Source organism: Panicum virgatum, chromosome 7K (assembly GCF_016808335.1).
Source record: "Panicum virgatum strain AP13 chromosome 7K, P.virgatum_v5, whole genome shotgun sequence".
Lineage (NCBI taxonomy): Eukaryota > Viridiplantae > Streptophyta > Magnoliopsida > Poales > Poaceae > Panicum > Panicum virgatum.
Genome location: NC_053142.1, coordinates 25,800,420 through 25,932,452, shown reverse-complemented (window position 1 = coordinate 25,932,452; position 132,033 = coordinate 25,800,420). Strand labels below are relative to the sequence as shown.

The 132,033-nt window shown below is 46.8% G+C and overlaps 5 protein-coding genes, 2 long non-coding RNA genes, 1 other non-coding gene and 1 pseudogene across 19 annotated transcripts; 5 read left to right on the top strand and 4 right to left on the bottom strand.

Annotated features, from left to right (window-relative positions):
- The first annotated feature begins 33,642 nt into the window (after positions 1 to 33,642).
- LOC120640644 (phospholipid-transporting ATPase 2-like) lies at positions 33,643 to 47,098 on the top strand. Of its 10 annotated transcripts, none has more exons than XM_039916546.1 (26): positions 33,654 to 33,840; positions 34,477 to 34,692; positions 34,825 to 34,876; positions 35,224 to 35,445; positions 37,560 to 37,670; positions 37,968 to 38,060; positions 38,133 to 38,307; positions 38,430 to 38,596; positions 38,793 to 38,897; positions 40,225 to 40,322; positions 40,401 to 40,543; positions 41,120 to 41,216; positions 41,299 to 41,408; positions 41,488 to 41,652; positions 42,775 to 42,929; positions 43,050 to 43,130; positions 43,237 to 43,357; positions 43,899 to 44,002; positions 44,353 to 44,484; positions 44,831 to 44,984; positions 45,407 to 45,524; positions 45,647 to 45,820; positions 45,902 to 45,953; positions 46,220 to 46,347; positions 46,425 to 46,575; positions 46,700 to 47,098. In XM_039916546.1, the coding sequence occupies exons 2-26, from the start codon at positions 34,571 to 34,573 to the stop codon at positions 46,949 to 46,951; spliced, it is 3,282 nt and encodes a 1,093-aa protein (XP_039772480.1). In that variant the 5' UTR covers positions 33,654 to 33,840; positions 34,477 to 34,570; the 3' UTR covers positions 46,952 to 47,098. The 10 variants fall into 10 exon arrangements, with proteins under 10 accessions (XP_039772485.1, XP_039772480.1, XP_039772477.1 ...); XM_039916543.1 differs by having other exon boundaries at positions 33,655 to 33,840; positions 37,554 to 37,670; XM_039916544.1 differs by lacking the exon at positions 33,654 to 33,840 and adding an exon at positions 34,160 to 34,178 and having other exon boundaries at positions 37,554 to 37,670.
- On the bottom strand, positions 47,065 to 51,390 carry LOC120640645 (endo-1,4-beta-xylanase 5-like). Its single transcript, XM_039916554.1, has 6 exons — positions 50,905 to 51,390; positions 50,773 to 50,810; positions 50,517 to 50,667; positions 48,661 to 48,836; positions 48,435 to 48,536; positions 47,065 to 48,333 (listed from the first exon to the last, which is right to left on the bottom strand). Exons 1-6 carry the CDS (start codon positions 51,011 to 51,013, stop codon positions 47,194 to 47,196), a joined length of 1,716 nt encoding a protein of 571 aa, XP_039772488.1. The 5' UTR covers positions 51,014 to 51,390; the 3' UTR covers positions 47,065 to 47,193.
- A 25,184-nt stretch (positions 51,391 to 76,574) lies between these two features.
- On the top strand, positions 76,575 to 83,600 carry LOC120640642 (F-box/LRR-repeat protein 13-like). 3 transcript variants are annotated; one of them, XR_005661929.1, is made up of 4 exons: positions 76,601 to 77,920; positions 79,297 to 79,458; positions 79,898 to 80,054; positions 83,078 to 83,216. XR_005661929.1 is itself a non-coding variant. In XM_039916541.1 (3 exons), exons 1-3 carry the CDS (start codon positions 76,988 to 76,990, stop codon positions 83,396 to 83,398), a joined length of 1,416 nt encoding a protein of 471 aa, XP_039772475.1. In that variant the 5' UTR covers positions 76,575 to 76,987; the 3' UTR covers positions 83,399 to 83,600. The 3 variants fall into 3 exon arrangements, 2 of the variants coding, with proteins under 2 accessions (XP_039772475.1, XP_039772476.1); XM_039916541.1 differs by lacking the exon at positions 79,898 to 80,054 and having other exon boundaries at positions 76,575 to 77,920; positions 83,078 to 83,600; XM_039916542.1 differs by having other exon boundaries at positions 79,898 to 83,571.
- A 1,131-nt stretch (positions 83,601 to 84,731) lies between these two features.
- Positions 84,732 to 97,881, top strand: LOC120640641 (70 kDa peptidyl-prolyl isomerase-like). The gene is made up of 14 exons (XM_039916540.1): positions 84,732 to 87,167; positions 92,998 to 93,097; positions 94,027 to 94,590; positions 94,888 to 94,974; positions 95,063 to 95,323; positions 95,617 to 95,691; positions 95,778 to 95,858; positions 96,020 to 96,214; positions 96,303 to 96,568; positions 96,655 to 96,780; positions 96,877 to 97,023; positions 97,110 to 97,237; positions 97,330 to 97,450; positions 97,544 to 97,881. Exons 3-14 carry the CDS (start codon positions 94,347 to 94,349, stop codon positions 97,595 to 97,597), a joined length of 1,785 nt encoding a protein of 594 aa, XP_039772474.1. The 5' UTR covers positions 84,732 to 87,167; positions 92,998 to 93,097; positions 94,027 to 94,346; the 3' UTR covers positions 97,598 to 97,881.
- On the top strand, positions 84,773 to 86,971 carry LOC120640054 (pentatricopeptide repeat-containing protein At2g13600-like). Its single transcript, XM_039915946.1, has one exon. It carries the CDS (start codon positions 84,773 to 84,775, stop codon positions 86,969 to 86,971), a length of 2,199 nt encoding a protein of 732 aa, XP_039771880.1.
- Positions 97,882 to 98,431: 550 nt separating the features above from the next.
- LOC120643269 lies at positions 98,432 to 98,592 on the top strand. Its single transcript, XR_005662950.1, has one exon. It is a non-coding gene; the product is annotated as a U1 spliceosomal RNA (small nuclear RNA).
- A 13,480-nt stretch (positions 98,593 to 112,072) lies between these two features.
- On the bottom strand, positions 112,073 to 114,588 carry LOC120640640 (annotated as a pseudogene).
- Positions 114,589 to 122,800: 8,212 nt separating this feature from the next.
- On the bottom strand, positions 122,801 to 123,476 carry LOC120642968. The gene is made up of 2 exons (XR_005662815.1): positions 123,426 to 123,476; positions 122,801 to 123,340 (listed from the first exon to the last, which is right to left on the bottom strand). It is a non-coding gene; the product is annotated as an uncharacterized LOC120642968 (long non-coding RNA).
- Positions 123,477 to 124,143: 667 nt separating this feature from the next.
- Positions 124,144 to 124,599, bottom strand: LOC120642967. The gene is made up of 3 exons (XR_005662814.1): positions 124,563 to 124,599; positions 124,268 to 124,476; positions 124,144 to 124,178 (listed from the first exon to the last, which is right to left on the bottom strand). It is a non-coding gene; the product is annotated as an uncharacterized LOC120642967 (long non-coding RNA).
- Positions 124,600 to 132,033: the final 7,434 nt, after the last annotated feature.

Below are 132,033 nucleotides of genomic sequence, written 5' to 3'. Positions count from 1 at the left end.
ATGTCAGCTTTTTGCTTGCCCTAGGAGCTTGTGACTTGCAGCTTCTACTACTTGATTCAATAACCTTGAATAACAAATGTTTTACTGATCTCTTTATATTTATGATAGGGCCTTGACGAGGAGGAAGAGGTTTGAGATGTTGGATGAGAAAGGGCTAATGGTGGTGGCTATCATTTATAAAACTAAAGTAGAGCTTGTCGTTATGAGTGCTATATTTGTAGCAAAAAAACTTTAACGTTACTTTAATGGTAAACCATGATGATAGCTAGGAGACTTCATCGGAGGACATGTATCAAATATTTGGTGTAAATCTGCTGAAATATAGTGATTTTCTATTCCTTGGATTATGTGTACCATGCAAACTCCACTTATGAAATTCCCATTCTACATTGCCATGGTGATTCGTTTATTAGTTTATATTATATTATATTATATTATATTATATTATATTATATTAGATTAGATTTCTATGAAATTAACAAATATTTTTAAATTTTTTGTAGTCATTTGATACAATCCAATTATTTTTATATAATGTTTCTTTAAACACGTGCTTGTGGCACGTGCACCTCTACTAGTAGTATTAAACAGCATTAGAAATTTAGAAGTGGAGAGGGAAAAGGATTGGCGCTATAGATGCGTACCTGGAAGAGCTCGTATTGAATGGAGTTGAGGTAACGGGGAGTCTGTTCGATCCAGATATTTGCATTCTACACTAGAAGAGGAAAGAGAAGAGCTATAGGTGGCCAACTGGGCCGAGCCCGTTGGGCCAGCACAGGCACGGCCCGAGAACGGCCCGGCCTGTGGCCGTTCGGGCTCGTGCCGTGCCCGTGCCAAACACCGGGCCGTGCCTGGGCCGGCGAAGCGGCCCGCGGCACTAGCACGGGCCCGGCCCGGTTAGTGGGCCGACATGTTTGTGGCCCGTTTAAGCGCCGCTCCGCTCCCTCTTCTCCCTCACGCCGTCGCTCTCTCTCGCTCTGCTCCCTCTTCTCCCTCGCGCCGCCGCTCTCTCTCGCGCCGCTCCTCTCCCGCGCCGCCGCCGCCGCCGCCGCCGACGCCGCAGCGCTGCTCCGCCCCTCCCGGCCGCCGCCGCAGCGCTGCTCCCCCGGCCGCCGCCGATCGAGCCTCCTCTCTCCTCCGGTCCTCCATCCCTTCCTCAGCGACATCGACGGCCGGAGCCGAGACGGCGCGGCACGCGGGTCTGCATCCCCTTGACGCTCAACCTCAGCTCGCTCGCCTCCGTCCGCGCCTTCGCCGACCGCTTCCACCGTCACCCCCGGCTGCCGCCGTCGCCGGTCGTCCGCCGCTGCCCCGCGCAGACCGCTGCGCCGCTCGGGCCCGGCGTGCCCAACGGCACGTCACGGCACGCCGGCGCCCTTACCGGGCCGTGCCCGGGCCGGGATGTTGGCACGGCGGCACTGCGCGGAACGGCGCGCCGCCGTGCCTCGGCGTGTCTGTGCCGGCCGTGCTCGGGCCGTGCCCGTGCCGTGCGGCCCGGTTGGCCACCTATAAGAAGAGCAGAGGGAGAGCAACTAGCAGAGACGAAATAGCACTGGCGATGCGCGTGAAGGCTGGCACAAAATAGAGGAAAGAGAGAAGGAAGAAATAGAGAGGAATGGACGACTTCCCGCGTGACCCCGTCGCCGCCGACGCGTGCTGCAGCCGCCTGAGCTCAGCGGCTGGGAGCTTCAGCTCCGCTGTCCACGCCGGTGACCGTGCCGCCCGCAGCGCGGCCTCAGGCGCCGGCATCGGGCGCTCCCATGGGAAACGGCATAGAAGGCGTTGGAATCGAACCCACTGCGAGCGTTGGGGGAGCAAGCCGCCGTCCGCGTGGAACACGTCCTCAATCGACCCCCATTGCGGGTGCGGTGGTAGGGACGCCGCGGCCTGTGGTGGTCCCTCCGGGGAGAAGCCTGCGCGCTGGAGGCGGTGGAGGATGAGGGACGTGGTGCTGCGGCCGGATGAGCGGCTGATACCAACGGCACCCGCGCCGTCGTCGGAGTCCGATGACGGAGTGGGCTCGGGCGGAGACCGGTGCGCGCAGGTGGCGGCCTGGGCGGGAGATGACGCTCCGTGCACTCTGCTTCAGACGCCCTGCACCGCGCCCGCTCCCCTCGGCAGCGGGATCCAGCGAGGCACGAAGCAGAGGTGGGCAACGCCGGGGGCGCCAGCGGCTACTGAGGGCGGGGCGCGTATGTCGAAATGGAGATGGGGAGGTGCCGGCGCCCGCGACCGATGAGGATATGGGGAGCCATGGCCGCTTGCGGAGCTGCGCCTTACACCCTGTTTCCGCTTATTTGGATCTCACTTTTCTAGGAAGAAAATTCTATGATAAGTTTTATGCGTGGAGAATCGGCTGTCTGAATAAGATGGGTATTTGGCAATCCTAATTATTTTAAGTCGATTCTCTAGAATAAGTGGTAGAACATCTGAAGTGCCCTTGAATCCTACTTTTTTTTCCTACTCTCTCACACGCAGCGCCTTCTCCACCGCTCGCGCTTGCCCCTATCGTCGTGCCTGCGTCCGTCCGGGCATGGAGCTTTGGAGCCGACTGCCTCCGCCCTGCCTCAAGGTCCCGCGCCGGCTCGCAGACTCCGCCTCATCGTGGAGCTCGGCGCCGGCCGACCGCTTCTGCCCCGGCTCGAGGCCCCATGCGGCTCGCCGCCTCCGCCTCATCGTGGAGCTCGGCGCCGGCCGACCGCCTCCGCCCCGGCTCGAGGCCCCACGCGGCTCGCCGCCTCCACCTCGTCGTGGAGCTCCGGCCGGCCGCCTCCGCCCCGGCTTGAGGTCCTGCGCAGCAGCAGGGGAGGGCGGGCGGCGGCACGGCGGCAGGGGAGGGCGGTGGCGCAGCGCGGCAGCAGGGGAGAGCGGGCGGCGGTGCGGCAGCAGGGGGCGGGCCTCGGAGCACGAGCATGGAGAGGGCGGCGGCGCGGCAGCAAGGAGGGCGGGCGTTGATCGTCGAGTTGAAGAGAGGCGGGGGCAGCGACGGAAAAAGTTGCTCGCTTACTAGCGAAACGGGTCAGGGAGCCATAGGTGGAATCCGGGTTCAAGTTGTTTCCCTGATTCGCTGGGAAGCAGCGGTCCAAAGAATCCGATTTTAATAGATGTTTGGGCGGGCTTCTAGCTTTTTTTTCGATCGAGAATCTGCTTATAAGCGGAAACAAATAGGGCCGGCGCTACGCTGCTAACTCCTGCGCGCGGACCTGCACTGTGCATCCTGCCACGGCCGCCTGCGGAGCTGCACGCTGCCGCCGTTGTTGCTGCCTGCGCGCGAGGCCCAGCGCTCCGCCGCTGCCTCCTGCGTGCGGGCTTGCACTGTGCCGCCGCCGCTGCCTGTGCTGGTTCCTGCCTTGCGAGGAGTGGAGCGGGGCGGTGGCGAGCGTCGAGCACCCCATGGGCGCTTGACGGAGTCGAGTTGTGAGGGTTACGGCTCCACCTTGCAGACTCCGAGGCCGCTCTCCGCCAGCAACGCTCTGAGCTTGATGGCGTTAAGAAACCCATCTAGAGCTGTAGTCACCGGTGTTGGGGCTCCCAAATGTGGCGGCGCTGGCGCCGTGGACCTCACCGCGGCAGCAGCCCAATGCGAGGTTCTAGCTGTGCCTGGGTAGCACTAAGGAAGAAAGAAGGTGGCACCACGAGAGATGATGAGATGGCTCCAGAGCCTAACATATTTTCAGCCGCACCACACACTAGCTACAGGATGCGGAAGCGGTGCGCAAGCGGAACGCCATAGATGAACCATGGGACGGTGGAAATTTTTTTTGCAGACGTGGATAGGCTAGCCAGCCGCCGAGCCCGGGGGATTGTAATATAGAAACTAGTCAGGTTGGCGCGCGTAAAACTAGTCAGGTTGGCGCGCTACGCGCGCCTGTACCAAAAACGTGGACCTAAAATATTAATAGAAAGATATTATCTGTTACTATGTTCAAAGCAACATCGTATCAATGTATTGAGTTAGATCTAAAAAATTACAGTAAAGCGGGCATAGTAGTTTTGTGTCTGAGAGCCTGCCAATCTCAAGCATTGTAGTATAGAGGTACAGGTAATTTTTCCTTAGGTTTTTTTTTGTGTCAGTAGGTATAGTTTAATTACTTTAGTAGGAAAAAAAAGTAAGATTAGAAATGAATGAACAGTCTAATTATATTTTGTGGGTTTACGGAGGAAAATCAAAACCCAAGAAGTAGTACAACTACCACATGTAAATGTAGTATACAAAGTTTAGTTATTATTTTTTGTATGTAGGAAGTAGTTAAATATATTTTGTATTGTCAAATAATGGAAGGAAAATATTTTTTTAAGATAAAGAGGCTAATTTAATAGAATCTTGGGCCCCACGTGGATCCCGCCTGAATAGTACATGGGTCCCACGTGGGTCCCGCCTGAATAATACGTGGGTCCCACCTGAATAGTACGTGGGGCCCCACGTGGGTCCTACGTGAATAGTATGTAGGACCCGCATGAACAGTGCACGGGCCCCACGTGGGGCCACTCATGAGGTTGCTCCAATTCTTGGAGCTTTAGTATATGTACTCAATAAATACAGGAGCCTCACACACGTAGTGCCATAGGTAGTGCAACGCAAGGGCAGAGCTAGGCCCAGCCCATGCCTAGGGCCACTCCATGGAACACTGGGCCATCGTGCTACAATATGCTACAGTATGGAGAAAAAACAGCCCACGCCAATACCCATGGTCGTAGTTGCCGTAGGCTTGTATCCGCCGCTGGTTTAACGTACACGTTACATACAGTTTATGGGACTTTGTAGATCTCTATATGAACACGTATTGTGTAGAGTTCATTTTATGGTTTAGGTCGAGACCCAGAACCAATCAATCCAACATCCAGACGAGGCTTCTTTCTGTCCTGCCGTTTCATCTCTCTGCCAACTCCCGCCCAAATATTAGAGGTCACATGTGTGACTAGCGGTCAAATCATCACACAAGGTTCAATAACTATTTTTTTATTTTAGAATAATTTTTTTATTCAGAACAAAAAAATTTTTTGTTGGAACAACTGAAAAATGTTTCGGAACAAAAAAAAATTGTTCTGGAACAAATTTGACTGGATTACACATGTCGGCCGGTTTGTTGGGCCAGTTTAGGCCCAAAACATAAAATCTGAAGTGGGAGAATCTTAGTGTGACAAATTTGTTGGGGTGACCCCCAACAGCGCCCGGCTGCCGCCTCATCTTCTCAATCACGGTGAGTCCGTGACACAATTTTAAAAAAAAAATCTCCTTCTAGCTTGTCATTGAATTAATATTTCCCTCCCGTCCCCTCATCCATTGCTGATCTCCCGCTTAGGATAACCAGAAGCAAGATGTTTGGACTGCAGATTTACTAACTCTACACGTCGCATCAAGGTTTAATCACAAACTGATTTTCTCCCTTCCTGCTTGTTTAGTTATTTAGCATGAACACCATCTCTAAACAGTACCTTTATTTTTAATTAGATTTTTTTTGCTTTTGTGATTTGTAAAACAGTGATTTGTTTTTTTATTCCTCACGTATTCCATAGTTATAAGATGTAATCGAAGATTTCATTTCTAGGAACACCAGATGAATGATGCTTTTAAGTAAGAAGATAAGACATATGAAATCGGTAAGGAAGATTCATCATTTACTCTAAAGCAAGCATGAATATCTATTATATTTCTTAGTATCGTAAAAGAAAATACAGTTATATAATGGAAACAAAATATATTTCGGTTATTTGTATTCCCAAGTATTATTAGTAATAAGTACACAAGTATAAGGTAGGGCGCGGATCGAGTACACAAGTATTATTAGTAAGTACACGGACACTGGTAGCAGTCTCACCTACAGGTAGAGCACCAAGGAGGGACTATGTATAGCAGCACAGAAATTCTATTATCTAAAAAAAAGCAAGTACGGGCATGCGCAGTGCGACGCATCGATCAGAGAAAAGCGGCCGCCGCCGCTTTGGGTCCAACGGTGCGAAGAAGATGGAAGTAGAGCTGCGGGTTGGCGAGGAAGGCAGCACGCGAGATCAGGAACCCCGCCGCACCGGGCGCCTTCATCATCGCCACCGGAGCGGCGACCGGCCAGAAGACGTAGGCGCACGCGGCGCTCGCGGCCATGCCGAGGACCATCGCCGGGACAAGACCCATCGAGTTAATTAATTCCTCGGTCTGACGATGCAACTAGGTGTTTTTGATGTGTACGCAGCTATAGCTTTAATTTGTTCAAACTGATTGTGAAGGTGGCATGTGCAGCTAGCGACGCCGGGGAGCTTCCTATTTATAGGACGGGAACGAATGAACCGGCCGGGCGAGCTTCGGACGCGTCAGGGACAGCCGGCGAGTATATGAGATGGATTGGCATGGCCCGTGTGGTGCGCGGCAGCTCGAAATATCACCGTCGAAACCAACATGCACGGCATTTCTTTTTACTCAAATTTGAGTATCGATGCTTTTTAGTGGATTGAAGCATCGACAAAGCGTTTTTTAGTGCTTTGGGGGCATCAATTCTTTTAGTTGATGCAAGCATAAGAGCTTTTCTAAGGATTGGAACATCCACTACGCCAGAAAGCACAGTCGGCTTTAGATGCCCAAGGTAGGCTTTCCAACCGACTCCCCAAAAGCGTCTGGCTTTATTGATAAAATAGAGCCGGTATATAACCAGGACAGTCTCAGGAAATTTTGGGGCCCTGTGCAAAATTTTAATGTGAGCCCTAAACTTAGGTATCAAAGTATTATTAATGTATAGTAATAATAATTTATACGATGACTTATTAGACTACTTTCAGTAGATAGTATTATGCACATTTATTGTCTGCCACGTAGGATTTTCTGCTAATGTGTCACCATATTTATTGTGAAACAATACTGCGTTGCACGAAAACCAACTCATTGAAAATTGAACAAACAAATGACCCCACAATTCATAGACACAAACACATCTAGCAATTAATTTTAATTTCTGGTGGGACGTCAAAACTATCTACTCCCTCCTTCCCTGTTTATAAGGCATACACGTATATCAAGATTCAAACTTTGTCATCTTTGACTAATAATTTGACTATTAAAATTTTATTTTTATAATGCAAATTTCATATGATTGGATTCATAATCAAATATATTTTACAATGATTATAAGTTTATAATCAAAAGTGATATAATATATGATAAATAAATCGTCAAAATGTTGTTTAGAAGACCGTGTCATGTTCCACCATGCCTTATAAATGGGGAAGGAGGGAGTATAATACAGTGCAGTGGGAGTATGGTAACTAGATAGTTTCATATGATGTGGCACATTTGGATACCGTGACATGATACAAGGCATTGGGAGTAGTCTTTCATGGCAACTCTAGATAGACCAATGATGATATCGGTTGCTTGGAACACATGTCTTCAAACTCTTTAATGTTGTAAAATATTCATAGAAAGTCACCATTCTTTTAGTGTTCTTTGAAATGAAATCCTTGGTGATATATTCACAATCAAATTTTCCTAGCATGTCACTAGCAAGTGCTATTGTAGTCAATCAATTAAGTCTTTCAGATGTCATTGTTGCATTATATGACAAAAAATCTATATGCAGTAGTTGCATTGGATCATACAGTATCACTTCAAAAACTTAAAAAATAACAGGAGATATTTTATTTTAGAATGAAATCTTGGGGAAAATCAAATGCACATATTAGATGAAATGACATGGCTTGAAAGCTGGTACCCTAGCTCAACCAAGCACATGTAAAAAAAAGATGAAAAGAACAAATTTAACAGATGCATATGTACCCCCGCACAATTATTCAACAAACACGAGAAGGAAAGAAAACACTACGCCAATAGAGCACTGTCCAATCGATATGCTTTTTTTTGGGCGGAGAAACCGTTTCACCGGTTGGATAGTGGCTCTAAATCGGTTGTGTTAAACAACTGATAGGACAAAAACATTAATCCCACTGGTCATAGATAGTAGAACAAAAAAAAATACTTCCATCGAAACCAACATGCACAACATTTCTATCACTCAAAATTTAGTATCGATGCTATTTAGTGGATTGAAGCATCAAAGCTTTTTAGAGGATTAAAGGATAAATTCTTTTTAGTGGATTGAAGCATCAAAGCTTTTTTAGTGTTGGAGCATAAATTCTCAATCCTCTGTTTCCTACATTAATTCCTTTTCTATTCATGTATCTTTTTAATTCCTGCAATTTGGATTCCTGAGAGGAATAACTTATTTTTATACAGTATAAAGTACGCACATGTAAAGTTTTGATACCTAATACTATGAGCGCCTACGGATGACTGGACCGACAGATGTAAGGTTTTGACATGCATACGCTTCACTAAATGATACTAAGTCACAAACATACACAAAAATATGCATAACTTAGTGATCGCTCCCGCAACAACATGCACATATGCTTCACTAAGCGACGGAAGAGACGCGGACAAGGGCGGCGACCGGTGCAGAGACAACGGAGGCAACGACAGAGCTCCTCGAACGGTAGGGCCAGCAGGTGGGCCGCGCCCACGACGATGTCGGCGAAGAAACCCGTGACCGGCTGCCACGGACGTCGAGGTCGAAGCTGATGGCACCGCCATGCAGGAGCTTCCTTGTTACTGTAGCAGGGAGGTCAAATATTTAAGTATATGGTACTTTTCTAGTTACAATGCATTTGCATTTACTGCGGATTTAGGAACTAAATAAATAGCGCGGTCTTCAATCACAATTATTATAGTTAATTAGGGGTAACATGATCATTTTTCACTACTAGTAATATGTCTTAAATTTTCTAAAGGAGCAGTGTTTGTTGAACGGAGGGAATATATAAAAAACGGACAACAATAACACATACCGAGGCCTACCAAATACTGTAGTTGGCTCCTTAGTTATGAAGCTCGGTCCCTTGAACGGACCACTCTCACTTTTTTTTTGCAACTTTGAAAATGTACAATTGGGCTGTTTCCGGGAAAATCTTGTGCTCCAACCAAAGCACATACATATATACCTTTAGCGCGCTGAGCTGTCCACCTGGACCCTTCCTTCAAATTTCACCAAATTAAAACATCATATCAATAAGGTAAACTAATTAGTCAGACTAGCTCCTAGCTGATCTATGTGTACACCTGCGACGGACCTTGACTAGAAGCAAAAGGTTCAGGGTGTTTGTTTTCCCAGAATTTTTTTAAGTCCCTGTCACATAAAAAAGAATCTTACTATTTAAGAGTATTAAATAAAATCTGTTTATAAAACTTTTTTGACAGATGAGTGCTAATTCGTGAGACGAATCTAATGAGTCTAATTAATTTATAATTTACTACAGTAATGCTACAGTACCATCTGCCAATTATGAATTAGTATACTTCATTAGATTCGCCTCGCAGTTTAGCCGCAGAGTTCTGCAATTAATTTTGTAATTAGACTTTATTTAATATTTTAAATATTAAAATTATCTTTGACGTGACATGATTTAAAGTTTAACCCTGCATCCAAATAACCCCTCAATCGTGTCGCCAAAGTGGAAAAGTAGCAAAAGAGACGCCGATCGACAAGGTCTCTCACGGTCTCCCTCTACTCCCCGCCCATCGTCGGCCCATGCCAGGAGGCATTGTCGCCTGCCACCGTCCGGGGCCCGGCAACGTGACCAAGCGCGCGGAAGCAACTCGTCCCAATTGGCTGATGCGATGGGGAACCAGTAGTGGATAAGCACAAATGATCAAACGACTTTAGGATATTTAGCATCCCAGTGCGCAGGCAATACTTTCATCAGCTTTAGCGAACAAATGCATTACCAACAGGTGGTCGACAAGCGCAAATGGTCCAACAACTTTATGAGCTTTGCTTTAAGCATCCGGTGTGCAGGCACTATGTCACATCCAGGGTTAACATATCCGACCGCTAACCGGTAACCGCCGGGCTCCGGTTCCGGTATACCGATCCGGTTTGACCGGTTACCGGTCGGAACCGGTGGAATTCAAGTTTGAATTTTTTAGAAATTTTTTGGGAATTTTTTATTTTTTTGAATTTAAATTTAAATTTTGAATTTGGACCAGTTTCATACCGGACCAAACCGGAACCGGTCCGGTTACCGACGGTTTGGGGAACCCTGGTCACATCCCGGTTTTTCAGTGTATTTTGGTCTTAAAATAATACATTGACTTTTGACCCAAATTTTCCAAGCCCGGTTTTATTTCAAAATAATTGCATGTTTTCATTTTAAAATAAATTTATTTGAGCCAAAAGTTTGTTTATAAAATGTTTTCCTCAATTTTCAAAACCTTTTCTTGAAAAGAGTGTATTAAAAATGATTTTATATTTTGTTTAAAATGTTTATTTTGAGGAAAAAGTATTTCAAAGTGTTTTTCAAACTTTATTTAACTCCTAGGAATTTTCTTAGAATTTTTGGGTGTGTTTTTGCATTTATAAAAGGCCAAAACATTTTTATTTGTTTTTTTTGAAAATCCTAGGAAAAGAAAAAGGAAAAAAACCATAGTGCTGATGTCAAGGCACGTCGGGTTGATGTCATCTCATCTTCCTCCCATAGCCGACGCAGACTCCACCGCCGCCTCTGATTTCTCCGCGCTGCCGTCATGTGGGCCTTGCCCCGGCCAAGTCTGAGCTCTCTACCCTTCCCGCCCAATTATAAAGCCCAAGCCTGGCCGTGCCGTAGCCCCTTCTGTGCGAACCCTAGCTACCGTTGCCATCGCCATTGCTGCGACGCCCTAGCTCGCTGCGCCGCCGCCTCCCGAGATGCTCCGTCGTCGCTGCCACCACTGCCGGGACCGCAAGCTCCTGCCGGAGCTTCACCGCCGTTCGTCGACCGCCAACAGCCACTGGAGCCCCTTCCGCGCCGAGGATCCGACGATGTCACCACCTGTGCTCGCCGCCAACGTCTGCGCTGCCCACGGTAAGACTCACCGCGTCTTACTCCCTCATTTGAGTACCGCGCTGACCATCCTTGACCACCGGACCTCGCTTCGGCGAGTCCGCCGCCTGCAGCTCACCGCCGGCCACCAAACGCCCAGTCGCGCCACCCATCACCCCAATCTAATCCCAGCCGTCCAGATCAAAGCCAACGGTCCCGATTAGATCAGCCTCAGACTGTGTAACCAGTCCACCGTGGACCTGTAGACCAGATCAACAGACTTGATTCACCGTCTCGTCAGCAGCCACGTGTGCACCACGTCAGCATCCAGCGCCCAGTCAGCAGCCACGTCACAGTTGCATAATAAACCTATTTTAGGCTTTAAAATAAATCTATTAATATCGGTGTTTAACCTCCAAGCCCAATGAGGGATACCTCCGAGGTGGTAGGTTCAGGTAGGGTGTCGCCGAGATCTGGAACTCGATGGTGCAAGGAACATGAAACTTTAGACAGGTTCGGGCCGTTGGGAGCATAATATCATATGTCATGTGTGTTGGTTTATATTGTCTTAGATGTGAATTGTTTGAAAAAGGTCCCTCCACGCCCTTATATAGGCTGGGGGGACAGGATTACATGGAAATCCTAGCCGAACACTAGCTTAGGAGACCTACCCGAGTACTACTCGGGTAGTTTTCTTCTTCTGTTCCAACTAGTTCTACTCGTGTCCGAGTAGTTACTGTGGCAGAACCGCCTAAATTAATCCGACTTAAGTGCATTAACCATCACCATTACCGATGAAATGGTTAATACACACTTCAAACGGAGTAATCTGACAGTCTGTCGGGTAAAATCCCGATGCAACCACTATATTTTCGATCGAAACAACATACCTCACACGAAAGTGAGCCCAGAGATTACAACAGCCATAAATTTTACAATACAAACTTCAATAGTAAGTGTTATTACAAACTGAGTTTAAGAATTCAAATCGGGTACCTCAGAAATTTGAAAGTAGATAAGTCCTTCAAAGTTAAAAAAAAAGCGGAAAAGAAAACGACAACTAGCGACGATATATGACATCACGATGAACCATGTACATGACGTCAATCTCACCAAGCATTCCAAAAATTTACCTGAAATCAAAGACACAAGCAAGACTGAGTATAATAATACTCAACAAGGCTGACCCGACGAAATGGTATACATTAGCCATTTAACTAGACATATAAGGCTTGTGAAGGCTCTGGGGTTTCTTTTGCTGAAAAGCAACAAAGAGTAAGTCCTTAATTTCAAGTTTTAGTTTTTAGATTCTTGTTTTATTTACCATTCTAAGTAAGCACCTATCTATACAAATATGGTAGAGGAATTAATTGCATCCAACAAGATTGAGTATCATAATTGTTTCACTTCTTACTCTATGTGGCAAAGGGATCAAGTAGTCTCAATTTCCGCGAGAAACGAACGATTCTGAATCGAATTTCCAACCTTGCAAGGGTAAACCTAACACACACGCTTGGAGCACTGTCAAGTCACTTCCAAACAACCGTTGGCTTTTCATTCCGGTTCATGGATCAGTGTCACTCTCCCCGACTACAGAGAACCACCACATCCCTGCACCCGTGGTGTTGCAATATAAATTTAACTTCCTATCTCTAAGAGAGAGTGGGAGGGGGTATGTCCACTTGCCGGGCCAATCAATTACTAGGCTTACCGCGTACCATATTTACGGCATGTGGCTAGTACTTTCAAACGCTTAACTACGCTACCACACACTGCGGCCTTATCAAATTTCAACAACACAGACAGATTTTAATTTTGAATCTCGTAATCAAATCCGTCCATGATCCTTATAGTGATTGCAAGAATGTAAACAGTCAACTTCTATAAAGCTTGCGAGTGATAGGCAATCACTCGACTTTTACTGGTCCTATTAGTATAGCATCTATTCGGACTCAATTTCTAATATTCAATCAATAGGTATCTAGAATTATGCATCTAAGATTTTTATTCAACTCCAATTACTTAAATGCACAAGTAAATAGTAATAGTAAGGTGTATAATTTAAAATAATGGAATTATGCACCGGGACTTGCTTGCAGTAGTGTCTATAGAGTCAGTAGGCTTTGGCTCTTCCGAATCAGAGTTCGGGACTTCAGTTAATTCAACAATATTAGCCTGGGCTTCAGAAATATCCCCGTCTGGTTCCTGGATAAGCTCATTCATTCCGTCTGCTAGCGAGGTTGCTTCTATATGAGATGCAATAATTTGAGTTAGTGAAGTGCTAGAGTATAGCTTTCCTTCACTATAAAGTTGTAATTTAATAATCAAACAATCTAGATTAATCATGTCAAGTACTCTCTTCTGTAACTCACTATTCATAACTTTATAAAAAAATTCAGAAATTAAAACTCAACAGAACAGTAGTATCAAAATAGGCAAAAGCATTACTATTATATCATGATACAATTTTATCTTGAGTTCTAGAGAGGAGCTGCCCTTGAAACTTGGTGAGTATATGTGACCCTATACAAGAGTACCTTCTAGTATTATTTGCACGAATTTTTATGGACAAGAACTATTATTCATGAATTAAAACTAAAACTCATGGTTAAATTTAAACCCTAGGATAGACAGTGCTAAAACTCTCCCAAAAATTACCATAAACTACTTGTGATCATAAGAGCTATGGGTAAAAAGATTTCCTTAAGAATCTAACAGGAACACGATTGATAAAATAACCAAGGTACAAACTACACATATACAAAGTAAACAAGGACTCCAGTTATACTCAAGCACTGGCTCTACAAATTTAACACAAGCACACATATACCATGTAGATGCTATGTTTCAAAAATCAAACATGACAAAGCTATGGATCATGAGATCTAAATAAAACACTCTTTTTATAAGCTTAATTCTAGAGCCTAAACTAAACAGATTCAGCATCCACTCTTTAAAAGAAACTTGTCGATCTATGAGCAAGGATCACAACAAAATTAGTTTGGAATTTTTTTTTTGATTTTTCTACCATTTCCTAGGAATTTCCGAAGTTCACTAAAACAGGGTTTGAAAGGGTATGAAAGCTTTGCAGAAAGGACCCTGTAAAGAACTCTATCGATGCAATTAGGTCCTTATGGCCATGGCCGGCCATGGGTGGCTCTGTCCGGCCATGTTCCGGCGAGCCTGGGCCTTGAGAGCAAGGGGAAGGTTGGGGGAAACGGAGAGGGGGCCATGGCGCACCGGTTCCGAGGTTCAAATTGGGTGGGAATCGACCGTAGGGAGGTCCCCAACGGCGGGCAGGAGCGGCGGTTCCACGAGGAGCAGAGGTGGCGGCGGACAGAGGACTCCGGCGAGGATGATTCCGGTGGGGAAACTGGCGGGGCTCTGGTCCAGAAGCTGCACAAGAAGGAGGGGAAACTCGTGAGTAGCTCGATTGAGATAGAGGAGCAGCAGAGGGAGGGGCGCACCGCAAAGGGCTCGTCGGCGAGCTTCGTGAGATGGGGAAAAGAGAGGAAAGGAGGGGACCTAGGGCACGGAATGGAGAGAGGAGCCGGAAGGACGCGTCCACGGCGAGACAGGTGTCGGTGTTTTAACCATCGGCCTACCTAGGGATGCCCCATGTAGGAGATTGTTTGGGATAGATCATTGGATCTGAAATTTGAAGGTAAACGCAAGTAACACAAGACACTGATTTTGACAGGTTCGGGCCGCCAGAATAGCGTAATACCCTACGTCCTGTGTGGTGGTGTGATATATTGCGCCCTGCGCTGGTGTGTTGGGTTCTGCTGAGCCTCTTCAGCCTGCCGATCTAGGTACCCCGCCCTCCTTTATATAGTCCAAGGGGTGGGATACTAGTCGGTCTACGAGTAGGAGTTCTAGGAGGATTACAGGGTAGAGTCCTAGTAGGATTACAAACGAGTCCTACTAGGAGTCCGATTCCTTCCTTCTTTACTCGGAACTATGCGATGTGCACAGTCCCATGGGCCCGGGTCCGACAAGCCCCCGAGCTCTTCGTAGTCGAGTACTGCAGGCGTCAAGTACTTCTAAAGGCGTCTTCGAGTACTTCGAGTGCTTCTAGAATCCTCCAATGTTCGGTCGAGTGCTTCGAATACTCTTTCAAGTACTTCCTTGGCTGCATCGAGGCTATGAGGTGCTCAAGCCCCGAATCATCTTCTTTTATATGGTGCGCGATGAACTCACACTCCATATGGAGTAATCCCCGAGCCTTAGGTTGAATCGTAGAATCAGGCTGAGGGTTAAATCAGTCTTCAATCTTCTGGTCTTTATCTTTCAAGAATTTGAAAAATAAGCCGTCGATGGTACGTATCCCGCAGCCCCGAGCCTTGAATCCAAATTCTAAGATTTGGAATTAAGGATCCAAACGTCGTGGCTCACAGTGTAGAATTTTTCTAGCCTCCAGTCTTCATATGATGAAGCAGCATCGAGTAGTTTTGCAGAGTCTAGCCCACGAGCTTGAGAGCTAGGCAAGCCGTAGAGACCACATCGAGTAGTTTTTGGTGTCCAGCCCCCGAGCCCGAGAGTTGGATATGCTTCTGGAAATACGCTGGGTTGTTTGTGCCGATGAAGAGGCAGCTCTTGGGAGCATACCTCATCCAACAGCATCCTTCAGGTCCAATCTCCTATATGAAAAACATAAAAATATGTTGTAAAATGATATACATGATATCGAGTTGGGTGCGAATCCCAGCATTGCAAAATGCTTTTAAATTTTTTTTCTCGTGTCTTGCTCTCGCTAGGCCGTATAATTTCTTCGAGCAATTAGCCTATTACATTTAAGCACCTAGTCCCTGATAGCCATTGTCCATAGCACAGAGAGCGGATCCACATGCACGCATAGGAACATAGGCATACAGAAGAGTCGAGGTTTCACGAATTAAAACATGTGCTACTCGAGTACTTTAGCAACCTTTGAGAGGAGACAACAAAAAAGAAAGTCGGCAAGTCGACAAATGTGCAGTTGATGGGACTACGGGTTGCAGACAAATAGTCGGCAAAAGTGCGGGTCGCGGACAAAAAGGTCGGCGAGAGTGCAGGTTGCGCACAAAGTAGTCGATCATGGTGTAGCCCCCGAGCGTGACTCCGGTTGAGAGGCGTACCTCAAAAAAATAGTCGATCCTGTAAAAAAACAAGTCGAAAAATGTATAAGTGACTTAGCTTGACTGAAGCCGACTAATCGGAATCGATTCCGACTAGTTGTTGATGGTGCGAGGCCCACTCTCGACTAATTTTCTAGTTGAGACAAGTAGTTGAAGTAGTCGATCATGGGCTAGCGAGTAGTCGAAGTAGTCGTAGCTGTGGCGCGAGCTGGAGTCGACCCGAGTGGTCGAAAGTCGATATGTAGTCGTAGCTGCGGTACATGCTGTAGCTTGACGGAGATCAGCATACGAGTCGGAGTCGCGCCACCGCACCCCTTCATGACCAGATGCCATCGGTGGGATTCGACGAGGAAGCGGCTCGTAATCGGAGTCCGTGCACGAGTGTAGGAGTATTGCCGCATGTCTTGCATGCACTTGTATTGATTGCAGATGCATGCATGTTGGTAGATGCCAGGGTTAACAATTTCGGCGAAATTTCGCCGAAATTTCGGAAAATTTCCCGTTTCCGCTAGTTACCGGGATTCGAAATTTCGGTATTTTTCGGAAAATTTCGTTTTCAAATTCAAAATTCAACAAATTTCAACCGAAATTCACCGAAATTCGCCGAAATTTACCGAAATTTCGGAACGAAATTTCGTTTCCGGTAAACACCGGGATTTGACCGGAAAACGAAATGGTTAACCCTGGTAGATGCATGCGGGGCTTGCATGCACGGACACATTCTTGTCTTGGTCTTGATGCTTGGTCAATTCTTGGTCATAGCTTCCGCTTCATACTTGAACTCACAAGAATAGTCTGCCGGTTCAATTAATTCTGCGGGACCCGCCAGAACTTGGGTCAATAGATGAATTCTTTGTCTGCTTCGGATTGTGACTCGCAAATTTGGATGAACCGCCTCCGACAGTTCGACGGCGGACAAACACGTCCGCTCCAGACACATATTCGACGAGAACAGGTGCGTCTGCGTGCAATCTTGATGCAGCAGCCGAACAAAAAACTGCTGCGTCGATTGGTTGACGTAGAGGCCTTCAACTCGCCGAGTAGATTGATTTTGATGATGAGGTCCTTCAAGCTCACCCAATGATCACGACGATTGTCCCACGGTGGGTGCTAGCTATCGGTGTTTTAACTGTCGGCCTACCTAGGGATGCCTCAGATAGGAGATTGTTTGGGACAGATCACCGAATCTGGAACTTGAAAGTAAACGCAAGGAACACAAGACACAGATTTAGACAGGTTCGGGCCGCTAGAATAATATAATACCCTACGTCCTGTGTGGTGGTGTGATATATTGCGCCCTGCGCTAGTGTGTTGGGCTCTGCTGAGCCTCTTCAGCCTGCCGATCTAGGTACCCCGCCCTCCTTTATATAGTCCAGGGGGTGGGATACTAGTCAGTCTACGAGTAGGAGTTCTAGGAGGATTACAGGGTAGAGTCCTAGTAGGATTACAGACGAGTCCTACTAGGAGTCTGATTCTTTCCTTTTTTACTCGGAACTATGCGATGTGCACAGTCTCGTGGGCCCGGGTCCGACAACAGGGGCTCGCCGGAATGGAGGAAGGAGGCGGCGGCGGAATGGCGTAACAGGAGAGCTGACCGGGCTATTTAAAAGCCCAAAGAGGTGAGGAGGAGCGCTCGGGATTTTCTGAGAAGATAAGGGCGACAGAGAGGCGAATCCGCAGGCGGCGCAGCAGGCTTCTGTCTCAGCGGTGGTGAGGTGGCGCTGGAAGCGGCGGCGCACGTGTGGCGTCGCCAGTGCGAGCCAGGAGAGGATGGTGTGGGGTCGGGACGGCTAGAGGAGGACGGGTGGTGTTTCTGGAAGGCGGCGGGGCAAGCGGCGGCATCCAAGGCCGGCGGCGGACGGCAAACCGGCGGCGCCCCTGGTTCGATAGAGAGAGAAGCAGAGAGAGGAAGAAGGGAGTTTTCCAGGGGTTGTTTTGCAAAAAGGCAAAAACTAGGGGGTTTTCTGCATACAAAATTTTCTCACTAAACTAGGGCTCAAATGAAAAGGTGCTCAACATGAAAGTGGTGTAACTTTGCAAGATATATAACTTTTATATTGGGCAAAAACTCACTAGGTCAAAGGATTTGAAACTATTTTTAAATCCGTCAATTCTTTTAAATGTAAAACAACACAACTTAAGTTTTAAAAATTTCATGGGTTGCCCTAAGCATAAACTATATCTTTTTATGATGGTAAAAGTAAAAAAAACAAAGCATGCACTTTAACCCCTCACAAAATTTGAAATTTTGTCTTATTCAAAACTATTTTGTAAAAAGGACCCTGCACTTTTTCAAAATTACAAAAATACCCTTACTATGGCAATCATGGTTTAAATTTTTAAATAAACATAAACACAAAAGTTATATTTTAACTGGGTGGTTCTAGCCCATAAAACATGGATTGTCACATTTACAACAGACGTAAGGTATGGGCCATGCCCCATCCCTTATTCTAGAACATCAATGCCGTGTGCACGGTCCCATGGGTCCGGGTCTGACAAGCCTCCGAGCTCTTCGTAGTCGAGTACTGCAGGCTTGTAGCATCTAGGCCCTCAAGGTATGTTTCGGTGATTAATGACAACCATTATTGTGACTAATGAGTTTGTGCAGATTAATAGATCATTATCGCTCATTTGGTCATATGTCAAAAGAGGCCCCTCAATTTCGTTATTCAAAAAGGCGATCTCGGTATTTAACTCTTATATATGTCAAGACTAAGGATCTTTCTAGTCCTAAGTGTCATAAGGTTGAGCAGGACACTTAGGTCAGTATAGGTTTTATAGTTTTATAGTGATCGCACTATTAAGAGGGGTTAAGGCTAAGTAACTTGAGCATGGACATGGTCATTTGAAAATGGATGCACACTTTGGTCACTCAGGTTTCTAGAAATTCAAATAAGTGGTTCTCAACTTATATCTCAAAAATATTTGGATTTTATTCAAGACTCAAATCAGAAAAGGCAAAATCAGAAAAAGTCTTTAACACCGGTTTAACCGACGCTGCCAATTTTCTATACGTCGGTTAAACGCAGTCAGCAGAGTCTGGACAAGTCAATACACCGGTTAAACCGACGTGTTTGAATTTAACGTCGGTGCATTAGTCCAGAGTTGGTTTTTCCAGGGTATTTCAAGTTTTATACACCGGTTAAACCGACGATGTTTGAAATGGGACGTCGGTGCAATTGACCAGTGAGATGGTTTTTCCAAGGATTTCAGAAGTTGTACTCACCGGTTAAACCGACGATAGGTTTGAGTTAACGTCGGTGCAGTTGTCCAGAGACTTGGTTTTTCAGTTGATCAGTGGACAACTACACTCACCGGTTAAACCGATGATACGTCGGTTAATCTGCCCAAGTTGTAACAGCTAGTTTCCAGAAGGGGCAGTTTACATTCATCGGTTAAACCGACGATGACTATTGGAGGGACGTCGGATTAACCGGCGCTACGCAGTTTTCTGGCAGCTTTTTTCCAACGGCTCTATTCGTGTGAGCTGCCTATATATACCCCTCCAATGGGTCATTTCGCACACTCTTGACACCAGGCAACATCCAAACACTCATACTATAGTCAAGAGCCACCTTCTGCTTCATCCTTCACATATTTGTTCATTCAATCAATCAAGAAGCAAGATTAAGGACTTGAGTAGAGAGAAGCTTGTGTGCATCCGTTCTTGGTGATCGGTTCTTGCTCAAGTGAAGGCCTTAGCTTGTTACTCTTGGTGATTGACATCACCTAGGCGATCTTGGTGATCGAGGTGTTTCTCGCGGAGCTTGCCAAGGATTGTGGGAGCCCGGAGAAGAAGATTGTACGTGGCTTGATCTCCACCACGCCGGGATGGTGAACGGAGACTCTTAGTGAGCACCCTCGTCTCGGTGACTTGGGAGGTGACAATACTCTTTGTGAGTGTCACAACGTGGATTAGGGGTGTGTGCCAACACATCGATACCACGGGAAAAAATCCGGTCGTCTCTTGTCCACTCTCTTTATTCAAGCATTTTCTTTCATGCAATTTACTCATGTGCTTGACTTAGAGATCATAACTTAGCTCTACCTTGCTAGGCTTTACTTTGTTTTCTCTCTTTGCTTGTGTAGGTAGCTTAGTTATCCGGTCGGTGAATTGGTGCCTTACTAGCATTGCATAGGTTAAGGTTGTTTTACTTTGTTTTAGAAATTGAAAAAAAGCCCAATTCACCCCCCCTCTTGGTCCATCGATCCTTACAATTGGTATCAGAGCCTCGTTGCTCATTTGGATCATTAGGCTTCACCGCCTAGAGCTATGGCCAAGATGGGTGGTTCCCCGCCTCACTTCGAGGGCAAGAACTTTGCCTATTGGAAAGTTCGCATGGCCGCATACTTTGATGCGATTTCCCCCGAAGTGTGGTTGGCAACTAAGACCGGGTTCACCGGAACTCCCACCACCGAACAATTAAAATGGAATGTAAAGGCTAGAAATGCAATTTTCGAAGCCATTAGTGAGGAAGTCTTTGCTAGAGTAAATGGCATGGACTTAGCAAGTGATATATGGAAAGAGCTAATTGAAATCCATGAAGGTTCCACAAAAGTCCGCGAACAAAAATATCACTTGTTTAGAGCTAAGTATGATTCCTTTAAAATGTTAGCTCATGAAAATTGCAATGATATGTACTCTCGCTTGAATGTCATTGTCAAGGACATTAATGCACTTGAAATATCCAAAATTGACAGTGCCTCCATCAATCGCAAGATTCTCATGCTCCTCCCGAAGCCCAAGTATAACATCATCAATGCTATGCTTCAAAAGGAGAATCTTGACACAATGGAAGTGGGAGAACTTGTGGGCGAAATTCGCGCTCATGAAATGAGTATCCTTGGTATGTCCGAAGAGCCAACTTCAAGCAAATCAATTGCTCTAAAGACCAAGGCAAACAAATCCCGCAAGCTCAAGATGATCAAGCAAGATTCAAGCTCAAGCAATGAAGAAGATGATCATCATGAAAACTCTTCCGATGTTGAAGATGATGGAGAACTTGCTCTCATGATGAGAAAGTTCACACGCTTGAATGACAAGATCAAGAAGAAGGGTTTCAACTTTGACTCTAAAAAGGGAATGTTCCGGCCAATGGATGTCAAGAACAAAATTTGCTACAATTGTGGAGAAAAAGGTCACATCCGTCCAAATTGCCCCAAGCTAGACAAAAGAAATAAGGATAACAAGAGCAAGCATCGCCATGATTCAAGCGATGATGAAGAAGAAAGGAAGAACAAAAACAAGAGACTTGGGAAGAAAAAGAGCCATGACAAGAAGACCAAGCTATTCCCAAAGAAAAAGGGCAACACCAAGAGAAGCTTCTTGGTGGAAAAGCAAGAGTGGGTGACCGATGTCTCATCAAGCGAAGATTCAAGTGATGAAGAAGACATAGTCACCATCGCCCTCACAAACGAAGAACCATCGCTACCTCCACTCCAATGTGCCTCATGGCCAAAGGTAACTCTAAGGTATGTGAGAGTGAAAATGATAGTGATGATGAGCTTGACCCTAATGAGTTTGCTAACCTCATTAATGAGTATACATCCGTCATCAAGAGGGAAAATGGCAAAGTCAAAGTTCTTGAGAGCACTCATGCCAAGTTAGAGCTTGCCCACTCCGATTTGCTTGGCAAGTATAATGACTTACTCAAAAAGCATAATGAGTCACTTGTACTTGCTAAACAAGTTGAAGAGAGCCACAAAAATCTTAAACAAGAGCATAGGGAGTTGGCTCACAAGTATCAAGAACTTGAATTTGCCTATGAAGCAATTGACCCAAGTCTTGAAAACTTTGCTCATGAAACTATTGAGAAGGTCAATGCTTCTACTTCATGTGATGACATACTCATTAATGCAAATGCTACTAATGCTTTGCCCGAGCTTGTACCTTCTAGGGAAAAGGAATTGATGGATCAAGTGGCAAGCCTCAAGAGTAGTGTGGAGAAGCTCTCAAGAGGAGAATACATCCACAAAGAGATTCTCTTCAACAATGCCCGTGATTATGGCAAGAGAGGTCTTGGTTCATTTCCGGAGCCAAACATAGCTACTACTCCTTCTCCGGAGATCAAGATTAGCTTCATCAAGGAAGTTGGTTCATATTGCCAACATTGCCAAGTCACCGGGCACCACACTAGGGAGTGCACTTTACCATCACGTCCTCTTCCTAATTTACCCAAGAATTACTCATCAATGTTTCAAAATAACCATTTTCTCTTGAGTAAAGTGAAGGGCAAGGTGAAGGCCAAATTCATTGGCAAACTCACTAAGGAGTCAAAGAAGAAGCTCCCCAAGCAACTTTGGGTCCCAAAAGCTCTTGTCACACATGTGCAAGGCCCAAAGCTTGTTTGGGTTCCTAAAACTCAAAAGTGAATTCTCATGTGTGTAGGTGAACTACAAAGCCGGTGGAAAATATTGGGTACTTGATAGCGGTTGCTCTGAACACATGACCGGCAATGATAGCATGTTCACCACTCTTGAAGACCCCGGAGATCATGAACATGTCACCTATGGTGATAATTCAAGGGGGAAAGTTTTAGGTTTGGGTAGAATAGCAATTTCTAAAGATTTATCTATTTCTAATGTCTTGTTTGTAGAAGCACTTAGTTTTAATCTCATTTCTATTGCTCAATTATGTGATCTTGGACTAACGTGTGCCTTTGACAAGAATGGTGTTGTAGTAACTCATGAAAAAGACAAGTCATTGGTATTCACGGGGTTTAGGCATGGCAACATCTATTTAGTGGACTTCTCTTCAAAGCAAACAAGCACCATGATATGCCTCTTCACCAAGTCTTCTCTTGGGTGGCTTTGGCATAGAAGAATTGCTCATATTCGCATGAGCAACCTCAAGAAAGCCCACAAGAGAGGGATGATCACCGGCTTGAAGGATGTCACGTTTGACAAGAACAAGCTATGTAAAGCATGTCAAGCCGGGAAGCAAGTCGCAACACATCATCCCATCAAGACGATGTTGTCTACCTCCAAGCCGCTCGAGCTACTTCACATGGATCTCTTTGGTCCAACCACATACAAGAGCATTGGTGGTAACCTCTATTGTCTAGTAATTATTGATGATTTTTCACGTTACACTTGGGATATGTTTCTAGGCGATAAGGGTGAAACTCCGGAACTCTTCAAGACATTTGCAAGAAGAGCTCAAAGGGAGTACAACTCCCCAATTGTGAAGATCCGGAGTGACAACGGCACCGAGTTCAAAAATATGAGGATTGAAGAATGGTGCGATGAAGAGGGCATCAAACATGAGTTTTCCGCCACCTACACGCCTCAACAAAATGGAGTGGTGGAAAGAAAGAACAAGACACTCATCACCCTAGCAAGAGCAATGTTGGATGATTATGGCACGTCCGAGAAGTTTTGGACAGAAGCAATCAACATGGCTTGTCATGCATCCAACCGAGTGTATCCTCACCGACTCCTCAAGAAAACTTCATATGAGCTCATCACCGGGAGGAAACCAAATATATCCTACTTTCGAGTCTTTGGTTGCAAATGCTTCATCTATAAGAAGAAAAGGCTCGGTAAGTTTGAGAGTAGATGTGATGAAGATTTCTTTCTTGGTTATGCATCAAACTCCAAAGCATATAGAGTATTCAATCAAACCTCCGGGTTAGTTGAAGAAACATGTGATGTGGAGTTTGATGAATCTAATGGCTCCCAAGAGGAGGTTGTTGGCTATGACAATGTAGGTGATGATGAGATTGATGAAGCTTTGAAGAAGATGTCCATTGGGGATATCAAGCCGGAAGAGGTGCATGAGGGCAATGATCAAGGGGGAGGACCTTCCTCATCTACACCAAGCACCTCCACGGCGCCCCATGTGAATGAAGATCAAGAAAAAGATGATCCACTACCTCAAGAAGATGTGCCAACACCAACATCCCAAGTCCAAGAACAAGAAGAGCAAACTGTTCCACCACAAGCACAAGTCACCCATGATCCACCCCAACAAGCATCCACGCAAGCACCGCTAGTGAAGCAAGGTCGCATCTCCAAAGATCATCCAATTGGTCAAATCATTGGTAGTCCTTCCAAGGGAGTAAGAACTCGCTCTAAGCATGCTTCATTTTGCGAATATTACTCGTTTGTTTCTTGTATTGAACCCACTAGCATAGAGGAAGCACTTGAGGACTCGGATTGGGTGATGGCCATGCAAGAAGAATTGAACAACTTCACCCGCAATGAAGTTTGGGTCCTCGAAGCTCCTCCAAAAGATAAGAACATCATTGGCACAAAGTGGGTCTTTCGAAACAAGCAAGATGAACATGGGGTGGTGATACGCAACAAAGCAAGACTTGTGGCAAAAGGGTTTTCTCAAGTCGAAGGTTTGGATTTTGGTGAAACTTTTGCTCCGGTCGCAAGACTTGAAGCTATCCGTATCCTTCTTGCTTACTCTTCACATCATAACATTAAGTTGTATCAAATGGATGTGAAAAGTGCATTCTTAAATGACGTTATTAACGAACTTGTTTATGTTGAGCAACCTCTCGGGTTTGAAGATCCGAGGAATCCTAACCATGTTTATAGGTTGCACAAGCCACTCTATGGGCTCAAACAAGCTCCAAGGGCTTGGTATGAGAGGCTTCGTGACTTCCTAATCATGCAAGGCTTCAAGATCGGGAGGGTGGACACCACGTTGTTCACAAAAGACGTCAACGGGGATCTTTTCATTTGTCAAATTTATGTTGACGATATTATTTTTGGCTCAACTAATGATTTACTAAGCCATGAGTTTGCTACCATGATGTCTAGGGAATTCGAGATGTCCATGATTGGCGAATTGACCTTCTTACTTGGTTTTCAAGTCAAACAAATGAAGAAAGGGACATTCATCCATCAAGAAAAGTATACTAAAGATATCTTGAAGAAGTTCAAGATGGATGAGTGCAAGCCAATCAAGACACCCATGGCAACTAATGGGCATCTCGACTTGGATGTGGACGGTAAACCGATTGATCAATCCCTCTATCGTTCTATGATAGGGTCTTTGCTTTACCTTACCGCATCTAGGCCCGATATAATGTTTAGTGTGTGCTTGTGTGCCCGCTTTCAAGCTAACCCAAAGGAATCACACCTTTCGGCTGTGAATAGGATCCTTCGGTATCTCAAGCACACCCCTAGCATAGGCTTGTGGTACCCCAAAGGCGCTAGTTTAGATCTCTTGGGATACTCAGATTCGGATTTTGCCGGAAGCCGTGTGGATCGCAAGAGTATCTCCGGGGGTTGCCACTTGCTTGGGCGTTCTCTAGTTTCTTGGTCGAGTAAGAAGCAAAATTCCGTGGCTTTGTCCACCGCGGAAGCGGAATATATAGCGGCCGGTGCATGTTGTGCCCAAATCCTTATATGAAGCAAACCCTTTTGGACTTTGGTGTGAAACTAGATAGGATCCCACTCCTTTGTGACAATGAAAGTGCCGTAAAAATTGCCAAGAATCCGGTTCAACACTCTCGCACAAAGCACATTGATATTCGCCATCACTTCTTGCGTGATCACGAAGCCAAAGGAGACATATCTCTTCAAGGTGTGAGATCCGAGGAGCAATTGGCGGATATCTTCACAAAACCATTAGACGAGAGTACCTTTGTTAGGCTAAGGAATGAGCTTAATGTGTTAGATGCAGCAAACGTCATGTAAGATGCCATGTCATATAGAAAAATGCATACATATAGGACACTTGTCTAACCATGGTAAGATAGTGATGAGCAAGTGTTTAGCTAGAGGTGGTGGTCCACTTGTTTTCCTCTAGGCTTGTAGAAAGGCTCATCATGAAGAAGCTTCCTGTGGGGTTCAAACTTGACAAGTAGATCTTAATTTCTTGTTATGCATTTCTTGTCATATAGATGTGCACTTTATGTTTACTTTACTTTCGCATGTGGTTGTAGCTTGCACCATCATTGCATGCGTAAGGGTCACAAAGGAGATCACTTGATGAAAATGAGACTTGTTTCAAATACAAGATCTTAATTCATGAAAAGTGAAAAGAGCAAAGTGTTAGGTGCGTTATTGCCTAGTGAGCAATGTCATGATGAGTTTGAAGCTTTCTATCTTCAATATTCCTATGATATGGCTCATACATTTTATTTTTGCGCTTTGTCTCTCTTGCGACTTTTCCTTGTGATTGAAAAGAAAATTATTTAAGCTAGTGTGCTATCCTATTTTTTTTGAGGGGTAAAGTCGCCTATGCAAGTCCATTCACTTGAGTTTATTTGAATCTTATAAGTTTATCGGACTTAGAATAGAAGTGTGAGCTGAGTGAGGGTTTTTGGCTTCACCGGTTAAACCGACGCTCAACGGATCAATACCCATCGGTTTAACCGGCGTTACTAAGTTGTGTGTCAGCTAAGTCAGTTTCAGGCGTTCAACCGGCGTATACAAAAGTGACAGCATCGGATCAACCGGTGAACGTAACACAGTTTTGACCTGTCAATCAACCGGCGAGTTCAATTAGCATATCGTCGGTTCAACCGGCGTTCAGATGGATTTCTGCAGAGTCTCGGGTCAACTAAACCGACGCAATCAACCGGCGTTCAAACCCTATGCGTCGCATCGACCGGCGTTAAGAAAATCCGCGGGGTCCACCTGTCATATATCTGTCTTGCCCCCGCGCCGCCGGCTTCGCCTTCTCTGTTTCGCTCGCGTCTCTCCCGTCTCGAGCCGCCGCCGCCGCGCCCTATCTCCTGATCCCGCGCCGCCGCTCGATCACGCCGCCGCGCATCCACTCGCCCTCGCTCACGCCGTCGCTCGCCTGGACGCCACCAGCCCGAGCCACCGCCGCCGTGTTTTCGCCGCAGCGCCGCCTGCACGCCCACCTGCGCCGCCCGTGCACTACCACCGCCAACGCCGCCAGCGCTGCCTGTGCCGCCCGTGCACCGCCACCACCAAGCACCTCCGCGCCGCACCACGTGTCGTCCACGCAGCAGCACCCCCACGCCGCAGCCGCAGCCGCAGCGCCTTCTCGCCAAGCGCTCACCAGGTGTTCGAGTTTTTGCCTGATAGAGATGGGTCGCGAGAAGAGGAAGGGAAAGGAGGTTGTGGTCGAGAAGCCCGTCTGCAAGCGGACTCGCGCAGAGAGAGTGGCCGAGAGGGCCGAGATGGTGGCCAAGGCCGCCGAGGAGCAGGCGTCAGGCCGTGCTCGCCCGTTCGCGATCAGGGATCCGCCAGCCAGGGGCAGGGCCAGAGGCCGAGGTATGGGCCGAGTCAGAGGTGCCAGGGCCACCAGAGCCACGACTGAGGCAGCAGCAGTAGAGTCAGATCGTTCACTTTCAGCTGCAGAGTCAGATGCAGATACAGAGGCAGAGCAGTCTGAGCAGTCGCAGGGGCAGGGCACACTGGAGTCACCGACTCTACGACGTTCTGGCCGCACTCGGCAGACGTCCCCAGCAGGAGACACTTCGCCAACGACCGAGCGTCGCACTGGACCGAGGACGCGAGGAGGTCACCAGCCACAGGAGCCTCGCAGGTCCGCAGCAGCAGCAGCAGCTCGTAGAGCCGAGGCCCTAGAGGCCGAGCGCGCAGTGTTCCGTATGGACACTGTTGTGCATCTGGAGCTAGGTGTGCTGCTCCAGAACTTGACCAAGGCCAATGCGGCGAAGGTCAAGAGGCTCAGGTGGAGTGTTCAGGAGGAGGACTGGTTCCCCGTGACCCGTGACAGCAAGGTCGACCGTAGGTTCTGACACTTCTTCAGGCCAATTTCTGCGAGACCTACCAGAGGCAGGGCCACAGGATCTTCCCGCACAGAGTACTTGACTGGGTGTCACTGAGGACAGCTGCAGGGGGAGCAGACGTCAGAGAGCACTTCGCTCACTTCAGGGGCCTGCCCAGGTTACTCCAGATTGAGCAGAACATATATATCGAGGACTGGGTCAGAGTCTTCTATGCCACGGCCTGGATTGCTCCCGAGCGTCGAGCAGTACACTTTGTTTTTGGAGGCCAGGTCTTTGGTTTGTCGAGAGCGACGATAGCAGGGATACTTGGAGTTGACTTGGTTGACGTATCCCTGCAGGAGATGGTTTACGGAGATGCAGATCCACCGCGCAGAGCCATGATTAGTGGGATTGCACCTTCTCACGAGGCGATCTCTCAGTGCTTCCGCCAGCCGTTCCCAGCTTCCTATGCCAGAGTGCCCAGCTTGCTGACCCCGGAGGCGTACGCAGTTCACATGGCCCTCCGGAGGACTTTGCTACCGAGGAGTGGCTACCCAGAGGGGCTTATTGGTTTGCAGCAACTGTTACTTCTTCACATCCTCACTCACGAGCCGTTCGATATTGTTGACTTTATACTGGCTGAGATCGAGGATGTGATCACTGATGGGATGGGGGTCGTGAGGCAGTTCCCCTATGCACACTGGATCAGCTATATTTGTTCCATGATCGTGCCAGCTGAGTCACCCGTCAGTGCCGTCTACCGTCAGGACGAGGCTCCCCGGTTCCCAGTTTACCGACTGACAGCACCACAGGACCGGAGGAGGGGCAGACAGGCAGAGAGAGCTGCCATGGCACAGTTGTCACCAGAGGCACAGGCCCGTGTGGCACAGGAGGACGAGGCACTGCTAGCCGCCGAGGCACAGCTTCCCGGAGGAGAGGATGAGATACACTGATCTGAGCTTGAGTCAGACTCCTCCGAGGACGTGGAGTACTTCCCTGCAGCAGCCCCAGCTAGTCACGACCATGAGGCAGGGGGGTCCAGAGAGCCAACCCCAGAGTCAGTCGCTGCTGCTACAGTCTCTGAGTCACAGGTGACTCAGCCGTCCGAGCTTACCTCTCTACTTCAACAGCTTGTTACTCAGCAGCGAGAGGACTGGATAGCTCAGGAGGAGGCCAGGAGAGCCCATGAGGCTCAGCTAGCAGCGATACAGAGAGAGGCCGCCCGAGAGCGGGCTGCGACCGAGGAGCGTTTTGTCGGGCTTATCGACAGAGTTTCACAGAGGACAGACGCTCAGTTTCAGAAGATGCAGCAGGGGATGATGGCGATGTTCGGGGTGATCTCACAGCTTTACTCTCACACCGGACTCGCCCCGCAGCAGCCAGGACAGCTAGGCCTTCAGGGCGTTGGGGCACCTCAGCTTGCAGCTACTCCAGTTCCAGCTCCTACTGCAGCTCCAGCTACTACAGCGACACCGGAGACCACATTCTCGATGTCTGCACTACTTGGGTCTGCCGGTCGTCCACTGTTCTCGCCACTGCCAGCGACTACACTCTTCCAGGACTCACCTTCGACAGTCGCTCTCCCCGTCATTCCACAGACACTACTCTCAGGGGGAGGTGGAGAGGGGTCCTTACTTCAGCAGTCGACACAGCCGACAGCTTCAGCACTCACTACGTCAGATGTTGACACTTCTTCTGCTGAGCCGGTTACCATATCTACGGACCCTCTTCCAGGCAGTGCTAGCACGAGAGCCTCTACCACAGCTACACCCCCAGTCACTTCAGATCCAGCAGGCAGTTCTGACCAGCAGCTCCCGTCTGTCACTGAGGGTACACCGTCTGACGACGACGACAACGATGACCCGGACCGTTTCCTCGCCATGCCGCGACAGCCGGATCAGTAGCTCGCCTTTTTGGTGCTTTGACGCCAAAGGGGGAGAGAGTCAGGGGGAGTTGGAGTTAGTGGGAGGGTAGAGTTAGAGAGAGCTCGTAGTTATCAGGACTTTGATGCTTTGTATCACATTTGGTGTTAATTCATGGATATGTACTTTTGCCGCTTGAGTATGCTGTGGTTTGAGACATATCTATGGATTTCGTTTGAGCCGTTGAGCTCTTTGGTCCTTTTTCGAGTTTGCTTGTGTTTATTCTTGTTTTATCTTTCTCGCTCTCTCGTTATTTATGTTTGTGTTGTCATCAATCACCAAAAAGGGGGAGATTGTAAGCATCTAGGCCCTCAAGGTATGTTTCGGTGATTAATGACAACCATTATTGTGACTAATGAGTTTGTGCAGATTAATAGATCATTATCGCTCATTTGGTCATATGTCAAAAGAGGCCCCTCAATTTCGTTATTCAAAAAGGCGATCTCGGTATTTAACTCTTATATATGTCAAGACTAAGGATCTTTCTAGTCCTAAGTGTCATAAGGTTGAGCATGACACTTAGGTCAGTATAGGTTTTATAGTTTTGTAGTGATCGCACTATTAAGAGGGGTTAAGGCTAAGTAACTTGAGCATGGACATGGTCATTTGAAAATGGATGCACACTTTGGTCACTCAGGTTTTTAGAAGTTCAAATAAGTGGTTCTCAACTTATATCTCAAGAATATTTGGATTTCATTCAAGACTCAAATCAGAAAAGGCAAAATCAGAAAAAGTCTTTAACACCGGTTTAACCGACGCTGCCAATTTTCTATACGTCGGTTAAACGCAGTCAGCAGAGTCTGGACAAGTCAATACACCGGTTAAACCGACGTGTTTGAATTTAACGTCGGTGCATTAGTCCAGAGTTGGTTTTTCCAGGGTATTTCAAGTTCTATACACCGGTTAAACCGACGATGTTTGAAATGGGACGTCGGTGCAATTGACCAGTGAGATGGTTTTTCCAAGGATTTCAGAAGTTGTACTCACCGGTTAAACCGATGATAGGTTTGAGTTAACGTCGGTGCAGTTGTCCAGAGACTTGGTTTTTCAGTTGATCAGTGGACAACTACACTCACCGGTTAAACCGATGATACGTCGGTTAATCTGCCCAAGTTGTAACGGCTAGTTTCCAGAAGGGGCAGTTTACATTCATCGGTTAAACCGACGATGACTATTGGAGGGACGTCGGATTAACCGGCGCTACGCAGTTTTCTGGCAGCTTTTCTCCAATGGCTCTATTCGTGTGAGCTGCCTATATATACCCCTCCAATGGGTCATTTCGCACACTCTTGACACCAGGCAACATCCAAACACTCATACTATAGTCAAGAGCCACCTTGAGCTCCATCCTTCACATATTTGTTCATTCAATCAATCAAGAAGCAAGATTAAGGACTTGAGTAGAGAGAAGCTTGTGTGCATCCGTTCTTGGTGATCGGTTTTTGCTCAAGTGAAGGCCTTAGCTTGTTACTCTTGGTGATTGGCATCACCTAGGCGATCTTGGTGATCGAGGTGTTTCTCGCGGAGCTTGCCAAGGATTGTGGGAGCCCGGAGAAGAAGATTGTACGTGGCTTGATCTCCACCACGCCGGGATAGTGAACGGAGACTCTCAGTGAGCGCCCTCGTCTCGGTGACTTGGGAGGTGACAATACTCTTTGTGAGTGTCACAACGTGGATTAGGGGTGTGTGCCAACACATCGATACCACGGGAAAAAATCCGGTCGTCTCTTGTCCACTCTCTTTATTCAAGTATTTTCTTTCATGTAATTTACTCATGTGCTTCACTTAGAGATCATAACTTAGCTCTACCTTGCTAGGCTTTACTTTGTTTTCTCTCTCTTAGCTTGTGTAGGTAGCTTAGTTATCCGGTTGGTTAATTGGTGCCTTACTAGCATTGCATAGGTTAAGGTTGCTTTACTTTGTTTTAGAAATTGAAAAAGGCCCAATTCACCCCCCCTCTTGGTCCATCGATCCTTACAAGGCTCTGAGTACTTCTGAAGGCATCTTTGAGTTCTTCCGAACTTCATCTTGAAGGTGTCTTCCGAGTACTTCCTTGACTGTTTCGTGGCTATGAGATGCTCATGTCCCGAGTAGCCTTCTTTTATATGGGTTGCAATAAAACTCGCACTCCATATAGAGTAGCCCCCGAGTCTTAGGTTGAATCGAAGAATCAGGCTAAGGGTCAAATTAGTTTTAAATCTTTCAGTTTTTATCTTCCAAAAATTAGAAAAATGAGCCATCGATGACATGTGTCCCGCAGCCCCCGAGCCTTGAATCCAAATCCCAAGTTTTGGAATAAAGGACCCAAGATATCATGGCATATGGTGTAGAAGCAATTTAAGAATTTATTTTGATGGTATAACAGGATTAATTGATTCTAAAATTCGAAAACCTCTTTTTTCGGGATGAAATTCCTGAAAGAATGGTTAAACAAATAACATCCTCAAAAATCCTTGAATTACCGCTAAAAACAGATCTTATCCCAAAGAACCCTGAGGCTGCCGTTAGTTATATAACCACGCAGTAACCTAGAGTTGTCTTTTTCGCCTTCAGTTTTCACATGAGTCAGCATCCAAGTAGTTTTGCAGCGTCCAGCTTACGAGCTAGGCGAGCTGTAAGAGCCACGTTGAGTAGTTATTGGTGTCCAGCCTCTGAGCCTGGGAACTAGTGAAGCCATCGTAGATGTGCCGAAAGAATAAGAGAGTTGTTGCCGAAGCTCGATTTGAAAAAAAGATAATGCATACATTATGTAGCGTAATGCGAAGATACCGAAATTTATTCGGGGATAAAATGAAGTTGCTGTGTCAGACTCTTGTTTAGGTCATGTAATTTCTCCAGGCAGTTAGTCTGTTACGTTTAAGCACATAATCCTTAATAGTCGTAGCCCATTGCACAGGGACACAACCACTACATGGCCCGTGGATGCAACATGACTCGTGAGTGCGCTGTGTGATATGTGGAGACGACGTCGCTTCCCCAGATGATGCAGCAGCTGACATCATCAAGAAAAATGATTCCATTTTCTTTAGTTAATCATTACTCTCTCATTAATCATCCATTTTTCAAATCCGATTGCGCCATTGTGATCCCTATGGTGACATCTACAAAACTAGAGCCATAGTGCATATGTTTCGAAGCTGTTTTATGTAAGTATCAACTTATGTTATACCTATAGTAGCAAGTTATAGTATGTGGCAATTCATGGATCAAACATATATACCAATTAAAAAAAACAATTTCTATAGAGATGATGTAGTAACTTATATAGAGAGAATGTGTTAACTTTTGTTATAGAATCTTATGTTGTTTGCTTGCTTGTCTAGTAGCAAATTTACGTAAGACAAACATATATCAACTTATGTCAAATACTATGTACCAACTTGTGCATTGACGATGCAACAACTTATATAGAGATAATATGACAATCTATACAGATACTTCATTTGAAATAACAAAAACAATTTATGTAAATAATTTGTTGGTATATTTACACATACTTTGCTACACATAATATAGAAATAGTTACTACACATAATATAAGTTTCTAGAAAACTAAAAATCTTTCAAAACATATGATTCAAGGATCTTATTTTATAGATCTAGTAAAAAATGTTTTGTTCTGGAACAAATTTTTTTATTGCTAGAACAATTAAAAAATTATTCTGAAAAAATTGTTCCCAAACAAATTAGATTGGATTATACATGTGAGCCGGTTTGTTAAACCAGCTTAGGTTCAAAACATAAAATGTGAAATATGAGAGACTTAGTGTGAAAAATCTGCTGGGTCACACGGTGACCCCACCAGCGCCCAGGATCAGCGGTGGGACGGTTGACTTTGTGCACATGACACTGCTAACGTGGCTATTATGCCCGGGCTGGCGGGCTGCGCTGCTTCCGCGTACTAGGCTGAATCTTTTCAACGGGCCGACTGACACGCTCCAATCTTTTCAAATTCAAGTGAGGCTTGACGACCATGGGGAAAAATAATAAAGTTTCGGATCCCGGGCGGTGCACGTGTCACAGAATTGCAAGATTGGACCCGGCCCGGCCCGGCCCGGCCCACCTTGGTTTCAACGGCTCTCTCTGACTCTCTCTCTCTCCTCGAGCATCTCGCGCACACACGACTCACACCACCGCCTCCTCATCGCCGGCGCCCGCGCCCGATCCGCGCCTCCCGAGCTCCTCCCGCTCGAGCACGCCATCGCCGGCCAGCCCTCAGCCGCCGCCTTCTTCTCGCCGCGACGGAGCTGAGAGCCCGAGTTTATAGCGACTGCTTCCCCCCGGAATCCTCCGCGGGTAAGAAGCCTGCCATCGATTCCGAGTTTTTTTTTTCTTTTTGGCCCTCCCCTCCCTACTTCAATCTGTGGCCGATTTGGTTGCTGGCGCTGGATGATGGAGTAGTACTTAATTGAACCATCCGTCCATGGCTCTGGTTGGACCCCCCATGGCGCGGCGCTTCGTTTCCACTTATGGTTTGGGGTCAACTCCACCCACCATGCTTCGCGTCCCTCCCTTGCCGATTGGAGCCGAATCCCCGTTATTGATGGCTGGGGGAGTGTGGGGGCATGCGATTGTTGAGATTCCTTTCTGCCACCTCCAGTTTCCGGGGGCATTGGTCCATCAGTAGCAGCCTGGTAGGCTTTTGTTTCCTTGGCTCCCTGATTGCTTAGTGCGCTCTTTTGTTTGGGGGAAAAAAATATCTCAGCCGTGCACAATGCGACGTCTGTGGATGTTTTGTATTTGTTTCCTTATCAGTTGCGTGTTGCCTCGTTTTGTCATTGGAGTGGAGTGGCACGTAGCCACTTGTTTTGCCCTCCTGTCTCACGCCGTCCTGGAAGCATACAGGGAAGCCACCAAGAGCTATTATGGAGTAGCAATTTTCTCTTATGTTTATTTCATCTCTTAATTTGATACTTGCTTTTCTGTTGTCAGAATGTTGTCCATTGATCTTCACATCGTTGAAGCCTTTTCTCCATTGGAGTGATCAAAGCGTGCTATTTGCACGGAAGTGACATATTGGATAACAATGAAACGATTTGTATATATTAATGATGATTCGCGCCGGCATTCCTACTGTGACAATAGGATATCCAATACCAAATATACTCTGTGGAACTTTCTCCCGAAAAACTTATGGGAGCAATTCAGGTTTGTATCTATTCTTTGCTTCTTTGCAGTAAAATGGTTCCATCTCCATCTTAACCATTCCATTGCTTCAGGAGCTTAGGTATTTGCTGTTTATCAGTTGTTTAGTGTACTTCCTTTGATTAAATACCTGAGGTTTCTGTTATCTGGATGGGCCCAACATAAAACACTGTTTCTACCATTTGATGTAAGCTGAAATTTTTTGCCATGTTGCTTAATTTGATTCTGTTATATAATGCAATGCGCCAGCCTTGCTTGTGTTTCTTTTCTCTGCATATGAACATTTCCAATGTCATCTTACATGGAGGACTAAATTAATATAAGCGCACTAGATGAAGATCCTTACTAACCAAAAAAAATAACCGAGTTCTTTGTAATAACTGGTGCTAGGACTTCAAGCTGACCCACTGAACATGAGAAAAAAAAAGACATCTAGATCATTTTGTTACAGAACCTGCAGGAACTCATTGTTTCTGTTTATCTGATGAATTTCAGCTCCATCAGGATTTTAAATCATGTCTACTTCTCTTTAAGTATTTCAGGCGTTTCATGAATCAATATTTTCTGCTAATAGCCTGCCTTCAGTTGTGGTCCCGTATTACTCCAGTTAGTCCTGCAACTACATGGGGTCCACTTATCATCATCTTCATTGTTTCTGCTTCAAAAGAAGCTTGGGATGATTACAATAGGTATCTTTCAGACAAGAAAGCAAATGAAAGGAAAGTATGGTTGGTAAAAGATGGCATTCGTAAGCAGGTTTTTCCTTTCTCCATCAATATTTAAGTTTCTAGTATCTTATCGTGTCCAGGTCACCAGTCTACACCACAAATTCATTTTTCCTAGAGGCATTCAATCTTGTTTTGTCTTAGAGAAAGAGAACATCTAGAAATCCTTACTTTCATATGTTTTCTAGGCTGTCTTTCCATATCCAGTCTTTCAGCTGCTGGTTCACCCAACTTTCCATATCATAGAACTAACGTGGCACTATTCAGTCAAAATCTTGCTTTAAATTGTCATAAAAAATACATGGAAGTTTCTTAATGGGGAGAGATAACATGTTTTGGTATCGGATACATGTTTTACTTATCTAAGGGTTGTCTTAGTAATGTAGACTAAAAGACAAAGTAATTTTCATTAATGGATAGTCAAGTAATACTTTGCTTTCTTCTCTATGTTGGAATTAGTATATTGTGGTATATTCTGAAAACCAAGTAGTCTTAGTGTACTGGCACATGGAAGGATCAGGGCATTGATGAATGTAGATCAAGCCGGGAGTTGTACCGTTCATGTAATTTTCTTGGTTATCCAAAAAGGGAAAATTGGTTACTTCGCATCGAAAGATCGCCGCATCAGAGAAATACCATAGAAAGCTATTTCGTAAAATAGCCCCTAAAGAATGAACTGTTACCTTAAACTATCATTATGTCACATTTATTGTTAACGCTGTCCATCCGTGCTCGAGGAATTCCTCTGCCGCCTCCTCGTGGCGTGCGCCCCCGACAACAGACCGCGCTTGCATCTCCTCGAGCACGGCGATGCCACGCAGGTCCTCTCATTGTCGTCGTCGGATGAAGAGGACGACGAGGAGGAGGTGGAGGAGGAAGACGACAATAAGGGGTCGACGTCGTAGAGCAGGTTGAGCATGCCTAGGAGGTTGCGCCGGCGGAGGCTGGAATGGAAGGCATGGAGCGTGGCCGCGTCTGGGGAGCCGATGAATCCCAAGAGGTCATCGGACGAGAATGCCATGATGGCCACCGCTGCAGACACGCTGCAGGAGCAAAGACCGGACGACGAGATCCCGCTGACAAGGCAGCGGCTGAGGAACAAGGACGGGATGACGGCCACGGCGGTGTGCGACGCCATTGCTGCGCGAAGGAGTGGCAGGGCGTAGAGCGCACTTTCCCTGGCGACGACGGCGAGGGTAGGCGACGGCTAGCTCGGTGACGGAGTGAGAGGCGGTCGAGGACAAGAGCTCGATGGAGCTGAGGTGGCATAGCTCGCTGCAGTCGATGCGCCGCCAGCGCTCCCGGCACGCCGCATGCGAGGTAGTGCGCGCCGCCAAGGAACGAGTCCATCGCCTCTAGCACACTGCCGAGATCACAACACATTGACCAAAATGATGGAATCAAGAGGCAGATGAATATTCAGCCGGATGCATCACGACATATGTGGCGGTCCAGGGAAAGGTACATGTGCAAACTCCCGTCGGGCTCGATGCGGCAGCCGGGTGGCGGCTGCGAGCAGGTTGGAGAGTGTGGCTTCGAGCGCGGCAGTCGTGGACGCTAGGTTGCAGTGGCGTAGAGGAAGAGCAGCACATTGGCCATGCACACCCTGCCGGCCACGCCCGATTCCTGTCGCCGTCCCAGACCCTCGAGCTCGGTGGTGGCATCCGTGATGGTGGAGGTCGGTGGCAGCCACTGCAATGGCAGCTTGCTGATGCAAAGATCAAACACGTTGCTGGGTCCGCAAAGCATGCTTGCCACGATGTCACGCCACATCGGAAGAGCCATGCTAACTGATTGCAGGAACGAGAAGAGCGAGTGTCGTACAGGATCTTGCTAGCAATGGGACACACGGTGAGTGCGGCCTGGAAGCTGCCATGGCCATTCTCGAGGTAGAAGAAGCCATCAGGCACACATACGGCTCGAACAAACGGGTGGATGGTGTTAATGACATATTTGATAGAATGCTATTTTATGGAATGTTGCAGATTTGGTGGTATTTTTCGGAAATGGTCATCTTTCAATGCTGTAGAACCAACTTTCCCATCCAAAAAATATAGAAATTAAATCTCTATCCTCTAATGATGCATATGGGATTACATTTTTGTTATTGAAATATTTTAATGTGCTTTTGTTTTGTAGATCAAGGCACAGGAGATACATGTTGGAGATATAGTGTGGCTCCATGAGAATGATGAGATACCATGTGATCTTGTTCTCATTGGAACTTCTGATCCTCAAGGCATTTGTTATGTTGAGGTAAATGAAATTGCCCACTAACAGCATTGTGTATGTTTTTCGTACATATTGTTATAGGAGTTCAGACGAATTACTGGGATGGCTGTAGCCATTGCCTAGAATAAGTAATGAATTTATGTTAAACAAACTGAACCTGATGGTAGTGATGGATTTACCTTCTAGATTGTCCTAGCCTCAGATATTATGGTGCACTACAGATTTTGCATACGTACATATTCTGATCCCATTGCTTGGTGATCTAGGTATTTTATCATATTGTAGTTAATGCCTAACTGTGCCCTCCTATGTTTACTTCAGACTTCTGCTTTGGATGGTGAAACTGACTTGAAAACAAGAATAGTTCCTTCAATTTCTGCTAACTTGTCAGTAAAGCAGCTGGAAAAAGTTAAGGTGAGCCTTTCTGCACTTCTCCTGTAACATTTGTTGTATGTTTTTCTGATTACCTCTCTTTAAATAAAACAGGGTGTAATTGAGTGCCCCAATCCAGATAATGACATACGAAGATTTGATGCTAACATGCGCTTGTTCCTCCCTACCATTGACAATGAAAAATGTCCTTTGACCATCAACAACACACTTCTTCAATCATGCTACTTACGGTACACTGAATGGGCTTGTGGAGTTGCAGTTTACACAGGTAAACACAAAATTTAATGATTTCATGATACCATATATATTCTGCCTGAGGCATTTATTGCGCAAGTTGTTTACCTGAAGACATTGTAGCAACATGTTTAACCCTCCAATCATCCATTGCAGGCAATGAAACTAAATCAGGAATGACCAGGGGAACTGCAGAGCCGAAGCTCACTGCAGCTGATGTGATGATAGACAAGCTCACTATTGCGATATTCCTGTTACAAATTGTTGTTGTACTTGTGCTGGGTTATTTTGGGAATATTTGGAAGGACACTCAGGGTCTCAAGGTGTCAATTCTTTTTTATAAGCAGTATCTGGCGCAACAAATTCATTTTAATTTTCATGCATGTTGCACCTGTGTTGTGCCTTCTCATGGGCACTTACTATTATATCTTGTGACACAGATGATTATATCTATAAGGAACTGATAAGTACTTATGCTATTTTTATTCTATGATCTGATAATTCACTTCCTTTATGCAGCAATGGTATCTTATGTATCATGTGAAGGGACCATGGTATGATTTCCTGGTTATTCCACTGCGCTTCGAGCTGTTGTGCTCCATAATGATTCCAATTTCCATAAAGGTATGCTGTTATATTGACTTCTTGTTTCCTCTTCCTGTGTTACTTGTTCCAAAGTACATCTTGAAGGTTTATATTTTATTATACTGTAATAGTTATCAATCCTGATTTCTGTAGGATATTAACATGAGTTTTGCGGCAGTGATACTCCTTGTGCAGTTTTATTTACATCGACTGATACTGCCTTACATGATTGAACCAATAGACTTGATGACCTAAGAGCATCTCCAACAGATTACTCATACCTCGTACCCAAAACATACTCTCTCCATTACCAATAACTACTTTTGTGTTTTAGGTAATGGTTGCTGCAGCTTACTACCAAAATTCAATCACCAAGAATAGGGTAGAGGGAAAATCCCCTTCATTTAGGTGAGAGGGAGGTGTGTTTTGGTGATTACCAAAACCTTATAGGTAATGGGGATTGGATTGGTAATCTGTTGGTGCACCTCCATCACCAAAACATCAAATTTTTGGTATTAGGGAGAGAGATGAGTAATCTGTTGGAGATGCTCTAAGCCTAACATCCCACCTGAAATAGGCAGCTGCCCTAACCTGGGTTTAGTGCCTTGTTGAACTCCTAGCTACTGGGCTAGAAACATATTATTGGTGCTATTAAGCTAGACTGCCTTCTTTGGGACCTGCCAAAAAGTTCAGGCCAGTCAACTTGTGGGCATCACTACCTTTGTTTAGAGGCCAACATCCAAACCCTTCCCTCAAAGCCTTGACAGACAAGCAAAGGGTTTATGCTGCATGACAGTGTTGCACACTGATCTAGATTTTTTTGGAGTAATTGCACATATTTTATTTCCCCTAATAAAACTGCAAGTCTGCCACTAAATTCAGTGGTAACACATTAATTTGTTTTTGGAACCAAACCTCTTTAAATGTGTACCATCAATTTTGCACGCAACCAACTACTTTCTTTTCAAGAAGTCATACACATTCTCCGTGTGTCAATGTTTGCTTCATGTTTTGTTCATTGAGAACTTAAGTGGTATGTAATGGCCAAATGCATTAACTGTACAAACTAGAAAAATTTCAAGACATCATATTACTTAGATGCTGCTAAAGAGCTTTGACCAAGATGAACAAACTTTGACTAGTTACCAGCATTTTTGCTCTCCTGTCGCAATGCCTTAAGTGATGATGTGTGCTGGTAACATCTTAATGCCTTACAGATCCATCTAATAAAATTTGGGTGCCATGAGAAGAAGCAGAGTGTAAAGAAATTGTTTAGGCACTTCAAGAACTCTAGATAGCATTATTAAAATTTTTCTTTACTTTCGCGATCTCTATGATTTTAATGTACTTCTATTTTTGGTTATAGGTTACTCTTGATTTGTCTAAAGGTGTGTATGCAAAATTTATTGACTGGGATGAGCAAATGTTTGACTGGGAAACAAATACACCTGCTCATTCAGCTAAGTATGTTTCATGTAAACTTCAATGTTTATCGTAACTACATTCTTTATTTCTTAAAGCTTACACAAGTGTATCCTTCAGCACAGCTATCAGCGAGGACCTTGGGCAGGTTGAATATATTTTGACTGACAAAACTGGGACACTGACAGAGAATAGAATGATTTTCAAACAATGCTGCATAAGTAACACAATGTATGGAAGTGACAATGGAGATGCTTTAAAAGGTTATCCTCTTACTCATTTTGTTCCTTTGGACCTAATAAGAGTTTATCCTTCTCTTCTCTCTATTTTAGTAGGGCTTAGTATGAAAGATGCTATTTTTTTGTAGAAATGTGGTATCTTGGATGCTGGAAAAATTCTCAGAGGACGAAAATGCACACATCATTGCGATTTGAATATCAGTATCTTTAGTCTGTAGTTAACCTAACAGTTTTCATGTAATCCTATTTTTTGGGAGGGATGGAACATGGCAGGTGAAAATCATAATATGCAAAGCTTTATCTAAACAAATATTTAAGGTGTTCATTATGATGTACAGAAGATTGGTGAGCTTGGAACTTTAGGCTGCAACTTTAATCTTCATGATATCTGTTTTTCTAGTGGTGTTGCTAAACTTCTAGTGCACTTCACAAATCATGATGTTCTTGGAACTGTGCCATGAGTAATTGTTCACATTCATGGATTTCTAGTGAACATTTTTTTATTACTGTTATTCTAAATAACTTGTGCTCTAAATGTGCCTCCTCCAAAGTTACTGAAGTATACCTATTTTTTGGTCACTGACAATTATCTCTACCTAGATGCGAGACTTCTAAATGCAGTCTCAAGTAATGATCCTGATGTCATCAAATTTCTGATGGTGATGGCTCTTTGCAATACAGTGGTTCCTGTCAAAAGGCAAGGCACAATTTTTTTTCAGTGCTCTACTCTGCATATTTGTGATATTATGTTGTTCCTTAAAAAGCTTTCATACTTTCAGCAATGATGGTACTGTGTCATACAAAGCACAATCGCAAGATGAGGAAGCATTAGTCACTGCTGCATCAAACCTGAATATGATGCTTATCAGTAAAGACAGCAGTACTGCCGGTCAGTAAATGTTTCTTGGATTGTGACAAGATTATACTTTCACCAAGCTGCTTGATTGATTTCTCTATTGTTTCTACAGAGATTTGTTTCAATGGGTCTAAGTTTCTGTATGAGTTGTTGGACATTTTGGAATTCACTTCTGATCGCAAAAGAATGTCTGTAGTGGTAAAGGACGGGCAGACTGGGAAGATTCATCTTTTATCTAAAGGTGCCGATGAAGCTATTCTCCCTCGTGCTTATCCAGGTAATGGTACAACCATGAAAAGTGCATTATGTCATCATTCATCCAATGTTGAATTTAGCCAAGATGCTTGGATTTTGTATGCATTATCAGATAAGTTTGCATATTATAACATTCTTAGATGTCTGCTGCTGAATCTATTCATCATGGGCTAGCAACTGTTATAGACACTTGTACCAAACCTATCTTTTCCTACATAAAAGAGCCTGGAATCGTTTAAGTAGGTTTGATTCGTTTCCATGAAACAGATAAATGTCACACAACATAGTCAGAAAATTTATTTGGCCTCAATGAACACTCTTTGGGTTTCATATGTAGCCTACACGACTTGCTTGGTATATTAAAAAAAAGTATGTTGTTGTTTTAGATGACTCATGACATCACATGCTCTAGACACCTTTTTGGGAATTGGTTACACCTATTTTAAACATAGGGGGTTTCTATTGCTCTTAACACCAGTGTTATCACTCCATTTTAGAATATGATGAACTAGAATATTTAAGGGATTGCGACAAAAAAAAAATCAATGACTAGCTGTTTTTCGGCCCGGGCTTTGGCCGCCCGTGCTAGAGCAGCACGGACGCGCTCGGCGGCGGCGGCGCGGTTGTTGGAGGCAGCGGCGGCCTCCTCCTTGGTGGCCTGAGCCTCGGCGAGGGCAGCCTCGCGAGCAGCGGCGCGGGAATCCGCGAGGCGCTTCTGCTCGGCGTCGGCGTCGCGGCGCACCTCCTCGGCGGGGTCGACGACGGAGGCGGTGGGAGTCCAGACCATACTGCTAGCGCAAGGGCGCGCGGTGGCAGCGGAAGGGCGAGAGGGAAGAGTCCCGGTCTCGTGATACCATGAAACAGAGTATGGCTGGGAGGATTAGTAGATTGATTATGAAGGAGCCAAGGCTCAAGTACATATAGGCAAGGATAACTCTTAAGAATGGAAGGGAGCTAATCTAGGAGATCCTTGACAAACATAACCAACTAACCAAAACCAGGGAGGGAGGCAACAGCCGATCCCTCCGGGCCCATGAGCCTATACATCACGCTAACACCTTTGTCATTTTGTGCAGCTTCAGTGTTATTTCAGGAAACAATCATCTACACTAATTCATGTCTTGTATGTATGTATGTATCACAGGACAACAAATACAGAGATATCTTGAGGCAGTAGAAATGTATTCTCAGTTGGGATTGCGAACATTATGTTTGGGATGGCGTGACCTGGAAGAAGATGAATACAAGGAGTGGTCCAAAAACTTTCAAGAGGCTAGCTGTTCATTGGACAATAGGGAGGTACATTGTAATTATTCTGGTTTAACAAGTTTCTATTAACTTTATTAAGTTCTCTCATTTGTCTCACTAACTCTTCTCACTCTATTCTTGGCTAATGTTACTATACTAAATTATGTACAGTCTAAAATTGCCAAAGTATGTCACGGCTTAGAGCGAGACCTTTATATTCTTGGTGTTACTGCCATAGAAGATCGTCTTCAGGTATACCTTGATTGATAATTTCTGTCACTGACACTAAATACCAGTAGATAAAACTATAACAATTTTACACTTGCTGCCTTGCCTCCCTTATTCTTCTGGCTGGCAGGATGGTGTGCCTGAAACCATTAAGTTGTTAAGGAATGCTGGAATTAATGTGTGGATGCTAACTGGTGATAAGCAAAATACAGCAATTCAGATTGGACTTCTTTGTAACCTCATAACCTCTGGTACTGTACTATCATGAGACTTTTGATATCCATTAAATTAAGCCAGTGGCCATGTGCAACCAACAATCTGAGTTATTGTCCTAGCACATGATGAATTATGACTAGCATTTCTTTGTTACTTATGCTGTTGTGCGCAAATGCTGGGCCCTAAGGTACAAATATAAGATTTTTTTGGAAGCTCTCTGTTAAATTGGTGATATATCAAAAAAAATATTACTAAAAGTCAAATTATGATTACATAGATGGAGAGTAATATTTCCTGGATGCCATTACATGGTAGTTCTGAAGGAGGTCATAACTTATGTAACAACCGGGTATTTTTTCATCTTTTTTTTTGGTGTGGAATCACACTCGATCTATTTGTGATATAAGCACTAATGCATCTAGCATTCTTTATAGTCACAATGTTATGTTCTCTGCATGAACTGTTTCTGTTTGCCACATGGTTTTACTACTTCTCCATGTTGAACATTTCATAAATTTTTATTTCATACCTATCGACCTGTTAGCAAGATTATCACTTAACGTCTCACTCCTACAGAGCCCAATAGCCAGTTGTTGCCTATCAGTGGGAAAACTGAAGAGGACATATTAAGAAGCCTAGACAGGGCATTACTAATTACGAAGAATACATGCGAAACAAAGGTGTGTGTCTTGCATTCCAATTACTGTTATTACTTGGACAAGTATTTATTAGCTTTTTTCCCCATGTTCTGTAAGAATGATATTCAGTTTTAAGCTTTTAATACCAGTTAGTCAGATGCTGAAATAATATCTTGCATAGAACATATTCTCCTTTCATATTTGTAAGCTCTAGAGGATCTTTTTCCTTACCATGTATTCAACTTGAACTGTTGGAATCATATTTGCATCGTATTTTTGGAACGTCCCTCTTGAGGAAATGAACAAACTGATACTATGTTTCATTCTAGATGATGGGTTCAATGTTTGTTAAACCTGTGTTGGAGTGCTTCCTCTCAAATCTGTTCATGCAGGATCTTGCATTTGTTTTGGATGGTCGGGCACTCGAAATAATTCTAAAGCATTCCAAGGAATCTTTCACTAGGTTGGCAATGCTATCAAGAACAGCAATATGCTGCCGAATGACACCTTTGCAGAAAGCACAGGTTTACATTTTGTTGTTTATGATCATTTTTTATTTACCATTTGATGTGTACATGAATCCTTTACCAAGTGTGTGGTTGTCAATCAGTCTAGATCATGCTTTCATGACAAGATATTGGATGGCCTATTGTCAGAGAAAATAATATCTGTGATAGCACTATACTGCTTGGTTCAGTAGTTTGCAGCTCAATATCTTCTGTTTAGAAGTAAAACTCAACAAAATAAGAATGCAGATAGTTTTGTAATGGACATTTGTATGGACACTTCTGTTTCATTTGATCTACCTTGAAACATGACCTCCTATATAGATGTCAATTGGTTAAAATTACGTTGTTTGCATTTCTGCAGCTTGTTGCTATTCTAAAGTCCGTTGGGTACTTAACTCTAGCAATTGGTGATGGTGGTAATGATGTTAGAATGATCCAAGAGGCTAACATTGGAGTAGGGATTAGTGGTAGGGAAGGACTGCAAGCCGCAAGAGCTGCTGATTATAGCATTGGGAGTAAGCATCTTTCTAATTTTGCCAAATCCATTATAGTAATTATTGTGTTTAGCTGCTCTGCTGCCTTAATCCTGCTTAAGGTTTACCTGAAAGGTCTGTTTCTTAGTCGTGACTGAACATATATTGTAATTCTTATACTTCTAGTTGGTACAGATGGATTCTGTTTACTTCCAGAAATCTGGAAATTTGATTTAATGGTTTTTTTCTATCTGGAACAGAAATAGCATATAATAAAAACTTGTGCAGACATTGTTTCTATCCTTTCGTGATGTGATAACAATTTCAATCTTTGCTTATCCATCCAAAAAAGGGTCCCATTTTGTTGTGTAAAATGCCATCTTATTACCCTTTTGCACTTTACCTCCAAATTCAATATATATTTTTATTTGTAAAAAGTCACATTTAGAATACTTCTTTTGCAGAGTTCAAGTTTCTTAAGAGGTTGATACTTATTCATGGTCGCTATTCATACAATCGAACAGCATTTATTTCACAGTACTCCTTCTACAAGTCACTTCTTATATGCTTTATACAGATTCTGTGAGTCCCTGTTCCCTTTGATGCTTGTGCCATTTGCTGCATTTTTAGTTATTAGCTTCTGCTACTGATTTGCAATTTGTCATGGACTTTGTGGCTGCTCTGCTCACCTGGTCCTCTGTCAGGTTTGCCTTTTTTTCAGGGCTCTCAGGAACTAGCTTATTCAACTCCATTAGCCTGATGGCTTATAATGTTTTCTATACAAGTCTACCTGTGATGACTATAATCTTTGACAAGGATATCTCTGAAACAACAATTCTACAGTACCCCCAGATCTTACAGCATTCTCAAGCTGGGAGGTAAATAATTTTTGCCTTTTAGTGCTATTGATATCTTTGTGCACAAGTTTTACTGATACTACTAGTTCCATCATTTACCAGGCTTCTAAATCGAACTACATTTTGCGGATGGTTTGGTCGCTCACTGTATCATGTAAGATTCATTATTTTTTGTCTGCCATCACCTCACACCACATTATATCACTGATGAGTAGTATTTTAAGCGGTTGTTTTGTGCATTTTATTGCCAACCGAATTACAAATACAGCATATGCAGGTGCTCCATCATTGCATGTAGTGCAAATTGTGCTTTAATCTATCAGTCTTGCTGTATGGGATAAATGCATGTAAATTGCATAGACCTCTAGATGCATTGAACTTTATTTTCTTTCATGAAAGACTAATATTTTCCAATTTCAGGCGCTCGTCGTTTTCTTTATCACGGTATATGCATACGCGGATGAGAAAAGTGAGATGCAGGAACTCTCAATGGTTGCACTATCCGGATGCATTTGGTTGCAGGCTTTTGTTGTGACGATGGACACAAAGTAAGTTCTTATCAGGTCACAACAGATACATCAGAGTGATTTGTTGAAGTCACTGACATCATCTTACGCGTCTTCAGCTCATTCACTTACCCACAAATCATTCTCATCTGGGGAAACTTTGTGGCTTTCTACATGATCAACCTAATACTCAGCGCCATCCCGAGCCTTCACATGTACACAATCATGTTTCGCCTGTGCGGTCAACCATCATACTGGATCACCATGGCAGTAAGTCTACTATTGTTTCACCATGGAACTTCTTTTTTAGTCGGTTTCACTATATAACTGTCATGATCATAACTATCTGACCTAATTATTCCCGCTATGTGGTGCCAACATCTTCTCCGCCCAGCTGACTGTTGCGGTAGGGATGGGCCCGGTGATGGCTTTCAGATACTTCAGAAACCTGTACCGGCCTAGTGCCATCAACATACTCCAGCAGATCGAGCAGAGCAATGGATCTATCCAACCTTCCAGAAACGTGGAGTCAGCAGCGCTTAAGTCGGCCAGAACCAATCTCACTAATCTACTCTCTGGTTCTCGTAGAAAGAGAAGTTCTGATTATCAACCTCTGCTTTCCGATCCTGCAGAGCCTGCTGGATGATCCCAGGTACGTTGGCTGGCGGTGGCTAGAGCTGACTGGGCTTTCTGTATGAGAACAAGAGGGGGGGGGGGGGGGGGGGGGGGGGGGGGTGGGTTTGAACGAGAAAAACACAATAATCACAATAATAGCACGCAACGTTCATTTCAAGAATCACCAAGTTCATCGTAAGACAGTAATAACAATGGCCACGGCAGCGCGGAGCTGCGTTTTCGCCTCCTTCCCATGTCGCAATGTCACTATAATCAGGCTGGTCCTGACAGAAGACGGACGTTGATGTGCTTGGTGTCGTCGCTGCGAGCCAGCGAGAATGTGCCCTCGGCGGTGAGGTTCTGGTAGTTGACGCTGAGTTTGTACTCGCCCAGGAAGGCGCTGAAGTTGAAGGAGCCGCGGTCGTTGGTGGCGCCCAGCACCTCTCTGGTCTGCCACTCCTCGAGGAGCCTGTCGACGACGTCTCCGGCGGGGAGGTTGGTGAAGTTGGCGTCCGTCAGGCACATCTGGTAGCAGCTGGCGTTGGCGCCCATGGCCGTCCACAGCATCATGCCGTCCACCGCTGGGTGCGCGAATCCTTCCCGGAGCACCTCCTCCAGGTAGGCGGCCTGGGTCCTCTGGTCGAAGGTGCTGCTGATGTCGACCTCGGTGAGCCAGATGGGGAGGCGCAGCGTGCCCAGCTTGTCCAGCACTGCGCGCACGTAGGGGATGTTCGGCTTGCCGAAGTGACCCTCCAGCCCGATGCCCTCGAAGGTGACGCCGCCGTCGGCGAGCTGCCGGAGCCGCGCGGCGTAGGAGTCGGCGCTGGAGCTGAGGTCGTCGCAGGCCTCGACGACGTTGAAGTCGTTGAGGAAGAGCGTGGCCAGCGGGTCGGCGCGCCGGGCCGTGTCGAAGAACTCAGCGGTGGCGTTGCCGCCCAGCCGGTTCTCGTAGAAGTCGAAGTGCAGCAGCTCGTTGCTGACGTCCCAGTGCACGAAGTCGCCCTTGTACCGTGACAGCAGGCTGCCGATCCGGCCGGCCACCGCGGCGCGGAGCTGCGAGCCGGTCAGGTTCTTCACCCACGCCGGCGTGTACCGGGGGTCCTCCCAGAAGATGTTGTGCCCGCGCGCCACCACGTCGCTGGACTGCACGAACTGCAGCAGCTCGTCCGCCGCCGCGTAGTCCTCCTTCCCCGGCGCCGGCTCCGTCGCGTACCACTTGAGCTCGTTCTCGAACACCGCCGCGTTGAACCGCTTGGCGAACCACTCCTGGTACGGCCTGTTCCCGATGATGCTCCTGCTGATGGCGGAGCCGAAGGGGAAATCCCTGGTGATCTGGCGCACGGCGACCTTCGCCCCAACCACACGGCTGCCGTTTTCGTCGGAGACATGGACGTTGACGAAACGCTTCCGGATCTGGCATGGAAGGCAAATGTTACCGCGTCAGCCACTCAGCCGTCAGGTAGCTCCGCGGTTCCTGATAAGACAAGCTGAACATTATTTTGGTAGCAATGTACCAGCTGAATACGGTCCTCCCTGTGCTGATTCCACTGCTCAGGTGAGAAGGGTTGCAAGGAGGCGCTTCTGATCGAGATCGTGGAAGCGTTTGGGCTTGCAGTCTGCAGCAGAGAACGGAAACACGTAGTACGCATGAGGACATGCTGAATTGATTTCTTTCTTTTTTTTTCCCCCATGAACATGCGCCGGTGTAATGGTAGACACAAATTCCACATCACAACTCACCTGGAAATAGAGGACCGAGGTTTGGGACGAGGAGTTGAGAACAAAACCACCTTTGAGGAAAGACCAGCAGTCGTTTCGCACGAGAGCTGTGCCGATGCATTGCGACGCTGCGTTCTCTAGGGTCAGTATCTTTGCCTTCACATGCGCACTTGCTGGTCCATCAATTTTCACCCAACCTGGAGATAACAGTGAACAACTCACTCACTCAATTCTCTATGCGGAAATGGGTTGGAATAAAATAGGGATGAAAATAGTATATGAATCCGAATCTGAGTAAAAATAATTATTTGTATTCATATTTGTATATATTCGTCCATATCCAATTCGTTTTCATCCCTACTTAATTAACTATGAGCATCCTTGCCCACATGTCCTATACTGGATTCTGCGGCTGGTCCCACATAACATTTATGGAGGATTTTCCCTCACATAAGACTTGTGTGGGTGGAAGGGGATTAAGAAGTATTAGAGGAGGTTGGGAGGGATTAAATACTCTACAGGTCGAAATTCCCCTCCGATCTCTTAGGAAGGAGATTAGCCTAACATAACCTCAAACCTTAACCACTCGTATGGCGTACTACAATCCTTAACTAGTAGGCACAATCTAACTGCGCCCGTTCACAAACATCCATGGGCCGATCCAGCAGTGGGTCTGAAGGGTCCATGGATCCGCGGCGGTAGATGCACTGCAAGGAGATGCCGAAGTTATCTAGAGATAGAAGAAAGCCTCTCTTAATAATTATTCTGAATCCACCACTGCGAACATCGTCAAGTTTACAGACCTCTAGCCGGGACGGCTATAAAACCGTGGTTACACTGACTCTTGACCCCACACGTACGGACCCAATCCATGCATGCCATGCCCGGTGCCCGGCCCCAGCCCTCCTGTCGCCGCGCGCTCCCAGCCTTGTGTGCCGGCGGCTGGTGGATCTCCCTCACGCGCCCAGGCCGCTTGCGCCTTGGCCGTGTCGCCCCTGCGGCCTTGTCCGCGTGCGAATCAACAAGCACGCATGGCCGATGGCCCGGCGGCAGAAACCGCCGGCCGGCGTGAACATGCGTGCCGCCGTGGTGCCGTGTCGCCCGGGTACATCCACCACCTCGCTCTCCCTCCATCCATCCTCTCTCTTGCGGCCCTTGGTGCTTGCTGCTTGGGTGCTAGCGCGCCTACCCGTGACGGGACGGCAGGCGCTGGCCGGGTGAGGTGCGTCGCTTTGCTGGTTCTGGCCGATGCTATGCTTTTCCTCCCCTGATTAGGACGTCTCCTATTTCTTGCCTAGATAAGAAGCAGGTCGACGCACTAGCGCTTGGAGGTACATGTACTGTTTTTTTTTTGCGAAATGTAGTACTGTTGTTTAGGGGAGGAGGTAGAACAAGGAATCAATCAAGGGTAAAAACTTTTCTTTTCACCCTGCTGGTGTTGGGTGTAGAACTGTAGATCGACTTTGCAAGCACCCCCGGCCCGGCCCTTTGTTTAGAGCCTGGAACTGCTCCGGTGCCTGCTTTCACTACTCATACATATTTTGTTTTTGAGGAACCTTAGCTTTCACCATTAATATGTTTCCAATTTTTATGGATTATTGGCGAATTGGAAATTCATCTTAATTTGCGGCTTAATTTTACAAGTTATCCCTCTCTTTAGAATCAACTGCGCAACTGCAGCAGCAGTGGCGGAGCCGGAACAAAGAATTAGGGGGGGCAACTTTTGGTAATTTAGGTGCTAAAATAATAAATAGTGTCAAATTTACTATTCATCTAGTGGAAATTTTGCATGGCAAGGGGGGGCAATAGCCCACTTTTGCCTACACTTGGCTCCGCCACTGTGCAGCAGTAATGGTACAGGGTGTGAAGAGACTTACAGGAGAAGCTGTACGCCATGGCTGCCGACATGTTGTAGAGCACGAATGCTGGGGAGTAGTTCCCTTCGTCCTCCGTTCTGAAATCCGTTATCTTGCTCGCCCAACGGAGGACGCCGCCATTGTACAGAGCAGGCTCAGGGTGAGGTTTGCACTGAAACAAAAAGGAAGCAGAAAAAAAAAAGAACAAGTTAACGAGAGCACTCCCATACGTGATCCATATCTCACTGAAGAAGAAAAACGCACGCAGGACTGGTACCTCAGTGTAAGCTCTGTAGTCGTATCGCACTCCTCCGTCTCCATACATGCGACGACGGCGAAACCGATCCATCAGACCCCAAATTAATCTCAGTGAAGCAAAATCTACTAGTAGAAGCTCTCACAGACTCACCAGCTGAAGCTCGTTGAGGCAGCGATCCGGCTGCGAGGAGCAGCAGCAACACTAGAGCAAGCAGCAGCTTCAGAGCAGGAGGAGGAAGTGACCCCCTTGCGGCCTCCATGAGCTAGCTGGCTAGCTTGAAGGACCTATTGTGATGCTGCCGCAATGCAAGAGCTAGCTAGGTGTAGATAACGAGCTGAGCTCAAGGTGTGTGTGCTTCTCTCGACTCTCGAGCGTGATTCTTCGCTCCTGTCGGCCAGCTGTGTATGTGTGTGCACAGCATATATATAGCCGGGAGCTCGCTGCATTTTACGGTACGGTTTTACCTGATGAAGATTTGAGCTGGATAACCGAGGGAGCAGGAAGAGGTGTGACTTGAGGAAGAGGTGACTCAATCAGTTTTTTTTTTAAATCTCTGAGTTGTACTGTGTAATCTAAAATAAAATAATAAGTATTAGCACGGTGTGTCAATGTTCGGAGGAGGGTCCAGAAGCTAAGGTTTGGAGAAGTTGCAAGACACCGAGCAACAATTCGTTATTCAGTTTCGAGGGTGTCTTCTTCAAGTTTGCACTAGGTTCAAAGTTGCAACTACTTTACCATTGAGTCACTAGTATGTGGGGCTCCAGATCTTGTAGGCACACGTGCCAGTCACGGTGACATACATCAATAAATCCCGCTCCTTTTTTCGAATTTGAGTTCACCAAATTATATCCCCTCATGTATCTTAATTTCTTCACTGTTATATTTCAATTACTATCTCTACTAGATTTATCTAAGTTTCCTGCACGATGTGTACGCTTCATTATATTATTCGGTATCTTAGAATATCAGATGAGGCATGATCATTTCCTTGCAAAAAAAATGAGGCAGGGTCGTCATGGATATAGTCAACTTTTGCAGTTTAAAAAATACCACAGCTAGCTAGCTTACTGGCAGTCGGGCACAGCCATGGCAAGCCTGCTGGAATGTTGGGCTCTGCATTATTTTTGGCCGTTTGTACACGTTGAGCCCGTTGCCATGCTCCAAGGCAAGCTAGGTAGGTCCCGGCTGGATAGACCGCAATACGTACAGAAAAGTTCCACTACCGGAAACTCGATGTTTGCCGTGTGTTTCATTGTTTGCCGTGTGCTTTCTATCGGTCACACAGCAAAGAGCAACTTTGCCGTGTGCTTTTTTTGGCACACGGCAAATCCATACTTTGCCGTGTGCCTTTTTTTTGGCACACGGCAAAAGAATAATTTTTTTTCTCCTTCTACCTCAAAACTTTACTCCCTACATATAACTTGTGTTACTTCATATTTAAATTTGGTATATTTTTGTATTTGTTTGCTATATTTAACTAAATAATTTCATTTCAAGTAATTTTTTGAATTAAGTCAAATTTGAACCGAAAGTGATTCAAAGTCTAGAGTAAAATGAGTGGAAAAATGAAATTCATGCTATTTAACCCAGTTTGAGACTATACCCATCAAATGAAAAGAAATTTCGAACATATTGTCCATGAAACACAACCACGAACATGTGTCCGAATTATTTAAAAATTCTAAAAAAAGTAAATGAAGTCTGAAAATCAAGAGATTTGTCTTGATGTGATGGTATCACATGTGGATGCTATGATAAAAAGTTGAGAAGATTTCGCACACTTTATCATGATGATGTTTATAAAATTGAAACATCTCATAAGAAGTATATGTGTGATTAGATATGAGAGAGTTAGTGAATGTATTATTTGAATACAAACTTTTTTATAGGATCTCATATGTAAAAAATGTTTATACCAAAGTCGTACAGCTCGATGAAAATATAAAACTTTGTAGTTGTCAACTTCTGTATTTGAGATTATTTAGTATTTTAAAATATTATTATAAGTTATCTAATTTGAAATCATAAATTATAAAATATTCAAATGACCTCGGATGTAAATAAGTTATATATCAAAGTTGTACAACTCAACAAAATATAAATCTTTGTAATTGAAAACTTTTTTATTTGAGATTGTTTAGTACTTCAAAAGTACATTATTAGCAATCTGATTTCAAATTTGAAAATTTTAAAAATTTCAAATGGCTTCGGATGTAATTAAGTTCTATACCAAAGTTGTAAAGCTCGTTGACATCTAAAACTTTCTAGTTGAGTACTTTTTTATTTGAGCTCATTTATCTATCCAAAAATACAGTATAAGATCATCAAAGAAACACAACTCGCCACGTCAGCAATCCAGGTCTTTGAAACGAAGGCTTCCTATTGGCTAAAACACCTTCCCACAGCTCCATCCCCACCAGCGGCCTTCTTCTTCCCTCTCCCGTGTGCGCCTCTCTCCTTCCCTGCAGCGGCGGCCGGCGCGCCCCCGGCATGCGCGCGCGGGCGGCCTCGGGCGGCGGCGGCCCGGCCACGGGCGGCAGCGACCGGCGGCAGCGCGGCCCCGGACGACGGCCCGGCCACGGTCGGCGGCGCAACCCCGGGCGGCGGTGGCCTGCGGCGGCACGGCCCTGGGCGACGGCTCGGCCACGGCCGGCGGGGGCTTGCGGGCGCCGCCCCCTCCCCTCCTCTCCTGGCTGGCCGCGCCCCCGGACGACGGCCCGATCACGGGTGACGGCAGCCGGCGGCGTGATGGTGGTGGTGACGGCGGCCGGCGGCGTGGTGGTGGTGGCCGGCATGGTGGCGGCAGCTGCTGCCACTGTTTTTTTTCTTTTCTGAAAAATATTTGCCGAGTGTTGTTGTCACACACGGCGAAATTTTTGCCGTGTGCCCGACAAAAAGCCCATGACAAAGAGACCCTTTGCCGATGCTTGGTTGCCGTGTGGTCTTTGCCTTCTACTACACACGACAAAGGCTTTGCCGTGTGCAAACCGGGCTTTGCCGGCCCTGTGTCCCGTAGTGTTCAAAGGTTGACGATGTTGAGAGTGAAAGACAAAGGCCGGCAACGAGAAAGATGGTGTGGGTGTGAGTGAGCCTCTAAAGCCATACATGGAGTCATGGAGTGAGCAAGATGGTTAGTGCGTGGTAACCCAACTTTCGTGGTGTCATGTGTTTCGCAAATAGGAAAAAGGGAGGAAAACCTTTCGGTGTCATGCACTTGCGGACACTCGACCGCACTAAAGTTGAAAGATTGAGGTATACGAAATAGCTCAGCTGGTAAGGTTTTTTTTGCCATGGAATCTGCCACTTGGGTTCAAGATCTCGATTCGACACGAGTGCTCACATTTTTTTAATATTTTATTTTAGGATTTAATCGTCGCTATTTTTTTAGTGTGGTAGGTAACTTCATCATTCTCGAGAATCTGCGGACTCAATCTCTCAGAAGTGCTTATAGAGGTAGGTTTTTGCATGTGCGTATTTATATGGATGAGTGTGTACATGTGTGTAAGCGTCTGCATCGGGAAAAAAAGGAAAGATAAGAGACGTAAGTGGTGTGGTCACCGTTAAGCTTTTTTTAAGAGTAAGAGAGAGTGCATGCAACCACGCGCTGACACCTCGATAGCATTATACTCCGATCTGCGAGATTGATTACTGTCTGATCCCAGCACCCTACCCATGATCTTGGAGTTGAATGCGTAGGCAGGTTTTTAAGATAAACTGGAACTACTTATTGACATACTCAAACAGAGTAGTAAACAAATTATATATAACTGAAAGAACATGAATGTGCGATTGACTTTTTTTAGTGACTAACTAACAATTGGCCATTTTTTATTTTAGTTATCCGATCCATTGAATTTCCAATCAAATGAAAGCAGATCGTTCAGATTATTATTATTATTATTTAGCGGGTGGTTCTCCATGGTTTAAATTAATTACCATTACCAAATCACCATATTGTTTCCTAGGGGCGTAGTCAGGAATTCTTTTTTCCACTGTTAGGGGCCCAACAATGCTAATTTATCTAATAATATGATCAAATTTAAAAATTTTAGTGCAAAATTTCGGATGATAGGGGGGCCTGCGGGCCCTCCCCATGGCTACGCCCCTGTTGTTTCCTAAAGATATAAGTCATGTATCCATTGTAACGGTCAAAAACTACTTGTAACTATAGTTTAGCAACTTTTTTTTGAGAAACAAAGTACAGACGCAGACGCTCACAAATACATACGCACACTCATCCCTATGAATACACGCACGCAACCCTACCCCTATGAGCACCTCCGAGAGACTGAGCCAGCAAATCCTCGAGATTGACGAAATCACCGCGGGCGCTTCGCTGTCGACGGGAACGTCGCCTACCACTGAAAGCACTAACGCCGTTAAATCCTAGAAAATTCGCTCCCACGAGGAGTCGAACCCTGGACCTCAGGTGCTACTGAGGCTTTTGTAACTACTAGGCTACAGACCCTTTCGCAACTATAGTTTATCAACTAAGCATGCTACCTAAAATATTTTATAAAAGTAATCATGGTAATTGATCAAATTAATGCAAATAAATGTATAATAAATAAAGGTTATTGGGATGGAAATATGATCGAGGAATATAATTGCTTTCCTCAGTCACTTGCTGTTACTCAATTTTTTCAAATTCATTGAAAGTTCTCGAGCGGCTCCTCGTCTACGCGTCACGAACAAGCCAAACAACACAAGTACATACAAGCAAACATTAGAAAATGAATTAAACCAATACACCAACCATTGAAAAACATAGAAGAAAGGCTAAAAAAACTAGTTCTATGTGTTATAACGATCAAAATTGTACTAAGAACACTTAAAATGCTAAAGATGCACTAAAATGGCTCTACAAGGGCTTATTTGCAAGAAAAACTATCAAAAAGGACTAAATAGAAAGAAACTGAGGGCTAAAAGTTAATTTTATATAAAAACAAAGATCTAACATACTAAAAGACAAAACAGAACAGTGGTTCTATTTTAGAAAAAAGATGAGGGCTTTTATGGAAGAAAAAGGACTCAAAAAGAATTATTTTTGACTAGGAATCGACTGCGGCTTGATTAGGCAGAAATAGGAGGGCTTCTTAAGAGATCCAATCTAGACCGTCACTTCCAGGTCGGACGGTCGGGAAACACCCGGGGTGTCCCTACGCCGGTGCTGCCGGCAAGAGCGGTGGAAGCTTGTCGGCACGGAGCTCAAGTAGCGCTAAAAATTACGCGGAGTAGCTCGAGGCAAGAGGGTGATGCAGGGAACCCCATTGGGTAGTCCACGGCTCCGGGGAAGCTCCGGTTGCGGCGACGCTCCGGTGAGCCAGTGCGGGTTGCGTAGATCGCAAAAGAAAGCCGGATAAGAGGGGAAAAGAATCGGGGGTTGCCGGGGAAATTCTTTGGCTTACCAAATCGGGTCGGCTACTGGCAACGCGAAAGATCAACAACGGCGTGGTGACTTAGAGCTCGGGCAACGGAGTACGCACGTGCGTGGAGCTAGGGCAACAAGAGGCGGCAGCTAGGGCGTGCGGGGCTGGGGCACACAGTAGAAAAGGACGCGGTACAGGTGGTTGGCTCGGCCGAGGCGTGCGCGCATGGCTGGGCCCGGGGGCGGTCGAGTCTGAGCCGAGTTCGGCTTGAGGTGGAGACGGAGCGGACGGGCGAACCCCGGCCGTCTGAAGCGTCCCCTCGTAAGAGAAGACTTAAATGTGATACAAAGCACCAGTCCCAGGAGGCTGATGCCACATTTATTACATCAGATGGTTCAAAACCATACAAACCTTGGAGGACACTCGATACAGATGATGATAATTATTAACCAAGCTACAACATAACACCAGACTGCAAACCACATAGGGTCTACTACGGGTTCAGAGTACTGCGACAGCGGAGGCATCTCAACAGGGCCGGTTCCACAGGCAAGGTTGGGTGTAGAACGGTAACCCTACTCGACGTCGTCTGGAACGAAGTCCGGGTCTTCTTCTGTAAAAGTAAGAGTGGGGTGAGTACAAACGTACTCAGCAAGTCCAACCACACCCACGGAGGGGTTAAATCAGAATAATATGCCTAGGTAAATCAAGGATAAGGTTATGTTTTAATTTGCAGAAAAACGATATTTTATGCAGGGGTTTGTTTTAAAGAAAACCTTTATGAAAATCAATTTCAGATGTAACACGGAGTTTCCAATTTTTAAACTGCTACCGGACTCCCCGTCCGTCGTAGCACACGGCACATCTGCCGGACACAATTCCAAAACAACTCACACCAGCCCATCCCACTGAAACACTAGTTATGTGACCACACCATAACTCGCCCAATACCGTGGGCACGGACTATTCGAATAGATTCTTAACTCTGCAGAGGTGTGCAACTTTACCCACAAGTAGGATACCACAACTCGAACACCGTCGTGTCGGTGTAGATCCCAACATAGCCATTACCCACCATAGCTAAGCCTGACTAGCCATCACGGGATGCACCAAGGGGTCATTGACCGTTCACTTAGGTATAACCGGGCATAAGTCACTCGGGGCTTATCCCTTTTCCTTAGTTACCCGTTGCTCTCAGCTCTCCTGATGGCTACCACACCAACTAGTGGGATTTATGCTACGCTGTTGCCCATTCAACGGTCGAGTGGTTTGCACGATAGTGGAGTTAGGTGAGACGACACACCAACTCGGTCCTTAGACACGACAAGATGGATGTCTCCCTTCTCGCTCTGCCACACAGGCACAAGCACACCAATCGGCAAATCACACAGAAATGCCGTCCATCTCGCCCATACTCATCTTTCGAAAATCCACATTTTATCCCTTCCCACACGCACACATTTTCTTTATCAAATAAATCATTTTAAGAGTAAAGTCCTAAGCGTTCTAATGTCGATTAACGTCCAAGCAAAATCAGACATTAATCTAGGTGGTCAAGGAATGGTCAACACAAATCAAGGGGTGGCTATCCAACCGTGTTTTCATGCAAGTAAAACATATGCAACTTTATAAAACAGGCCATTGGGTTGTGTTTATAAAAACTAGGACAGAAACATGCATCAAAGGATGGGATTGAACTTGCCGTCTTCGTAGCCCTCGGGGAAGTCCTGTCCTTCGGGCTCGGGGTCGCGGAACTGGTCCTCGTTCTCCTGCTCACAGAACTGCTCGTTGATGGGCTCTCCTTCGTTCACTCCGCGGTCTACAGCACACACAAACAAGCATCCAATCAATACAAAGATTCTATCGTTGAGCCCGAATCGGAAACACATAAAATATGGAGATAGAAGTGGCATTTTTGAGTGGTTTCTTAATAGCGCGGCCCGAAACTATAATAGAAGTGACATGGTAAAGTTTGGGGTCAATCGGAGTTGTTTAGGCGCATGAAATAATAGGTTTTGTAAAGGTTCGAGGGTTAGTTAAGGGGCCAGGGGCCTGGTTATAAATAATCCTGGGTAGGCAGGGGTCTGCTTGTAATTTTTGGAAGATTTTGGGTTATTCTGGAGAGGTCAGGGGTATACTTGAGATTAAGTTTATATTGGAGGAGGGTTTATTGGCAAATATATTAAAGGTGGGGGTGTTTCTGCAAAAAGACAAAAGGGTGGAAGGTTTCTTTAAGAAATAAAGAAAAGGGGGAGGGGTTTTTGGCAAAATTGCCATCCCCTTCCTCCCTCCCACGCTGGGAAACAGGGGAGGTGTCCCCGGGGTGCCGGCGGCGGCCGATTGGGCCGTCCTGGACCACGGCGGCGGCCGGGGGTGGGGGAAAAGGGCTAGAGGGGGCGTGGGGTTCGATTCCCCAGCTCACCTCGGCTCGGGGCGCGGCGAGGGAGCAGGGCGGCGCGAACCAGCGGCGGCGGGCGGAAATGGCGGCGGCGGCGGCGCTGTGAGCTGCGAGGAGAGGCGGTGGTGACCGGGGGAAGTTTGGGTGCGGAGGAGCGGCGCCGGCGGGGCCTTTTATAGCCGATGTAGGTCGGTTTGGGGGGGGCGTGGCTGGTGGCGAGTAGGTGGCGCCCGGCGGGCGGCGCGGCGGGCCTTAATGGCGCTCGGCCGCGCTCGCGCGTCGTGGAGCGGCGCACGGGCCGCGAGGTTGTGCAGGGGGTGACGGGACGTGTGCTGCAGCGGTGAGCACAGGGCGGCGCTATGCGGGGCAGCGGCGGGCGGCGCGCGGCGCGGCCAGGCGTGCACGTGGGCTCGGCGGAGCTCACGTTGCTGCGGCTTGGCGCGTTCGCCGCGGCTCAGTGCGCGTGGAACGCGTGTGGCGCGCGTTTTTGGGCGGGTGGCGAGCGGCGCAGCGGGTGTCACAGCGGCGGCACGGCGGGCGGTGCGGCGGCGCGCGTGTGCGCGTTGCGCGCGAACGGCGCTGAGCGGGTGGTGGCGTGGCGGTGTCGCGGCAGGGGCGGTGCGCGGGCTGGGAGCGCGCGCGGCTGAGCGGGCGGTGGCGTGGCGCGGCGCGGTGCCGCGGCTCGGGGCACTGGGCGCACGGGCGGCCGCGGAGCGTGGCCGGCGCGTGCGGGTGCGCGCGGGCCGAGCCGTGCGGAGTGGGGGCGAGGGGGCCGGGCCGGTGCGCGCGTGGTGCACGGCCGGGAGCGGGTGGTGTGCGTGCGGGAGGGAGGTGAGGTGCGTGCGGGGCAGGCGGGCCGGGGCTGGGGCGGCTCGGGCGCGCGACGGGGAAGAAAGGAAGAGAGGAGAAGGAAGAGAGGAAAAGAAAGAAAAAAAAAGAAAGAAAAAAAAAGGAAAAGGAAAAAGGGTGAAGGAAAAAGGAGAGAAATAGGAAAAAGAATAGGGAAAAAGGGAGAGAGGGAAAGGGAAAAGGAGAGGGGGCGGTGCGCGGCAGCGGCGACCGCGGCCGCGGTCGGCTACGCGTGGCGTGCGGCCGCGGGAGGTGGGGCACGCGGTCGGAGGGGAGAGAGGAAAAAGGGGAGGGGAAAAGGAGGGGAGGGATTCGCGGCGGCCGGTCACGACGCGTCGCGTTGGATGGGAAAGGGATGGGACGCGGATTGAAATCGGGTGTCGGGTTGCTCGGGAGAGGCTATGGGGATTAGGGTTCAGGGTTTGAGGGGAGTCGAGCTCAACGAAAGACAACTTTAGCGCATGATTTATTTAGTGAATTTTCGGGATGTTATAAACCTACCCCACTTAAAATGAATCTCGTCCTCGAGATTCGGCTGGTTCCTAAAGAGATGGGGAAATTCCTTCTTCAGAGCGTCTTCGCGTTCCCACGTCGCTTCTTCTACTCCGTGCCTGCTCCACTGAACTCTGCAAATCCGTACTTCTGAGTTCCTGGTTCTCCTAGAGACCGTGTCTAGAATCTTGACCGGTACTTCTTGATATCGTAAATCTGGCTGTAGATCTATCATTTCTACTGGCACGTGCTCTGCCTCGGGTACTCTCAAACATCTCCTTAGCTGTGAGACGTGGAACACTGGATGTATATCTGACATTTCTTCTGGCAGTTCCAAACGGTATGCTACTGCTCCAACTTTCTTCAGGACTCGATATGGTCCAATGTACCGAGGGGCTAATTTTCCTTGTACCTGAAATCTTCGGGTTCCTCGAATGGGTGATACCTTGAGATACACAAAATCCCCTGGACTGAAACTTATTTCCCGCCTTTTCTTGTCAGCGTAACTCTTCTGTCGGGACTGGGCTGCTTTCAGTTTTTCTCTAATCTCGGCCACCCTTTCTTCTGCTTCCTTTATGAGGGCGGGCCCGACTAGAGCACGTTCCCCAACTTCTGACCACATCAGAGGGGTTCTGCATTTCCTTCCGTAAAGAGCCTCAAACGGCGACATGCCCAAGCTTGCTTGATACCCGTTATTGTATGAGAACTCGGCATAGGGTAGACTCTGTTCCCAATCCTTGCCATAGGTGAGGACACATGCTCTCAACATATCTTCCATAATCTGATTCACCCTTTCTGTCTGACCATCTGTCTGCGGGTGATAAGCGGAACTAAAGTCTAGCTTGGTGCCCATGGCCTTATGCAAACTCTTCCAAAATCTAGAGGTGAACTGGGTCCCTCTATCTGAAACAATACGACTGGGCACACCATGCAACTTCACTATATTCTCCACATAGAGCTTGGCTAGCTTCTCTCCGCCATAGTTGGTCCGTACGGGTATGAAATGAGCCGCTTTAGTGAGTCGGTCCACTATTACCCATATGGAATCGTGTCCTTTCTGGGTTCTGGGCAGTCCTACCACAAAATCCATCCCTATTTCATCCCATTTCCAAACCGGAATGGGTAGGGGCTGCAACAATCCTGCCGGCTTCTGGTGTTCAGCTTTGATTCTCTGGCAAGTATCGCAATGGGCGACAAATCGTGCAATATCTGCCTTCATCCCATTCCATCAATATTTCTGTTTTAAGTCCATATACATCTTGGTGGATCCTGGGTGAATAGAGTAGGCTGAGTTGTGGGCTTCATCCATGATTATTTGCCTGAAATCTCCCTTCTGGGGCACACAAATTCTATCTTTGTACCACAATGTTCCCCTATTATCCACTCTAAAGTCTGGTGCCTTATTTTCTCCGGTTTGCTTCCGGATTTCCATCAGTCCCTTGTCCGCTCTCTGGGCTTTCCTGATTCGTTCTTCTAGAGTGGATTGAACGTTCAGCACTTGGCTGGAACCTCGAGGGACAATGTGCACATTTAATCGTGCCATTTCCTCTCGTAAATGGTCATTCTTGGGCCCGTAGGATTTCCGACTTAGGGCATCGGCTACTACATTGGCTTTACCTGGGTGATAATGAATTTCCAAATTATAATCTTTGACTAATTCCAGCCATCTTCTCTGCCTCAGGTTTAGGTCTGGTTGGGTGAAGATATACTTTAGACTTTTATGATCGGTAAAGATTTCGCACTTATTTCCAATCAAATAGTGCCTCCAGATCTTAAGTGCGTGCACTACGGCCGCAAGCTCCAAATCATGAGTCGGGTAATTTTGCTCATGAGTCCTGAGCTGTCGGGAAGCATATGCAACGACTTTCCCATCTTGCATCAGCACACAACCCAATCCTTGTCGGGACGCATCACAATAGATGACAAAATCCCGATGAATATCCGGCAGGGTTAGCACTGGGGCTGTCGTCAATCTTCGCTTCAACTCCTGGAAACTTCTTTCACACGACTCCGTCCAGGTGAACTTCTTCTCTTTCTTGAGCAGCTCTGTCATGGGCCGGGCTATCTTAGAAAATCCCTCAATAAATCTCCGATAGTACCCAGCTAATCCGAGAAAACTCCTGATCTCACTGACATTGGTTGGTTGCTGCCAGTTGGAGACTGCTTCGACCTTCTCGGGATCCACTGCTACTCCTTCTGCGGTCAGAATGTGACCAAGGAAAGCTACTTTCTCCAGCCAGAACTCACACTTGCTAAATTTGGCGTATAGCCTATGCACTCTCAATTTTTCCAGAACTACCCTCAGGTGTTGCTCGTGCTCCTGAATACTCTTCGAGTAAATAAGTATGTCGTCAATGAAGACTACGACAAACTTATCTAGCTCGTCCATAAACACTTTGTTCATGAGGTTCATGAAATAGGCAGGTGCATTTGTCAGTCCAAAAGACATCACCGTAAACTCAAACTGACCATACCGGGTGACAAAAGCTGTTTTCGGGATGTCGCTCTCCCTGATCTTGAGCTGAAAATAACCGGACCTCAGGTCAATCTTGGAAAAGTATTTGGCTCCTTTTAACTGGTCGAAAAGGTCATCGATCCTGGGGAGAGGATACTTGTTCTTGATAGTAACTTCGTTCAGTGCCCGGTAATCAACGCACAACCTCATACTTCCATCCTTCTTTTTGACAAACAGAACCGGGGCTCCCCAAGGCGACGAACTTGGCCTGATGAAGCCAATCCGTTGTAACTCCTCTAGTTGTTTCTTTAACTCTGCCAACTCAGAGGCTGCCATCCTATAAGGTCTCTTGGCTATGGGGGCGGTTCCAGGAACAAGATCAATGACAAATTCTATGTCCCTATCTGGTGGCATACCGGGAAGTTCTTCAGGAAAGACATCGGGGTACTCACTCACTACTGGGACTTCTTCCAAGGACTTGGCTTCCATGCGAAACACCATCGGGTTTGCTCCACTTTCCCGGGTGTGACAGGTCACTCGGACTCCCTCTGGGTTTGTTAGGTGGACTACCTTGTCCGTACAACCTATGAGGCCATTGTGCTCGCTCAGCCAATCCATTCCGAGGATCACATCTATCCCTTCTGACTTAAGTACTACTAGATCTGCTAGAAACTCTACCCCACTTAAATTAATTCTTACCCGTAGACAACCCAGTTGACACCTGATGTCTCCTCCGGGCGTCCGGGTTAATAGGGGCGTTTTTAGTAGTACTGTAGGTATTTTATGTTTCTCCACAAAACTCGAGGATATAAATGAGTGTGATGCTCCAGAATCGAACAGTACTGTTGCAAGAGTTGAGCTGACTAGGTACTCACCGAGTACAACGCCCTGGGCTCCTTGAGCTTCCTGTGCGTCGATGTGGTTGACGCGGGCTCGTCCAAAAGACTGCTGGGGTTGCCTCTGCTGGTTGTTGTTGTTGTTGCTGTTGCCATGGAGGGGCACTCGGTTGGTACCGGTCAGCACTGGCTTGGGTCCGTTCACTGTGTTGGAGAAAGCTGAAGTGGCTGGCTTGTTCTTGGCATAAGGGCAGTCGGCGATGAAATGCCCTGTCTCTTGGCAGTTGAAACAGGCCCTAACATTGCTGTTGTTGTTGGTGACTTGGCTCGCATTGCTCTGTGGGGCCCTCATGGTGTTCTGGCTTCTGAGCTGGGTGTTAGGGGCCCGTGGTCCTATTGCTTGCGACTGAGTTCTGTACTGCATTGGGGCTTGGGACCTTGGTGCATTGTAACTGAAGCTTCTGGCCTTCTGGGAACGATCCTGCTGGCGGGCCTTACTCTCCAGGAACTTGCGCTTGTTATCCTTTCTTTCATCACTCTTGGCCTTCTCAGTGAGGATTGCCTTGTTCATCAGGGTGTTGAAGTCAGGATAGATATGAGGGGTGAGCAGGGTCCTGAGTTCTGGATTTAGTCCCTTCTTGAACATATCCTGCTTCTTCTCGTCGTCGTTCACTTCTTCTGGTGCATAGCGAGCCAATTCCATAAACTGGTGTGTATACTCCTCTACCGTCATATTCCCCTGCTGAAGTGCGCGGAATTCATCTGCCTTGCGCTTCATGGTAGCTGAGGGGATGTGATAGCGGCGGAACTCTCTCACGAATTCATTCCAGGTGATGGTGGAGGCATCTCTGGCAGCAGCGCAGTAATTTTCCCACCAGGCTAAGGCAGTCCCGGTGAGTTGATGTGCTGCCAGGAGGACTTTATCTCGATCCTGGCACCCAAACGGCTCGAGCTTCCTCTGGATCACGCGGAGCCAATCATCTGCATCCAAGGGGTTGCTGGATCCGGCAAAAGTAGGTGGCTTAGCCCTCAGAAAAGCTGTAAGCTTGTCGTTGAAGGTCTGCTCTCGTGGCTGCCTGTTCATTAGAGCATTGGCCAGTGTCTCCAGTATGAGAGTCTGGTTATGGATCACTTGTGCCAGGTCCACGAAGGGTGGTGGTGGTGGTAGCTGTGCATCCTGATTTTCTCCTCTGCCCTGACTCACTTCTTGTTCTCCCTGAGGATGGTTTTGCCCGTTAAGGCGTACTCCTGCATCAGCGGCTGCAGGGTCCCTGACACGGGAGGCCCTCGTGACGCTTCGGGATACCATCTGCAGATTTGGTAGGGTTTTTGTGAGATTGGGATTAGGTGATGTTTAAGTTATTTAATTCGTATTTTTGAAAAAGGCAGAATTAACCTTCTGCCGAAAGGCACACACACAACAAGCACACAACAAGGCAAACAAGCAACTTTTACTAAAGCGAGGTAGGGTACAACACGGGAACATGACTAGAACGCGTACTACACGTCCGGGTACAGGTTCAAACTAAGGGTACAACTTAAACCGAAAGGTCTAGAAGGGTACAACAACAGGGTAGGGTTGGACACTCTACTCGCGGGGCGAGTCTTCTTCTGGGGTGGTACGAGCTTCCGGGGAAACAAACGGCTCGTCGTCCTCTGGGTTCCCGTTCTCTTGGGGCTGAGCAGCAACTTCTCTTTCTCTGACAGCAGTAGACCCTTCGGGGTTCTCGGGTGGAGCTCGAGGGCTTCCAAAGAGCGTTCCCCATCCTATGACGGGTGTCCCAAGTAGAACATGGTCTTCTCCGATGGCCGGAACTGGGGTCCCACTCCTGGTCCATTCTTGCATGCGCCGGTCTCGGGCCTGTCTGAGGCTCTCCTGTGCCACTGCTTCACTGCTGATCACGGCTGCGGCTCTTGCCTCGGCTTGGGCTGCTCGGACCTGTTGGAGCCTCACCGCGAGTTCAGCTTGCTCGGCACGATTGGTCTGCTCTCTCAGCAGGTGGGCCTGCTCATCGAAGAGTTGGTCCAAAGCGGCCAGATAGTTAGCCACTTGGTACAAAGGGTCTACTTCATGGCGGCGCCGTTCCAGGCTTCTCATGCGGGCTTCCCAAACAGGGGTTCTGACGGCCGGCGGAAAGAACCTCATTGGCGTGGGTGCTAGGTGTTCTTCGAAAATCCGGCATAGGTACCGAAGTGCCTTTCTGACAGCCAAGGGATAGGTGTCTTGGTGCCTGAATCCCGTAGCGGTCACTCGCCACGACTGGATGTTGGGGTGGCGCTCACTTCTGGCGATGACAATGATCACCCTGCAGCGGAGAGTGCCATGATGCTCGTACTCTCTGCTGTAGTACCTTGGGCGTTCCGTAACGCCAAGGCTTTCCAGGGCGTTGATCAACAGGCTGGGGAAGCCAGGTGCAGCTTGGCAGTCGCCCTGGGTCCATCCTTCCTCAGCCATCTGAAAACAAAGACAGAGTGAAGATCTTGCACGAATATTTGCGGTACACAAAGGGGTAGATGGTTTTTATTTATGGCATCATGGTGGGGTACAACTTCATGGGTACATGATTATTAGAGCAAGGGTTCTAGCTTAGAGACTACCCCTATCATGGGGATTCTTCCTCAATTCTAAAGGAGCGCTTCTTCAGTGGAACGAACTGATCCATCACACCATCCTCGGTCTGAGTTCCTTTATCCCAGTGGGTTTCTTCGGGTTCTTCTTCTTCAGTCTGAGTGCCAACGTCCCAATGGGTTTCCATGGGTTCTTCCTCTTCTTCGTCTTCCTCTATCCATCCACCTATTCCCCAGGGAGCCTCGTACCTCCGCATCTGAGCTTGGAGAGCGGCCAGTGAGTTCTCGGCACGTGCGGCCCTTGTCCGCTGCTCCTCCAATTCTACCTCTTTTTCATCCATCTGGACTTGGAGAGCAGCCAGGGAATACTCGGCGTGGAAAGTCCTCGACCGTTGTTCCTCCATCTCCTGGGTTGCTTTTTCTGCTCTGTGGACCTGCTGTTTCAGTTGTGCTGCTTGCTCGCGATAGAGCTCATCCAGGCCGGTGAGGTAGATGGACAGGTGGGATACAGTGTCTTCCAGATCTTCTTCTTCCCTCCCGAGTCCTCTCACTCGGGCGATCCAGGTGCGTCCTCTTCCTTCAGTTGGCGGGAAGAATCCCATAGGAGTCCGCTGAAGGTGATGTTTGTAGATCATTCGGAGCCGTCGCAGGGCTTTACGGGCGGCTTTCCGATAGGTGTCCGGGAAACGGAATCCAGTGGTGGAGATGAACCAAGGGTCCACATCAGGGTAGCGGGTGCTCCTTGCTATGAAGATCATCAGGTCACACCGAAGAGTGCCCTTGGAGTCGTACTCCCGGTAAAGAAACTCTGGCGGATCCACAACTCCAATGCGTTCCAGGCTGAGTATCAACAACTTAGGAAGGCCGGGCTCTGCGAAACAGATTCCGCCGATCCATCCATTGTCAGCCATCTGGAACAGGGCAAGAACCAAAGGTAAGCGTTTGTGTGAGGAAAGGATTAAGGATAGAAAAGGTCCTAAGGTAAAGGGTCTAAAAACGGGTTTCGCTCCTAGGGTCACGTCCTACGGCCAACCTACGGCTCTGATACCACCTGAAGCGTCCCCTCATAAGAGAAGACTTAAATGTGATACAAAGCACCAGTCCCAGGAGGCTGATGCCACATTTATTACATCAGATGGTTCAAAACCGTACAAACCTTGGAGGACACTCGATACAGATGATGATAATTATTAACCAAGCTACAACATAACACCAGACTGCAAACCACATAGGGTCTACTATGGGCTCAGAGTACTGCGACAGCGGAGGCATCTCAACAGGGCCGGTTCCACAGGCAAGGTTGTGTGTAGAACGGTAACCCTACTCGACGTCGTCTGGAACGAAGTCCGGGTCTTCTTCTGTAAAAGTAAGAGTGGGGTGAGTACAAACGTACTCAGCAAGTCCAACCACACCCACGGAGGGGTTAAATCAGAATAATATGCCTAGGTAAATCAAGGATAAGGTTATGGTTTAATTTGCAGAAAAACGATGTTTTATGCAGGGGTTTGTTTTAAAGAAAACCTTTATGAAAATCAATTTCAGAAGTAACACGGAGTTTCCAATTTTTAAACTGCTACCGGACTCCCCGTCCGTCGTAGCACACGGCACATCTGCCGGACACAATTCCAAAACAACTCACACCAGCTCATCCCACTGAAACACTAGTTATGTGACCACACCATAACTCGCCCAATACCGTGGGCACGGACTATTCGAATAGATTCTTAACTCTGCAGAGGTGTGCAACTTTACCCACAAGTAGGATACCACAACTCGAACACCGTCGTGTCGGTGTAGATCCCAACATAGCCATTACCCACCATAGCTAAGCCTGACTAGCCATCACGGGATGCACCAAGGGGTCATTGACCGTTCACTTAGGTATAACCGGGCATAAGTCACTCGGGGCTTATCCCTTTTCCTTAGTTACCCGTTGCTCTCAGCTCTCCTGATGGCTACCACACCAACTAGTGGGATTTATGCTACGCCGTTGCCCATTCAACGGTCGAGTGGTTTGCACGATAGTGGAGTTAGGTGAGACGACACACCAACTCGGTCCTTAGACACGACAAGATGGATGTCTCCCTTCTCGCTCTGCCACACAGGCACAAGCACACCAATCGGCAAATCACACAGAAATGCCGTCCATCTCGCCCATACTCATCTTTCGAAAATCCACATTTTATCCCTTCCCACACGCACACATTTTCTTTATCAAATAAATCATTTTAAGAGTAAAGTCCTAAGCGTTCTAATGTCGATTAACGTCCAAGCAAAATCAGACATTAATCTAGGTGGTCAAGGAATGGTCAACACAAATCAAGGGGTGGCTATCCAACCGTGTTTTCATGCAAGTAAAACATATGCAACTTTATAAAACAGGCCATTGGGTTGTGTTTATAAAAACTAGGACAGAAACATGCATCAAAGGATGGGATTGAACTTGCCGTCTTCGTAGCCCTCGGGGAAGTCCTGTCCTTCGGGCTCGGGGTCGCGGAACTGGTCCTCGTTCTCCTGCTCACAGAACTGCTCGTTGATGGGCTCTCCTTCGTTCACTCCGCGGTCTACAGCACACACAAACAAGCATCCAATCAATACAAAGATTCTATCGTTGAGCCCGAATCGGAAACACATAAAATATGGAGATAGAAGTGGCATTTTTGAGTGGTTTCTTAATAGCGCGGCCCGAAACTATAATAGAAGTGACATGGTAAAGTTTGGGGTCAATCGGAGTTGTTTAGGCGCATGAAATAATAGGTTTTGTAAAGGTTCGAGGGTTAGTTAAGGGGCCAGGGGCCTGGTTGTAAATAATCCTGGGTAGGCAGGGGTCTGCTTGTAATTTTTGGAAGCTTTTGGGTTATTCTGGAGAGGTCAGGGGTATACTTGAGATTAAGTTTATATTGGAGGAGGGTTTATTCGCAAATATATTAAAGGTGGGGGTGTTTCTGCAAAAAGACAAAAGGGTGGAAGGTTTCTTTAAGAAATAAAGAAAAGGGGGAGGGGTTTTTGGCAAAATTGCCATCCCCTTCCTCCCTCCCACGCTGGGAAACAGGGGAGGTGTCCCCGGGGTGCCGGCGGCGGCCGATTGGGCCGTCCTGGACCACGGCGGCGGCCGGGGGTGGGGGAAAAGGGCTAGAGGGGGCGTGGGGTTCAATTCCCCAGCTCACCTCGGCTCGGGGCGCGGCGAGGGAGCAGGGCGGCGCGAACCAGCGGCGGCGGGCGGAAATGGCGGCGGCGGCGGCGCTGTGAGCTGCGAGGAGAGGCGGTGGTGACCGGGGGAAGTTTGGGTGCGGAGGAGCGGCGCCGGCGGGGCCTTTTATAGCCGATGTAGGTCGGTTTGGGGGGGGGGCGTGGCTGGTGGCGAGTAGGTGGCGCCCGGCGGGCGGCGCGGCGGGCCTTAATGGCGCTCGGCCGCGCTCGCGCGTCGTGGAGCGGCGCACGGGCCGCGAGGTTGTGCAGGGGTGACGGGACGTGTGCTGCAGCGGTGAGCACAAGGGCGGCGCTATGCGGGGCAGCGGCGGGCGGGCGCGCGGCGCGGCCAGGCGTGCACGTGGGCTCGGCGGAGCTCACGTTGCTGCGGCTTGGCGCGTTCGCCGCGGCTCAGTTGCGCGTGGAACGCGTGGTGGCCGCGCGTTTCTGGGCGGTGGCGAGCGGGCAGCGAGGTGTTCAACAGCGGCGGCACGGCGGGAAGGCGGCGGCTCGCGTGTGCGCGTGCGCGCGAACGGCGATGAGCGGGTGGTGCGTGGCTGGTGTCGCGGGCAGGGGCCCGTGCGACGGCGGGAGGCGCGCGGCTGCGCGGGCGGTGCGTGGCGTCGGGCGGTGCCGCGGCTCGGGGAACTGGGGGCGCACGGGCGCGGGCGCGTGGCCGGCGCGTGCGGGTGCGCGCGGGGCCGAAAGACGTGCGGAGTGGGGCGAGGGGGCGGACGGTGCGCGCGTGGGTGCACGGCCGGGAGCGGGTGGGTGTGCGTGCGGGAGGGAGGTGAGGTGCGCGCGGGGCAGGCGGGCCGGGGCTGGGGCGGCTCGGGAGGCATGGTTGGGATGGGCTGGCGGCAGGGGCGAGCAAAAGAGCCGCGCGATGCAAGGAAGACGAAGAATGGGAAACGATTGAATAAGGCTCAGGGCTTGAATAGATAAAAGGTATGGCCATACAGGTCAAATCGTCAAAGCCTCAAGAGGTCTCGGCATAGCACTACAACGAGAGGTCGCGCGGAGTAGTTGCTTCCATAAAACAATCTGATTCTTATCTTTTCTACTAGTAGGGTGCACGTACGGCACGCACATGTTTAATAATCGACTTGACAATCATATATGTTAATATCACATTAATTTGTGCTCATAGCACTGTATTAATATAAGCAACAAGTGGAATTAGGAATTTCTTCTGCGTGCAAACTTCTACAAAAAAAGTGAAGTTTGCTATCCATTGTGTCTGTGAGAATACCAAAAAACACATGACAATTGTCATCACAAAAACTTCTAATAAGCATTAAAAGTAATAAATGCAATAAAAAGTATAGATATTTAGAATATTGTGTAAACAAGAAGCACATCTCTCATCCTTAATGCAAATATCTCTAAGATCATGGGGGAAAACTGTGCAATGGAAATAAAGCCCAACATGGCACATAATTATTTTCATTAAGCTACCTTCATTTATTGCATTATTATTGTTCAAACGTCATTCAACTGCTCTAGAAATTCTATGTTGTCTAGCCATATCAGAAAAACTGCCATATCTATTTATCTCTCTAAGCCTCTTAAGAGCTTCAGGGGAGACCCATACAAAATTGCTACAAACAAGCAACTAAATAGACAACTTGTACAACAGTTTAGATAGTTGATGTCTTTTTAACTGCCTACAAGTTATTTAATTCATCCTTGGACTCATAAATCTTGGTGATGTAGTACACAATTTGATATTTGTAGCTATTTTGTTGCTTAGATGAGAGAAGTCATGATATATTCAAATTGTCCGCATGAGTCTCTTAGAGAAGAATATATTTAATATAAAATCATTTGAAAAGGTTCTTAGGAATACATGATATGATACAACAAAAGTAATAATTTGATTAACGCATGTATCTCTAATTTCCTTTGCTCATAACGATGCCATATATGCTCAACCAAATCATTCTTGAGTTGTTTATGTGTAGAACGAGCCAGGATTGCGGAGTTTCTATTAAGCACTTGTGCAAAGCATGGGATATGATTATCATTTGTACTCATTTCCAATGTTAGGACAATGGTTACACTCAGATTCTCGTTCAAAACCAATGGAATTCTAACCAATTCCTTATCTTCGAGTATCATGTTATGGATAGATAACACAAGCTTGCATTATATTAACAACATCATCATGTTTCCATAACCTTGCTAGACGATTAACAATATCAAAACAGGATTGCAACAAGCCAAATGCACACTCGACATCCTTCCTTGCCCCTTCTTGACATCATGCATACAATTATTGTTTCTCCATTTGAGGCTTTGATATTGCCTTCACAAAAGCTGGCCACTCCAAATATATTCCATTAGCAAGATAGTACCCCATGTCATATTGTGTTCCATCACTCTTGGGGTTTCTTCTTTTATCACATCGATGAATAGTGGTTACTTGTTCAACACATTGATATCATTATAGGCCTCGGCTGTACCAAAAAAAAAAGCATGCCATATATCAAGATCAAGTGATGCTACCACTTTGAGTAAACATGTCTGCCCATCCTTTTGGGCAATTCTTCCATGCCCATTGGCCTTGGAGGGTCTTCAAGTTCATCAACATCTATATGGTCAACATCATTTCCTTACTTCCCCTTGTCTGAACTCATCTTTTTGCGTGCTTCTTTCAGCCCTATGTTGTATGTTATCCATTTTGCCTTATTTTGGACAGCATACCATACATCCATCAACACAAAAAGGCCCCAGCTTCTGTTCTTTGCCTTTGTTGTCTTCTATATAGAACACATGAGCCTTTTCATTCCACATTTGATCATTATAATCATTTGTAAAAATCTTACTAGCCTTCACCCAAGCACTATGGAAAAGGTCAGTCCATCTATTAATCTTATATAAAAACGGTCCTTAATTTGCTTCGCATTTCTTCCCCTATTACTTGGTGTAGTCTCGTTGTATGTCTCAGCCACATCATTCCAGTATTTTCATTCTTCCTATCAGCGCCCAAGCTTAATACTCTTACCCCTAAGCGCAGTGGAAGAGGAGCGCTGAGAGCAACCGGAGAACCTTGAGCTGACACGTGTCTCGGTGGATAGCACGACGCCGGCCTTGGAATTGGTCCACGCCGGTTCACGCACGTGGCCGCTTTCCGTCCAGGAGAAATCACCGCCTCGACGCGCGGACTTCGGTCCTTGAGCTCACGCCGCACCGCGCACCTCCCTCCGCTCCCCGGATCCACCGCCGCTTCTCCTATATCTGCCGGTCCCGGAGCCGGCGGGGAGCCGCGGGACCCGGTGCGTGCAGGGAGTAGCCCGCGGCGGGGACCAAGCTCGCAGGAGCAGCGGCCAGCGGGACGCGGGGAACGCGCCTACTCGCCCACTTTCCTCTTCCTCAGATCCTTCCCACCGATGCCTTCTCCCCGCTGTCGCGCGGCCCCGCAGGCGATGGCTTGGCCGAGCACGAGTCGATAGGCGCGTCCGGCTCGCGCGCCGCGCAAGGGACTCCGTGGAGTCGTGCGTGGTGCGGTGGCGTGGCCATCCGGCTCCGAGCAGGGAGATTGTGTCCACTGGTTTTGCATGAGGCCGCAAAGGGTGGCAGCGTGTGAGCCCCTCGAACTCCCTCTCCATGGGCCGGCAGCTGGCGGCGGTGCGGCTGCACGCGCCCTCCTGCGAAGCATGGGATAGGCATCAAGCTGGAGCCCCGTAATGAAACAAGGCACCGGCGACCATTGTCCAAGCTGCCATGCCCATGCAGGTAACGTGTTCGATGGAATGTCTCTAAAGGCAAAATAGCTGAGAACGTTGAGCTCCTTCGAAAATGGCGCGGCGGAGCGCGCAATTTACCTAGTATTGTTCATTCTTCCTATCAGCGGCCATGCTTGGGTCAGTTGAGTTGTGCAGTCAAGAGCTAATCTGTTACAATATCAAGTATATATCATCTTATAGTAGGTGTCAACTAAAAACACCACGAAAAAATGCACTCAGACTCACCATCTTGACATCTCTTTCTCGACTCCAAAGGATTCGCTTCTCAGTCCTAGGTAACTCATCCCCGCTATCAACATGAACATACTGATTATTTTTCCATTGATGTAGGAGGAGTGGACATTTCATCTTTGTGGTAAATCTTCCATAGACTGTGGCGGCTTGAATGGGGAAAAGTGAGAAGGTCCTCCAGTAAAATGATAATTTCGAGACACATGGGGCTGCATAAAGTTTGTGAAGCCTCCAGAGGGTGTTGGATTTTTGTCCCTGCAAAATTTTACATATATGAAATATTGTGATTGATCTATGGTGTTTGTTTTTGAATAAAAGCTATGAAGTGCCCTTTCATGTTAAACAGGGGACAATGTACAAGGACAAGAAATCATCTTCCCAATTCATATAAAGGGCCCTTTCTGCACAAAATTTCTGTAGTTACTACAACTAGAGCCAAACCTACTAAAATAATCTTTGCCAATTCATCCATGTGCTGCTTTTTTGTCAACATTTCTGTAAACAAACTATAAGTTCAAAGAACCTAATAGAACCTCTAAAACAAACAAGAACCTAATCGAAACTTTGAAATAAACAACAACAATAGTGACACAATGTTTTTTTTTTGTATAACCAGAAAGATGACGATGGCTTTGTCCAGTGGTTCTTATGAGCAATATTGACCAAAATTGGGTATGTATCAATACCATGTCCCGGGATATGAAGATAGCATCCATGGTTGAGACATCGGCCTGCTGTCGAAGAAGCTGTCGGGACCGTCGAAGAAGAAACTTCCGTCAGTGAATGAAATCGGAGGAGTATCTACCGAATATGTGCTTGCTCCATTCTGCTCCAGCACATGGGTGGGGCGGCCAGAACTCATCTTCTCTGGCGCTGCCAAAGCTCCCCTTGTGGCCTTCCACTTTTGCTCCGGTGCCATAGCAGCTCCCCCCTAGCCTTCCACTTTCGCTACGCCACCTTGGCCCTCCGCTCGCACAACGCCTCCGCCTTGAGCAGCTCTCACGCCGCTGCCACCACCCGCTTTGTTCCTGCCACATGGTGTGGCCGCCGCTGCCACCCACTTCTCCTGCCGAATGGGGGATTTGGGGGTATTTCATTGGACCTTGGAGAGGGGGGGTCTGCAATGGCACGAGTTTTGCCGTGCAAAGCAAAAATCGCCCGCGCGCGCATCGGATCTACGACGCCGACGACAAACGGGAGCGGGTTGTACAACGGGCACGCGGAGTCGTTGATTTGCGTTGGAGCATGTGCTGTTGTCATAGTCAAACGAGATGATGTCTGCTCTCTCTTTCTTCAGTAAATGAGGGCCACATTGGACTTTTTGGATGAGGTGGATGCAAGTCGACTGCTGATGTTCAGTTGCCATTTTTTCTTGATGTGCTCTCTCATCCTTTACTGCAAGACCAAGAAACTCATAGATAACATCCTGTAACAGCAACATATTTGCTCCTCTAGGACAGGAATGATATCTGGGCTATCCCAATCAATTACACCATGCTGCTCCATGCTCAAATGTGCTTGTGCACTACTGTTATCTGTTACATATCTTATAACAACCTCTATAACACCAGAATTTCCAAGCAAATCTCATAGTTTGTCCACAACATCTACAAATAGAACCAACCTCCTAGATGTATGCTTTTCAAAGAAAGCAAGTGAAAGAGTTTTACCATCCATCAATTCTCTTTCATCACCACTGCTCGATTCAAATTCATAAATTTTTAGTTCCTGACAGAGCCCCCCAATCCATTTTGCCAGTTCTAACTCTACCATCTCTAAGGTACAAGAACCATAGTCCACAACCCATCCAACATATTTTTGAGGCACATCAATAGCGCTACCATCATGGCATCATCTAGCTTCCTTGACAATTGTGAAGTTTGAACACACAACCTAAAAGCCACATCCAAATCGAACCTAACGAGTGCCAACAAAAAAAAAGAAGACACATTAGTCAGCACGAGGCTCGATTCTATGTCTGATGCGTCTCCCCAAATCAAACCAGATTCACAGCAGAGGGTTTAGGGTTAGGGTTGTGGGCTTACCTGGGAGGAACCTCGAAGGGGATCATGGCAGTTCACGTTAACATCGTGTCCCAAATCAGCCGTCCAGGTTTTGGCTACCAACTCTAGCGACAACGGTAGGGTCGGAGGCCTGTTCTTTAGAGAGAGAGAGAGAGAGAGAGAGAGAGAAGGTCAGGATCTCTAGCAAAAAAGGGACACAGAAGAGGGAGAAGAGATAGAGAAGGTCAGGGGCAAATATGTCAAGTAACATGTGAAATAAGCAATAAGAAATAAGAAAAGAAAATGAAAAGAATGAAAAATAGGAAGAATCTCTTGTATTAAAGAAATCAGTGGTTTCAATGTTAAATTTTATAGATAGATCGAATTGGATGATAAAAATGGTGAGGCCCTCACACTCAATTCGCACGCCTCACGTGATTTAACACTCAATTTGCATGCCTTTTGAAATATAACCTCCTGCATGCGAATTCTTTCAATCTGAGGGTTTTCATCCTATTTTCTCAACTTCTTTAATTTTTCTTCTCATGTTCACTTTACAACCCCTTGAAAAGATCAGGTTGCCCCTGCCTAATCCTTTTCAACGTGAGGATCCAGTCTGACCTCCCTCCCGTGCGCCTCTCTGTCTCTCACTCTCTCTCTCTCTCCTCGCTCCCCTCCCTCAAGAATAGGGTGGGCCAGACCTCGCATCTTGCCCAGAAGTTCCTCAACGGGCGCCCAAACCTGCTGTACCAACGCGGGAAGCGGCGAGGCACACGAGCGAGAACGTGGAGGAGCCGCGACCTGTGAAACCCAACACCCACTGCCCCCCGCGCCACGTCTTCTCCCCTCCTGACCTGTGCACCTCCTATTGCAATGCCATGGACAAGTCAACAACAGATTACCTTCTTCCAAGCAAGTTTAGTAGCCAAATCCTCATTCAATTTCTTCATCATGGGTCGACAACCTTCTTCTCCCCTCCTAACCTATGTCATCATGGCCAAATCCTCTATCTGATGCAGTCCAACACTTCTTCAATTTCTTACATCAGCAAGTCAGCAACAACATCCAAATATCCATGGTGGCCTGCGACCTTGGGCGGGGGCTGCACGCTATGGAGCCCCAGAGAGGCGAGCTGGGCGTAGGGGAGATGAAGTCCAGTAGAGCCCGGCTAGTGTCGGCGGCGACCTGTTGTTCGACGAGACAGAGAGGTGAGAGAGGCGCACGCGAGAGATGTCAGATTGGGATCCTCCCGGTGAAAGGATAAGGCAGGGGCAATCCGATCTTTTTAGGGGGGCTGTAAAATGAAAATGAGAAAAAAAATCAAAGGAATTGAGAAAATAAGATGAAAATGCTCGAATCCAAAGAATTTCTGTCCGGGAGGTCATATTTCAAAAGGCCTGCGAATCGTGCGAATTGAGTGTTAAATCATATGAGACTGCGAATTGAGTGTCAAATATCAAAATTTCTCATCTTAAGCCTTGTTTAGTTTCCAAAAAAATTTCTGCAGTACCCATCACATCGAATCTTTCGACACATACATGGAGTATTAAATACAGTTAAAAAACAACTAATTCTAACTGATTCATAAATTTTTTTAGTCTAATTAGTTTATAATTGAACATTAATTGTTAAATAATAATAAAATATGCTATTGTATCGAAATCCAAAAATTTTCACAACTAAACACACCCTTATCTTCCCCACCGGCCACCCTGCCGCCGCCGCCGCTGCCGCCGGCCGTGGACCCAGTGCTCCACCTCAGTACCTCACCCATCCCCGTCGCCGGTCACCGGCCCATCGCATATCTAGCCCCGCCGCTAGTCCTCCGGTCGTCCCCGACCTTTTTTCTATGACCGGAATGGAGCTCCGGCCCTCAAACCTTGGAACCTGATCCTAAGTTCCTAACCTCGCCGCCTTGACCACCACCCCGGCCGGACGCTCCCCTCACGTCCCACCGCTCCCTCCCACTCCGGCGACCGAGCATGGCGGCGCGCGAGCGGTTGGGCTGCTGCCCTGTTCGACTCCCCAAATCCCAATCGGATAGGGGCGAGACCAGATCACTCCACCTCCACTGTTTGCTTCCCCCTCTTCCTCATGGAGCCGCCAGCCACCAGCCGCCGCGGCACGGACGACCTCATCAGCGGCCTCCCCGACGAGATCCTGCACTGCGTCCTCCTCCTCCTCCCATCCACCGCAGCCGCCGCGCGCACCAGCCTCCTCTCCCGCCGCTGGCGCCACGTCTGGGCCCACATGCCCGAGCTCGTCTTCAGCTGGGGCGATCCGCAGGACGATCCTGTGCCGGCCTCCTCGGTCTTCCATGACTCCGTCGACGCCGCCCTCAACGCCTACTCCGCCCCGACCCTCCGACGCCTCGAGATCCACATGGACATACACGCCAGCCTCGTCCCCGCCCACCGTATCGCCCGGTGGCTGCGCTTCGCCTCCCGGCGCCTCGCCGGAAGGTTAGATCTCTACCTCCCAGCGCTAGGGGACGAGGAGGGTAGTCAGGGGTTCGATCTACCTGTCTGTGAGAGGGCGACAGAGATCAAGCTCTTTCTCCGACCAAAAATTGTGTTCCGGCTGCCACTAGCCGGTTCCTTCGCGGCGCTGACCAATCTACGGATAATCTTGTCCACCATGAATGGTGGCGAGCTGGGACGTCTCGTCTCGTCGCGGTGCCCATGCCTTCGGAAGCTTTTCGTACTAGTCACGCTGGCCGACGACTGCGATGTCTCCATACGCTCCGAATCTCTGGTGTCTCTCTTCTACTACGCAAACACGGGCAAGCTAGAGATACACACCCCATTTCTGGAAAAGATCTCTGTGTCTCTAGTCGCTGAGGCCTACATCGTCGCCCCAAATCTAAAGAAGGTTGCTTGGCACGACGACCCCTATGATCCCAGCCGCCACCAGCTTGCTGTGGTCAATCGCCATCTGCAACGGCTTTGGATCAAGCAAACTTCCATGCTACGGATGAGGCTATTTGACACTGTCAATGAGCTGAGGCTGGATCTTTCAATTTCTCAGGTATGTCCACATTCTCACAGCAGAGCAAGGACATGGATCTCAACAAGGGGAATAGCAGACTATGAATTTTCAATATTACTTCGGCAACATTTTCTTGAGTTTTTTTTTTAAAAAAAATACACTTTCTCTGGGATAGCTAAACTAAAATGTGGGCATGCATGTCTTGTTGAAAACTGCTGTGCCCAATGCCATTCATGCTCCCGCTTGTACTCCATCATCTTTCTTGTGTAGCTGCTATTGTTTACACCAGCTGAACCCCATTGCATTGCTGAAATAAAGGAGTGTATTGCAGCTAAATGTGAAGGAGATTCCTTCTAGATATCACTTATTGCAAAAATAGCACCATCACACTTTAATACTATAATTAAGTAGTCCCTCCATTTTTATAAATCATCCTAAAACATTTTATTCTAAAACACATGCTGAATCTTCAAAAAAAATTACCCTTAATCCAAGAAAAGTAGTAATTATCTGACCTATGAAAATGGTATTTGTGGGTTATCATTTATCAATTAAAGTTTTGTGCTTGTTGACCAGTTGGTCCAAGGCAGCCTATAGCCTAGTCGGTTGGCTATCCATGAGACCCTAACTGTAAATCTTCTAGAGAATGAGCACAAAACAAAAATCAGGGGTTGGTCAATGGTCATTTAATTGGTTTGAGCCCAACATGTGCTTGTTCTTTGTGTGTTACTTTGCTTGAAATTAGGAACCAATAGCCTGCAATTGGATCTGTTGCTTTTGTATTTATAGTTGTCACCAGTGTTTTCAAGGGGACGCCTAGGTGACAAGGCACTCCCCTTGTTTTGGCCTAAGGCGTCGTCTTAGCCCATCTTATAGCGCCTAGGCGTCTGAGCAGTGGTGGCTTACCTCGCCTCACCTTTATGCTTTAAAAACCATGGTTGTCACAGGCCAGGCTGCTGTGAGCTGCACCTCGAATACCACTGGGATGAAACCCAAGTTACTGGCGCTAGCAACTAGTCGCTTGACTAGACAACCGATTATTCATGACTAATCGATCATCGATGGATTGGTCGACTAGCCAATATATTTGAATCAAATCGCCTGGTCGATGTCCAGTGACTGATTTCTTGATTAATTGTGATTAATTGAGCAATTTGAAAACACTGACAATTGCGTTGGGAATGGTGGATGGAGCATCCAATAAATCAAGCTATACCGGGCACCTGATTCCAAAATCCAAACATTATTGTAAAAATATCAGCTGTTACCACATCATCTGTGTAGATCACATAATCTTTTGGTTATAACCTGGTTACACAGTATAATCATTGCTCACAGTCGTATTCATCAAATCCATGTTATTTGTTGTAGTATTTCCCTTTTGTGTTGACTCTTGTGTCATTTTGTGTGAGCAGGGAGTTGAAGGATACCAGAGCTTCCTAAAGGACACAGACAAGGTTCCTGCATGTGAAACATTGTGTATAAAATCATGGACGAATCCCCATGCTTTTGCACCAACCATGTTGCATCTCCTTGGGCGATGGAGATGTACAAGGAAGTTGAAATTATATGTTCAGGTAACTTATAAGTATAAAAATATTTTTGGTCATGTGATTACTGTACAAATATCATCTGCTCTAAATTTATTTATCAAGACTACCTTAAAAGTACCTGCATAGCAATTTCCACTCCTTTCTGCTTAACGATGAATCTGTGGATCTTGTCCTTCTCTAAAGTAATCCTTGCTACTAAGTTTGTCTGAACAGTGGATCAACATCCTAAGATAACCAACTTATAGTAATCCCTTTTTCCAGCAACCCTACTGCTTTTTATCTACCTCAGACAAATTTCAACTATAATTTTGTCATTGATAGCAAAGGGCTGCTTATTTACAACATCTTGTCTTCCTGACCTCAATGTTTCTTCAATAGCTCATTGAACCCTGTTGGACTAGTTACCTTCCCACGCACTTGCTGGTATCAGAATCTGGTCATGATGCTCTTGCTGTTGTTTCAGAATTGCAGTTAATCAGTGTTACCTGTAGAATCTTTTTGTGTCCAGACTGCTCTGCTAAACAAAAGGATGTAACCTAACACAGCCAAATTTTTTCAACACTCATCAATAGTCTGAGAACTTATTGTAATGGCAGGATATTGGAAGTTACAACTTTTAGGTCAGTCTATCTGCTGTGTGAACCATATTTGTTTAATATTTTGTGAAATTGCCTTTTTTATTATGTTTGCATTTATTTATAAAGCTTGGAGGTTTCTTTCCCTCCATGTTCAATATATTCAAGGCCTATTTGACAGCACTCCAATTCCTGGATTCATGCAGGATATGGAGTTCATAGGCTAAAATAAATTTGTTTAAGCCTGTAGTTTGAGTCTAAAATGTAGGAAAATGGCTTTACTCAAACATTCCATTTTTAGTCCTGGCTCTAGGTCCACAGGATTTTTGTTGGTTTTTTTTAAATTCTTGAAGCGAGGTATCCTACCAAACAGGCTCTAAATTTCAAAATGTTAGCGTATGGAACTACATAGGTTGTTTCTGGAAATCAATTGTCTAGTTATATGCTTTTCTCAGTCTTTTATATTGTACAAATAAGTGATAATTATTTTTTGGAATCACTGTTGTTGGAGTGGGCTTGATGTTAAGATGCTCCTAGGCTGACATGGCTATAATCATAATCTCAACAAATCAAACTGTTAGAGTATATTTGGTAGTTTAGATATTGTATCCAGACTGCCATACATATCCGGTGGGGTTGCCTTGCACCCCAAGTCTTGTACTCTTATATATACCGGCCGAGGCCTCAAGCTAATACAATCCATCATTACACCAATTCTATCCTTTCTACATGGTATCACGAGATTAGGGTTTGAGATCCTAGGCTATCTTCCGCTGCCCTAACCCTAGCGCCACCGGCGCCCCTCCTGCCTCCTGCGTGCCGCCGGCCGTCCCCCACGGCTCCCATCTAGGGCGCCCCCTCGACGGCCTCCTAGCGCGCCCCATGGAGGTCCCCCATGACCTCCGCCGGGGGCAGCGCCCTCCATCGCGGCGGATCGAGTTAATCCGCCGCCATCCTCGCGTCTAGCAGCAGCAGATCGTGACGTACCTCGTCACCGCCGCCATGAAAGCTGTCGTCGACGACCCCGATCTGCGCTGCCGTGGTGGCAGCCGCAGTCTCCTCCGGCGTCCGTGCCCTACCCCGTGCTGCCGTGGTGGCAGCAGGGGCCCCGACACAGCGCGTCGACCTCGTCGCCGGCGGCATGCATGACGGCGCCGCCCTTCACCGCGCGGGCTCCAGCCGCCGCAAGGGAGGGAGCCGCCCGGCTTCAACCGCCCCTCCGCGGCCCCTCCCGGCGGGGAGCCGCCCGGCGCAGGACCTCCAGCGCCGCCGCAGGGAGCCGGCCGCCTGCCTCCCTCATCGCTGTCCGCCGTTCCTCTCTCTCTCACTCTGTTTCTTCCGCTTCAGATGCGGTCATTGACCGTGACGGGTGAGAAGGAAAAAGAGGAGATTGAGAGGATTGCGCTACGCGCACCCAGAGGTGCTACACGAGCTGCTGCTGATTTGTTTTTTTGGTAATTCCTCTGCTTTTTACTCGAGCACTGCTCGAGATTGAGTCGCCCACCGCCCGTCGACCGCACGCCTCTACTTCGACATCAGCATCGACTTCACCGGCCTCTTCTTCGTCTTCGACTGTGCGGCATAGCGACATGGACGGTGCCCTAGGGGACGCCCATCTGTGCCGCCTGCCTCGTCGCCTCGTCCGCACGTCGATCTTCGCCGGCTCGTCGTCGCCTCCACCGATCGGGACGCCTCCACCAACTTCTCCCATCGTCGTCTCGCCTCGCGCATACTCGGTCTGATCAGCCGACATGCGCAATCCACCTGGCTCCCGTGACATCCGTCATCGTATTGCGCGCCTCTTCCCCGAGTATGGAGGGTGGTCGCTGCTTCGCCTCTTCGGGCAGCAGCGGTACAGTCCGTGGTGTTCCTCGTCGTTGCATCTTCACCGCCGCCGACTACGTCCTCGACTTTGTCCACTTCGACCGCATCTTCCACATCGTCTACGACTAGGTCAGTGCACGCCTTGCGCGCACATGGTCTTCCCCGAGCTGTTCGAGTTCGTCGCCTTCTTCGAGCTCCGCCGCCGCGTCCTCCGGATCATCAGGCCTTGCGCCAGATCGTCCGGGGTTACCTCGTCGCTTCGTCCAGCACCACCTCGTCGCCATCGTCGCCGTCCATTTCTACCCCTTCGTCTACTCCAGCAACTGCGGGCTACATCGGCATCTTCTTCCTCGCCGTTCTTCTGCGCCTGCGACCGTCGTGGAGGCCTTCTCTGCTGGTCCCTTAGACAACGACGTCTTGGTGGTGCACTCTCCCTTGCACGTCCGGTCTTGGCAACACCGGTGCGTGCCATCGTCCCCGATGCATTCACGGGTCTGGCAAACCCGGGGATGTGTCGCTCGATGGCGTGTCTGCGTCGACTGCGGCATCGACTCTCTTCGACTGCCTCGACGTGTCGCCATCTTCGTCTCCGGCGTCGTCTCCGTTACGCCTCCACAATGGCGCTTCCTAGTGTGCCCGCGGCTTCCTGTGCGGCTCCTTACAATCGGCGACCTCGACAGCTCACCATCGACCACGGCTACCCTACGCATGACTTCCTCGACCACGGCTACTTGCTCCAGTTTGGCTTCTTCGACATCGGCACAAAGGGCTACCATCCACATGAGTTTCTCGCCGGTTCTCTCCAGTCGCAGCATCCGCATTGCGCCGACGCTACAACTGCGGGGGGATGTCAGTCCGTCGGTTTCTACCTTCGGCTTCTCCTCCAGCCTCACCGTCTGCAGTGCTCCCACTGTGACTGCGGGGGGATGTTAGAGTATATTTGGTAGTTTAGATATTGTATCCGGACTGCCATACATATCCGGTGGGGTTGCCTTGCACCCCAAGTCTTGTACTCTTATATATACCGGCCGAGGCCTCAAGCTAATACAATTCATCATTACACCAATTCTATTCTCTCCTACACAAACTCTTAATATGGTAATGCTTACACATGCTTGATATATCACAAGTTCACAACTTGATGTATGCATATCAACAGGGGTCTGATATCAGTCAAGTGCAAACTTAACATAGATTTTAGAATATAACTATTTTCTGCTAACATTATTTTTTCTGGTGTTCAGAAGATAGAGCGTTGCAGGATGTCGGGCTGTCCATGTCGTCTGCCAGAGAGTTACAGGGCTGACAACATTACCTTTGATTCACTTGAGGAGATAGAAATCAATAACTTCAGAGGTTCACGTGAACAGGAGAATTTGGTAAAGTTTCTGCTATCTAGATGCAATGCAGAAACACTAAAAAGTTTGGAAATTATCATGCCGTACCAGTTTGTTTCTTCAAAGATCAAGGGGGTATGCGAGGAAATCCGCAGCATTTGTCATCCAAACAGCAATGTCAAATTGAATGTGATGGGCGACATGGGGCTGGAGCCATTTCTGTTTTAAAATGATATTTTTTTTTTTACTCCAGCTAAGAGGATTCCCTCTAGTAATGTACTTGCAGTGCTGAGTAGCCTTTAGTCTTACAACTGTAGTCATGTAAGCCTTGGAATAGTGCTGAGTTCATTAGCACCAAACTCTACTATTGAATATAAGTTAACTGCAAATTTCTATTAATATGGATGACAATATTCAAAGTTGTTCAGGACGAACATGCCTTAGAGCTTAGAGATCAATCTGATTTTATCTGATCAAAATTCATGGGATAATTTTAATCCATTCCTCCCCTTTTTTTAATACATTTCTCTTTTTTTTTCAATCCATTCCTCTCTTTTTTTCCGCTTGTGGCTTGGAGGTTCTAGGTTCGAATCAACCTCTTTGCAGAATTTTAAAAGAATTTTGCAAAGATAAGACTATCTAAAGCTTTCGCATTGGATACTCTTTTCCTCTTCAGTGGCGCTCTATCAACTTACGAAACTTGCATGCATGCTGTTGTGTAGTCTGATTCTCTTGCATGGAAACAAAATAAACCTGCATGCGACAGGAGGCAGATTGGTGGGTGTTCCATCGCCTGTGAAAAAAAGAGGGGAATGGCAGAAATATTCTACTCCCTCCGTCTCAAAATATAAATCTTTCTAAAAATTTTAGCACAAATTAACAAAAAAAAATGATCAAGTTTTACCATTAGACAATATTGTCCTGTATTTTGCCGATGAATTTTTTTTCTGAACGCTGGGTCCGATGTGAGGTGGGTAGGAATAGTTTAGGTAAACTGAATTTTCGAAAATGTTGGTTCTTTACTGTGTCGAAAAAAGATAACAAAATCTGATTTGAAAACACCCTAAAATACCATCCAAAAAGTCATGAAATGTTTTTTTGTCTCAAACAGGTGTTTGGATGTGCTAAAACAGATGTGGTACAATTTAGCTCTAGATGTGCTAATAGGGCTAAATATGAGCTAATGAGAGTTAATCAAGAGCTAATGGATTCTAATGACTAATTGTCCATCATCTATGTAATTAGATCAACAATTATTTTATATTTAATCCTACTGTTCGGAATAAGCATTCTGTGCTGCTGGCTTGTCAGCCAACCAGGCAGTCGTGCTTTTCTATCACACCAAATCAGCATCAGCCATCAGAGTACTTTTTTCTCACAACAAATCAGCACCAGCCACAGACAGCCGAACATAATGAAGTATGCTAAAGTTTAACTAAATCAACACCAGCCGCAGCCAGTCGAACATAATGAAATATGCTAAAGTTTAACCCGCGGATCCAAGCAACCCTAAATTATTTGAATATTTTTAAAAACAAAATTGTGAGAGCACACGTCCACCGGGCACGGGCCGCGCCCACTCTGCCTCGCCTGCTCGCATGCATGCTCCGCAGAGCCGCGCCGCCGTCGCTCGCCTTCTCGAGACGGCGGTCGCCGTCCACCCAAGCGCGCGAGCTCCAGCCATGGCCACCTTCCCGCGCCACATCGGCCGCGCCCGACCGAGGCGCTGACGCGCGAGCCACAGAGCAGAACCAGGCCTCGCAGCTCGCCCACACCGCGGCCGCCGCCGCCCGCAGGCTGTTCGACGGAACGCCCCGCCAGGCCGCGGTCTCATGGAACGCCGTTGTCGCGGGCCACGCCAGGCCCGAGGGCGTCCTCAACGCGCTGGACGCTGCCGCTCGGATGCACTGCGCCGGGTTGCCGCTCACGGAAGCCACGTTCGCGTCCGTGCTGGGCACCTGCGCCCGCGGGCGGCGGCTCAGCGCGGGGGCACAGGTTCACGGTCAAGTAATCAAGTCTGGGCGCGAAAATTTCCCCATCGTAGGGGCTTCCCTCCTCGACTTCTACTCCTCGTGCTCCGACCTGCGCGCATCTCGAGCGCTCTTCAAGACCCTGCACCTGAAGAACGAGCTGCTGTGGAGCCCGATGGTAGTTGCCCTCGTGAGGTTTGGCCTGATGGGCGAGGCCCTGAACTTGCTGGAGCGTATGCCAGCGCCTCGTGATGTGTTCGCGTGGACCGCTGTCATATCAGGCTTCACAAAGGGTCCGGCCAAGTGTTGCATCAAGGCACTGGAGCTGTTTGTGAGGTTTCTGGCTGATGATGGTGTCATGCCGAATGAGTACACTTATGACAGTGCTCTGAGGGCATGTGTGAAGCTGCAAGAATTAGATTTTGGGCGATCAGTTCATGGATGTCTGATTCGAAGTGGGTTTCAGTCTGAGCAGTTAATCACCAGTGCTCTTGTTGATCTTTACTGCAGTTCTGATGCCTTGGATGATGCACTGCTGGTTTACAATGACTTGGAAATGCCTTCCTTGATTACATCCAATACACTGATTGCAGGGCTTATATCAATGGGAAGGACAGAGGATGCTAAGATAGTTTTCTCGCAGATGCCAGAGCATGACTCGGGATCCTATAATCTGATGATTAAGGCATATGCTATTGATGGAAGGCTTGAGGACTGCAGGAGGTTGTTCGAGAAGATGCCTCGGAGAAACATGGTGTCCTTGAACTCTATGATGTCGGTATTGCTCCAGAATGGAAGGCTGGAGGAGGGGTTGAAGCTATTTGAACAGATAAAGGATGAGAGAGACACAATAACATGGAATTCTATGATTTCAGGTTACATTCAGAATGATCACCCTTCAGAAGCTTTGAAGCTATTTGTGGTCATGTGCCGGTTGTCTATTGGATGGAGCCCTTCTACATTCTCTGCTCTAATGCATGCCTGTGCAACTATTGGAATGCTTGAGCAAGGCAAAATGGTACATGCTCACCTCTGCAAGACTTCGTTTGACTCCAACAGTCATGTTGGGACAGCTCTAACTGATATGTACTTCAAATGTGGTTGTGTGAGTGATGCACAGTCTGCATTTGGTTACATCACATCACCTAATGTTGCTTCATGGACATCTCTGATCAATGGTCTTGCACAAAATGGTCACTGGTTGGAGGCTCTGGTACAATTTGGTAGGATGCTGAGGCATCATGTCAATCCCAATGAAATCACTTTTCTAGGGCTTCTTATTGCTAGTGCCCGTGCTGGTTTGGTTAACAAGGGGATGAAAATCTTCCACTCCATGGAAAACTATGGACTAGTTCCAACTGTGGAGCATTATACTTGTGCTGTCGATCTTCTTGGTCGGACCAGATGTACCAGAGAAGCAGAGAAGTTCATCTGTGAGATGCCTGTGCCAGCAGATGGTGTAGTCTGGGGAGCCTTACTTACTGCCTGCTGGTATTCGATGGACCTGGAGATGGGTGAGAAAGTTGCTCAGAGGTTGTTTTGCACGGGCACAAAACATAGGTCTGCTTATGTCACGATGTCTAACATATATGCTAAATTGGGGAAATGGGAAGATGTTGTGAAGGTAAGAACAAGATTGAGGAGTCTAAATGCAAAAAAGGAACCAGGCTGCAGCTGGATTGAGATCAAGGATATAGTTCATGTATTCCTAGTGGATGACCAGAATCATCCTGAGAGAGCAAAAATCTTTTTAATGCTAGAAGATTTAGTATCTCATATATCATTACATTCTGAACCTGATGATATGGTTATCCAAAGCCTGAATTGTTGATTTACTGATTCATTCAAAGAGAGGCTGCAAGCAGAAAGCAGGGTTTTTTTTTTCTTCTGAAGATTGTGTTTGTGCCCCTTTTATCACTAATTGTTAGGGATAGATAAGTGTCTCTGCATGAGTGAAAGGCTGAAAGCCAGGAATTACCTTAAATGCGCAAAGCTGATCGCACTGTCTGCTGTTGATATTCCTGGAGGTAAGTTCTTTACCTGCCAAAGTAATTTAGATAAAGATTGTAAAAAATATTGGTCTTAGGCTAAGCTACTCAAAGAGACAGAATACTACATAACAAGTAGAATGCATAAACTAGCTCATTATCAGTGGATCAAATTATTTATAAGAATGAATTGTGGCTAGTTCCAAACTCAAAGTAATTGAACCTTGCAATTAGCTATTTCAAACTTTCATAACCGATACACCTTCTGAAGTTACTATTTTTTGTAGTGGCTCAATGAATAGCTAGTGGAAACATTCTTTTTCATTTCTTAGATTTGATATTTTATGTTTCTAAATTCTAATACATCGTGTCTGGACTCTGTATTAGAGATATATTGTTGTATTTCCTTGTATTGAGTTTACTTGTACTCCAAGCCATACGGCAATATATAATAGAGGTCACCCCCCTCTTTTGGGTCTGTGGTGTTTCCCAATTCTCTACATGGTATCACGAGTCCGGGCCAAACCCTAGGCCGGCCGTGCCCCTCTCCCCTCCTCCGCTGCCCTAACTCGCGCGGCAAACCCTGCCTGCGCGCCCACCCACCACCTGCCGCCGCCAACCCTAGGTCGGCCCCTCCTCCCTGCGCCAACTCCCTGGTCGGCCCCTCCTCCCCGCGCCAATTCCATGGTCGCTCCTCCTCCCTGCGCCCTCCCTGGTCGGCTGCAGCAGCATCAACAGATTGCATCTGCAAAAATCTGTTGATGTCCTGTGTCACCAACGACGGTGACACCCTCGATGACGGTGACTCTCTCCTCGACGGCATCTCCTCCCTCTTCGTCGACGACACCCAGCAGCCGCCGATCCCCATGGCTGCGTACGCCGCCGATCCCCATGGCTGCGTACGCCGCCGTCTCCGTCCAGGCGTATGTCCCGATCAAGCTGGAACTCCGCTCCTCCAACTACACCAAGTGGAGCAGCTTCTTCGAGGCCATGTGCGGCAAGTTCGGCCTCCTTAGCCACATCAACAGCGCCCCTCCCCCTGATCCGCGCACTGATGCATAGAACGAGGCCGACTGTGCCGTCCGCAGCTGGCTCTATGGCTCCGTCACCGAGGACGTCCTCGACTTCACCATGGCCGCCAACCAGACAGCACGGGACCTTTGGGTTGCCATCTCCAACCACTTCCAGACGAACAAAGCTCCTTGTGCCATCTTCTTGAGTCATGCATTCCACGCAATAACTCAAGGGGATATGTCTGTCCACGAGTATGCCCAAGCCCTCAAGAAGGCCGCTGATGCTCTTCGCGACGTCAACAAGCCTGTTGCCGATTCTGAGATGGTTCTCACCCTTCTCGCTGGGGCTGATTCTCTTTACAGCACCACTGGAGAGATCATCGCAGGAGACGCGACCATGACCTTCTCCAGGGCTGTAGATCGGCTTGCCCTCTAGGAGCTCCGCCTAGCAAATCAGTCAAAGGTGGCTGCCTCCTCCGCCATGATCGCCTCCTCCTCGGCTGGATGCAGCTCCTCCTGCCAATCTGCATCATCTTCGACCTCCGCCACGCAGCAGCAGCAGCGCCCTCAGCAGCAGCAGCAGCGCCCACCTCAGCAGGGCGGTCAGCAGCAGCAGCGTCGCAGGAGGGGCAAACGCTTCAACGGCGGCCAGCAGCAGCAGCAGCAGTCGCCTCGCACACCTAACCCTAGCGGTCCTTGGGTCTGCATCAACCCATGGGCTGCTTTCCAGGGTGCGCAAGGCAGCAACAATGGCGCACAATTCCAGCGCGGCAGTCAAGGCATTCTGGGCGCCCCTCCTCAGGCTCACGCGGCGATCACCTCCCCTCAAGCGCCAACTCAGTCCCCTTCGTGGGATCAGGCTGGCCTGATCGCTGCTCTCCAGCAGATGGCGCTCGAAGGCAATGCATGGGTGATGGATACTGGAGCTTCTACTCACATGCACTCCTCGAAAGGTATACTTCTCTCTCGCCTCCCAGCTACTTCCTCTTCGATTACCGTAGGCAATGGTGCACATATCCCTGTCACGTCCCGAGGTTCTTCCGTTCTAGCCACAGATATGTCTAGATTCATTCTGAACAATGTGCTTATCGTTCCATCCATAATTCGCAACTTACTTTCTGTTCGCCAATTCACTCGCGATAACCGTTGTTCCATTGAGTTTGACGCCTCTGGTTTTTCTGTTAAGGACATCCAGATGGGACAAGTGATCCTTCGCTGCGATAGTACCGGCGACCTCTACACCATCCCATCAGTCGCCCCCGCAACCGCAAAAGCCATGCTTGCCGCCTCTTCATCCTTGTGGCATCGTCGCCTTGGTCATCCTGGTCCAGTAGTCTTAGCTACTTTAAAACAGAACAATTTAGTTTCATGTAATAAAGTAGATCGCTCGCTTTGTCATGCATGTCAGCTTGGCAAGCACGTGCGTCTTCCGTTTGCTACTTCTACTTCACAAACTACTTCACCTTTTGAGATAGTTCACTGTGATGTCTGGACCTCGCCGGTTGCTAGTATTTCTGGTTGTTCCTACTACTTGGTTTTGTTGGATGATTTTTCGCACTATTGTTGGACGTTCCCGCTTAAGCACAAATCCGATGTACATCAGCATATCGTTAATTTTATTGTTTATGCTCGTACTCAGTTCGGCCTTCCCGTTAAGTGTTTTCAAGCCGATAATGGGACTGAGTTTGTTAACCACGCCATGCACACCACCCTGCGCGCCAATGGTGTTGTCTTTCACCTCTCATGCCCTTACACCTCTCCACAGAATGGTAAGGCCGAACGCATCCTTCGAACTCTTAACAATTCAGTGCGAACCCTCCTCATCCATGCCTCTATGCTGCCCAAGTATTGGGCTGAGGCGCTAGCAGCAACCACCTATCTGCTTAACCGGCGCCCCTCCTCCTCCATTAGTAACGTGATTCCCTATTTTCGCCTATATAATGCTTATCCCTCTTATGATCACTTGCGTGTCTTTGGTTGCTTGTGTTATCCTAACCTACAGGCCACCTCTTCACACAAGCTCGCTCCACGCTCGACCGCATGTGTCTTTTTGGGATATCCGCCTGATCATAAGGGTTATCGCTGTTTTGATCTTACAACGCGTCGCATCATTATATCTAGACACATTGTGTTTGATGAGTCCACCTTTCCTTTCGCTCGTGAGACTCATCCACCCACCACCAGCTCCTTTGATTTCTTACTCGGTCGCAACTTGGATATTGCACCTTTGTTTACTAATCATGCAGCTGGTGGCTCTCCTACGGCTGCTCCATCTTCCATAGACGATGAGCAACCGTGCTCGGCACCTGGTCGGAGCGGTGTTCAACCCCCACTAGGGCCCTTGGCATCTTCTTCTCCGAGCGGGTGTGGTTTTGTGCCCCCGTCCGGTCCTTCGGCGTCTTCTTCTACGGGCGGGACGGATTCCAGCCCACTTCCTGCGCCAGCAACAGCAGCTGATCCACCTGCGCCTCCTGGAGCGCCTGGTGCTGCTTCTGGTGCGCCTGCTGGTGCTTCTTCTGTGGTGCCTAGAGCGCCTGGTGCTGCTGTTCCTGCTCCTAGAGCGCCTCCTGGTGGTGCTGTGGCTAGCGGTCAATTCGGTCAAGTCTACACTCGCCGACCAGCTGCTGCTACTACTACTACATCTGTTCCTGGACGATTCGGTCGAGTGTACAGCCGCCGACCAGCTGCTGCTACGGTGCCCTCTTCGCAGCCTGGTCGCCCTCTTCGCGAGCTCCCTCTACCGCAGCTGCAGGACCACTACCTAGGCCCTCTTCCGGCGCGGTCTTCAGAAGCTCCTCCTAGAGAGCTTCCTCCACTTGAGCCTCCCCGACGTCCGATGAGTGGTTCTTCTCCACCGCCGATCCTTCGCTGCATTACTCAACTCCAGCCTGGTACAATTCAGCCAGTTAGTTACAAGAATTTGTCTGCTGATCATGATGTTGCTTCTCCCGTTCCGGCCAATTATCGCAGTGCACTTGCGGATCCTAATTGGCGAGCAGCTATGGCAGATGAGTTTCAGGCTCTGGTTGATAATGGTACTTGGCGCCTTGTTCCTCGGCCTCCTGGAGCTAATGTGGTTACTGGCAAGTGGATTTTCGAGCATAAGTTTCATTCAGATGGTTCTCTTGCACGTCATAAAGCTAGATGGGTTGTCCGTGGATTTTCTCAGCAGCATGTCATAGATTATGATGAGACTTTCAGTCCTGTGGTCAAGCCTGCCACCATTCGTACTGTTCTTAGCCTTGCTGTATCTCGTCATTGGCCTGTTCATCAGCTTGATGTGAAGAATGTCTTTCTGCATGGATATCTAGATGAGACAGTGTACTGCCAGCAACCTCCTGGTTTTGCTGATCCTTCACATCCAAATTATGTTTGTCTTCTGCAGAAGTCGCTTTATGGGTTGAAGCAGGCTCCTCGGCATGGTACCAGCGATTCGCTACATATATTCGTCAGTTGGGGTTTGTTCCGTCAGTCTCCGACACTTCCTTGTTTGTTTATAAGGATGGCGCCAGCACTGCTTACCTGCTTCTCTATGTCGATGACATTGTTCTCACTACTTCGTCGACAGATTTGCTTCTCTCCATTATTGGTCGCCTTCATGCAGAGTTTGCTATGACTGATCTGGGTGATCTACATTACTTTCTGGGGATTTCTGTCACCCGTACTTCAGAGGGTTTATTCTTGTCCCAGCGACAGTACGCCTCGGATCTGCTACAGCGCGCCGGTATGAGCGAGTGTCACTCTACCTTGACACCAGTTGATAGCAAGTCCAAGCTGTCTGCTACAGATGGTCCTCCGGTTGCGGATCCTTCGGAGTACAGGAGTATTGTTGGTGCACTGCAGTATCTCACTTTGACTCATCCTGATTTGGCCTATGCTGTTCAGCAAGTCTGCTTGTTTATGCATGATCCGAGGGAACCACATTTTGCACTCGTCAAGCGGATTTTGCGTTATGTCAAGGGCACTCTGGACGCTGGTCTTTCTTTGGGAGTTGGCTCTATCGACACACTCACCGCATATTCTTATGCTGATTGGGCTGGATGTCCTGATTCCCGACGATTCACCTCAGGCTACTGTGTCTATCTTGGAGATAATCTGGTGTCTTAGTCCTCTAAATGTCATACTACAGTTTCTCATTTCAGTGCTGAGACTGAGTACCGGGCAGTGGCGCACGTTGTTGCTGAGTGTTGTTGGCTATGACAGTTGCTTCAGGAGCTTCATGTTCCCCTCGCCAAGGCTACCGTTGTTTATTGCGACAACATTAGTGCTGTATATATGACTGCTAATCCCGTCCATCATCGTCGCACAAAGCACATCGAGATTGATATTCATTTTGTTCGCGAGAAGGTGGCTTTGGGAGAGATTCGGGTCTTGCATGTCCCGTCTTCTCATCAGTATGCTGACATCATGACTAAAGGACTTCCTGTCCAGTTGTACACTGATTTTAGGACTAGTCTTGGTCTTCGTTTAGCTCCGCCTACGACTATGGGCGGGTATTAGAGATATATTGTTGTATTTCCTTGTATTGAGTTTACTTGTACTCCAAGCCATACGGCAATATATAATAGAGGTCACCCCCCTCTTTTGGGTGTGTGGTGTTTCCCAATTCTCTACCCTCTGGGCTCAGGAAACTCTTATGAAGCTGAAGGACCCACCATGGGGTGCAGTTTTGATACTACTTGAACATCCCAGGAAAAGGTCTGTCGAACTTAGTAAAATTTTGGGTAATTTTATTGCTCTTCTAGAAGTTTACTCTAGAGTACTACCTGTTGCCTAATGCTGGTTCAGCACACTAGCTTACATATTTTGTGTGCAAGTGACCTGTCAGCACTCACCATGTGAAAGAAGTCTTTCAGGATTACTGCCTCCGATAAATTTGGTATTATTGGGGATCTTCGCTTCAGCCTGCGAAATTTGGGAACACTCTGGCACCTGTACAACCATAGTACTTGAGATGTAAGTCAATTCTACAACTGAACGTTATCCTCACAATTAGGCCCTGTTTAGTTCCGGCGCAAAAAATTTTTGTGTTGGAATCTTACTAATTTGAAGTACTAAATGAAGTCTATTTACAAAACTTTTTGCACAGATGGGTTGTAAATCGCGAGACGAATCTAATGATGCTAATTAATTCATGATTAATCAATAATTACCGGTTGGTTACTGTAGCATCACTGTTGCAAATCATGGATTAAGTAGGCTCATTAGATTCGTCTCGCGATTTACAGCCCATCTATGCAAAAAGTTTTGTAAATAGACTTCATTTAGTACTCCATGTATGTGTCAAAACATTTGATGTGACGATTTTTTTGCGTTTACGGGGTTTATGGGGTGGGAAGCCTCACTGGTGATCTGTTGTCATATGGCTTCAATTAAAGTTTTGCTATGATGCTGAATGGTACGGAATTTTGCTGCGATGATATGTACAGTATGGGTGGTCCTCTTTATTTTGATCTGCAGCCTGTAGGATGTGAAAGAACTATTGCCATATGGCTTCAATTAAAAAAATGCATCTTTGTTAATCTGAAAAACAAGCCCCTTGTGGCAAAGCTTTAGAGATTCACATATATCCATTTAAAACTGAAATTTGAAGAAATCACCAACTGATTTGGCGAATTCTAGTCAAAATCTTCCTTGTGTTTCTTTCTTAAAACTATTGCTATAGTTCACCCCTTTTCTTTCCAACAAATGTTCGGTCCATTTCAGCAAGAAAACAGAGTAATCTTTCTTTCAAGAAATTCGTAGCCATCATCTTCGATTCTTGGTATTTTCTGGAGGACGAGTCTGTCTTGTTTTTAAAACAGGTGTTACTTTTGGAGTTCTAACTAAAGATCTTGTTTTAAAAAAAATAATCAGACGTGACCTGATTTGTTGGATGCCCGCAGGTTGTGAGAGGCAGTCCCTGCCCTGCCTCTCTGGAAGCCTCCACAGCCTTCCAAAACTCTCCCGCCCTCGCAACCCCCGTCTCCGGAAGCATCCACCAATCACCTGCCCCAGTTGCCCAGTCGTCCAGTGTCCGAAGAACACTCCAGAACCCCAAGCGCCCTCTATAAAATGCTGGTCTCGATCCACTTGGCTCGAGTTGCGAGCAATTCGCAGGACAAGAACGCACAATCACACCAGCGGAGGACGCACAGGCGCGCTGATCTGCAGCCCAGGACCGTTTCTTGGTTCGATTGGTCGATCTCAGCCGGTCGGAGAAGCCATGGCGGACGACGCGTTCAACCTCACCGGCGCCGGCGAGGAGGAGGAGGAGGAGGTGATGGGGGGCCTGGATGAGGACGAGGCCATGAAGGACCTCGACGCCGGGGAGGGAGAGGACGAGGACTACTTCCCGCCGACCATGAAGGTCGGGGAGGAGAAGGAGATCGGGAAGCAGGGGCTCAAGAAGAAGCTCGTCAAGGAGGGCGAGGGCTGGGACCGCCCCGAGACCGGCGACGAGGTCGAAGGTACGTGCCTGCCCGTGCTTCTGCTGGTTGTTCATTCACCGGAGCTACAGTAAGGGGGTTGCTTGCTGCCGGGACGTACGACATTGCCGGCGCAAGAACAGAGTAGAGAAAATGGTGTCAGTGCCAGTATCTGCGATAATCCAATAGTAGTTCTGAATGAATTAACTAGGCTGTTCACTCTTAATATAACTTTGATTGAAACTTGAAAGCACACGAGTCCTGGATATTGCAGTTGATGGGCGCAACTGATTCAGTTTATATATGAGAGCTATTGCTGAATCGAACTGTTCGTTGCAGTGCATTACACCGGCACCCTTCTCGACGGAACAAAATTCGATTCCAGCCGTGACCGTGGAACCCCCTTCAAATTCAAGCTGGGACAAGGTGCGTAAAAGCAGATGCAGCAGTCCAGCAATGTTCATCTATATTTCAGTGGTCTTGCATTATAATGAACACCCTTTTCAATCTTCAGGACAAGTGATAAAGGGATGGGACCTGGGAATCAAGACTATGAAAAAGGGTGAGAACGCGGTCTTCACTATCCCACCAGTGCTCGCCTATGGTGAGACTGGCTCACCACCAACAATCCCACCGAACGCGACTCTTCAGTTCGATGTTGAGCTCCTTTCATGGGGCAGCGTCAAGGACATCTGCAAGGATGGTGGAATCTTCAAGAAGATAGTTACTGAAGGGGAAAAATGGGAGAACCCCAAGGACCTTGATGAAGTTTTCGGTAATATGCTATATGATAATACAATTAATTTGGTGCTGGTGTTCTGTGTTTTACATACTGTTTAGTTCGCGAAAATTTTTGGGTTTTCACACTCTAGCACTTTCGATGTTATTTGACAATTAGAGTAATATCTAATTATAGACTAATTAGGTTTAAAAAATTCATCTCGTACTAGTTATTTTTTTTAACTGCATTTAATGCTCTATGCATGTGTCCGAACACCTCTAGAAATTTTGTTTGGGAACTAAACAGGGCTATGTTCTTGACATGTTTTGCTCAACTGATTCGTACAGTTAAGTACGAGGGGAGACTTGAGGATGGAACTGTAGTGTCCAAATCTGATGGTGTTGAATTTGCCGTCAAAGATGGTTTGTATCTTGAAACTCGGACCCTCCACAATGTGGGATTCAGCTCTGAATTGTTAGTTCTGAACTTACAAAACTTGTACTGTCAGGTTACTTCTGCCCTGCCCTTGCCAAGGCTGTGAAGACCATGAAGAAGGGCGAGAAGGTCCTCCTCACTGTCAAACCACAATGTAAGTCTCCAAGAAAATGTAGTTTAGCTGTTTTTTTTTCACATTTTCAGAACTGACAGCGAGCCTTGTATATATATATATATATATATATATATATATATATATATATATATATATATATATATTAATGAATATATTTGTGTGCCTATTATGATGGCCAGATGGCTTTGGAGAACAAGGAAGACCAGCTTCTGGAGATGAGGGTGCTGTGCCCCCCAATGCTACCCTGCATATAGATCTTGAGCTAGTATCATGGAAGACTGTGACACTTATTGGAGATCGCAAGAGGATCTTGAAGAAGGTTCTCAAGGAAGGTGAAGGCTATGAGCGCCCTAATGATGGAGCAGTAGTGAGAGGTGTGTGATACTTAATGCGGTCCTTCTCATCCTACCTTCTAGTCATTGCGATGCTGTATTAACTCTAATTGTCGTTATGATTGTGCAGTGAGGCTTATTGGTAAGTTGGAGGATGGCACTATCTTTGTAAAGAAAGGGCATGATGGTGAAGAGCCATTTGAATTCAAGACGGATGAGGAGCAGGTTATTGAAGGGCTTGACATAACGGTGGTTAACATGAAGAAAGGAGAGGTTGCGTTGGCGAGAATACCACCTGAACATGCATTTGGGTCTGCTGAAACAAAGCAAGATCTTGCTGTGGTTCCTCCTAACTCCACTGTCTTCTACGAAGTGGAGCTTGTTTCCTTTGAGAAGGTGTGCTTAAAATTCCTTGATCTTGCATGTTTAGCTTTGTTGATATTCTTGATCGCAACGTGTTTACATTTGTGCCTTTTGTGCAGGACAAAGAATCATGGGATTTAAAGAGCAACACTGAGAAGATTGAAGCAGCTTCCAAGAAGAAAGATGAAGGCAATGCCTGGTTTAAGATGGGCAAGTACGCTAAGGCTTCCAAGAGATATGAGAAGGCAAATGACAACATGCTCTTTTCAGAAGATCTCTGTTGCTGGTGACTGATCACGTGAGAGAGATCATTACTAACTCCATTTTTTTCTATTAAATAGGCTGCAAAGTACATCGAGTACGACAGCTCCTTCAGTGAGGAGGAGAAGAAGCAATCTAAAGCTCTGAAGATCAGTTGCAAGCTCAACAACGCCGCATGTAAGCTGAAGCTGAAAGAATACAGAGAAGCAGAGAAATTCTGCACAAAGGTATCGTATACAAATTCGTGGCTTGAACTTTGCACCGTTATGTTGGGTTGGAAGCATTGGAACTGACAATGAGCTCTTCCATTCAGGTTCTGGAACTTGAGAGCACAAATGTTAAAGCCCTGTATAGAAGGGCGCAAGCCTACATCGAACTCGTCGACCTGGATCTGGCAGAGATGGATATCAAGAAGGCCCTCGAAATTGACCCTGACAACAGGTAAAGCACCAAAGTCTGAAGCTTGAAGCCTTGCAAAGATTGTCGCCTATGAAAACCTGGTAACTCCTCTTGCCTGTATTCGGCTGGTTCAGGGATGTGAAGCTGGTGTACAAGACCCTGAAGGAGAAGATGAGGGAGTACAACAGGCGGGATGCCAAGTTCTACGGCAACATGTTCGCGAAGTGGAGGAAGCTGGAGCACATCGACATCAAGGTGAGCTCCGGATTCAGCCTCTTGCCGTCTCTGTCCCGCTTCAACCGCCCGTTGATCCTTACTTACACCTCTGTTTCTGTGGTGACCCTGCAGAAGGTGCCCGGGAAGCAGCAGCCCCAGCCGATGGCCATCGACAGCGCTGCGTAGAGCTTCAGAGTCCGTGCGCACTCATCAGCTGCCTGCGTGAGACAATTTGATCGTTTGCTGCTGGATATTAATAATACCGGGGGCGTGGTGTTACGAACTGTGGTAGAGCAAGTATGGCCATTAGCAGGCTTTTGCCGTGTAAGGGTACATGGATTTCTATGCTATGGAAAAAAAAGAAAAAAAAGCGGTGGGATCTGTTCTCTAGTTGTATGGAGCTGTGATCTTGTTCTATCGCTTCTTGCATCAGTCGAACAGTGTGGCATGAGCGCTACAGTTCTGCTCAACATTTTCTGGTAGTACAAGCAAGTGTGGTAGTGTGTCTTTCGGTTTCGGACGAAGCCATTGGTAGGCGATGGCGTCGATGGTTGGTAGATTTGAGATTTTGAGCTGCTCTTTCTACCTTGTGACGGCACAGTGTTTTTCGACGTCCCAACTCCCAAAACTGTGAAATGTACCATGATGTGATGGCAAAGAACAGTAATGCATCATTGGGTTGGATCCGGCAGGTTTGTGGCTCGGTCTTCTTTTGCCGTTGCCCGTGTTAAACTCTGTAAGCTTGGGCCAGAAGAGATCACTAATGTAGCCCAGGCCTACGAAAACGGCCACGGGCACCGAAAACTCGTGGGCGGAGCGGGCTATCAGTTGGGCCTACAGTACGTGGGCTGCTGCCTAGGCGGGCCCTTTGAGGACAAAGCGAGTCCGATATGACTGTGTGATTAGCCCAGGCGTTAACCAGATGCTTAGCCAGGACAATAATAGTACCGTACCGGCAGCCGATGCTGGGGGTAAGAGGCGTGGGAAGAATAAATCAAGAGGGAGGGCCACCTTGCAAACATACTTACCTGGACGGGGTCTATGGCTGATCAAGAAGAGCTATGGCCTAGGTCAGTGACCTCCATTGCACTTGGGAGGAGCACTGGCTTACCATCTCCTTAAATAGGAGAGTGGACGTCATAATTTGTGGCAGAGGGGGTACGCGTTCGCGCGGCCTCTACCAAATTTTTAATTAAAGTTTTAAGAATAATATAGTGTATTGTATTTTGACTCGGATCTAATCATTTTGTGGCTTATATTTAAAATCTATATGTATTTTGTTTTCTTTTGATTCCATTATGTCATATAATACCAGCTAGACTGTATAAGTCTATAGCCATACTATCGCACAGGTCCACCGGAGACAAAAATATTCTAGAGACATAAGTTGTTTTAGAATAAAATAAAATGTTTCAAGATAAGATAAAACTATTCTAGACATAAATTGTTTGAGAATAAAATAAAATATTTCAAGATAAGATAAAAATATTCTAGAGATAGGAATTTCTCCTGAACAAATAAAAATATTCCAATATAAGATAAAAATATTCTACAGATGGAAATTATTTCGCAATAAATACAAATATTTTAGACAAAAAATAACCTGAATATAATTAGGTGCAGCTTCTAGTTGCACGTACTAATATACTATCAATAGAGGCACCCGCTAAACTGATTCGACTCGCACTATTTATGTTTTGGTGGCCCAATCTGCACTCAGCGCTGAGGCTGGATATCGAGCCAGCTTGATCGACGGTCCACATTCACTTCGGTGTACCGTAGCAAAACCCTTTTGGGAGTCTTTAATGTGTATGCTCTTATAAAAGTTGCTATTTTTTTTGAACGTATCGGGGGAAGATCCCCACCTACCATTCATTGAAACTTGCGTGTCCAGTTACAAGTAGAGCCTTGGCATACCAAGGGGTGAATACAAGGGGAGAAAAATAATTGGAAACAAGGGAGAAAATAGGAAGAGTATTTGCAGTTTACAATCCAATCTCGCCACGCATTGAGCTCCGTGAGTAGCCTCCGGTATCCGCAGTACCAAGAATCGATGTTGTGGACAACGTGGCGGAGCACATCTGAGGATGAGTGGTGTTGGTGTTCAAAGAATCTCTTTTCTGGTCTGATCGTTGGATACAAGGCAGATGCATTCAGGAACGAGCTCCCTTCCAGTTCAATGCAGTCGGGCCCAGAATTGTAAAATGCAGGACAGTTGCGCAAGGGCTAGAAAACAATAAATGGGTGCGTGATATTTCGGGAGCTCTCACAGTGCAGGTCATTCTGGATTTTTTTTCTTGTTTGGGATGCAACAAGAGCAGTCTAGTTGAGACCAGACTCGCCTGACAGGTTCTTGTGGAAATGGACAAGTGATCAGTGCTTCTCCACCGCATCAGCATATCGAGCTTTTTTCATTGGACAATATGAAGTCCCTGGTGCCAAATGTTTGAAGAAAACACGCGCCCCAGGAAAATGCAAATTCTTTGTTTGGCTGGTCCTCCATGATCGCTGTTGGACGGCCGAGAGAAGGAAACGACACAATTTACAAGATGATGATCTCTGTGCTCTTTGCGCCCAAGAATCTGAGTCAATCTCACACTTGTTGCTCAATTGTTCATTTGCAAGACAGATCTGGTACCTTGTCTTGCAGAGGCTTCGGTGGCATTCGCTTACCCCAAATGGTCGGTGTCGTGGGATTTCTAGGGTACCCACAGCCGGGTGGCGGATCGCACCCGCCTATTCCCCGTAAGGGAGGACTCGGGGAAGTTCTTTGGCGGTTGGACTGATCTAGCTTTGGGAGGAGCTCACAAGAACACACGATTTAGAGTGGTTCGGGCCGCCGGAGCGTAATACCCTACGTCCACTGGGAGGTGTATTGTTCTTGGTTGTGTATAAACCTATCCTCTGCCCGGCCTATGGTTTTGCCCAGCCTGAGGTCTTCTAGCGGCACCCCCTCCTTTTATAGATCAAGGGGGGAGCGGATACATTGGTCGTTGGGGCCCCGACAAGTGGGCCCAACGTGCTGTGCAGAGTACTTAAAAGACTACAGTGGTCTCGAATCTTTCCTCCGATATGCGTACTGCTGCTCCTCTGACTCAGGGGGGTCTTCTCTTGTCCCGTCAGCTAGGTGCCCGTTGGAGTAGCGTAGCTTGCGGCGTGACCTGCTGAGGCTATTATGTAGCGTCATAATGGGCGAAGCCGAGCCGTCGTATCCGACTGTTACGGCAGACTGGCAGACACGGCATGGGCGGCGCCAGCGGCTCCACTGCCTTGGTAATACGCGATCAATAGTGTCCCCTGGTCAATCAAACGCCTCAGCTTCTGCTATATCAATGCTAACGTCCACCTACCGCAATGAATGCAATGGTGGGTGAACGTCTGTATGGAAACCCAAACAGCCATATCTTGCAGACACGTGGCGTCTCCAGACCACCCGGATGTGGGGTGTCGATTCCTTCCCTTAGTGAGGGGTCCGGTTACTATACAGGGGGTCCGGGACCCCATGAGGGGTCCGGGACCCTGCGGGGGTCCGGTCTCCTTGGGAGGTCCGGAGCCCCGGCTGCTCGCGCACGAATTCCTACCCCCTCCGGGACACGTGGTGTCTCCGGACCTTTCCCAACCGTGGGGACGGTCCGGACCGTTGCTGGGAGAACAGGACTCCGGACCATAGGGGTCCAGCTGCTTGGATGTAGTTAAAGATAACTACAAGACCCTTGCCTAGGCACAGCAAGAGGGGGTATCCCCTGTAACGGCCCAGGGTTTTAAATAACCAATTTAGGGTAATTAGAATCAAATTATGCATCTTGTGCTTGAAATGCTTAAAAAGGATCTTTTTGTAATTATGAAAGGTTATATGTGTAATTATGATTTTATGCAAGGTCCTTTTTGCAGTTGTGTTGAATAGGTTGTGTAATTATAGTTTTAGTGGAGGGTGTTTGTGCAAAATTTCAGTGCATTTAATGCATGGTAGTCATTTTGCTTGTAAATCTACTTTTGAAGTGGTTTTGCATTGAAAAAGACAAAATTCCTAGAGTTTAAAATCCCTCTTGCGTTTTCAAATTTAGTTCTCTATCCTTTGGTCAAATAAATTTTTGCACAACATCAAAGTTGTAGCTCTTGAAAAATTGAACAACTTTCATGTTGGGCACTTTTTCATTTGAGCTTTGGTTTAAAAGTTATCGCTGTTTTACAGTGGGGTCCCTGGAACTTTTGGTAATTGCAAAACGAACCTTTTCTTCCACCTCCACCCCCCCTGCTCTGTTTTCTCTCTCGCCGCCGACAGCGCCGCCCGTCACCGCCGTGGAGCGCCTTCCCGGCCTTCCCGGCCATTAATTCGCCGTGCGCTGGCTCCCACGCGTCGCGGGCGAGCTCCTCCCCCTCCTGTTGCCTCGCGCTGGACCCTCCACCCCTCGCCACGCACCCCCGCCGCGCCCCGAACCTCCCCGACGGCCGCCACCGCGACGCCGCCGTGGAACGGCTGCTGCAGAGCACGCCGCCCTCTTCTAGCGAGCGCTTAAGCACTACTTAAACCCCAGAGATCGATTTCGCCCGTCCATTTCCTCTCCCCTCGCTCCCACGCCGCAGAACGCCGCCGCCGCCCCGCTTGAACCCCGGCGAGCTCCACCCCACCACGGAGCCGCCAACCCAGACCCGCTCCACCCCTACATCCCCCACCTTTAGCACCGCCTCGACCTCGCGCAGCTCCCAGGCCTTTTCCCCTCGCCCAAACCTCACCAGAGCCATCCCGCCGCCGAGCTCCGAGCCCGCAGGCCGCCGTCCATCGCCGACCGCCCTCCTCCAACCCTCTCCCGACGCGCTAAGTACACCAGGAGGTCCGCCCTGGCCTGCTCTCCGTTTCCCCCAACCCCACCCTCGCCGCCGGCGATCGCCGTCGCCGGTTTTGGCCGGTCAAACCACCGCCCCCTGCTCTGACTCGGCCGGGGACTTGTTTGTTAGAATTAGAGAAAGGCCAGGGGGTTATGTGAATAGACTATGACTCATTTGAATAGTGCCACTAAGGACTGCTTTGTAATGTTTTTCAGTAAACTTTGAAATTCAATATCAATTCGTAGAAAATTCGTAAATTAGCAAATCTGGATGTTTTGGAATCCTCTGGAAGAGCTCTATGCAGTAGAACCATAATATGTTAGGCTTTAGTTGCAAGTTTTTGCTGTAGATTTTGTTTTGTGTTACTAGGTGTATAAATACTAGTGCTTTAATCTTTTTCTTATGTGATACTTGAAAGCTGATATTGCTCTGAAATTTTGGTGGTAGTTTACTCTTGTTACACTAGCTTTGCTATAAAAATTTCATGATCAGTTCTTTGTTGTAGCTTTTTATTTGTTTTAATCCTTGTTTAGTATACTTTATTTATGATAAATAGTTTCTGTTAGTGTAAAATCCTGAAAATATTCCTGAGTGTTCATATGGAGTATATTAGCTTGATCAGGAAGTTTGAGCTTTAGTTCATGACTAGAACAGGAGCTAAAATTTAATCTTGCTAAACTGATGTCTGTTTTGTTTATTTTCTCAGAATTAATTCCGTGTATATAAAATCATGAAAAATTCACAGTAGCTAGATCATCCCTGTGTAGATCTCATGTTAAATTTTGAGCTTCTGATCTTCTTTAGTTTGACCTGTGTAATTCTTGCTTGTTCTAGATGTTATCTGAGTAAATGATTTATTGTGTTTAAATGGTTCAATGTCTTAGCATGATTTTTACAGGGTAGATTACTTTGTTCACGTTCTGTTTAGTGTAATTTTGGTAGATTTTATTACTATTTGTACTCTGATTTGTTGATTTATTTACAAACCATGACTTAATTGTATAGAAAAATCACCCCCACTCCTTTTATGAAGTTAGTTAACTTATTTTGTGATGTTGATCATGATGCCTTGTGTAGTTAAATTTGTTATTTATTTACTCTATAAACGATTGCCCATGTTTGTTTATAATGTTGTTCTTGCATTACATATAGACACGACTACCTTATCAGACGGGACGTACGAGCTGATCCCGGAATCTGACGGAGGTGATCTCGACGCTCAAGTAAACACTGCGGAACTAACTGAAGCCCCGAACCAAAGTTCGGAAGAGCCTAGCGCTGAAATAGTTAGCAACTACCGAGAAGGCAAGCCCCGGACATAACCTATACTTCAAATTAATATCATTTACTGTATTACGTACTTGTGCATTTACAGTTCTTAGGATTTGGATTGAAACCCTAGATGCATGATCCTAGGAACCTATGTACTGAACACTAGACTTGAGTTCGAGTAATTGCTAAGCTTATAGGAACGGTAAAAGTCGAGTGATTGCCTGTCACTCGCGAGCTTTATAGGAATTGCTTGTTTACTTTCTGTTATCAATATAAGGACGACGGACGGGGTTGTGTTCGATATCATGTCCTATGTGAGACCCCGTCTGTGTTGATGAACTTGCTAAGGTCGCGGTGTGTGGTAGTGCTGGTTAAGTTTTTGAAAGTACTAGTCACATGCCGTAAATATGGTACGCGGCAAGCCTAGTAGCCGATTGGACCGGGGAGTGGATATACCTCCCACTCTCTCAGTAGGGATAGGTTTTTTTTATATATGTTGCGCAACACTACGACTTCTAGGGACAAGGTTCGGCCTTGGAGCCCTGTAGTCGGGGAGAGTGGCACTATCCACAAGCCGGAAAGAAAGGTTAACGGTTGTTTGGGAATGACCCGACGGTATTCCAGACGTGTGTGCTAGGTTACCCTTGCAAGGTTGAATTTCGATTCAGAATCGTCCGCCTCTCACGATGAAATGAGACTGCTTGATCTCTTTGCCACACAGAGTAATAAGAGCAACAATATTCTTATTAATCTTGATGTTTGCTTAGAAGTTCCACCATGAATGGTTAGTAGATGCTTACATAGAATGATTAATCAACTAGAATCTTGCAGCTAAAACTTGAAAGTAAGGACCTACTCTTTATTGCTTTTCAGCAAAGGAAAACCAGAGCCTTACAAAGCCTTGCATAGTCTAGCTAAGGTGGGCTACTTATACCCGTTGTCGGTTAAGTCTTGCTGAGTATTAGAATACTCAGCCTTGCTGTTGAAACCCTTTTTCAGGTATGACTTTTGAGGATCAGGTCGCTAGCTTGACCTATCCTTGCTCGTTGCCTCCTGGCTGGTCCGTAGAATGGGATACGTCTTCGGCCGGCAATGACTATGACGAGTGATACCCGGCTTGGGCTAGCTTGGTATACTTTTGGCGACGTGTCGTAGAGATCGTGTTTCATCTTCCGCTGTTTAGACTCTGAACTTATAATCATGGCTTGAATAACTGTTTTACTTAAGTTGGTTTTTGTAATAATCTTTTGAACTGGTTTGTAATCTTTAATATGTCTGTGTTGTAAAAGTGTGGTTGTAATATCTCTGAACTCGCCTTCGTGCGGGGTATGCTTGTTCGATCCGAGAATCGGTGGTTGTATCGGGACGTTACCCGACAGACCAAAAATTGTTCCGTTTGAAGTGCGTTTAAGCTAATATTGCCTTTATGGTGATGGTTTACGCACTTGAGCTGGGATAATTTAGGCGGTTCTGCCACAGCTGGCATCAGAGCTACAAGCGTATACCAGAGGTGTTGGAACCTTAAAAATCGCTTTTCGTATAAAATTGGAACAACAGGGTATTTCGAAAAGCTACGTTGGATTCGTTAAGGGTTGTGCTTAGAACGTAAAGTCCTAGGGAATTTATGGGAATTACTAGGTGGTTATTTCTGTATGGTTTATGTTATCCGACTTCCAACACTTTATATTTTGTCAAACCATACTCACAAGCAACTCTTAATTCTTGTAACGACGCACCTACGTGAGGTAAGATGGTAAGGATCCTCAGTCAGCTGAGGGAGTCTGACCTTCCCGTCGGTGATGCGAGCCGAACCCTGCCCTCAAGCAGTGGCTTACTTGAGGTGCTTCCAATATATCGACTATTAGTTGACTATATTGGAAGTAAAGTGTGCTCAGTCAGCTGAGGGAGTCTGACCTTCCCGTCGGCGATGCGAACCGAACGCTGCGCTCAAGCAGTGACTTACTTGAGCTGCTGCCAATATACCGATCTCGGTCGACTATATTGGGAGTAAAGGAACTCGTGAATACGCCACTAACTAGCGTATGTTAACGTTGGCCATACGGCGAAAATTGTATGGCTGCCGCTTCTATAGTGAGCGGTAATGTTTGGGAACGCTTTCATGAGTGCTGGCATGAAAGGTTCATTGGATATATATATAAGTTTTGTCAATCTTCTGCAGGTACACTAACCACGATTCGATAAGTTAAGAACGGTTAGAATGTATCGACTAGCTATATAGGGAGAGCCGTATTTATGTATGCCATCGTGCTAACCACGTAAGCCCAACGATAGTTGGCAATTATTTATCTTGTGAGGACGGTTAGGACGTGCATGCATATTGGTTGATGTTTACTTTGGTTCCTAGTCTGTGAAGTTGTTACATAAGCTTTGTAAGGAATTTCTAGTATGAATCCTCATAGATAAATGTTAGTGTGCTTAAAACATGAGTGAGTGAAATTTTGATTTTTGGAGCATGCTTGTTAAATGCTTAGACTTTCTTGGTTGAAAAAGATGGTTTTTAGTCATGCCTTCATATGAAGCCCCATCTTGATGTCTAGTGATCTTTTCATTCCTTAGAATCTCAAATGATGAAACAGTACCACTTGGACTACCAGTTTGGAAGATCTTAATCCTTTTCTACTTGCCAAATCTCTTTATTTGTACATTTCTACGCTGTTTGATGAATACTAAAAATGTTGCAAATTTTGTGACATGGGTGTTCATCAAATTTTAGCCTATTGAATCTGTGAGACTATATTTTTAGTCCAATCACTTCTTTGATCTCTGCTGATTAGCAGCGTAGCACCAGAACCCTGTCTATTCAATCACCGAAGATCCATCTAGAAATCTGCCTCTCTTTTGTATCTGGGAAAAACAAAATTAATTGGCCTAGTATGGGATCTGATCTATAGTTGATCATGTGGAAAGTTTTGTTCGAAAAACGTGTTCTCTAGCTTTTATTAAAGTTTTCCCTAGTTAATGAAAGAATTACGCATTGCAAATGGTGCAAGGGTCACCCAATGCTCCTGCAGGGCTGAGAAGTGCTTGTGATAGCGGACAGCCACTACTGTCCAACCTGGTTGAACTCGTGGCTACTCAGACCAAACTACTCCAGCAACTTGCTCAGAGACAGCAAGAGATTTATCAACTCCTACAGCAACAACACCAGCTAGGGGAAGGGTATGATGTCCCCCAACCTCTGGTTGCAGAATCTCAAGAGCTCAATGAAGGAATAAAGGAGATGAGGGATGTTTACTTAGACTCCCTAACGCCACCATCGCGACCTCCGATGGAACTTAAGGCTCGACAAGCAAAGCGTCGAATTCTCAAGCATGACCAAAGCGACATAGACTTGACTGGGTGGGAAATTACCTACACGGATTTCATCCCACGTGGTGGTTCAGGCAAAATAAAACGTTGCTTCAATTGTGGGAATCCTAACCACTTCGCTCGACACTGCTCCCAGCCTAGACGACCAAAACGGGGTCAAGATTCTATGCAGAACAACAAAAATAAGGGAAAGAGACAGGATAGTTTACAAGGAAAGGTTGGAGGTACCTCACTATCTGATCTTCTTGAAGGTGCACCGGTTATGACGGGTATATTCTCTATTCTCAAACCGTCTAGCCCTTACTTTGCATATCAAAGGGAAATCTCATTACCCTCCTTGCTCGTATAACTCTCCTTGAAGACTAAACAGAGTGGCAATCAAGAATACTAGAATAACACGCAGGCTCATTACTAGCATGGTTGTTGCATGGCCATTATTTAAACATGTGCATCAGGGGGCTCAATTACAATTAACATCATATGCATCTGGGAAGGGTTTTGCGTTTATCACCTAACCCTCCGTCTTTCGTTCTAGCCATGCACATTATTTAGGTTGCTATATTTTTACCATGTCGTGGTGTCTGTCACTGACCAATGGTGCCGCGACGGGATCTAGGGCCTCGTGTGTGCTGCAGCCATATGTTTGTGCCACTAGAAGCGCGCTGGTATCTTGGTACGTGTAAGCAATACCCCGACAATCCATTTTTTCGCGACCTGAATATTGTGTTAACTTGGGGTTTTGATTCGGCCAACAAAAACTGTGAGTTTTGGTATATCCTTCTGGGTCACTAACCAGCATTGTAATCATACATCTTGAGGATGCATCATTCTCATGGTCATCGAGCATATGCATCTCGCATCATAATGTTTAATTTAATCAACAGTTTGAGAAAGAATGTCCTTGAGCAAAAACTCACCTTGATATCTTTTCTATCGGGTTTCACCACCAAATTGAGACCTTGATTCTACCAGAACTTAGGTCCTCTCTTCTTTACAAAAATCCTACTATATGTTAGTACTAGAATAGTCCACCAGTCTTTTCCAGCCAACTTGCTGGTGATTGTGATCTCATATTTTATCCACCGACTCTTGCTGCAAAGAATGAAATCCTAGAGCCTTTAGTGTGGAAAAACAATTGATTAGTTCACACAATCGCACAGTAATTCCTCTCGCTCATAAATTCATACCTTGTTTCTTGAACTTTATCTAAGTTCTCAATCCTTATCTACAAAAGATCATATCGTCAACATCAACCTTCTTTATTGTGACTTTGTCCTGTTAGCTTTGATGGTTAGTCTACTCCTCTTCCCTTGAGAGTTTTTTTCGTTCGGAATCTCGGGACGAGATTCTTTTTAAGGGGGGTAGGCTGTAACGGCCCAGGGTTTTAAATAACCAATTTAGGGTAATTAGAATCAAATTATGCATCTTGTGCTTGAAATGCTTAAAAAGGATCTTTTTGTAATTATGAAAGGTTATATGTGTAATTATGATTTTATGCAAGGTCCTTTTTGCAGTTGTGTTGAATAGGTTGTGTAATTATAGTTTTAGTGGAGGGTGTTTGTGCAAAATTTCAGTGCATTTAATGCATGGTAGTCATTTTGCTTGTAAATCTACTTTTGAAGTGGTTTTGCATTGAAAAAGACAAAATTCCTAGAGTTTAAAATCCCTCTTGCGTTTTCAAATTTAGTTCTCTATCCTTTGGTCAAATAAATTTTTGCACAACATCAAAGTTGTAGCTCTTGAAAAATTGAATAACTTTCATGTTGGGCACTTTTTCATTTGAGCTTTGGTTTAAAAGTTATCGCTGTTTTACAGTGGGGTCCCTGGAACTTTTGGTAATTGCAAAACGAACCTTTTCTTCCACCTCCACCCCCCCTGCTCTGTTTTCTCTCTCGCCGCCGACAGCGCCGCCCGTCACCGCCGTGGAGCGCCTTCCCGGCCTTCCCGGCCATTAATTCGCCGTGCGCTGGCTCCCACGCGTCGCGGGCGAGCTCCTCCCCCTCCTGTTGCCTCGCGCTGGACCCTCCACCCCTCGCCACGCACCCCCCGCCGCGCCCCGAACCTCCCCGACGGCCGCCACCGCGACGCCGCCGTGGAACGGCTGCTGCAGAGCACGCCGCCCTCTTCTAGCGAGCGCTTAAGCACTACTTAAACCCCAGAGATCGATTTCGCCCGTCCATTTCCTCTCCCCTCGCTCCCACGCCGCAGAACGCCGCCGCCGCCCCGCTTGAACCCCGGCGAGCTCCACCCCACCACGGAGCCGCCAACCCAGACCCGCTCCACCCCTACATCCCCCACCTTTAGCACCGCCTCGACCTCGCGCAGCTCCCAGGCCTTTTCCCCTCGCCCAAACCTCACCAGAGCCATCCCGCCGCCGAGCTCCGAGCCCGCAGGCCGCCGTCCATCGCCGACCGCCCTCCTCCAACCCTCTCCCGACGCGCTAAGTACACCAGGAGGTCCGCCCTGGCCTGCTCTCCGTTTCCCCCAACCCCACCCTCGCCGCCGGCGATCGCCGTCGCCGGTTTTGGCCGGTCAAACCACCGCCCCCTGCTCTGACTCGGCCGGGGACTTGTTTGTTAGAATTAGAGAAAGGCCAGGGGGTTATGTGAATAGACTATGACTCATTTGAATAGTGCCACTAAGGACTGCTTTGTAATGTTTTTCAGTAAACTTTGAAATTCAATATCAATTCGTAGAAAATTCGTAAATTAGCAAATCTGGATGTTTTGGAATCCTCTGGAAGAGCTCTATGCAGTAGAACCATAATATGTTAGGCTTTAGTTGCAAGTTTTTGCTGTAGATTTTGTTTTGTGTTACTAGGTGTATAAATACTAGTGCTTTAATCTTTTTCTTATGTGATACTTGAAAGCTGATATTGCTCTGAAATTTTGGTGGTAGTTTACTCTTGTTACACTAGCTTTGCTATAAAAATTTCATGATCAGTTCTTTGTTGTAGCTTTTTATTTGTTTTAATCCTTGTTTAGTATACTTTATTTATGATAAATAGTTTCTGTTAGTGTAAAATCCTGAAAATATTCCTGAGTGTTCATATGGAGTATATTAGCTTGATCAGGAAGTTTGAGCTTTAGTTCATGACTAGAACAGGAGCTAAAATTTAATCTTGCTAAACTGATGTCTGTTTTGTTTATTTTCTCAGAATTAATTCCGTGTATATAAAATCATGAAAAATTCACAGTAGCTAGATCATCCCTGTGTAGATCTCATGTTAAATTTTGAGCTTCTGATCTTCTTTAGTTTGACCTGTGTAATTCTTGCTTGTTCTAGATGTTATCTGAGTAAATGATTTATTGTGTTTAAATGGTTCAATGTCTTAGCATGATTTTTACAGGGTAGATTACTTTGTTCACGTTCTGTTTAGTGTAATTTTGGTAGATTTTATTACTATTTGTACTCTGATTTGTTGATTTATTTACAAACCATGACTTAATTGTATAGAAAAATCACCCCCACTCCTTTTATGAAGTTAGTTAACTTATTTTGTGATGTTGATCATGATGCCTTGTGTAGTTAAATTTGTTATTTATTTACTCTATAAACGATTGCCCATGTTTGTTTATAATGTTGTTCTTGCATTACATATAGACACGACTACCTTATCAGACGGGACGTACGAGCTGATCCCGGAATCTGACGGAGGTGATCTCGACGCTCAAGTAAACACTGCGGAACTAACTGAAGCCCCGAACCAAAGTTCGGAAGAGCCTAGCGCTGAAATAGTTAGCAACTACCGAGAAGGCAAGCCCCGGACATAACCTATACTTCAAATTAATATCATTTACTGTATTACGTACTTGTGCATTTACAGTTCTTAGGATTTGGATTGAAACCCTAGATGCATGATCCTAGGAACCTATGTACTGAACACTAGACTTGAGTTCGAGTAATTGCTAAGCTTATAGGAACGGTAAAAGTCGAGTGATTGCCTGTCACTCGCGAGCTTTATAGGAATTGCTTGTTTACTTTCTGTTATCAATATAAGGACGACGGACGGGGTTGTGTTCGATATCATGTCCTATGTGAGACCCCGTCTGTGTTGATGAACTTGCTAAGGTCGCGGTGTGTGGTAGTGCTGGTTAACTTTTTGAAAGTACTAGTCACATGCCGTAAATATGGTACGCGGCAAGCCTAGTAGCCGATTGGACCGGGGAGTGGATATACCTCCCACTCTCTCAGTAGGGATAGGTTTTTTTTATATATGTTGCGCAACACTACGACTTCTAGGGACAAGGTTCGGCCTTGGAGCCCTGTAGTCGGGGAGAGTGGCACTATCCACAAGCCGGAAAGAAAGGTTAACGGTTGTTTGGGAATGACCCGACGGTATTCCAGACGTGTGTGCTAGGTTACCCTTGCAAGGTTGAATTTCGATTCAGAATCGTCCGCCTCTCACGATGAAATGAGACTGCTTGATCTCTTTGCCACACAGAGTAATAAGAGCAACAATATTCTTATTAATCTTGATGTTTGCTTAGAAGTTCCACCATGAATGGTTAGTAGATGCTTACATAGAATGGTTAATCAACTAGAATCTTGCAGCTAAAACTTGAAAGTAAGGACCTACTCTTTATTGCTTTTCAGCAAAGGAAAACCAGAGCCTTACAAAGCCTTGCATAGTCTAGCTAAGGTGGGCTACTTATACCCGTTGTCGGTTAAGTCTTGCTGAGTATTAGAATACTCAGCCTTGCTGTTGAAACCCTTTTTCAGGTATGACTTTTGAGGATCAGGTCGCTAGCTTGACCTATCCTTGCTCGTTGCCTCCTGGCTGGTCCGTAGAATGGGATACGTCTTCGGCCGGCAATGACTATGACGAGTGATACCCGGCTTGGGCTAGCTTGGTATACTTTTGGCGACGTGTCGTAGAGATCGTGTTTCATCTTCCGCTGTTTAGACTCTGAACTTATAATCATGGCTTGAATAACTGTTTTACTTAAGTTGGTTTTTGTAATAATCTTTTGAACTGGTTTGTAATCTTTAATATGTCTGTGTTGTAAAAGTGTGGTTGTAATATCTCTGAACTCGCCTTCGTGCGGGGTATGCTTGTTCGATCCGAGAATCGGTGGTTGTATCGGGACGTTACCCGACAGACCAAAAATTGTTCCGTTTGAAGTGCGTTTAAGCTAATGTTGCCTTTATGGTGATGGTTTACGCACTTGAGCCGGGATAATTTAGGCGGTTCTGCCACATCCCCAGTCCTGGGGTACCGACAGTCGGTGTTTTGACCTTGCTACTTGGTGGACTTCCTCTCGCAAGAAACTAACCAAAGTCGATCGCAAGGCTTTTGATACCTTGGTCATTCTCACCTCGTGGATGATCTGGAATGAGCGCAACAGGAGGACGTTTGATTCCCGAGTCAAAACCGTCCACGAGCTCTGGACTTGCATCCTGGATGAAGCTGTTGCTTGGGACAGTGCAGGGTTTAAGCTGATTAGCAGCTTTGTTGTAGCTTCTGGTCGCCGGTCGTTGGCTTTGTAAAATTAATCTTAAGTGTTCTAGTGAGGGTAGTCAATTAGAAATCTTGGCAAACCTTTCAAGAAAACAAAGTAAAAATAAAAATATATCAGACAAAATACCTTTTAAGAATTAGGGCGTGCCAATGGTGAGGGTAGTCAGTTAGAAAGAGATCGTGTTCTTGCTTTAAAAATGAGTAGGCAGAGCATACAAAAAACTGTTTTATCGGTTGTATTTAGCTAGGCTATTTTGTAATGCAACACAAATCTCAAACAAATACTCTTACTTGTAAGCTCTTCAACAGATGAATGGGCATGAATCGGCACTCATTTGCTGATCTTGAACACTTTCCACGTGCAAAATCTCTGCAGATCTGCTAAATTTCATAAAAAGTTGCTAAGTTGGCAATCCAAAATGTAAAATACATATGAAACTACTGTAATAAGATACAGAAATCAGTAAAACTGCAACAAAATTCTACGCAAACGACATTACACATAGTTGTACAAGATAGACTTCATGGTCCTAAAAAAGTCTATATGATACTCGATCACAACAGGCAAAAAAGAAATACATAAACCCTAATATAGTATTTGCATTGTCATTCTAAGAACATAGTCAACTATTCAGCTCTTAGTCAGCAGATGTTACTAAATAGTAGAAACATTAAACATTCAGAAAAGGACAATTATATGCAAGTAACTGAAAAAAAATATAAAAGGTCCGACAGGAGAACTTATCGTCTTCAACTTTGGGTCTTCGACACCAATTGATCTCAGTAATTGTCTACAAAGAAGGGGGGAAAGGGGTGGAATCAGAATTACAACAGACACACTGAAAAAAAAAACTTTGATCTTACTCTGACTAAAATACTTTTGCGCTCCCACAAGATAATTGCTAGTGATTCTATAAATTCATCCAAGTCTTCAAACAGCCTGTCTTGCATCAGAATCAAACATAATACAGACTGCATTCTGCACATCTCCCCAAGGTTCATCTACCCTAAAATTTCTAACTTTGATTTCCTCCACCCTAAAAATTCTAATTTTCTCCAAGATTGCAACCCATATGTGTGCATGCCATAAGAAAGCAATAGCATAAGAAAAGAGAACAATCATCAAGTAATGGATGAACCTGACATATGGGGCCTAAACGAACATAACGAACTTCCACATTTGGATGGCTGAAAAATTGAAGGATTCCTAAAACAACAGAAAAGGAGGTTGTGAGTGATTATGTTGTAAACGTATTGGGGGGACTGGGGAGCTCATGGCGTTGCAAATGGTATGCACTATGCAACCAGAGAGGAGCTAGGAGCTAAATCTCTACACCATGGCAATGACATAAACAACCTATTGTCCATGTGTTTCAGTCGTCAGTAGCTTCTCACAAAGCAATGCTGTAATTTCCTTGCAATGGGAAGATGTCGTCAAGCATTAGCAGTTTGCAGCAGTAGTCAGCACACGGTAACAAGCACATTGTGAAGCAGCTAATTCAAATTTCTATGCCACGCTGCAGTCTTCCAAGGCTTGCGGTTACAGTATCGGCTCTCATGCTTCAAAACATCAAACGAGACAGAGTACTGGATTTCCACAACCCGAAGCATAACCATTAACCAGCAAGCAAGACGAATTGAATCGAACAAATAAGAATTGGGAATCAGCTCATACTCCTGGATATGCGGAGGCGGGTGGTAGTAGCGGCATGTCCTCCCCCGGAAGCAACTGTTCCTCAGCGAATCCGCGCACGCCGTCACCTTGTTCTCCCTGACAAAATCCCACGCGCCGCAAGCAAAAAAACTGAAATCAGAACGGCACCCCCAACTACCGCAAGCGCGGGCGCGCAGGAGGGAGGTGGGATCTCCCGCGCGCATACCTGTCGACGGAGACGGAAGGGTGCGGGTGCGCGTATCTGCACTCGAGGTCGGAGCGGGTGCACCTGTCGCGCAGGAAGTCGCGGCACGTCTCGACGTTGAGGTTGTTGTGGCGCCGACGCTTGCCATCGGGCGGGTACTGCGGGCTGCGGCTGCGGGAGCGAGTGCGGGAGTGGGAGCGGGAGCGGGAGCGGCGGCCGCGCGGGGAGCGGGAGCGGGGGGGACCGAGAGCGGGAGGCGGAGCGCCTGGGGGAGGGGGAAGGGGAGAGGCGGCGCTTGCGCGGCGGGAGCGGCGGCGACGAGGAGGGATCGGCGGCGGCGGGGTTGGTGGTGGCGTCCGGGCTGGGGTTGGGGATTTCGGCGGAGTCCATCGCTGGGGAGGTGGAGGGTGACACGTGACAGGACGGGGGATCTAGGATGGTTTTTGTTGCTCAAACGTGACGTGCCCCGCCCTTCGTTTCGAAACGGGCCAGATTTTCTTTTCCAATTCAACAAAACCGGCCCAAATTTGATGCATACATGCCTGTGTTCAGATCTCAAAACTTTTTTCAGTGCTACAGTAACTTTCAATGTGGACAAAACTCATTCCATAATCTCGGGTATTGCGAAACAAATTTTTTAAGCCTAATTGGATAACGATTAGATAATATCGTGCTACAGTAAACAATATCTAATGACGAATTAATTAGGCTTAATAAATTCATCTCGTGATTTACGTGTCACTGAAGGTGATAGGACATCCCACCATGGCCTAAAGGAGAAGCTTATGCATGGTGGGCCCTATGCATGCATGCATAAAAAGACAAAGCAATCACATCACCCACATGCAAACAAGTTTGAAGCAAAAGAATCCATAAATCCCAGAGTGAACATGCAAATTAAATTTAGATTGCACCAATGTATTTCTTACATCAAAATCTTCAAAATAAGACCGCGCTTGACTATGACCCTGTTTAGTTCCCAAAAAATTTTCCATAGCATCCGTCACATTGAATCTTTGAAAATATGCATGGAGCATTAAATGCAGCTGAAATAAATAACTAATTACACAGTATAACTCATTAGGACAAGATGAATTTTTTAAGTCTAATTAGTCCATGATTGGACATTAATGTCAAATAACAACGAAATATGCTACAGTACCAAAATTCAAACTTTTTCGCCAACTAAACAAAGCCTATATTTTGAGAATTTTAATTTTCAAATATTTTTGATAAATCTCGAACATATGTACTACTGTGAACAAATGTGTATCTCTTTGCGAACAAAATATTAAACCCAAGCATCAAATAATTGTGCACTATGAACAAAATTTCAACACCGCGAACAAAAATTGGCGCATGCATGTTGTCAGCAAAAAAGAAGAGAGGTTCTGCGCATGCATATAAAAGAAGATCATGATATTTTTAAGAAATAGTGTTCTAATACTAAATAATTAATTTTAGTTATAAGGAACAAATATTTTAAGACTGTGAACAATAATATTTTCAGTGAACAAAAAGATTAAATATAACGAAAAATAGTAATGTGCAATGAACAAAATATTACTTATTCCTAACTTTTAGATGTATAGGATAAATAATAAAAAATGAATATTGTGAACAAATGGATCAACATCACAGAACAATTTAATCTATAAAGTCAACAAATAATTTATAATTGCAAATAAATAAATAAAAAATATCTACCAGAGCATTGCAAATAAACAATGAAAAATGATAGGAAGAAAATTAGCAGAAAAGAAAAAATCCAAATAAAAAACAAAAAAGAAAGAAAGAAAAGGTGTGTCCATTGCGTGCATAGGTTGTTAGTCAAACTGCTTTGCATGTGAATGGAATGAGAAAGTGTATGGTTGGAAGGAAAAACAAACACTAAAAAGGAGACACGTGGTCCCAACCAGTGTTTTCCTTACCGATCGGTAACCGGTGGTTACCGCCGATTTTTACCGATACTGGTAATAGGCGGTAACACAAACCGCCGGTAAATTTTGAAAAATTTCGCCAAAATTTAAAATTTTCAAAAAAATTTGAAATAAATTACACAAAAATATGGTAAGAAAGTAGAGATCACATACATCATTCTGATATAGAACATGTTCAAATATTTGACCATTTGGGCACCGAAAAAAATAAAAAAACATTCGGAACCCGTTAAGACCCGTTAACCCGTTAACCCATTAGCTTTTTTTACTACACCACCGACACCCCATCTAACCCGTGAGTCACTTTCCCCTCCCCCTTCACCCCTTTCGCCTGAGCTCCGGCGATTTCCAGGCGCTCCCCGTAGATTTCGGCTTCAAGGCGGTGTTTATCGCTGGTAAAGCGACGGAAGCCGGGCGGTAGGAGCGGGAATCGCTCGTGCGGCCGCCTGCCTGTCGCGGGCGCCGGTAAACGTCGGTAAATCGGTGGTTTCCGGCGGTAGGGCAGCGATTACCGGCGGTACAGTGTCGGTAGAGGTGCCAGTGTGGCCGTCCCGGAGCGGGATCCGCTAATACCGAGCGGTATTCGGAGATTCCCGAGCGGTTTTAGTCGCTTTTGGACGGTAAGCAATGGTTTGCAGAGTATTTCTTGATTTAACATTGATTTTTAGATGTTTTTTGTGTAGATATGTGTTTGTGCGTTGGTTTAGTGGGGACTAATAACTGTGTTATGCATATATATGTAGATGTTATTCTATACATGTTATTTAGATGTTAATTTGTTTATGGTAGCTATAATTAAAAAGATGTGTGTTCATGTTTGCAATATGTACATATATTTTCATGTTAGTTTTATATATGTAGTTGTGTTAATATTTGGTGTATCGTGGTTGTAGGCAAATGGTGGATCCGGTGTGGGAGCATGGAGAGAAGAGAGACAATGGATGGAAGTGCAACTATTGCCATCAACAGAGGAATGGGGGAGGAGCAACAAGGCTTAAGGAGCATTTGGCGCAACGTGGGAAGGATGCGAAGGACTGTCCTTCGGTCCCTCTTGAAGTGAAGACGTTTTTTAACCGTGAGCTTGACTGGATCAGAGGCAAAAAGATGGAAAGGGAGCGGTCAAAGATGAGGGCCGATGAGGCAGCTAGAAATAGTTATGTGCACTTGGAAGATGAGGAAGATGATTTGCATGGACTATTGTTGTGATGATCTATATGGACTATGGATGTGAATTTATATTTTTATGGATATGAACTTCTATTCTATGTATGTGTAAATGTTATATAATTGTTTGATATATACCATCAGTAATGATATTAACAAAATTACGGTGAAATGCTGCCAAAATTTTTAATTTTCCAAAGTCATACGGTGTTTACCGGTTAAAACTAACGGTTACCGGTCGGTAAACATCGATTACCGGTCGGTAAACAACGGTGACCGGTTTTTTGAATTTGAATTGTCATTTCGAGCGGTTTCTAGAGGTTTCCGGCGATTTACCGCCGGTTTACCGATACCGCTAGTTGGCGGAAATCGCTTTACCGTCGGTAAGGTGAACCCTGGTCCCAACAGGCCGCACCAAACAATAGCGGTCTGGCCCAATAAATAAATGGACAGGCCAAGAGAACGCCTGATCGTTCGCGCGATGGATTTGCCTTTTGTAGCGCGGGCGATGCACAATCCTGGCGCCCAGGGGTGGCATACCACATGCTCACCGCGATCATGTCTATCAAATGATGTGATTATCAAACAGTACTATTAACAAATACTCCCTCCGTCCTAAAATAAATGCAATTATATGGTTCAAAATTTGTCCCACAAAAAATACAACTTTGACCTAGTAACCACAAAAGAGTCTCCGGAAACTTCTCATACAAAAAAACAAGTCAATGTCTAGATTTTTCTTACAAAAGATAAAGGGCATTTTGGTAATTTACACCTAGCATTGGTTTACGTGTTCGGTCCTAGAATTGTATTTATTTTGGGACGGAGGGAGTATAAACAGTGATTTCAGATTGCATTTTACAAAAACATTTACAAAATTTGTTGGGGTCGACGGAAAGAAGCTGCAGTTCCCGCCCCCGGAAACTGCTTATATGGATCCTTCTTATTTGAATTTAGATAAAAAAATAGATTTTAAGCAACTTTAGTTTAGTTTGTACTCTAAATCTGACTTGGAGAGAGAAGCTGGACTTGTGCCGAACATGATCTTTGTTGATAATGGGCTGAAAGCAAAAATTGGAAGTGGCATGGAAGCACTTTAAGAGACGAGCTACTAGTCAGGATTAGCTCTAAATTTCTGTTTAAACAAAAAAAAGTATTTGAAAAAATAATCATTCGGCCTGCTGAGCAATGATTGCTACAGCTAGTAGATATCAACAGCTGCAGTAGCTAGAGCAGCTGGATGTGTAGCACAACGGCAATAAGTACAGCCAAACAGGTCGATTATTTAAACCTAATATATGCATGCTTCACTACCGGAAACTGGTAATTCGCCGTGTGCCTAAGAGTTCGCTGGGCGCAAACCATCGGGCCCACGGCGAAGAGAGCCTTTGTCGTGGGCCAAATACAGAACACACGGCCAAATTAAAGCCCACAGCGAAAGGAGGCTTCGCCGTGTGCCCTAACCTCGGCACACGGCAAAATGAATCTTTGCCGTGTGCCTTAGGTCGGCACAGGGCAAAGATAAGTCCACGTGGCCAGAGCATCACGGTCGGGCAACGCCGTCAAATTTTGCCGTGTGCCTCCGTCAGGCACACGACGAATTTACATCTATACCGTGTGCCACATGGAGGCACACGGCAAACATAGCGCCACGTGGCCCGTCGATCACGGCCGGTCGACTTCGTCATGTTTTGCCGTGTGGCCAGGTTTGGGCACACGGCGAAATTTATATGTTTGCCGTGTGCCAAGATCTGTGGCACACAGCAAAGAATCTTTGCCGTGTGTCCTAGATCGTACACACGGCGAACTCCCGCGCACTTATTAACTCTCTGCCTCACTCTCTCGCTCACTCGCTCACCCTCCTATCGATCTCTCCCCCCAATTCGTGAGTGCCGCTCGCCCGCCGCTCCCATCCCAACCCTAGTGGCGGCAGGCCGTTGAGCGACTGAGTGGCGGCGGTGGCGGCCAGGACTGGCGGCGGCGCAGCACACCGCACACCTGCACACACCGGCAGAGGCAAGGGCAGGGGTGCAGGGTGCGCAGGAGCCGAGTGGCGCAACCGCGCAGGCAGGGCGCGCAAGGAGCGAGAGCGACCGCCTGCTCCCTGCCTCCCTTCTGCCCTGCTCGGCGAGCGGTGCCTGGCTAGGCACAGCGCAGCTCCGTAGCAGCGCAGGCAGGCGGGCGCCCAGCGGGGCAGCAGGAGTCCAGGTCCGGCGACCAGGGAGCGGCGCTGCGTGTCGATTGCAGAATTGCTAGGTATGTAGGTGATGGTTCTTGTTGTAGAAAAGGTTGTTGCAATGCTGCGTATCAATTTATGAAATTTGATTGCTTGTATTGTAATAATCTTATAATTTGTAAGCATCCTTATCAATGCTATTAGTTGTTTTACAATTTTATCCTCTATTTATTTCATGCATTCCTACTTTGATATATTGATCATTTAGTACACTATTATATATATGTCAAACCATTTCAGATTATGAACAATTTGTGTTATCGGTACTCGATTATGTGCTACTAGTTTGTGATTTGAGGTGTCAAAAATATTCAGTACTGCCGCTGCCCCTGCGCATCGGCCTGGCCCCGCCCCGTTGCTGCTGCGTGGCGCGCAGCGCCGTCGACCTGCAGGAGCCGCCCCTGCTGGAGGTCCCGCGCCTCCCGCCGTCGCTGCTGGAGCCCGCGCGAGGAGGTCCTGCGTCGCCCGTCCTGGCCTGCTGGAGAGCCGCCCGCTGCCGTCTCCTACGCCTGACCTCCAGTGCCATTCGCAGCCCCTCCTGCCACGCCATCCCGCGAGGAGGTCCAGTGCCGCCAGGCCCAGGCTCTCATACTACCACGCCACCGTCCGCGGTACACATCAATCTCTTTCCCCATTGTTTTCTGAACTAAATTTGTTTTATGATTTCAATTACTGAATAATTGCATAACAAGTACAAAGCCAAAGTGCCACAAAGACACATTCAAGCACCGTAGGAAGCCCATGACACAATATAGCTGTAAAGTCGTATATTTAAGCATTCCTATGCCATCCAGCACAGCTAGGCAAACAAAAGTCCAGATCCAAGATGGAAGATTTAGAGGGTAAATGCAAAACAAATAAAATGACTAATCTCTGAATCGAGATATATTAGAAATTGTCCTTACAGATACGAGGAGGATAAAATACGGCAACAAATTAAGAAGATAGAAATGACTATATAGTCCCACAAGCAGTAAGCAAGGTGATACTGAATCACTGAACTTCTTCCACAAACAAAATCACATATTTAGACTTCATAGCACACTGATTCAGAAGAAAGGGGGTGAAACAAACTAGTGGAATACAACAGCAGGCTTCAGTATTTAATTTCATATTTTTCAAGTGTACAGGTGCTTTACCTAATAGGATTGCTTAGAAATTCGGCTTCTACATGCAGTTCCATTTTTTTTAAAACAGTCATGCAGTTCCATTTATTTTAAAACTGTCATGTAGTTCGATTATACACAACTCCAATAATTAATTTGTGCCAGTTATTCTCCCAACTCAGTTATTTTGTTCTTGGGACTCAGTTATCCTTGTCTGACCACTCAGTTATTCTGGTATGCGGCCTCAGCTATCCCCCCTCCCAGGCGCCTCCAAATCCAAGACCGCGGGGAGGCCACCTCCACCACCTCCTCCACATCGGGCGAATCCGGTACCCCAGATCTGTATATGCATTTCTAATCATCGCATTCTACCTACAACAACATCAGCAAACCCAGATCCACAGGTGAAATTTGTCTGTGTTTGCTTTGGTGGAGCCATTCAAATATCAAAGTTCTCACCAAATCCTATGACATTACGGAAGAAGTTCTCCAAGATGATTAGCTGGTTAGGTGGGTGTCTCCCCTGTAACAACTGTGCGACCCATGTCAACTGCTTCTCCAGCACCAACCACGACAACCCCGTCGTCACCATCAACTACTATGGCAATACTCCAAGGGAAAGAGGAAGTAGTGGTCACGGTAGCCAGCTGGAAGGAGGAAGCCAAGGTCGCGGTAGCCAGCAAGATGCTTTGCCGGATCTTATATCGATGTAATTGCTGGAAAGGTCTTGTGAGATGGATTTGTGTTGCCTGATCTGTATGCATGTACATCTAGAGTATCGGTTTGCATACTACAGAGTATGTGATTTGTTATGGACTTGTTTGGTGATACTTGTGAGCTTGGTGGTGGACTTGGTTTGATTTATGGACTTGTGATGATATATGTATACTATATGTGTGATATGTGGACTTGTTTGGTGATATATGTGATATTTGAGACATTTGTGTGATATATGTGATATTTGAGCGATATGTGTCATATGTGAGGTGTTTGATTTGCAGGAGCTGAAACTAAAAACAAAAATAAAATTGAATTTTAGACAGCTTTGCCGAGTGTTTTGGCTAAAACACTCGGCAAACAGGCCCTTTGCAGAGTGTTTTGGCCAAAACACTCGGCAAATCTGGGTGCCGAGTGCCATCACTTTGAATTTTTTTATTTTAATTCTTTTTAATCTAATATTTTTTAAATAACTCGTACCGATCTAAATTTGCGAAAACTAGCCCTTTTGGTCGATGGGTGTGTGCGGCGCGACTATTTGCTGAGTCCCACCAAGCCTCGTGGCGCGACCATTCAGCTAGTCCCGCCAAGTTTCTTGGCCCGTAGAATTTGGCGTGACTAGTTGGTGCCATTTTGGCCCACAGCAAAACTGGTCGATGCCTGTGTGTGGCGCGACTCTTTAACGAGTCACGCCACACCACATGGCGCGACTCTTAACTCAGTCACGCTGTGGAATTTGGCATGACTAGTTGGTGCCATTTTGGCCCACAGCAAAACTGGTCGATGTCTGTGCGTGGCGCGACTCTTTAACGAGTCACGCCACACCACGTGGCGCGACTCTTAACGCAGTCACGCCGTGTAATTTGGCATGACTAGTTGGTGCCATTTTGGCCCACGTCAAAACTGGTCGATGGGTGTGCGTGGCGCGACTCTTTACTGAGTCACGCCACCCAACGTGGCGCGACTCTTGATTCAGTCACGCCGTGGTACTTGGCGTGACTAGTTGGTGCCATTTTGGCCTAAGGCAAAACTGGTCGATGGCTGTGCGTGGCGTGACTCTTTACTGAGTCCCGCCACGCTACTCGGCGCGACTCAGTGAAGAGTCACGCCACACGCAACCACTGACCAGATCTACCGTGGGCATATTTTGTGCCAACTTGTCACGCCAAGTAAAATGACGCGACTCCTCGATGAACAAACATTTAGTGAAATATTTCACATTCATTAACACAGAAATAACATAAACACATACTCCAATTCATTGTCACTTTTTTTTTCAAAATAAACCACCAAAGTGACTATCCAGAATAAACAGCCACGCTACCAAATGGCTGAACATGTCTAGAATAAAATCTGCTGATAATCTTACAACATTCCACAATAGAAGTTGCAACTAAAATGGCGCGACTCCTCGATGACCCAAGCATCCAGCCGCAATAGCAAAATTGAAGCATCCTCACCAAAGTTGTTCATATTGGAGGTCACAAGCAAAAGATATCAACCACACTAATACAAGAGGTCCAGTGACAAACTAAATTTAGGCAACATTTGATTCAACAGTACATCGATGTTAGCCAACATGTTTCCATCTAAGTTACATAGTTCCATCTACATCTACTCATACTTCACTCGTACCCAACATGGTTGTGGAGGCTACCAAGCCTTGTTCAAACATACCTAGTACCATGCTAGTCATGGGACGCATGTGGGGTGAAAGGTTTCTTGGGACGACGAGGGCGGCCCGGCTTAGTTGCTAGGACGTTAGCGTTCCCGACATCAGTGTGATCCCGTGCCCGTGCCCTTGTCCGCCTCTTTGGTCGTGGAGTATCTTGCGTGGGCTCTGGAGCGTCCGGAATCTGTGAGAAGCCAATCTCATCATGGCCGTAGTCAGGATCTTCACCATCTGAGCTTGATGTCTCCTCAGACTCCTCACTGACGATGTCTTGAGGGGGTCTCTCCTTGCCCCTCCTACGAGGGGTTCCAATACTGAGAGCACCGGATCGGCTGCGACGTCCTCCTATTATAGAGAATTGTTTAACATATATGTAAGTAAAAACAAGCATAAAGTAGTAGAAATGGAAATAACATTGCTAATGTCCCACCTGTAGATGAGGTGCCCAATGAAGTACTCGTGCTTCTTGTACCGCGATGGCATGACATGGAAGGTTCACCATCATCGGCCGCTGGTTGTCCTTGTCCCGCTATGCAGTTCAGTTTGAATGCCATTTTTCGGCAACCCCGTCTAAACCTCTACATTGCATTTCAGCACAGAATTCGAAAGACACTAATCATTGAGAACTGAAAACTAAATTCATTAGACATATTAGAGGGAATTGTACATATTCTACCTGTAAGAATCCCCTCAGCACGGTGGCCTCATCCGGAGATCCTATTGGCACCCTCAACGCTTGTCCCGCCTTGTTATCAAAACGACTAAGTTGCTGCCCCTGCAAATGCATAGGTCGCACAAGTTATTATGCCATAAAAATTCTACAAACTACTTAACAAGTTAGGTCATAAAGATGTAGGACATTGCAATATTTTCAGGTGTTGTGCACTACAACTTACAATGTGGTCTTCAAAGGGTCCTTGCTCGGGCTGCGTTCTCGTGTGAGCATCATATTCGGCAAAGACATCTTCGGGGTCCGAAGGTAGATCCTTGATGTGGGTATCGTCCAATGCAGCCTTGAGCTTTAGCCGTGTGTTTTGCTTCAACCAGATATATATTGAACTGGGCCTCACGGTGAACAGGGCCACCATAAACTATGTTGTTGCCTCGACCATTCCAAGCAATCACATATGCAAGGTGCTTCTCCTCCTAGTTTTTGGCACCCCGCTGCTTCCGTCGATCAGTTCTACATATAATGTATGCAAAAATTAATGTAATTGCAAAACATGCAAATATTTTCCATAGAATGAGATTGCAGAAAATAAATAACCATACCCGTGCAACTCATGGCTAGTATTAATATACTCAGGCGGACAAGACTGAAGTATTCCAAATTGGCGCATCACCCGATTTGGAAGGTGGTACTCAACAATGTAATAGCAAATAAGAGGGCAAACTGAGCGCCAGTATTCATTATCCCTCATGCATTGCGGACTAAGATTCATGTTTTGCACCTCCATGTGATTGTATGGTTGCCATTCAACCTAATACGACATGTTCAATATGATTACAACAAATTGAGGACGATATATTACACGAATTGCGGTAGACGAGGTGGTTATAGACTTACGTGTGCAGCATTTAGGCAATCAAGGGCATTGCTATAGTCTATGTACTGCCTTCCTAGATTACCCTGCACGGTACCAATATTGTTCCATGACCAACCCACTGTAGCCACAGCCTCTCCCTCGTATAATGGCGTAACCTTAGATATAACTATAAATAATGACATTAGCGAAATTTGAAGATAACCCAAACCTAACAACAACAATGCAAAAGTAATGAACAAATAAAATACTTACTCCATGAGCATAACGCTCCGGCCGGCCAACAGGAAGGCGCTCCCACATCCACAGTTGCAATAGGTAAGCACAACCACCAAGATTTGCACTATCTTTGCTCCGCCTACAAGCATCACACAGCTGATGGTACAACCACCCAAGTGTTGCGTTCCCCCAGCTGAAAGTGGCAATATTGTCCCAGTCTTGACCAAATAGTTCTAGCCACATCCATGAGATTGTGTTCCTGCTCGAATCAGGAAATAGAAACCCGGCGATCAAATGCCATAGCCATGCCCGAGCAAACCTAGCAACCGTCCTGCCATTAGCATCCGCTCCAGGTGGTGTACCAAAATGTTGCGTCAACCAAGCTGAGGTCACTCCCGTAGGCCTCTTATCCTTCGTGTCGTCCGGTGGTTTGGGTGGGTGCACTCCAAACAACAGCTCCACTCTTTCTCTCCATCCATTTGGACAGATGCTACCAGTTACGGCTCTACCATCTATACGAAGCCCAATAGCATTGCCTCATCTTGGAGTGTAATTGACATCTCACCGCTGGGAAGGTGGAATGTGTGTGTCTCAGGCCTCCACCGGTCCACCAGAGCTGTTAAAGCTGCATTGTCCATACCGGAGAGGCCCTCCTTGACTAGCCATGCCAACGGGAGGAATCCAGCCCGTTTTAGGTACTGTGCGTACCTATCATCCCACCGCAGAGGCTTGTGAAGGCGGGGGCCTAGAGGCTTCAAAACCTACAAAAATATCAATGAACTTTATAATCAACTAAAATCAAATTAATGACTTCACAAAAATAAAAACAAACACAAATTCACCTGCGTACGCTCTTCTTGTATCTTGCCACGGTGTCGCTCATCGTAATGCATCTCCAGGAGAGGGTAGCGCGGATGGTGTGCCATCTACATACAAAAAGTAATATATAATAAGCAATCCCTTTGTTTTGTCAGACTTGTACTATGAACATTGGTTCATGAATGTAGCTGCATATTGGTAAAAATAACGGAGCTACCGTAAAAATTAACAGGCTACCGCTAGAACAAACTACGGGAACACGATTAGGAGCAAGATTAAAGCCTAGAACAATTCTAGTAAAAGTAACGGAAAAAGAAAAATTTAATGAAACAATTCATCGAACATCTTACAGGCGGAGGGTGATTGTTGAGGAATAAACTCGATTCATGCCAGAATTTTTTTCGTACTCACTCGATCCATTTTCTTGCACAAGAACAAGGAATCAAGAAGTTCAATTGCTCACCTTGTGCCGCCCTCACCTAAACTGCACACGCGCAGTGGCCGTCGCCCTGCACCGCTCATCCGCTACGCAGCTGCTGGGCAAACCGCTGCAGCACGGGGGTCGGGGCCTCGGGGGCGAGGAGGCCTGCAGCCTGCAGGTGCCTGCGGCGGCGGCCGGCGTGGGCAGCGCGCGCCGCGCGGGAAATGCCGGCGGCCGGGGGCGAGGGCCGAGGCGGACACGCGGTGGAGGCCGGAGGCGGGCGGCCGCCCTGCTGTCCTGCAGGCAGATCCCCGCGGCGGCGGGCGACCCGAGCCGAGCGCGCGGGATCTGCCGGCGGCCGGCGCGGCCGACTGCCGGGGGCGCGAGCGGTGGATGGGGGCGGGGGGCGCGGGGTTCAGGCGTTGAGCGAATGCGGCGGCTTGATGCTGGGTCGATGCATTGCCTGTGCTGCTTGGAAGAGGAAGATCCGCATGGCGCTGGGCCGCATGCTGCAGCCCACCAGGCCCTGGGCCCACCAGGCCCGCGCTCGCCCGGTCGCCCCCAAACTCAGCCTGGCCGACGACCCCGTCGTTCTTCTCGCGTCGGAGGGCGCCGCCCTAGCAGATATGACGTGGAGCTCACCCACAGGGACCTAGGGCAGCCGCCCTAGCTCGCCCTAGTTGTGGCTCCGCCTCTGTCCTGGACACAAGATAGAAGATAGGGAACTGAGGAATTGGAATAGGGTTTGTCGGTGGGCCGAGTCAAAATCGGCTGAGTCGCGCCACGGAGCATGGCGCGACTAAGTCGCGCCAAAGAATGTGGCGCGACTCTGCCTTGCCACGTCATCCGCCGCAACGCGCGTGAGCCAGCGTGGCAGCTTGGTCACGCCAAAGCATGCATCTGGGTGGAGTCTTTGCCGTGTGGCCAGGTTCGAGCACACGACAAAATTTACATGTTTGCCGTGTGCCAAGAACTGTGGCACACGGCAAATATGAATGTGAAAACAAAAAAAGGAAAAAATATCTGCCGTGTGTCCTAGATCGGACACATGGCGAACTCCCGCCCACTTAACAACTCTCTGGCTCACACGCTCTCTCTCTCTCTGGTCTCTCTCACTCTCTAGCTCGCTCACCGCCGCGCCGGATGCCCCGCCTAACTCCTCCCCCACTCCGACTCCCACCTCCCCTCAGCCCAGGCGTCTAGCCCGGCAGCCCGACACCCCATTCCCTGCTATAGCACCAGGCCACCAGCTCCCGTCCCCCAGTCCTGCAGCGGCGGCGCGGCACTCCGGCCGGCAGGGGCAGCGGCGACGCGCGGCGGCTTAGCGCGCGCGGCAGCCCGGCATAGCTGCCTGGTAGGGGGCCAGGGCAGGGGCAAGCGGAGGACCCCCGCGGCCGGGCAGGCCGGCAGGCAGGGGCCGGCGCGGCGTCGGCGGCGGCCTGGCTGCGCGGCCCTTTTCTCCTCGCCATCCCCTTGCTATGCGAAACAGGAGCTAGCCTTTGTTGCACAGGAACATGTGAGAGTGCAATCCTCCCGGCGGCTTTGTTTGTTTTGTTTGTTCTTGAGTTGCCTGATCCGATCTTTCGAAAGCTAATGATTTTGTCACCGGGGATGATTGGATCCAGAGGCAGAGACAAGGCAGAGGCGCATATCACTGGAGTTGGAGTAGGACACCTTCGTCAACAAGAAGCTAAAAGGCATCCAGTGGTAGAAATTTTTGAATAGTTGCTTGGTCACATTCATTGAAAGGGAATTCTTCTTGCAAGCTAAGGATCAGGACATCATCTCTTATTTTCAAACCATTAAGAATCGAAAAGTTAAACTGTAGGCTGAAATTTGTAAGCTTTCTTATCATTTTGTTATTTTAACCTCTATATATTTGACATGTTGCAATTTGGATATGTTGATCATTTAGTATATCTATTATCTTCATATCGAAAAATTTCAAGTTATGCCATGATAAATGTTATGATTTTGATGCTTAATTATGCTTAATTTCAGAGCATAGCATGCCATGAAAAGAAAATGGGCGCATTAGAACAAAGTAATAAAAAACTTGAAAATATTAATTTACCTTGAGATCCAACTGTTTGTGAATCATGACATTGAAAATTTGACCTATACTTATGTTGTAATTGATGGAAATAGATTGGAACAAGGAGGAGAGAGGAGGACAAGAAAAAGGAGGCCACGCCGCGCACGTCGTCAAGCCCATAGGTGAGCGGCATAAGCAACCTCTCTTTCCGTGTTATGCATAAGCCCATATATCGGTGAGCGGCATAAGCCCATAGATCACGTAACTTAGTCGTCTCCCGTTCGAAAGAGATACGGTTCGAAATATGCAACTCTTTGCATATATGGAACCGTATGTGTTTCGAATTATCCACGTCATTTGGACAGCCCAAGGATGCATAGATATGGTTAGTTTTCATGGTCAACTCCGATCCGTGCCAGAGTTTTGGCATCACCTCCGTGTTGTTCTCCGGATACACAATCTACTTGACAGGACATGTATTTGGAGAGCAGCGGGGAGGTGCTGCCGAAATTTTGTCTCGGCTAGGAGTGGATCATGGAAACCAACCATATCTACGCATCCTCGGGTGGGATTAGGACCTATCTTCAACTATTAGAGTTTGTTAGATATCGTGTATATGAAATCGATTTTTAAATTTCTCGCTCGTATGTTAAAGGATGGATGACCGTGAGTGGATGTACAAGGGCTGGCAGAGCGAACAAGAGTATATTGAGTTTGCTCTAAAGGTCAATGACTTTTTGGAAAAGGCATTTGATAGAGGACAGAGTAGAATGCCGTGTCCATGCACCAAGTGTCAAAATAGGATACATCAATCACAACTCACTATGGGTAAACATATTATGACAAATGGGTTTGTGGGAAACTATACCCGGTGGATCTGCCATGGTGAAGCCCATCGTGCGAGAGAAGAGGTAGTCAGACAACGCATCGATGATTATGATGCTGATGCCGGTTGCGCAGACATGTTAGCTGACTTTCATGAAGCACACTTCGAAGAAGGACCTAGAGAGGAACCGCTAGAGCCTACGGCAAAGAAGTATTACGACATATTGTCTGCGGCACAGAAACCATTTCACCAGCATACCAATGTTTCTCAGTTCGATGCTATTGCATGCGTACTGGCCCTAAAGTCTGAGTGTGGCATTAGTCGAGATGGCTTCGACAAAATGTTGACGGTTTTTGGTAGTCTGCTTCCGGAAGGACACATTCTTCCAAAGAGCATGTACGAGGCACAAAAACTTCTTCGTAGTCTTAAGATGCCATATGAGAAGATACATGCTTGTCCGAAGGGATGCATGTTGTTTAGGAAAGAACATGCAGACGCAAATTACTGTACAAAATGTAAATCATCTCGGTGGCTGGAGGTAGATTCTGGTGATAGTCAAAAGAAACAGCTCAAAATCCCCGTGAAAATCGTACGGTACCTTCCATTCATACCGAGAATCCAACGTCTATTCATGACCGAGGATTCAGCACAACAGATGAGATGGCACAAAAACGGCAAACGCTACCGACCTGAGAAGATGATACATCCATCCGATGGTGAAGCATGGAAACATTTTGACAGGCGTCACATAATGAAAGCTCTGGAGGCTCGAAATGTACGTGTTGCGTTGGCAACAGATAGATTCAATCCTTATGGAATGATGGCTGCCCCGTACAGTTGTTGGCCCGTGTTTGTTATCCCTCTCAACCTCCCCCCTGGAGTTATCTTTCAACGGCAGAACATATTCTTGTCGTTGATAATTCCTGGATATCTGGGGGATAATATGAGTGTGTATATGGAGCCTCTTATTGATGATTTGCTCCATGCTTGGGAGGAAGGTGTATGGACATATGACCGAGCTACAAAGACAAACTTCAAAATGCGAGTGTGGTACATGTACTCCCTACATGACTTGCCAGCGTATGCGATATTCTGCGGATGGTGTGTGCACGGGAAGTTCCCTTGCCTAGTATGCAAGGCAGCTATGAGGTTCATCTGGTTGGCGAAGGGTGGCAAGTATTCTTCGTTCGACAAGCACCGACAATTCCTCCCTATTGACCATCCATTCCAACGTGACATCAAGAACTTTACGAATGGTGTCGTGGTTGATGAACCTCCACCGCAGATGATGTCAGGTGTCGCGGTCCGTGAGTGGTTACAGTCGCTGATGGTTAAAGAAGGTGGTGGTTTTGTGGGTTATGGCGAAGAACATGCCTGGACTCAGAAGTCGGGCCTGTGGAGGCTTCCCTACATGGATGATCTTCTTCTTCCTCATGACATTGATATGATGCACTCGGAAAAAAATATTGCTGAGGCACTCTGGGGTACAATCATGGACATTCTTGATAAAACAAAGGACAATGTTAAGGCCCGAGTGGATCAAGCTACTTTATGCGATAGACCAAAATTGAATATTCCGCCACCCAAAGATGGTAAGAAATGGAAAAAGCCTGCAGCTGAATTCGTCCTGAAGAAGCACCAAAGGAAAGAAGTACTAGAATGGTTCCAGACTTTAATGTTCCCCGATGGGTATGCAGCGAATCTAAGGAGAGGGGTCAACTTATCTACTATGCGAATCAATGGACTGAAGAGTCATGACTACCACATATGGATTGAGCGGCTCCTTTCGGTGATGGTTCGAGGCTATCTCGCTGACCATGTCTGGCAAGTGCTGGCGGAGTTAAGCAATTTCTTCCGCCAGCTATGTGCTAAGGAGTTGTCTCAGGCTGTGGTTGAACAAATGGAAAAATTGGCCCCTGTGTTGCTTTGTAAGTTGGAGAAAATCTTTCCACCCGGCTTCTTCAATCCGATGCAGCATATGATTTTGCACCTCCCGTATGAGGCACGGATGGGGGGGCCTGTTCAGGGACGTTGGTGCTACTCGATTGAGAGACAACAAAAGATCCTTCGAACCAAATGCAAAAATAAATGCAAAATAGAAGCTTCCATTGCAGAAGCATACATTCTGGATGAAGTCTCCAACTACACAACAAAATACTATGGTGAAACCCTTCCAAGCGTGCACAATCCACCCACTCGTTACAATGAAGCTAAAAATGAAACGAACCTCAGCCTATTCAAAGGGCAACTTGGAAGTGCAAGTGGTGCGACTCCTAAGACCTTACTCAATGAAGAGTTGCGCACTATCATGATGTATGTGTTGACCAACCTAGTGGAAGTCGAGCCGTACATACAGTAAGTTCTCAACAAACTATTTTCTCGAGTATTAACTATTCTGCATCCAACCCCCTTTACCTCTCGTTTATATAGGGAATTTACTCAACAATTCTGGTGTCGCCGAAGAGTTCCAACCCCGCACAAAGTTGACACCCTTCTTAAGTCCGGTGCGGGACAAAGAGCCCCCGATTTCATTTCTTGGTTCAAGCATAAGGTATAACAAATCCTCATACTTGTTAGACATTTGAAGTTTCTTGTTCGTGCGAATAGTATAACAAACCATCATACTTCTACCTGCAGGCCCAAAATGATGCGTCTATGTGTCCCGAGTTGAGACAAGTTGCCAATGGTTGTGCCTATAGGGTCTTGTCATACTCCGGTTATGATGTCAATAGATATCACTTTCACACAAAAAACCACGAGCAGAGTCGGCCCAATCGAAGAACCACAAATTCCGGCGTTTGTACGACAGCCCTTGATGGGGTCGAGTATTATGGCATAATTGAGGAAATCTATGAACTCACATTTCATGGTTGCAAACCTCTTAAGCCTGTCATATTCAAATGCCATTGGTTTGATCCTAACGAAGTGCGACAGACTACTCATCTCGGCCTAGTCGAAATTTGCCAGTCATCAGTGTATCCAGGAGACGATGTCTTTATTGTGGCTTAACAAGCCATGCAAGTTTATTATCTTTCATATCCGTGCAAAACCGACGATCGCCTTACGGGTTGGGACGTGGTGTACAAAGTATCACCACACGGTAAAGTAACTATTCCAAATAATGAGGATTACAACATAGACCCAAACACATATGACGGGGAGTTCTTTCAAGAA

Excerpts from the sequence above, each read along its gene's own strand:
- LOC120640642 (XM_039916541.1), top strand. The coding sequence starts at position 76,988 with ATGGAGCCGCCAGCCACCAGCCGCCGCGGCACGGACGACCTCATCAGC. Across the intron at positions 77,921-79,296 it reads TGGATCTTTCAATTTCTCAG|GGAGTTGAAGGATACCAGAG; the intron begins GTATGTCCACAT and ends TTGTGTGAGCAG. Across the intron at positions 79,459-83,077 it reads AGTTGAAATTATATGTTCAG|AAGATAGAGCGTTGCAGGAT; the intron begins GTAACTTATAAG and ends TCTGGTGTTCAG.
- LOC120640644 (XM_039916543.1), top strand. The coding sequence starts at position 34,571 with ATGAAACGATTTGTATATATTAATGATGATTCGCGCCGGCATTCCTAC. Across the intron at positions 42,930-43,049 it reads GTTCATTGGACAATAGGGAG|TCTAAAATTGCCAAAGTATG; the intron begins GTACATTGTAAT and ends AATTATGTACAG. Across the intron at positions 44,485-44,830 it reads CACCTTTGCAGAAAGCACAG|CTTGTTGCTATTCTAAAGTC; the intron begins GTTTACATTTTG and ends GCATTTCTGCAG.
- LOC120640054 (XM_039915946.1), top strand. The coding sequence starts at position 84,773 with ATGCTCCGCAGAGCCGCGCCGCCGTCGCTCGCCTTCTCGAGACGGCGG.
- LOC120640645 (XM_039916554.1), bottom strand. The coding sequence starts at position 51,013 with ATGGAGGCCGCAAGGGGGTCACTTCCTCCTCCTGCTCTGAAGCTGCTG. Across the intron at positions 48,837-50,516 it reads CATGGCGTACAGCTTCTCCT|GTTGGGTGAAAATTGATGGA; the intron begins GTAAGTCTCTTC and ends TGTTATCTCCAG. Across the intron at positions 48,334-48,434 it reads GGGAGGACCGTATTCAGCTG|ATCCGGAAGCGTTTCGTCAA; the intron begins GTACATTGCTAC and ends CTTCCATGCCAG.
- LOC120640641 (XM_039916540.1), top strand. The coding sequence starts at position 94,347 with ATGGCGGACGACGCGTTCAACCTCACCGGCGCCGGCGAGGAGGAGGAG. Across the intron at positions 96,215-96,302 it reads TGATGGAGCAGTAGTGAGAG|TGAGGCTTATTGGTAAGTTG; the intron begins GTGTGTGATACT and ends ATGATTGTGCAG. Across the intron at positions 96,569-96,654 it reads AGCTTGTTTCCTTTGAGAAG|GACAAAGAATCATGGGATTT; the intron begins GTGTGCTTAAAA and ends CCTTTTGTGCAG.